The sequence below is a fragment of the Nelumbo lutea genome, chromosome 1 (genome assembly GCF_056320005.1).
Source record: "Nelumbo lutea isolate HS-2025 chromosome 1, American lotus-T2T, whole genome shotgun sequence".
NCBI classification, from domain to species: Eukaryota; Viridiplantae; Streptophyta; class Magnoliopsida; order Proteales; family Nelumbonaceae; genus Nelumbo; species Nelumbo lutea.
The window spans coordinates 123,185,896-123,312,227 of record NC_142684.1 but is presented as its reverse complement, the minus strand read 5'-3'; the positions used below and the strand labels follow the sequence as shown (position 1 = coordinate 123,312,227).

The 126,332-nt window shown below is 39.4% G+C and overlaps 4 protein-coding genes across 4 annotated transcripts; 3 read left to right on the top strand and 1 right to left on the bottom strand.

Moving 5' to 3' along the window:
• Positions 1-28,287: 28,287 nt before the first annotated feature.
• LOC148877280 (uncharacterized) lies at positions 28,288-33,323 on the top strand. Its single transcript, XM_088984175.1, has 3 exons — positions 28,288-28,828; positions 32,397-32,664; positions 32,907-33,323. The coding sequence occupies exons 1-2, from the start codon at positions 28,601-28,603 to the stop codon at positions 32,661-32,663; spliced, it is 495 nt and encodes a 164-aa protein (XP_088840301.1). The 5' UTR covers positions 28,288-28,600; the 3' UTR covers position 32,664; positions 32,907-33,323.
• Positions 33,324-33,751: 428 nt separating this feature from the next.
• LOC148877279 (FAD-dependent oxidoreductase family protein) lies at positions 33,752-36,039 on the top strand. Its single transcript, XM_088984164.1, has 2 exons — positions 33,752-35,360; positions 35,457-36,039. The coding sequence occupies exons 1-2, from the start codon at positions 34,487-34,489 to the stop codon at positions 35,831-35,833; spliced, it is 1,251 nt and encodes a 416-aa protein (XP_088840290.1). The 5' UTR covers positions 33,752-34,486; the 3' UTR covers positions 35,834-36,039.
• Positions 36,040-40,771: 4,732 nt separating this feature from the next.
• On the bottom strand, positions 40,772-66,204 carry LOC148877278 (protein TIC 21, chloroplastic-like). The gene is made up of 4 exons (XM_088984184.1): positions 65,728-66,204; positions 65,301-65,558; positions 41,854-42,057; positions 40,772-41,103 (listed from the first exon to the last, which is right to left on the bottom strand). The coding sequence occupies exons 1-4, from the start codon at positions 66,025-66,027 to the stop codon at positions 40,990-40,992; spliced, it is 876 nt and encodes a 291-aa protein (XP_088840310.1). The 5' UTR covers positions 66,028-66,204; the 3' UTR covers positions 40,772-40,989.
• Positions 66,205-116,619: 50,415 nt separating this feature from the next.
• On the top strand, positions 116,620-120,164 carry LOC148877277 (putative LRR receptor-like serine/threonine-protein kinase At4g37250). Its single transcript, XM_088984036.1, has 2 exons — positions 116,620-118,786; positions 119,320-120,164. The coding sequence occupies exons 1-2, from the start codon at positions 117,106-117,108 to the stop codon at positions 119,985-119,987; spliced, it is 2,349 nt and encodes a 782-aa protein (XP_088840162.1). The 5' UTR covers positions 116,620-117,105; the 3' UTR covers positions 119,988-120,164.
• Positions 120,165-126,332: the final 6,168 nt, after the last annotated feature.

Sequence of the window (126,332 nt, the reverse complement as noted above, 5' to 3'; positions counted from 1 at the left end):
GTATAAGAGGGCAACAACTAATGTTAGAACACCAATGGGAGAAATTTCATATTTTATAATTACTATGGGTCTTCACCAAGCTTCAGCACTTATCCTTTATCTATTTGCACTAATCATAAATTAATTGACTAAACATGTGCAGTGGAAATTCCATGTTGTATGTTGTTTGCAGATGACATTGTTTTAATTGATGACGAAAAAAGTGAAGGGTTAAATGCAAAATTAATCTTATGGACAAATGCCTTAGAAGTAAGAAGTTTCAAAATAAGACTTCATAGAGTACATAACATATAAATTTAGTAATAATAGGAGTGTAAAACAAGCTACACTTAAGACTAGATACCAATAAATAACTCAATGTTACCATTTCTGGTACCTATGTTGAATAATTCATAACAAGGGAGATATTGACGAGGATGTCACTCAAAGAATTGGAGCATGATGGGCAAAATGGACAGGTGCATCTAGACTTTTATGTGATTGGTGAAGACCATTTAGATTAAAAGGAAAATTCTCTAAAACAACTGTAAGGCAAATTATGTTGTATGGAACAGAGTGTTGGACAGTCAAGAAGACCATAACTACTGGTAAAATTGGAGAGATTAGACTCTGATGCAAGGATAGGATTAGAAATGAAATTATTTATAAGAACGTAGGAGTAGCTTCAATAGGTGATAAAATCAGAGAGATGACTTAAGATGGTTTGGGCACGTGCATGGAAGACCACCAACTATGCCAAATTGAATAAGTGATTTATTGCACATTGAAGGGACTAGAAGTGCTCGAGTAGACAAAAAAGGACATGGTCAAAGAAGTGATTTGTTACACCCATCCATGGTTTTCAAAACCGGAACGGAAAAATCAGTAACCGGTCAGCCCCCTGGGTCCAATTAAACTAAAAACCGGAAATTTGTAAAAAACATTGAAAAAGTCAAAAAATCACTGACTCGGGTGGTTAGACCACTAAACCGTTTGACTCGGGCAGTGGTTTGTGGGTTATCCTTTTTTTATTTTCACAGTTTTAATTAAAAAAAACAAAAAATAAGATGACTTGAATCCCCAAATCAAAATCGAATGCTTAAGGCCCTTTAGGGTTAGAACCCCATTTTCGTTCTAATCCTTCCCTCCCAGCTACCCACTTGCAGCGACCAATACCTCCAGCGTCCGACAGCGACACACATCGACCAACGGCGATTCACGACTACCGGCGACGGCGAGTTTGCAGCGGTTGTTCGACGAGTTTGCAGCGGACAAACATCTCTCACAAGTCACAACCCAAACTCGCGAGTTTGCAGCAAGTTTGTCTATTTTTTTTTTTTCTTTTAGAAAAACACCAAACCAAGCTGGGTGAGTTCCGGTTTAAGTGCCTTGCTAAGAGAAAAGACGATGAAGAATTGGTTATTGAGTTTGTCTTCTTTCACTTGTCTTCTTTAGCTTGCTTCGGTTTGTCTCTTCAGGCTACTTGTCTTGTTGCACAATCTTTGTTCTCAATAAATCAATTTCCTCCTCAAAGGGGTCTTCCATTTCACGAATGAATAATCTTCAGCCAAACATCTCTCACAACCTAAAACCATGGTTTTTTGCACTGTTTTTTACATATAGATTTAAGGGTTTATTTATAAATATTAAGGGTTTATTTCAAGTTATTTTTTCTGTATTTTTTAGAATTTTTCGGTATTTTATGTTTATATTTTCTATGTCTTTTATACTATATTATTTTTTATTTAGATAATTTTATTTTCTGTATATTTCTTTTTTTCTATTTATTTTTATGTTATTTTATTATTTATAAATATATTTTTAATTTTTAATTTATTTATGACATTATAGGTTGAACCATTCGATCTAGACGGTTGAACCACTTAACCAGAAACCGGTCTCCTTACCAATTCTGTTTTCGGTTCGTTTTTAAAAACCATGCACCCATCTGTTTATTGGTAAGGCTGGCAGGTTGTAGTCAACACTTCGGATCAAATCTCACTCACACCAGTGTTAGAGGGATGGATTCCCCATCAAACCAAACGTAGTAGATAGGATTTGAATTCAAATTGAAACAAAGGATGTCATTTTTAACTACAGTCCATATAAGGGACCATTCGTCCCTCACACATAGGTGCTTTTTCCTTTTTTTATTTTTCTTTTGTGCAATTTTCTCTACTTTCATTCAGTCTATGACAAGGGCGGTAGGTCTCGACTCCTCCAAATGATGAAAAATGTAAAATGTGTTATGATGAAAAATGTAAAATGTGATAAACTAAATAACTTGACACAAATATGAATTATTATTAAGGACAAAGGTAGGCTAATGGGTGAAATAAGGAGATAGGATTCGTATTATTTAAGGCTATGTTAAAGGTAAGGAAAAGAAGGGAAAGGTAGAAAAATCCATACAAGCTTTGTAAAACTTTCTCTACTATTATTTTCCTTTCCCTACTTTTTCCTTCAAACCAAACACAGCCAAGTATCAATCTATGAAAAATTTTAAAATGGCCTTTTATGTCCCTATCAAATTTCCTTGCTCCGATAATTCTAGTCTCTCGAGTCTCGACCAATTGGGGAAGGAAAGCCAACAAACTAGTTAAGCTGGTGGGGAGTCGACATCAAAAGGCCCCATTAACTTGTGGGCGGAATTCAACCCTAAAGTCTCTCTAAGATTTTATTTTTAAGATGAAGAATTAGAAGAAGAAAGAAAGAGGGAAAGAAGAGAAATCTATCTTGGAACTTGGAATCAATTATGTTTCGCCTAACCTTTGTGATGATAATTTGGATTAACTGAACGAATTGTCTGTTAAAAGGCTGTGAAATTATTGATAATGCTCTGCAATGGTCATAAAATACATGGATCCAAGCTATTATATATGTGATCGGATTGGCTGCCCACAGAACGCACCCTACAACCCATCCCATCGTGCATTGAGAAACTCCGGATCTCCTGCCCATGACTACCCACAATATATCACCCCCTGTGAATTGGAAACATCTCCCCCTACATAATACTGTGCAGAGGATGAGATATTTTCCATATATGACTGATAAATATGACCAGAATTCTCATGAACATGAGATCCGAGTTCACATTGAGAGTATCTCTTCATGGCACGTGAGATGTTCCCAGCGCACGGAGGGGATGGGCTGTGGTGCGCTCTCTATGGGCAGCTAATCCAATCCCGTTAATCGTTATATTGGGTCCATAGCCCTATGAAGAGTTGCTGCCTCAGCTAATCCTATCTTGTGATGAAGCTTACGTGCCTTGATTTGATAGTAGGATTGTGAATTAAAGGCTTGGCTTGGTAAGTAGTAGTACAACCGAAATATTGCTTATAACAAAGAACAGTCAATCACAGTTAATATAATGGACTTAATAGGAAATCCAAATACAAATACAAGATTATGAGCATTCGATATCCATCAAGGAATGATTATTGTTGATAACTGATGTGGTCACGTGCCAAAGGATCAAGCTAATGGTGGAAGTTGGTGTTATGAAATTGTCTTGACTGGTGAACTCAAAAAAAAAAAAGACAGCCTAAAGTCTGATCCTGGAAAGTATAAAATGTTAAGTAGGACCAACCTGAGTTATATGGCAGTAATCTATATAACACTAGAACTTATAAATATATTTTCATTACAAGGTGAAGGAATTGGAAGTAAGGCTAAGGGTACATCAGAAAAAACCATAGATTGAAGTAGTAAGAAATTATTTAAGTGTTTAAAATTAAATATTAAACATTAAATAGAACAAAATGGTGAAATAGAATTCCTGTGGTCTTGAATACATAGAAGATGAAGATGATGATTGATAGATTGAAAAAGATATATATATATATATAAACAGATCACTTAAATATAAAACAAGAAAATAAATGCTAAAAAAACTTAAAAAAAAAAGAGTTTGTTTCACTTAACACCAAAGAACACTTTAAATTAAAACTATTAAAAACAGTATTTTAAAATGAGCGTTTTCTAACAAACCCTAATCCAAATTTGATCTGATGAATAAGTGGATAATGGTTTTCAAATTCAATTCGTTTCAACTATATTTAAATGAAGACAAAATTCAAATTCAAATTAATTGGATGAAATAAGATACACTTATAGTCGTAAGGGCAATAAATGATAGAAACGGCCAAAGGGTAGGGCATCCTATTTGTCTCACGGCCCTCCTTTGAATCTTGGTCATCAAATGAACATCATATTCTTCTTACGCGACTTGTCAGGGTTTGTTGAGTAAAGCTGAGAAGTGGAAAACAAAGAAGATTTGGACTACCTTCTAATTTTACATTAGTGTTTTGACTATTGGAATGCTAAATAATACTCCATACTATTTTTAGTTGAAATAAATGCTGGTATTCAGGAGTTGATCTTCAACAAGCATATAAGTAATTAGAGATACTAGTGAGGTCTTCTAGCTCACGTATGCGCTACAAAAGTAAATGGTGTGGAGAGGAATATGTGGCCATGCAGGACTTTTTTGAGTTTATTTAAGTTGCCACAAGAAAAGTTCATGAGTGGTCTAAGGTTTGGGCAAAATATTTTTTCTACTTTTGAAAATACTAGCAAATATGTACATGTATTTGTATGTGACAATATCTCCAAGACAAAACTATTTATAATTCATTGATAGTTTTTGAACAATTATAAGTAGGCAGTTTCTTAATTGTTATAAGCGGGTAGTTTTTAGAGTGAGAGTAAAGGACATATATACTGTTTTTATGCCCGTTGTATGTTGCTTAGATAAAGGGAAGAAATATTTAATGAAAAGTCTCAAAAATGGGATTATTCGCTCTTCTATTAGTAGTATAGATAAAAGTATAAGAAGTACATGAATACATTTGTTTAACATGTTCTTTATTTAAAAAAAAAATACTAAGTGAAAGTGCAAAAAACATGAAGTCTACTTTAATACTTTGTGTTTTTTTTTGCCCTTTTTAACATACTTTGTACTTTTAAAACATGTAGACCAATCACAAGTGTACTATTTATACACGCTACCATATGGTAATATATGACATCCATGTATTATGAATTTATCTTCAAATGCCATGTAACATTCTTTTATATTACTACATGGTATCCACATATCATTGGTCCAACATTTAAATGGCATGTGTTATTCATATATGCTGTCATGTAACATTTAAGCATAATTAATGACAAGCATGTCATATGATATTTATGTATATTGCCATGTGACATATACTATTATTAACTTACTTTCAAATATTACATAGCATATATGATAACACATGACATGCACACGCATAAAACATAGAAATATTCTTAGTGTTACATTAAAATTAAGGGTAAAATGCAAAAATCTCCCCTAGATTTTCTAACAATCATAAAAATCTCCCTTCATATTTATAAAAAAAATGTATAAATACCTCCCTTTCTTTTAGGTGCCAAGTAATGGAAATGTTCAAATTACAGAATACCCTTTATTATTGTTAGTTAAATTTGCGACTTTTAATTAATGAAGGACATAACTCAGTTGGACTCAATTTCCTATGATTTCTTAATAGGTAAGTCTCACGATTTGTATTCGTATCAACCACAATTGGCCTTTGTCCCGCTGAACTTGAGTTTTCCCATCCTTCTATCACTACCCTATCTATTTCAAAGACAACATGGTAATGAGGCCCTATTCGATTTTCAGTAAATTACTTACTTGGGTAAATGCAGTTACTTGGGTAAATTTTTCTTGTGAATATTTACCAATGTTCTTTTATTTCTCATGTGAATAAGTCAATGATCATTTTAGTCATAAAAATTCATTATTAAAATGGACATTTTTGTCTCATTCAAGTGTTGGCAACTTTCCCCCTAGGTGGGAAAGTTATCTACCCACCTAGTGATACCTAGAAAAATAAAAGAACATGGGCAAATGCTAGTGTTGTTGGGAAATTTATTTACTAGATTAGTGATACCCAGGAAAATAAACTTTCCCTAATCCCCACATAAATTTGAAAAAAGAATATGGAATTCTTGATTACCCAGGAAAATAAATTTTTCCTAATCCCCACATAAATTTGAAAAAAGAATATGAAAATCTTGGTTACCCAGGAAAATAAACTTTCCCTAATCCCCACATAAATCTGAAAAAAGAACATGGGATTCTTGGTCAATGGGAACCAAAATCCCATTGACCAACTTTGCCCCTTCTTATAGTCTGAAAAAAGAACACCCCCTAAGTGTTAAACCCAAAACTCAAGACTCCAACTCCAACTGGTTGTTCAACAATCCATTTCAACTCCAACTCAAGATCTAGGTTCTATCAAAAGCAAATTCAATTCATTATCCAAGGAGATCACTGCGTCAAGTTTAGATTAATTCTTTGACCAAAACTTCATTCCATTCCTTTATCCTCAAAAGGATATATGTATAACCAACCCACTTCACATCTTTGCTTTTTTTGTCTTTACTGCCTTGGTTGAGGTGGATTCCCCCCTACACTCTAGGATTCAAATGCAAATTCCTATTTGTCCATGTCGCTGCCATTTGTGGTCACCGACTCACGCATAACCATTGGGTCATCAAGTATAGAAACAATAGGCTGTTCAAGCTCCACCTTAATGAGCTTAAGCACATTCGGAGTATTCATGAGAGCATTGGAGATTGGGGGTCCAAGTCCTACTGTTCTAGGAATAGGTTTTGTGTCAACTTGGACACCTCTCGCATTAAAGTTTGCTGGATCATGCTCTCGCATTAAAGTTTGCTGGATCATGCTTAATCCAAGTCTCATGATTCCAATCAAACAAAGAACAACCCCTCCAAAGTCAAGCCAATTCAAACCTAAAAATCGAATCTTGTTAACATTTAATTAAATCAAAAGAACAAAGAAAACTTCAAGAAAAGCTTCCTCTCATGAACCCTCAAATTCTCTTACTCCTTCAAAACCAAAACCCAGTTTCGAATTAAACCTTGCAATCTAAATCTATCCAGAAACCCAATAACCGTCACAAGTTGAAAAAAAATGGACTATTGTCCTCTTGTCATTTAATTTTAAACATACACCCCCAAACTACCAAAACAAGAAGGCAATCTGCCTTGTCATTTATGCTCGCCAATTATGGTGGTTTGGAGATGTATATATCCACTTCTGTTGGTGATTTAAGTCACCTTGCTTCGATTGCAAGTTGCAGAATTTCTTTCGATTCTCCTATATTCATCTTTTTATTTTGTTCTTCTTGAGATTTGTCTTTACATTTTAATTGGCCTTGTTAGCATTTCTTTGTATCAATCTCTTGAATGAATGAAATATTTTAAGACTTCAAAAAAAAAAACACAAGAAGGCAACCCTGAAAAATATCAGCAAGAAAAATTGAAAAAAAAAATCAAAGCTACCATTTTGATTAATTTAGAAAAAGATACAGGTAATGTGGCCATGAGGAGCTAGAAGACAAGCAAATCGTTTTGCGCATAGAAAACAAGATATTTAAAACTAAACCGGACAACAAATTGGTTAGGGATCTTGTTATTGGGTCGAATAGTCTGATCGTTTGAATCGAACGAATGGCCCATTTTGACAAAAAAAAATTTAAAAATTAAAAAATGGCCAAAACTATTGGACGGTTCAAACGATTTGATTGCCCAAGTCAGCAGTTTACTGACCAAATAAATGATTTTTGGCGAAATAATGGTTCTGGGGTAAAACAAAATTGGTCAACTGACCGGTTCCCGATATTTTTGATCTGATCATCCGGTCCAGTCCGGTTTTGAAAACCATGGTAGAAAAGATTCGGCCATGAGATAACATGCTTTGTTTTCTAAATTTCACCGCCAAGTTTGTTGGTTACTTCAAAATCTTTTTGGCGGGAATGTATCCTCCAGTTGTGTCTTGTTTTGTACTTCAACATCGACACAAAAGAGAAGAAGGAATGAAATTATTTTGAACAGTCAATTCATATAGAAAAGAGGAGTTTTTGATATGGTTGATGATGAAGGGTAATTTGGCCCTTTGGTAACATCATGCCATGTAGCACTTCCAAACCATAGGATAACATCTCGACGCTATGTAGGCAATGACTTGCATTTGCCAAGTTGGTAGAATTCACCTCAAATGCACCTTGCGTTCCTTGGGAGAGTGCCCAACACCACCTTGGGTAGAGCCAACTTGTGTGCACCTCAATAAGAGCAAACTGGGGATACCGTCAGGATCAAACCAGGGACCTCAGTATGAGGGCGACCTCCCACCGATGTTCCATCAACCTGACTGAGGTCTAGGTGGCAACCAGCCTCCGTTACGTGCATCTTATCATCTTTGGATCCTTTGTGATCACATCGCTCGATAAGCCACATCATCAGAGATTTCGGACGCAATACATAAGGCTCACAACTACTTGCCACTACATAAAAGCACCCCTTCAATAAAATTTTATAATTCTCTCGTTTTATAACATTAGGGTGTCTACCTTTAAGTATTCTGACCGTTATTATTATATTTTGTATTATTTTATATGCATTTGTTTCGTACATATTTGTATTTATACTTCTTCCAAATTAACCTTAGGCGAAGTTTTTATCAAGATCAAAACACATGGAGGGTGAAGACGAATGTATAACCACTGACACATCACCATGGTGGACGTTTCACCCATTTTCTTCCCTTGAATTATTGGTGCTCTCACGTGGAAAATAAGTGGAGCGAGCATCCCGAAGAAGATTCGAATCTGACGATCAGTAGTAGCCGGTCATATGGCGACACCGTGATTAGTGACATGACATGGGACCTGCAGTTGACATGTTAGAAGGTGAATGGAAACTGAAGCTCAGGAGTCAGGAGGGAGGGTAGGACCGTAGGACCAGGATCCCCCTCCTTTTCCCTTATCATGTCGTGTGCGGGTGCATCGTGCCACGTGCATCGGGGCTTGTTCAAAAAATAAATAAATAAAATAAAGTAGGGCCCACCAATTGATCGTCTTGTAGCGGTTGACGTGGCTGAAAATGGAAAAGCGAAGGACTGTCACCGCTACGGCTCCCTTTTGAGATTTGAACAAAAGGATGTGAGAGAGAGAGAGAGGCACGTCATGGTAATTCCCATGCCAGCTATTTGGCATTAGACAGTAGCCAGTACGAACTCCTCTCCTCCCCTTCCGGAAAAAAAGGATAGCATTTCTCCGGGATTCCTCCACTCCACCAGACTCAGCACTCAGCAGACTCCAGAGCGAGAGGGGGCTCCATCCCATGATTCTCGCTATTTTAAGCCGTATGAACTAAAGTGAACGTGAACTGTGAACCACCCTTTTTTAGATTTGTCCATGCCAGCTAGTAGTATTATTTTTGGAGAAGTATAGCCCTCTGCCCTCCTTCTAAGTTATAGTTCTCCTCATCCACCACCCCATAGGCAAACGTGCGACAAGTACCGGCGCATGTTAGTTACACCATTACTAATCTGGACCGTCGATATCGCCGGTGTTTGTTCACTTCTCTTTAGTGGCAAGAAAAATTGAAAAACGAAGAAAAATAATACATATTTACACGCAGATATATAAAATATAAACATGGAGAAAAGAAACTCCACGTGCCAGCCACGGCAGAAGGGTCGTGAATTGTGTGATTAATAAGAAGAGTTGACAACACGTGTCATATGTACACCGAATACTTTAATCGTCACCCCTTTTTTCTTTATTTAATTTAATAAAGTGTAACTAACACCGGCCGCATGACCATGTATGTAAAATTAATAGAAACAATAATACATTGGAGCTTGGAAGTCACTCATTTTTAAGGGGGAAGGCCCCATCGACATAATAATTTGATAAGAAGAGACTGGAGAGGGGTTCGTCCATATCCAAATCCAATGCTTTGCTTTTACTGGGTCTAATTGAAGGGAAGAAGAAAGGTGTAATGTAAGCATCTTAATAATAAATTAATGACTTAGGTTTTAGCTGCTGAAGTGAGTGGTTTGTGGGGTGAGACTTGGAGTTGAGTTGAGACCATGGTTTTTAAAACCGATTCGGTGATTGAATCGGTAAGAGCCGGTCATTGAGTCAAATCGTTCGATCGTTTCAATCGAATGTTTGGCCCTTTATGATAAAAAGAAAATCAAAAAAATCAAAACCATTCAAATAATTAACCGCCTGATTCAATGGTTTATTGACCAAAATTAATGATTTTGGAGAAAAATCCGATTCTGAGAAAAACAAAAATCGGTTTCTGATTTTTCCGATTTGGTCCAGTCACATTTTGAAATCTATGATTGAGACTACTTAGAGTTAATGTTAGAGGGGAGGGGAATTGCAAATTTGCATCGTTTGTTTGTTTATTATTGTGTTGAATTGGAATAATTGGAAAGACGCGTGTTTGTTCAAAACGATCGAGTCCACCCCACCACGACCACGAGTATCATCCTAACTCCAACTGACTACCACCAAACATCTAGACAAGAAAAGCCGTTGTTAATAAATAAAGGTGTGACTGCATATCTGCATCATTCACTGTATCTGAGAGAAACAGAGGGAAAAAAAGGAGTAGTTGGACGGACCATATCAATTTTTCTCTATCGCTAACGTCCACATCTTTCTTTCTTTCTTTCTTTGAACTTCATTTCACTTTCTTCTTTTTATCTTTCTCTCTGGTTTTACGGAATAAATTGTCTCCATCTTATCGCCGATTATTTATAATGCAAACGATGCTAGACGCAATGAAATGTCGGACCCAGCACAGCATAATAAGCCTTCTTATTATTTTGTTGGTGAAATGATAAGATCACAAGGACCCACATTTCATGTTGGTTTCCAACTACGATATTCTTTCAATTCTTTTCTTTTCTCTCTCAATATACTTTTACCGTAATGTCTATTCGCATTTGTTTTCATTTTTCAATCAGCCCACAATTAAGGATGTGAACGATATTCGAAAATTTGATTTTGAATTTGATATTTGATGTGAATTCAGATAATTCAATTATTTAATCGGTTGAATTCAGATATGATCTTATTTGATTCGATAAATATTCGAATTTGATGAATTATTTAATTCTTATATATAATATATAAAATATTTTATATACTTTATATATTTATATATTTATTAATTATCTACAAGATTTAATTAATCGAATCAAATATTTGAATATTTAATCGAATTCAAATGTAGATATTATCTCATCCAATTGAAATTCGATCCGTTTACACCCTCACCCACAACCTCAATCTTAACATATATGAGGAAACTACGAACGTGGCTTTGTAGTATGACTGAACTACCCCTCAGTCGACATGTTATCGGCGTTGCTGTTGAATATTGAAGAGGGGTAGGAAGGTCATGCCATAGTCATAGCTGATAGGCCCACACTGTTCTCTGGACGGATGGAACAGCAATTGTGACATTCTCCGAACCTCTAATTCTTCTTGATTGAATGAAATCCTCTGTTTATTTGATGCATGTAGTTGGATTTTGGCAGATGCTGATGATCTCAACAGAAAGACAGGGATTAAAATGACAGGAGAACCCAAAACACTGGGTGGGCTCCTCAACTGATCTCAGCTTCTATGTTTTTTTTTTTCCTGCAGGCTGTAAGTGGAGGATTACTATAGTAAGTAGTGGTACATGAATGATGAATCTCAATGCAATTATCCATCAAATCAAAATGTAATGTGGACCTATCAACCAGAGGAAGTTTGTGTCCTTTTTGGAGGAATTTGGTAACATTTTGGACCATTATATTATGCTTTTTTAATTAATTATTTTTAGTCCTAGCAGTCGGAAATCGGAAATGGATATTAATGTATTATCCAAATCCTACCCGCCAAATAATTTGGTGGGGGCAAAAACAGCAAAAGCAATAATGGGATGATATATAGGCGTAGATAACATATATAGTACTATAGGTGGAGGTTCATGAATCCAATACTTCGAATGGGGACTCATAGTTTATGGATGGCACCAAAGCCCTTTTTTTCTTTTTATGGGTAAATAGTACATTTGTTGGCACACCCGATTAAAACTTAAAGAAAATGTTGAACTAGACCCGATTAAAACTTAAAGAAAAAGTTGAACTAGAGATCCGATAGCTAGCTAGCTTGGCCATATCTAGGCCTGGTGGGATGGAATGGGCCGGGTCTCAATTGGTGGTACATATCCTAATTCTAATGTGCTTTCAATTCCTTAGAAAAAGGACAAGGAATGATTCAATTTCAATGAATTGAAGCAATTAATTAGTAGTGTTGTATTTGTACATGGAGCGATAGTTTTGGACCAAGTCATTGTGCTTTTAGCAGCACACACTGCTTCATTTCGTTTTCATCTTTTATTTAATTTGTGTAGGTAGCGTTGATGATGGTGTTTCCAAATTGAGGGTTTAATTTCAGCAATGAAAGGATGCATTGAGGCTTGAGGTTTGGCCCATGATGATTGATGATTGTCGATCACACCCTTTTTCGGTTTGTGGCCTGCAGGTCTAAAATCTTTGAGGTGACTAGTGGTGCTGTGGCTGGTACCAGCTATATGATTTTTTTTTGAGTATTGACAGGAAGGAGTTGATCAAGAATGATTCTTGAAGCATGGATATTCTGTTGGGATGTCTTTTTTTATTGGAGTTTTATTTTCAGATACATATTGAGTTTTGTCGTTGCTTGGAGCTTGACCTGGCTCATGATGATCAAATGTGCAAAGCCACAAACCCAAGAGAAAAACCAAGAATTTCTCTTTCAACTTTGTCTGATACTTGTCATCATCAGTTTGATTAAACCTTTTGGATTTCTCAACGTGACAAATCCAGGTACAAGCTCTCCGCCACACAAAAAAAAAATGAAAAAGAAAATGGACAAATTTTCTCTGAAAAGTGTCCATTGATGAAGCGATACTTTGTTTGGGTCATGTATTCTCTTTCCTATTTCATCGACATCTGGTCATGGAAGCTAATTAATTAAATCGGTTAAGAGTTAAGAAGGTTGTTGAGTAACAAATTAATGCCTTCATCATTTAACTCATTCGATTTCCAAGGTGGACAGGAGTTTGCCTTTGACACGGAAGTCCGACTAAGATTTTTACCCTACTAGCTAGTAGCTAGTAGCTACCTACATTTACTTTGCTTAAGTTGCAGCTTGTTACCATCATTTCTATTTTGTTGCTTACGTTGCAGACAATATAAAATCCGGACACGTCATCGTTACTAAACATGAATCTCAAATTCGTAGATTTTCTTTTCTGTATTCCATTTCTAGATTGATGATACGATTTACATATACACCTATCTTTATCAAACAGAAAACAATACACAAACGAAACGTACACCGTAAATTGGGTGATGGTGTAAATGCATTTCTTATGGGTGACATTTTTTTTCTGCTTTCTAATTGTATTTCCTATAACTTTTTATAGTCTTTTCTCCTTAGCATTGGGCTGTGAAAACAAAATTAAGTAAAAAAAAGATTCGAGCATGTAGTAAGAATTGCTTTACAATTAAAAGTATTATGGTTTGAAGTCAAAAGTCAAACCTTATAAACCCTAAAACATAAAGCCTAAAATTGAGACGCTGTACAAAGCACAAATCCTGGGGTTAGTCCAAGTATAATAACCTAAGTAGATGGGCAATTAGAATTGAAAGCCACTTCCCAAGTACAAATATTTTGACCCAAATCCTACTCCACTTGACTGAACATGGATGTACCGAACCTGACCTCACCAGTTGCGTTGCGTGTAGCCGTATATAGAACACCTATGCTTAATCAAGATTCAAGGCTATTTATACAAATGTTTCAACGCTGCAGTCTCAAACGGATCATCTTTGGTGGTTATCCTTCCAGATCCGGCCCGACCCAAAAACCTTAATAAGACCAGCTGACTCTAACCCAATAGGGACAGGTCATTGCGGATTTACCACATAATCCGACCTACTGACATTCTTATTCGGTGCAATATTGACGTGGATTGTCTCCTTTAGAGATGGAATGTGTTCAAATCCAAAGAAAATCTGGATCAGTATGTCCAGATGGCCATGTCAGTCCCAGACAACTGGATCATAACTAACCCAATCCCAACTTAATGACGCTGAAGGTAGAAGCGCAATAACTCACTAGTCACTACTACTTGATAAGAAGTAAATCAGATGCTATTTTGAAATCCCCACCCTCAGCACGCACAAGCATAGAACGTGCTCCCCCCAACTGTACAATAACTAAATCTATACTACATTGTTATTGTGGACCGTTTGGACATTAATTCTTGAATCTTTCCACTTGAAATTTAGAGCACGACTACAAATAATGTTTCGACTTTCGATCACCCACGAAAAAAAAACATACAACACCCACCTGGACCTGTGCTTGGTGGAGTGGTGGGTCTCCCCTCACCCTGGGCCTGAGGTAATACTGTAGTAGGGTTAACGAACGATTTATTTATTTTGTATTAAAATTTAAAACGAACAAGATTTAAGCTTTTGATCATTAAGTAAGGAGGTTACTTTTCATTGATAATTCTTTGTTTGTTCTTTCTCTTTGCCTTTTTTTTTTTTTACCTCCAACTGGGGGGACTTCAGCGGTCCTTTCTTCTACTAAACTGCCAAAAACAGAAACAATTATATATAGTTAAAGGATATGACTTTGGTGACTTTATACCTCTTTTATTTTTTATGTTTTCCGCATTTTCTTTTTGAAAACTAGGACCATGCATGAAATGAAGGCTTGATGGAATCTAAGCAACAATCTCTTTTCAGTTCACGTTCCATGGATTTACAAGATCCAAGCACTTTGCCCTATATATATTTTCTTCTGTTTGTTTGGCCCTTACCCTTACCCCTCCTCCTCATCAGCTTGTTTTTACAGTACAACGCCAATATCTTTGTAGGACCCACCTTTTCAAACTTTGGCCCAACCAGGTGATGATGACCGTTAGTCTTTTGACCTTTCTTTTTTCTGGGCTTGATTCTTCATAGTTTTGTTGAAATCAAGAAGACAGGGATATGATTAAACGACTTATCAATTTAATCAATTGGTTTGTAATTCTAAACCTGATCTACCGGCCCACCTCATAACCGGACAAATCACGACCTCATCTCATCATTAGGTTCCGGGTTTGGCTCCCCGTAAACCGGGTTACCGGACCCAAATCCTTTTTAACTTTTTTTTTAACGAGTTTAGCTATGACTTTTTATTAATTAATATGGGCCCAAGCTTAGGTGGAAAATCAAATCAACCCCTGTATTGAGAACATCTCTCAATGATCATATCAAAATGATAATGTCATCATCGAAAGCTATTCACAATATACGGCAAGAATATGCTGTGGACATTGAGGGGCACATGGGGGCTGATTTGAACTCCTTAGGTGGGTTTTCGGGACCAAACAAAACTCTTAATAATCCTTCCCTAATCCTCCCTTCCCTAGAACTAGACCAAGGCCTAAGTGGGACCAATCAAATGATGGGTCTCCATCTCTATTTATGGGCCCTTAAATACATTGAACCCTATGTGGCCCGTGGGTATGCACTAACCTTGCAAGTTTTGCTATTTGATTGAACAATAAGAGGAATATCGTGGTCCTCGTGCGAACTTTATGCTCCAAAACGATGGCCCACTGATTTGACTAATGAAAAAGTAAAAGGACAAGGAACTGTTATAGCCGTGGAGAGTCTGGATTCATGAAGATATTTGAAACGTTATCCGTGTCCTTTCTCTCCGAGTCTCAACCAGTGGGTGACAATTAAGAAAACAAAAAGATTCCTGTGTTAGGCAATTTGGGCTTTGCCAAGAAAAGCCCACCCAGAATGGTTCAATTAAACTGGACATAGAAACAAACAAGTCTATATTGAAGCCTACATACACAAGCGTTTCTAATCACGTCTAGTTCTAGTCTTCTAGATCTCACATCTCACAGTCTCACAGCCTCCCTTCTAACAAGTACAACCCACGGGGTGGGAGGGTGGACTGGTGGGAGCCTCATGTTCCCCGGTGGTTTTAGGACGTTAATTAATTAAAGCCGTCGGAATAGCGTCAATATCCTATCGGCGGGTTTAATTTCCGGTCAAGGACATTAATACTCCGCCACTGCTGCCCCTTCCCAGTTCCCACACATGTCATAACCACCACATACCAAAATTAAGGGCTTTGCTTTTGCTTGATCAGTATGGACAACTAATAACAAGTAAATTGGGAGACAATTGATGGATTAGGATAGAGATTGAAAACCCAGCAGTGCCATTGATGATGGAGTTCAGACATACTTTGATTACTTTGATCTCTCCAATTAAGTTTAAGATAAACTACTAAAAGCAAATTAAACGTGCTGACAATAATTATATATAACAATAAAGAATTGGCAAAACCTTAGGATGTAAGCAAAGAGTAATATCTCTTTAAGGGTTTTTTTTTTTCTTTTTCTTTTTCCTGAAAGCACAACCAAACAACTATGCCTAACTTAGAAGTGATGTTGAGTGCCGTTACTTCATTATATATCGTTAGTGGTAAAGTATAAATGGTTTTTGGAAGTTGTAGATGGTGATAGAATTTGACTTTGAACGTATGCTTCTGCTTTTACGAGTAGAGAGAGAAAAAACTTTTAAAATTTGGTTGGTGGACAGTAGTAGGTTGGTCGGGTAGGTCGCGTGTTTCAGGTGAGAACTAGAAGAAACTGCTCTTTCGGTTTATTATTATTGAGATTTGAGGGGTTCTCATCTTTTCTCCTTGTTATTCAGCCTGTTGCCGCTTCTTGTTTATTTGTGGTGTAGTTGGAGTTTGCGCTAGCTATTCAATTTGCTGCCACTGTCTCCTTTTTTTCCTTTCTTTCTCTCTTTTTTTGTTTTATTCAGACGCAGCGTAACACACTTGACCGGGTTGATTATGCAAGTATCCGGACAATCGAATCGGCTTTGGACTTGAAGCCTCACGTAAAGGGCTACACATAGAGTTTTAATAGAGAGAATTGCTAAAGAAAATTCTTATGTATTCTATTAACTCAGAACAAGGTTATTTATAGTACATCCGAGCATACCTGTAGAATAACTAGGAAATTTAAATTTGTAAAACAACAAAACAACGAGGAGCTGGTCTTCTAAACATCTTCGAAGTCTTCTTCAGGATGCTTTAACGTCCACCGTCCAATAGCCACCCCCATCCAATACAAGTCGGATACGTGAGCTTGTTCGCCATTATCCGCTACATGCATCTCTATAGACGTCATTATCCGATGCATGTTTCTCTCTAGGTGTGAGTTGTCACCGACTGGTTCGGTGGGTCATGAGCTGACCCTCCATCATTCTCCCTCACTTGGAAAGAATTCGACCCCGAGTCATGATCGGGATATGCAAGTGTCGCTTCCGATAAATAACGATGAAGATCAGCAACATTAAATGTTTTGGAAATACCCATGTGATCTGGCAAGTCCACTACATAAGCATTGTCATTGATCTTCTTAAGGATCTTGTATGGGCCATATTTCCAAGGCTGTAACTTGCTATGCTTCTCCACGGGTATGCGTTCCTTCCTTAAGAACACCATGACCTCATCACCAACGTCAAACACCTGGTACCTGTGATGCCTATCAAGTGCAAGCTTATACTTTGCATTGGTCCTTTGAAGTTTCTGTTGTACTTCTTCCTGTACTGGCTGGATCTGTTCTGCCAGCTGCTCTACAGAAGTGCTGAGGTCGGGTACTTTGTGTAGCTTCACTAAGTCCAATGCATGGTTAGGTACCTTCATGTAAACAATTGAAAACGGAGATCTACTTATAGATCTATGAACTGCATTGTTGTAGGCGAACTCTACCTGTGCTATGGCAAAATCCCACTGCTTTGGTCTCTCCCTACAGATACTGCAGATCAAGTTACCTAGGGTTCGATTCACCACCTCTGTCTTTCCATCTGTCTTTGGATGGTCTGTACTACTGAAATTCAATGATGGGTCAAATAGTCTCCACAGGATCATCTAGAAGTGACTTAAGAACCTCGTATCTCGGTCCGACGTGATGGTCTTAGGTACCCCATGTAAATGGACAATCTCCTTGAAAAATAGTTTAGTTGTCGTTGTTGCATCTGCGGTATTCTTGCATGGGAGGAAATGAGCCATCTTGGAGAACCGATCAACCACTACAAAGACGGAGTCCATATTTCTTGGAGTCTTTGGCAAGCCTAACACGAAATCCATAGACAAGTCTTCCCAAATCGCAGTAGGAACAGGTAGAGGAATGTAGAGGCCAGTGTTTTGGGTCTGTCCCTTAACTATCTAACATATATAGCACTTACTCGCGTTAATGGTCACATCTCTCCTTAATTTAGGCCAGTAGTAACGCCCCTTGATAGCCTCAATTGTCTTGTCCCTCCTGAGGTGTCCTGCTAAATCACCCCCATGCAGATCCCTGATGATCTTCTCATGGAGGGAGGTGCAAGGGATGCATAGTTGGTCCCCCTTCATAAGAAACCCATCATGTATGTAGAAATCACCTGCTGACTGTCGATTCATGCACTTTTCCCAAACCTGTTTGAAGTCCAGCAGCAAATCGATTGGCCCATTTTCTGGTGCTTCCCCTCATTACTTGAAGGACCCGTCTTCATGCTAATGACGGAAGGCCTTTAGAGAGTCCATCATATGGATCTCCCTATCACATGCACTCATATTTCAGGAGGGAACAAGTAACGTCCTAGTTTTAGGTCAAACCTGAGTGGCTCCCACTGGCTTTCATAAGGCCAGATTTTTGGTGGCCCAATTCGACTAGGGTTTTAGCATGTGTCCATTTCAAGGGTGTGGGGCCCTCCACGAAGGAAAGGTCATCCAATGACCATAAGGGACGTCATAGTAATGATGTGCATTCAGCCATAGTGTACGCAAGAGCCACTATCGTATCTGCATGGGCCAAGTGCTTATGGCCCATGAACGCAGCACATCACACATCCATACATCACATGCAGGAAGAATTGATCCAATCAATTAAATATCTGTAAAGCCCATCTCAAAGCCCATTTAAAGTCCATAATATTAACATTTAATATTATCTAGGTATATGGACTGAATGGCAGTTAGCAGTTCGGCCCATATAGCTTTCATGTGAATGGTGGGCTTTTGCAGTTTTAACAATTTAAAACTAGGCCTTACAGGTTGGGCCGAATTAATACTTGCAATTAAACATCACTCCCTAACCCAAAAGTGTGAGAAATCAGGACTGAAATCAGCCCCCATCGAACCCTAGATTCGGTCCAAATATGGTTTGAATTGGTTTGGGTTTGATTTTTAATTCAAGAATAATGATCTAAAATTAAATACTGATAAAGAAAAATATAAATCAGTCAAGTAGGGTTGTTCGCACACTCCTCCCTGCAAAACAGAGGTTAGTTCACAGTTTGTAGTTTCACAAACTGTAAATCATAAATAGCGATTTTCTTATCTGCGAATTCTCCTTCTAACGCCGCCAACTTCGATCCAAAAATAATACAGAAAAAGAAAAACCTAATTTTCTATTAATTATTACATCAGATTGAATCCTATACATCCAATCTAAAAATTAAAAAAAAAATTATTTATAGACCAAATGTAAAGAATAAACAAGAATCTGCAAATTGCAAATATCCACGTGCCAAGAATAAAAGATTTCGATCTCCATTGTACGAACAACCAATAAATCAAGAAAATTATAAAGAATCATTCCATATAAAATTCAGATTTATATAAAATTTAATTTCAGATCATTCACCCATAATTATGGGAACAATTTCCCAAAAACAAAATCTACGCAAATAGGATAGAACGCCTTCTGCCCATTTGCGCAGGTTCAAATCTGAACAATTTTGATTCAAGATTTGAACCATGGCTCTAACACCACTTAAAGAATGGAAAAGATCCATCATATGGACGCCTGGATAATGCGGAATAGAATGGGCAAATTTTAAAAATTTCTTTTCTTCCTACAACTGGGAATCGCATTCCCTATTTCATAAAACTAATTTTCAATGATCAATCTTGAATCAAGAACCGAACCAGATCTGAGCAAAATAGCAGGAGAGGGAAATACTTGATATGGAGAATTAGTATCCCCCAACGAAGGTGTTCACGCCTAGAAAAGTCACCAAAGACTGCACCCACTGAAGATGGCGTAGTGTAGGATGGAGCAGAATCAGCAACGTTCTTCATAAGAATTGGAACCTTCACAAGAACCCACTGGACGGCAAGTGAGCACAACTTCTTTTCAATTCTTTCACAAAGAACTGAAACTAATAACGCTTCTTAATGACTCCCACGTGATTGGAGACGAACTGCTAATGGCGGCGGCAACAGGAAGGAGGCGGTAGAGAGAAATTGGCACAGTCTCACTAGATGTTGATTTCTCTCTTCTGTGTTGTATCTATATCTCAGATGATTGTTGTGTGTTGAGGTTGCCGCCCCCTTCCTCCTTTTATAATCCTAAAGGGATCAGCTCCTAATTCTATTAGGAGATGTTGATCCCCTCAAGTGATAAGGTAGAGTCCTTATCTAATCTGTAGATCATGATCAACCCTTCTAATCTAATTAGGAGTTTCTAGTTTTGAATCATATTCAAATATGGACTCTTATTGAGTGGATAGGGACTTTCCCTTATCCTTTAAGGCCGGTCCACATCTCAGATCCACCCCATTCAAGCTAATCTAATTAGCCTAGCTCGTATTGGGCTTTTGGCCCATTAAATGTATGTGCTCACTTAAGCCTTCCAAATTGCTGCCTAGTTGGGCTTTCTCTGTATAGCGTGAGACCCAAACGTTGATCTACACATCAGCCACAAGGGTTCGGCCCAGCCTCTATCACAAGGCCTAACCGAATTCACTGGAAAGCCCAGTGAATCCCTTGAACCCATCATATGGACTCTATGTGCCCAACACTTACACTAAGTGGTCCTTGGGCCAAGCCACCTTGTAACACCCAAGGACTGTGAGCAGATGCAAAATTAGCCCATCAGGTTTATCCCTCAATGGCTTTACATTTAACCTCTCAGCCCATAACGATCAAACACTGCCCAACAAGAGGTATAGTGCTGCACTATATATATATATATAGTGTGTGTGTGTGTGTGTGTGTGTGTGTGTGTGTGTGTGTGTGTGTGTGTGTGTGTATCATATAAATATATTTTGCAAAACAAAATTTCAACGATTGAAATCAACTGACGGCAGTTTTGGTTTCCATCAGAGAGAGTGCATTTCCCCGATCATTACCTTTGTCCGACAAAGGGGTTGATCCTGTCACTATGATTACCCACTCATATGGGTTCATGAACCATCTCAACATACCCAGGTTTTGACCCCCTCTAAGGGTCTCACTAATTGGCATATCGAAGATGGCCCAATCCGCCACTTAGTGTGGTACCATAATCGAGTCTAGGGGTCAGGTGTAACATTCTAATTTTTTCCATTAATCGCCAAGGTCCAGGGCAGTACTGAAATTCTGGTCCGGTTCAAGGTCTCAAGTTGATCCCACACTGCATGTACCTCGAGTCTCACCCTGGTGGCAGAGATAGGCTACCCCAATCGACTTGGCGACACATCAGTGTCAGCCTTATCAGGATAGGTCTCCCCAGACCGACCCACTGGCTGTGAACGTTCTAAACCAATACAAGTCTCATAAGTGTCCGGTTTTAAGGGTATTACACAGAAACACACCACATGACATTAATCAAATATGCACTTTATTCATTTACAATAAATGTCTAACAGCTCCCACTTGCACTTAGGTCCAATCTAGAATAAGTTGGAGTCTCATACTTTCCACGTGTTTCTCAAACACTTTCTGTGTCAGTGGCTTAGTCAATGGGTCTGCAACATTCTCCGCTGATGCTACCTCTCAACATCAACCTCCTGTTGTCATACAATAGTGGAATGGGTGATGTGCTGAATTCCAAATTCAGGAATGAACACCTTCATTCATAAGGCAGCCTCACTTACGGCAATGTGTTCGGCTTCGGTTGTGGAATCCGCCGTGGACCCCTGTTTGCTGCTTTTCTAGCAAACAAGACACTATCCTATCGTGAATACGTAACCAAATGTAGACTTTCTATCATTTGGGTCTGACTGGAAATCAACATCAGTATACCCTTGGATCTGTAATGATGTACCACCGAATACTAGACAAAACTCTTTTATCCTTCAAAGGTACTTGAGTATGCATTTCACAGCGGTCCAATGCTCCTGCCCTAGGTTGGCTTGAAATCTGCTTACTACACTCACCGCTTGAGCAATATCGGGGCGAGTGCACAGCATGGCATACATGATGCTCCCCACGGCTGAGGCATAGGGAACATTCTTCATATCCTCGATCTCCTTAGATGTCTTGGGAGACATCTTCTTGGAGAGAGTAACTCCGTGCCCGAAAGGAACGTTTCCCTTCTTGGAGTTCTCCATCCTGTACCTTTTAACGATTTTGTCAATGTAAGCAGATTGGGATAATCCTATTATCCGCTTTGATCTATATCTATAGAGTCAAAGACAAAGTATATAAGACGCTTCTCCAAAATCTTTCATGGAGAATTGCTGTGAAAGCCATACTTTGACCGAGGTCAACATTCTTACATCATTCCCAATGACTAGGATATCATCCACATACAGAACCAAGAACGTAACTTTATCCCCACTAGACTTCCTGTATACACAGGACTCATCCGGGTTCTGCTCAAAGTCAAACGTTTTGACGGCATAGTCAAACCAGATGTTCCATCTCCTAGATGCTTACTTAAGTCCATATATGGATCTATTAAGTTTACATACCATGTGTTCCTGACCAGCAGCAATGAAGCCTTGCGGCTGCTGCATGTAGATATCTTTAGTAAAATTTCCATTCAGGAACGTGGTTTTGACATCCATTTGCCAAATCTCGTAGTCATGGTATGCTACTACAGCTAGCAGGATCCTAATGGATTTAAGCATGGCCACGGGCGAAAAAGTTTCCTCATAATCGATGCCCTCTTTCTGAGTATACCCTTTTGCCACCAAGCGAGCCTTGTAGGTCTCAACATTGCCATCGGGGCCCTTCTTCCTCTTATAGATCCATTTGCAACCAATTTCTTTTACCCCGGCGAATGGATCTACTAGAGTTTAGACTCCATGGCCTCCATTGAGTCCATCTTAGCTCTCATGGCATCTACCCACTTCTGAGAATCTATATCCAACATAGCTTCCGCGTAAGTCACGGGATTCTCCTCACTAGTCAAGGCTTCCACCAAGTAACTATCCTGGTCATAACCATAACGGACTGGTGGCCTGGATACCCGGGTAGATCTTCTAGGTTGGTCACTACCTGAAATATGTAGGACATCCCCCACTATACTGATCGTAGTCAGGGGGTAAAAACCTACATCTGATTAACTACTTTATATGCCTCCATGTTCGAACTGGACCTCTTCCTTCTCTGATCTGAGTCTCCCTCATTCGTTCCCACCAGACAGATGCTCCTCCCTTTAGTAAAAAAGCTACTAATTTCACCCTTCTTTCTTTCGGGATCTCCATGTACTCGAAGAAACGGTCGACCTCGGTATCCAATCCAGAAGGCCCTCTATATCCAAATCCCCACCAAAATTAGGAATATTCACCTTGAGTTTAAACTCATCATTATTCCGACGGTGATTAAAATTGTCGGGATTTCGCCAATTCCTACCGTTTTTGCCATCACCGGGAATAACTAAAGCAACACCAAGTTCTAGTTCGTCGTCGCTATCATCATCAAGAACAAGATTCTGGGGTATAGGATCGATGAGTGGTCTACCGTGGTCGTCTCCTCTGGTTGGGTACGGGTTATCCCGATTCCTTGGAACATCCTCCCATAACAAAGTCCGTAGTTGTCCAGCGATCTCTGCCAACTACTGTTCAATGTTACGCGTGGTTGTGCGCTGCTCTTCGGTCGCTCTTCAAACAGCTTGTAACCCCTAATCTCCGTCACGGGGTTGGTTGCGACTGCTACCATCTTTGTTGGCCATCTGACTGGGCGAACTCCTGCTCTGATACCATCTAACGCAGCGTAACACACTCGATCGGGCTAACTATGCAAGCACCCAGACAATCGAATCAACTTCGGACTTGAAGCCTCAAGTAAAGGGCTAGGCATAGAGCCTTAGTAAAGAGAATTGCTAAAGAAAATTCTTGTGTATTCTATTAACTCAAAACAAGGTTATTTATAGTACATCCGAGCAAACTTGTAGAATAACTAGGAAATTTAAATTTGTAAAACAACTAAACGAGGAGCTGGTCTTCTAAACGTCTTCGAAGTTTTCTTCAGGATGCTTTAACATCCACCATCCGATAGCCACTCCCATCCGATACAAGTTGGATAGGTGAGCTTGTTCGCCATTATCCACTGCATGCATCTCTATAGACGTCATTATCCGATGCGTGTTTTTCTCTAGGTGTGAGCTATCACCGGCTGGTTCGGTGGGTCGTGAGCAGGCCCTCCATCATGTTCATCTTTATTCGGTTATAGTTTCAGGATTACTGTTTGTGCTCTGAGTTTTTTAGGTTCGATTTGAGTTGATCTCCCTGTTATCTGAATTGGGAACCCAGTTAAAGAGAAATCTTTGTTTGAAACTTTCCAAGTCTTCCTTCCACTTGGAGTGCTTTCTGAAAGACCATGCTTCCGAATCAAATCGAACCATGTTGAATCTTGTCTCTAGCTAGTTTGGAGGTTACTACAGCCAGCATTTACATCATTCAGACTTCAAGAGTGGAGTAATACATAAAAAGAGTTTGATTTGTTTAATTTTATTGAATCTTGTGCTTTAGGTTGACCCCTATTTCATCTGGGCTAGAGAGTAGAGATTGCTAAATGACTGCCTGCCTTCTTCGTCTTCGTCAAAAATGAAGAAAGAAGAGAAACATATATTCTGTGAATTAAGGTAAATGGAGAAATCAAGTACTAAACTTTGTTGTGTCCACATGTATGGAATTACTTGGACAATAAATGACTTCTTTTTCAAAGCATGAGATGGACGTAAAATTATGCTTTTGTCATAATTGAGTGTTCCCTAAAAAGCTATCTAGGATTATGAAGACGATAATTAAACCTAAATTAGTTGACATAAAAGTGTCTAATACATTGTATTTAATATTTTAATGTACATTTCGTACATTCTCTTTTATGCCTCTTTCCTGTTTTTGGTTTTGCAATTTTACCCAAGAAGCCATAGCTGCAATAAATGGAATTGCAACTTACATTCCACAAAAACTAATGATTTTATGAGAAAAATCCACTACGGAACAAAAAATTTGAACATCTTTTTAAGGTACCGTCCTAAGACAAAAAATTGGGGGGAAATAAGCACATATGAAATGCAATTATTTTTAGGCCTCTTCCAGGTTTATCTGGTTGACGCTGCTTCTCTCTACATCAACCTCACATATACACCCACTAGCTTGTCAATTGGATCAGTTTCACACTTGGTATTGTCAATCTAACAAACAAATTTTTTGTTTGGGTAGGAAATATTTGAAAACCCAAGAACCCAGAAGTTAGGTTACTTGGTCCACTAAAATCTAACAAGCATAGCCTTAAATCAGTATAAGGCCTGTTTGGGAATGATTATTCGAAATAAGTGTTTATTTGGGCCATTAAGATTTTATTGGTATTTGAGAAATAAACACAAAATAAGTGCTTATTTTAAAAATAATGACTTATTTTTTTAAGTCTAAAATTTCAGGTTTTTTTAAGTGCTTATACAAGCACTTACTCAATTTTTTTCTTTCAAAATTATCCCTAGTTGAATTTTAAAATACCACTTATAAAATTATCCCTAGTTGAATTTTATAAAAGTACTTTCCTAATAGTGATTTCATAAAAGTACATTTAAAAAGTGCTTTCATAAAAGTTTTATAACAGTAATTTCATAAAAATACTTTTACGAAAGAACTTTTATAAAAGTGTCTTCACGAAAGTACTTTTAAAGGTGCTTCCGGAAGTGTTTTTATAAAAGTAGTTTAATAGAAGTACTTTCATAAGGGTATATTTTGAAAATTTGATAGAAAATGAATGACAAAATAGTTACAAATGCTTATTTAAGTGCTTATTGGAGAAAAAGACTACCAAACACCCAATATGAAATAAGTGCTTATTTTATTAAAATAAGCAATTGAAAAAGTTGGGTGTCAAATGCAAATAAGTGCTTATTTGAATAAGTACTTGTTTTTAAGCACTTATTCTTAACTTAAACACTCCCAAATATGGCCTAAGTGTCATAATTTTTAGGGGTAATAGCATATAAGGGTAACTTTTGGGGTTTAATATCAATAAAAGTAATATATTTAAAAAATTTTCAAAAATAGGTTAACTTTTTAAAAACAATATCAATAAAGGGCAAAAACACTGTTCATCTTCTTCTTCTTGCCATTTGTTCACTAGAGCCGCCATTTGCCGCCGCCTGCCACCACCCACCAACCGCCGTTCGCTGCCACCCGCCGCCGCTGCCGCCTCCGCCTCCGCCAATGTTGTCGAAGGTGGCCAAAGGCAGAGGTGGCGGCGGCAGCGCTGGTGGTTTCTCTGTCCAACATCGCCACCTCCTTCTCCAGCAACATTGCCAAAGGTGGTCGGAGGCAGAGGTGGCGGTGGCGGCGCTAGTGGTCATTCCTCTACCCATCGCCGCTGCCACCTCTGTCTCCACCCCATCTCCGGCAATGTTACTATAGGTGGACAGAGAAACCACCGGCGCCGCTGTCACCACCTCTGCCTCCGGCCACCTCCGGCAACATTGCCGGAGGCAGAGGCGGCAACAGGCAGCGGCTTTGATGAACAAAGGGGGCAAGAAGAAGATGAACAATATTTTTGCCCTTTATTGATATTATTTTTAAAAGGTTAGCCTATTTTTGAAATTTTTTTAATTATATTACTTTTATTGATATTAAACCACAAAAATTGCCCTTATATGATAGAAACCCTAAGTTTTACTCCCATACGAGGAATCCCTATTTGTGTTGATTTGGTTTTCTTGCCTTCTTGGCCCACTTGCACTTGCCAATGGATCCTCTTCTCAGGCAGCTTTTACCCTCCATAACATTGGCCCATAGCTATGAAAGATGGGACCGAGATTGGCAAATGGGTTCCTTTCAAAACTTTAACCAGACTGTTCAGGACTCTAGAAATTTCCACCCAATTTTTCCTTAATAAATTAGCTCAGCACAGTTTTTCCACATAAGCCTATGTAAACAAGATTCTATGCTTTAGAGTCCAAAATGGCACGACCTCTTACAAGAACGGGATGGTAGGGATTATAAGCTTGTAGATTATTGATGCAAGTCTGGGTTGCCCCATTTAAAGAATTCCAATATCCAACAACTACATTGGGCTTGGGTTTGGGCTTCAGCCCACCCAGAATTTAACAAACTCCCAGCCTAACCCAACGTAACCCAAGTTGCAGATCTAATTGGCAATTGCTGGAACCTATTCAACACACCCAATTAACCTAAGTACCTCACCCAACCAAAATTGCCACCACTCCTAAGTCTAAATTCTAAAGAAACTAATTACTACAATATACTTGCCATTTACCAAACTAGTAACACACTCGCGAAAGGTGGCGACTCTGAGTGAAAATTGGGGGAATCTGTGTAACTGTGTTAATTAGAGGAGTCATCAGTAATAATTAATATACGTATCTCACACAGGGATAAAGTTTAGGTGGAGGTGTGGGTAAATAAAATTTAAAAACTAATAAAAGTTTGTGAGGTGGACTGAACTCTAAATTTTAAAAAACTAAAAATAAACCAATCTGTGGGGTGCATTTATAAGGTATACAAGAAACCAATTTCAGGAAATCTAGCAATGCCGCTAGTATTGCTCTAACCGGTATATCGAAAACGGCTCAGGCTCCTGATGATGATCGCGTCCTCCTAGGGGGGGACAACACAGAATGTCTTTGGGTTGCAACTCGGGACGGGTTAAATCGGGTCGAGGTCATTCATAAGTCATACCCCAACTCCCCAAGTAGCCAACGAGTTGCTGAACCCTCTGAACCTAATATAATTGCTTGTTGTATGCATAGATATTATATTTGGATTGGATCTAATCGATATATGACAAAAGCCTCAATTCTAACCCTAATCAAACTTAAACCTGGCCCAATTCAATCTAACTTTTTTTTCATATTGGCCGTGGGCTAATCCAGCCCAAGTTTCTCCCCTAGTTAGACTAGCTTCTAGCCCAGAACAGCTAATTTCACGGGATCATGCAATGGGCTGCCTTAGTAGCCCGTCCCCCAGAGCCCATACCCCCCCCCCCCCCGCGGCCCACCCCACCAAGCTTTGGTGGAGGATATCGATACATGTCTCCGCTACAATCGACCAGTTTATTGATTCTGGGCCAATCATTGTTTGACACATCATCCTAACACGTGTGAAATGAATCTGACGACACATCATCGAAAGGTCCTCAGTCTTCCGACGATGTTCGCATTCCGTTCCCTCTGCTTTCCTCCGCTAGTTCTAGACTTCTAGTTGAAGTGTTGAACTGAACTGGCTACCGAGTACCAGTGACAGAGCTGAGGTCGTGTAGGGTGTGAAACATCCATTCAGGAATTAGGGTTCTTTATGAATATGCCATCTAGCCGCCGGCGAATGAAAAGGGGGTGATTGAGTGATGACATCATGAACTATCTACCCTAGGAGAGAGCCTGACCTGAGTTCAGTCAACAATTAGGGTTCTCTCGGAAAATATCATCTGGTGGATCAAAAGGAGTAATGGAGGGGGATTTGCAGGTTGTTGCGGTGCCTGAGAAACCAAAAGCTGCTCTTCCTCCTCTCCCACCGGCCTCGGGGTCTAACGCCATTGTCGAGTACACTAAGCCTGTCCCAAAAGAAGAAGAAGACTTGGAGGTTAAGCTTCGCAGGATCATCGATCACGTACCCGTTCGTGTCAGCAACACCTCCGGTAGCTCCGCTGGTTCCGGCTCCGGTGACTTCCATCAGGTAGTGCAAGACTTTTAGGTGCCCCCAAACCCTGCATCTCAAAATTCCCTTTCCTTTTCTTTCTCTAGTTGAAATTGCTATTCTCGTTTTGTGGGCGGGTTGTTTGGTTAAAGTTATTCAATCCCGACCTTTTTGGTATGCTCTCTTTTTATCTTTTACTGTTTATCATCTGTTCTTGTTATTTTAGTAGGATAGGGGAATGTTAGTATGAGAAAATGTTTAAACCTTTGTCCGTCCACTGCTAAGCAGTTATTCTTCTCTATATGGGCATGGGAGAACTCAACGAAGACAATTTAAGAAACACTAAAAGTAAAAACCCAACCTCAATGACATACAAGGGAACTTAGTTATGCGAAGAGAAAATTAAGAGTATTAGATAGGTAGGTTTTCCAAAATCACCTGAAATAGTGTCATTTCATTTAGTTTTTCCTGGCATTTGAATGCGGTAGCTCATAATCTAAACTACATCCATCGGTGGAATGTTAACAGAAATCTCCCTGTTAGTGGTTGTCTTCTCAGTTGCAGTTAGGCATATACTGGAAGGAGAAGGAAAATTATGTACTAGTTATCGTCCATGCAGTTGCATGGTGCATTTAGTAAGAAAGGAACAGTGATAAATCATCTTAAATGCATCATTGCCAAAGTCGTAGGTATAATATTTGATAGAAAAAGAATCTTATGCATGATGGTTTCTTAAACCTCAACCTATAAGGGCATTTCACTATTACAATACAGAGCGGTGTATGATCAGTAGCATGCTACATTGAATCTCATATCACCTTTTATTGATAAGTTGGTAAGAGCTAGTTGGCACCCTTCTAGTTCTAGTGGAATGAGTATTTAGCTAATAAGTGCAAGTCAAGGTGTGTGCCTGAATGAAGCGAGGCACCATTTTGGAAAAAACAATGAAGGAAAAATTAATATATAATAACTTGCACATAGGCTCAACCATTTAAATTCCAAGCACCATTGGATAAAAAGGCCATTATCCAATGTTGGTCCCAGAAATATGGAGATGGAAGGGTGGGTAGACTCAAAAATGGCTACTCCCATGCTCGAACCTGCATTCTCATGCTTGTCATCCTTAAGATATTACTATTTCACTAAGCAATGGCCCCTAATCAAAACTCTGAAATAAATTACTTATTCAAGGTTAACTCATCAAAACAATACAATGAGCAAGGTAAGGTGCACCTGTATTCAGGTAAGGTGCACAGTGCACCCCCACAAAATGAGACTTGTCTGTGTGCCTTAGGTGTTCCTTAAGACACTTTTGGATGCCTGAATACTGGGAAGCCATGGACCACGTATCATTGGGAAAACTGACTAGTGATACCTTAGGAGTTAATATAAATTGGCATTCAGATCCTCTTGCAAAGAAGGCCATTTATTTGGAGATGTTTGTTTGTTGTACTTCTTTAAAACAACAATATTAAACCTTCTATAACGTAATCTCACTTAAACCAACTTTTGATGCCACTGTAAAAGAGGCCATTGCCCAATGTTGGTCCCGCTTTCCCAGCTATCTGGGGTTCTGGGAGTGGTAGACTTTATATGGTTCTAGCCTTCAGCATTTCTTGCACAAAGTGGCTACTCTCAGACTTGAACCAATGTTCTTAGGCTCGGCAGTCCTAGATTTTACCATTATGCCAGGTAATGACCCTTATTTCTTGATGTCACTATCTATAACCAGCTTAAATGATTGAGTTTGCATATTCATCAAAAAATGATTGAGTTTGCACTTAGTTCAATGATGAATTGGACCTAACTAACAGGTAATCACATATCACATTTAAGGGGCTACCTAGCTAACAGGTAAATCACACTTAAGGGGCTTGCCTGGGTGACAGCATTGGACTAGCTGGCTAGTGGCTAAAGTGAATCAGTGCAGTTGTTAATATTTATCCAAGGTTTAAAATGTTGGTGTCAATGGAATGTTGGGCATCTAAATATAGGAAACATGAAAAATTTATAGAGGTGGTGAAAACATTGTAAAATATATTGAACTATACAATGATATTTTATAGGGCAAATTTCTTAAAGTACCCCTAAGGTTTAGTTAATTGGCTAACTCTACCCCTACGTTTGACTATTGTCTTAAAATATCCCTACTGTTTCTGACAATTGACTAGTTCTAGTCCTGTCCTTAACGTCCGTCAATGTTGCGTAAAAAATCTGTACACACGTGACATCACGTGACATAAATATATTTTTAAAACCCAATACTACCCTCCATCCCTCTTCTCTTCACTTCCTCTATTCCTTCTCTTCTTTGATAGCAACACCATCGTCTGAGTTTTTCTCTCTCTGATGCCATTCTCAACGTTTGAATCAAGGGGGCTGGGCTCGCTAGCACTCATGGTAGCTTTAGCAATGGAAATCCCACAATGAGTTCCGGTGTTAGTCATCCTTTTCGCTCTCTACCCCGTTGAGCAACAACAAGCCGGCAAGCCCTCCGGAATCAAGATCACCACCATTATCAAACAACGAAGCTGACAGGTTACAGATAATTGGAGGTAGGTTGAGGAAACTCGCCGAAATCAATTTCAGTCTAGCAACTCTATAACTTTTTTAAGTAAAAATGTAGTCCATTTCTACATTTAAGCTTTCAACCTAATTGGATCCTCTAATCGCTTCAAGTTCAAAGGAAGAGAAGAACACAAGAAACCTATGAAGAATAGAAGAAAGTGTAGCTCTAGCTTCCCACCTCACTCCCCTTGTTCCTTGCCATTTAGAAATCTGTCAGTAGTTCCCTGAAACATCGATCTGACACAGAGATGGATTCCATCTGTTCGGTAACCAGGACTATTGATGATCATCCTCCAATGGGTCTTGAATCTGGGTTCTAGCGCCAGCATTGTCATTTAGCCCAGAACATAGTGAGTGAAATGGCTACCAATGGCCAAACACCTGGCCGAACACATAGGAGAGGAAAAAAGAATTGAGCTTTTCAGGCCTGGATCTCCTGAAAGCAGAACTCTGAGAGCATGGCATCCAGCTACACATGGAAATATTGTCCTTATAGAAAAATATCAGAAATATCTTCCTTGCATGTATATTAAATTTACAGGTAAAATGTTCTGAATGTGTGGCTGGATGCCCGTGCTTTCAGAATGTTCAGATTTTTGCTTTCAGGAGATCCCTCGTGAGATTTTCTATTAATGGTACTTGGGTTTCCTCCAGGATTTTGAATGAAATCTTGAAATATGGTTCACAGTTTCCCTTCTGAAACCAGATTCTAGAGTCCTGGTTGAAATTTTGTGCTTTATTCAGGAGGGCACCATGTATTGAATTTTTCCATTTGCTTCTGCATTCATTTAGTATGAGTGTTAGATGGGTGAACTGTTATTCTTTAAATATATTCAAATCTGCCATGGACACATTTGTAAATTTGCTGTACCAAATAGTATTAATCCTATTCTTTTTTGATCATTAGTATTACTCCTATTCTTGAACCCAAAGTTCTATTATGATTCCTTTATTAGTATTCCTGGACATTTACCTTTTCTTCAGAAAAAAAAAGATAGTATTCCTGGATATCATTTATCTAAAATTCTTGTTACAACAGTATCGGCAAATGAGACGGAAGGAGCAAGATCGGCTTGCTAGGATGGATGCAGACTACCAGAAAAGAAAGGAACTAGCTGAGTTTAATATGAGAAGGGAAGAAAGAATGAAAGCTGCAGAAGAGAGAACTGCAAAGAAGCGCTTGAAACGCCAAAAGAAGAAACAAAGGAGGAAGGAGAAGAAAGCTAAAATGAATGCTGGTGGGGGAGAGCAAGAGAAAGACTCTTCAGCTGACAATGACTCGGATAGTGGTGAAGATGAAAAGTGAGGCAAGGTTATTCATTCCCTATTTGCAGTTTTTTTTTTTTTTTTTGTTGGGTGGGGTGGGGGGGGGAGATCTTATCTCTTATTCCTTGCCTTTCAAACAGCCCTGTTGAATGGCTTGTATACATGACATTGACACCCATCTATTAATTTATCAGTGTCATGAGTACACCGTCTGATATGTGGAGGTAAGAGTTGGACCTAAATTAATTGAGATGATTGTACTTTTGCCTCTCTTCTCATCCAGTTGTTAGCAAAGTATATCCCAACTAAATCTGGTGTCCGCGAGGTGTTCGGGAAGTAACACGTACTGATTACTGAACTTTGTTGGATGAGTTGGTTCTCGCATGGTGCACCCTGAATGGCTGATGCCAGTGCCACCCTTTGGGTCCATTCACATGCTACGTATCTTGCTTCCTGCTCCATTGAATGAAGCTGGTGTAAGCAATCTGCAGTGTTTAATTCAGTAGGCCATAGCCAAATGTCTCAATCTGCCATTCTGCCTAGATGTATATTTGTTTTTTTTCTATCATTGTTTCTTGAACTTTTGAAGCCCCCTGGGGTTGTTGGCACGAGTTTTACTAGGATCCGGATTTTTTAAGGCAGGTGAAGTTATTTCTTTTGAACATTAATCGAAGCCTTAGCCCAACCATATGGGATCATACATGATTATTTCTTTCAAATCTATATACATACATCTAATTAAACTAGCAAAGCATGAATAGAACATGTTATTGAAATTGAATGCCTCCATGTATGGCCTGTTTAGATGCAGGTCTGCTAAAGTAACCCTTTGAGGCCAAGGGAATACTCTTGAGATTAATCCCTATTATAAATTAATTGCACCTTATTAACAAGAATTTGATTAATCAATTGTTCAATAACTTGTGGAAATTCCCGGCGGTGGCGGATTACAGTGATGAAGTATTTGAGCCCGTGTGACTGACCATCATGAGCATCCAACAATTTTATAAAGTTGCTCTTTTTCTTTTAGGTTGTGGTTGGTTTGAAGGGAAAAGAAAAGGTAAGAAAGCCTTTACAAAACTTGTATAAGCTTCCCTACGTCTTCGGTCTCCCTTCCTTTCCTTGCCTTTTCTTTCAAACCAAGCATGGCCTCAGCCTTTCAGGTTTCTTTACCGGTCAGTACTGCAGTAGGTAATAACTAACAACTGCAGTTTTTACGTAGTTTTGGCCCTTTTGGGTGTCCACCGTAGTATTTAAAAAACCCATTGTGTCATTTCTTGCACTTGGCCGTCGAAAGAGTGGATGTTTTCGTTTTGGCCGAGGGAGAGGGCGAGGGCCTAGTAGTTGGAAAATTTTCCTCTTGAGGGTCAGTCAAGGTTCTTGAATTTATGTTGCCTATGATTCTCTGGGTGCTTCGCTTCTTTCTATGTTGGGAAACCAAAATCCATGGAGTTGGCTTCTTAAGCTGTTAGATGTGTTTCATGGAGTCATCCGTCTGAAGTCATGGATTTGGATATTTACGACAAAACAACATTGCAAGGCTATGGTCTATGGAGCTTCTATCGGAAGTCCCAAGTTCCTTGGTCTTGCCTTATTCTGGGCTGTAAAGATGGTTCAAAATTAAAGTGGTACAACTTCTTATAGACGTTTTCTTTGTGGTATTAGTTGAACTTGAAACAGAGATCTTATCCCATTTTTCATTTGTGGTATCGGTTACGTATGAGAGAGAGAGAGAGAGACCTCACTTGGTCACTTGCCTCCTGGACTGGAATAGCAGTAGTAGTTCCCTTGCGTGTCGGTAGCTCATTCTTAATTCAATTCGATATATAAATATACGTATATAAGAGCAGTTAGAGACGACTCATGGTAGACAAGGCGGTGCCTTCACCTTTTATTAATGCAGCTCTACTCCGACCACCCCTTCGTAGTACCTTCAAATTCTATACTCTTGTGTTTGTCCGAGCTGCTTCATCCATGGAACAGCCACAGCAGCAGCAGAGAGTGGTGGTTTGCGGTGGTGGAGTCATCGGCGTCTGCACCGCCTACTTCTTAGCCAAGAAGGGTGCCGCCGTCACTATTGTTGAGAAATCCTCCATCGCTTGCGCCGCCTCCGGAAAAGCCGGTGGCTTCCTCGCCCTTGATTGGTGCGATGACGGACCCCTCTCCAATCTCGCTCGTACCAGCTTCAACCTCCATCGCTCCCTTGCCCTTGAACTTGATGGTCCACAAGCTTACGGTTACCGTCCACTCGATACCCTCAGCCTCATGGTCACCGAGCAGCAGCAACCCACCAGCACTTCTCGCTCCATTCTCCCTCCTTGGGTGGACGGACCTGCTCGGAACCCTAGGACAATCGGTACAACAGAGACCACCGCCCAAGTCCACCCGCAGCTCTTCACTCGAACATTGCTTTCGTCTGCCATGGCCAAACACGGCTTGGAGGTTGTGATCGGAGAGGTTGAGCGGATTGAGGTGGAGGGAGGTCGAGCAACAGCCGTGCTGCTCAAGGATGGAGAGCGGGTGATCGCGGCGAATGCCGTGGTGTTGGCTCTGGGCCCATGGTCTGGTCGTTTACCTCTGCTATCTTCCCTTTTCAGGGTATATGGTCTCAAGGCTCATAGCATTGTTCTAGAGCCGCGGGAGCCCGGAGCCATAACTCCTCATGCGCTCTTCCTCAGTTATTATCCCGCACAGGGAGGAAAGCCCATGGATCCCGAAGTGTACCCTCGTCCTACAGGTAGGCTTCTCTGTTCTCTCTCTCTGGTAAATGGTAATTCTTTCAGCATGTTTAGCTCTCGAAATTGATTTTGGGAATTGTAAACAATTTTATTAGGGGAGGTATACTTGTGTGGGATGTCGAAGGAAGCGGAGGTGCCGGACGACCCCGAGCAAGTGATGGGTGATCCTGAATCCATTAAGGTGCTTAGGAGAGTGGCTGGATCGGTGTCGAGCCATCTCGGGGAAGGGGAAGCAAATCTAAAGATTGGACAGGCATGCTTCTTGCCATGTACCGATGACAGTAAACCGGTGATCGGGGAGGTTCCCAATGCCAAGGGTTGTTATGTTGCAACCGGGCATAGCTGTTGGGGCATCTTGAATGGTCCTGCCACCGGGGCTGCAATGGCAGAGCTTGTTTTGGATGGGCGAGCCAGCATTGTCGATCTTACTCCCTTCAGTCCGGCCAGATTTGTGGGTGCCCGGAAGCACTAGAATTCTCTCTACACTCTACTCCTGTTCGATCATTCAATCCTTATTATTCTCTTTATAATTATTTCTGTTTCTACTTCCTCTGATAATAAAATCAAGGGTTCAGTAATTAGTGAGTTTAGTTTGGATTGAGATGTGAGAATGAAATTGGAGATTAGTTGATAATATATAATTATATATTGCCTGTTCCTTGGTTTCTCAGGCCTCAACTCATCCCTGTAGCCTGTACTGACCTCTTTGCACTTTTTAGAGGCGCATGATTGTCTACTAGTATTTGAGAAGTAAAAGCAATGGAGCACAGAGAAAGGACATCATCCAAATCGATTGCATTGTTTTCATGTTTTGTATTTGTATTCTTCTCAAACTGAGCCAAATGACCATAGGAATTTGGAAGTCAACCAAAACAGAAGTCGCCTTCTTCAAACGACAATTAACATGTTTCATAGTTAATGGTGATGCAATAAAAAATAATGCAGGAGAATCAGAAAAAGATGGTAGTTGGTGAAGCTGAGTGCTGAATTTAATCATAATTCATCCATAGTGGTAATAATGGAACGACAACGTCCATTCTGTCTCTGCTCCGTAGGTATAATCCTAAAGTTCAGTTTGGAAGGACTACAAATGCAAATACTTACAGTGCAAATCCATAAAGCTTTGTGCTCTACATATTTGTATTTGTACATATTTGTATTTTTACTCCTAAACTCAAAAGATTTTTCCCTACAATACAAACACAAATATGTTAGTGTACATTTCTAAACCTTTGTATTTATAATGTGTTTGCACCAAAAACATTGTATGTACATTGTATACATTTGTACCTCAACTTGGAAGGGATATCAAGATAAATATGTAGAGTGCAAAACCTTTCAAACCATGTATATTTGTACCGTATAATATGTATCTTGTATTTGTATGTATTTGAAAGGAATATAAATACAAATATGTATGGTATAAATACAGACAAACTAATTTTGGTAATTTAGGTAAATCAATTTTTATAATTTTGATAATTTAGGTGAATCTAATAATTAATGAATATAACATACGCCAACTGAGTGGTGCTTCAGTTTGTACATTAACTGGATTGTCCCAGTAGATATGTGGATTTGAATCCCGCTACCAGTTACCACCAACTTTGGGGGAGGGGGAGATTTATTAGAGTGTTGCTGAAGTGCTATGCTTTGCCGAATAAAAATAAATAAAGGTCCCTATGGGGGCCAATGGCATACGATTCAATACCAAAAAAACAAATAAATACAACATAGGAAATTTGTTGCTCTTATTACAATTAATTTGTGATTCAATCAGCTAGATAAAATCTTGGTTCTCATACTCTTTTATAAGCAATAATTGGGTATAATAATAAAGAGTTTCATTTGATTAAAATTAATTAAATTATTATATTTTTGAAAATTTTGATAAAATGCATACCACATCATTAATTTTCCATCTAAAAACATTAATCAAACTATTTATATGAAATATATCAATGAAGTAATGATATGATATGATACGCCCATTTGGAATGGCATATGGTAATATATTATTAATTATATCTGTTTAGATCAGGGTCCAGGTTCGAGCTTGGGCTCAGGTTTAAGATTTAGACATGATGGTCTAATCAGGCCTGGTCATTTTCTCTTAATAAAGAGATAAAGCTCAGCCCGGCCTAAACCATGAACAGGTCTTAGGCGTCTTTCTGCAAATCTGCAATAACCTCACGCGCTTTGGCCACATATGTTTTGCTTCTAGCACTATTAATGCACTAGCACTACCACCACATTCTCAATTTCTAGCGCGATTTTTTGTAAGTTATAACATGGAGATTGTTCATTTAGAAAGCTCTTCTCAATCCTCATCCAACTGTATCATCGACAAAATCTGAACCATCTCTTTCATTTATTTATTTAGTTTTTAATGCACAAACTCTTCTACGATGGATGAGAGATGTTATGCGCCAGCAACCGACCAATACAACAACTTTGGCAAGAGAAGGCAACATGGACTAACAGATAGGGGTGGGTACTAATCAAACTATTCACAAGTCATTCGAGCTTGGTTCATAAGAAGCTTGATTTGACTCGGTTTAAATTGAACTTTGAGCAGAATTTGAATTCAATATTGATGAGAGGGATTTGACCCTCCAGTGACGTGATGACATGTGGCATCTCAAAACAGTCAATTAACACCACAGCACCACATAAGTAAACCTTGGGAGCGCCTCGGACACCTTGCATCCGCCTTAATGATCTCGGCACCACCTCGGTAAACTGCACTGCGAACGACTTGACAAGACATCAGGTCGGCGTAAGAGGCAACCTGCTTCTGCCGACCTGACCCGAGTTCAACTAGAGACTTGCTTGATGTGCCGAGCAACCTCTATGAGTGGGTTATTGTCTCCAACATCCCTGGGATCACAATGCCACGTCAGAAAATCCGATTATCACCTCATCCACTTCGATGCTACTAGATAAACACTATCCGCTTACGCGGAATCCATCTCTGGGTGTGAAACCACCTCTAAACCAGATGGACCGGAGATCTCAGACGTACTTTGTGAGGCTCACGACAACTAACCTATACAAAGGCATCCCCCATTCACAAAAAAAGGTACACACAATTTATCTTTCTAAGCACTCTAACTCTCTTGCTCTATTGCAAACAATTACTAGTTCGCTGGCTTAAGTATTGGAGTGCCCACACCAGGTCAATCTACCCAAACACTTTGATATCCGTTTTCTTGCAATTTAACCACACAACCTACCTAATCTGGTGTCCAAGCTGTCTGCCAGTAGGGAGCACCAGATCGCGCATCATCAAATACATAGAATTGATAGGCTTTCTGTCAAACAAAGAAAAAAAAAGACTTGATAGGCTTGATTGTTAATCAAGCCAATCTTAAATGATATGAGGCTTGATTCATGAAACTCATGAGTCTAATCGATTAAATCAAACTTATATATAATATTTTTAATTTTTTACACATATAATAAGAAAAGTTTTTTATACCAAACTTGATTCACTATCAAGTTCAAGCCAAAGCCAAACTCAAACAATATGAATTTTTTAGTTGAACCAAATTTGAACTAGTATTTCTCAATTTAGGTGGCATTTGATAAATCTGAATTTTCAGATCTAAAAAGCTAAAAAGATCTTAAGTGTCTGAAATTTGAAAAGATGCATAGATTCTTTTCTACTTTTTAAAGGATCTGAATAGATAATGTTGTTTGTGTTGGATCAATTGTGCAACATCTGAAATTGCTTTGTTTTACTATTTTACCCCTAAAACAAGCTATTTTGTAATTTTGAATGCAGTTAGCACTATTTCATATAAAATAATTTATCAAATTCAGAATAATATCAAAATTATACAAAAAATTAATAAAAATAATTAATCACTAATTAAAATATCAAAAAACATAAAATTTAATAAAAATTAATAAAATTAATAATAAACAATAAAATACTAATATGATTAAAATTTAATAAAATTAAAATAATTAATAATTATTTAATTATTATTATTACTGAAATAACACGAATGAAAATTGTAAAATAAATCATTATTGATAATAATTACTAAAAATAATTAATAATTATAAATAACACAATAAAAAATAATTAATCACTAATAAAAATAATAATATTAATATGATTAAAATAATTAATAAAATTAATACAACCTAACCTATCTTCTTCATTTACCCTAATCTATTGTTCATCGTCTCCTCGATTCGAACACAAACCAGAGTTGTCACGACGGTTGCAAAGGGAAGACAGGGAGAGAGAGAGAGAGAGAGAGAGAGAGAGAACCACTTGCAGTGGCGGTGATGAGAAGCGGGAAGATAGGGGAGAGAGAGAGAGAGACCCTACAACTTGTAGCAACGGTGGCGGGAAGGCAGGGGGAGAGAGCGAGAGAGAGAACTGCCGCTGCAACTTGCAGCGACGATGGTGGGAAGTGGGAAGACAAGGGGAGAGAGAGAGAGAGAGAGAGAGAGAGAGAGAGAGAGAGAGAGGGCGTTCTTCTTGGAGCTGTACTTCCTCTCTGAGAAAACATGAAAATGACTAGAGTTTTTGGGTTTGGGGTTAATGAGGGGTAGTGTGCATCATTTCCAAAATATTGGAAAGATAGCTTTGACTATGCACTGGCTCTGAAATGCGTCTGAGCATGTTAAGAGCCGGCCCAAGGTCTAAGGTTTTCAGATCTGAAAACAAAATTCAAATCAAGTTTAAGAGATAAAACTAAACAGGTGTGAAGATCTAAAAAGCAGCATTTTCAGATTCAGACCTCTGAAAAGTAAAACTAAGGAATGTCTATAACCTGCTCTCACAACTATGATTGGAGCAAACCTGTGTACCACTATGATTGGAGCAACTTCACAAAAATTCAGCCCAGAAATTTATAGGTCATTGTGCCCTGTCTATAACCTGCTCTCACAACTCAAGACAAGTAAAACTAAGGAATGTCTCAGTTGGTATAAAAGTTGGATTGTTCCTGTGGAGATGCAGAATCGAGTCTCATCACTGACCTTGAAGGAAAATTAATAGTATGCGGATGTGGTATTCCGAAAAAAGAAAAACAGCCCAGCCCCTATGGGAGATTTAGGCGACTAAATACCTTGAGAGTTGAGACACCTAAAAGCAAAAAAAAAACTCGAGATTACAAACATCAAAAAAGCACGGCCATCCAGCCTCGCATTGAAAACATACAAGTATACAAGATACTTCCAATCCAACTATCATAATAACTAACGGGGCTCCCAACGATCGAACAAATTCATAATAACTAACGGTCTAACGCCACCGTTTTTTATCAGTATAACTAAACGCCACCATTTAAAATGTTCTATTATATGTATTGTTTTCGGATTCTTCGTTTTGTAAGATTGGATAATATGAATTATTTGGCTCACTTTCTTATTAGCCATGAACATTGTATTGAAGATGGTAAATTCTGCCATACCTTGCCACTTTATTCTTTTAAGCAAATAGAAGAAATATGCCCCCTTAAATTACAAGTAAACGTTCTTAGAATTACATTAGTTTCAACTTTCAACTTTGGTATAAAAACTCGCAATAGTCCCTTTGTTGAAGACAATCTGACTCCACACTGGGACAACATATAAATCTCTTCAAGGCTTAAAAAGGCCAGAAGCTTAGGCAAATTTGGGAACTGGAACCCCTTCGGAAGGTGATAGTGTTACTGAACGCAGGAGCTCCAATGAGAAAACAAGCCCCAAGAAATGGGATAGAATAGTGTTGGCTGAGGCCTGCAAAAGATAGAAGAATGAGGGGGTAGATATAAAAAGAATTATTGCACTTAACATCTATCTAAATTCTCCATACTCAATTATCTAGGCATTATTGCAATAATTAATCATGGGCACAATCAGAAATTCACCTGTTCTATCAGGACTCAACTCTGGACATTGGAAATCGATGTAAAGCCGTTAATACCCCCCAGGTTTGCCTAGCACTTCATATGGAAGGTAATATGCAAGCATATTTGGAAATTCAAAATGCGCCACTATTTTGGTTGTGTTTGGTACCATTGTCACTTCTACTTGCAACATTTTGGGTTGTTCAATACAAATTTTTGAGAAGTTAGCTTGTCACATCACACCAGATAACCACTTCCTTAAAAATATAGGCATTGGTTTGGATGTTGGCATTTATACTAACACCAAATTTGATGGTACCAAATGTTGTATTGATAACTCAAAGCATTTGTCGTAGAAAAAATACATTCTCATTATCTCATAAAATTTGTATTGGCCAACCTAAAATATTGCAAGTGGTTATGGTACCAAACACAACCTTAGATAATTGCTTGTCATGTCCCTCCATTTTGAGACTATTATTATCTTCATACAACATTGATGTGTTGCTAAACAGATTGAGGTCCTTAAATATATAATGCATAATGTGTTGAAGATGAACAAAGAAACTTCAAGAAAATAAACAATGGGTAAAGCTGATATACAGACTTGCAAGTTGGATATAGAAATTAGGAAGTGTACCTGGACTAAGAATACATCCAAGGCTAGCACAGGACTATAACCAGGAGAGATACCCTGGTAGTAGGGATTTGCTGAGGAAGTAAGAGCCTTGGCAACCAATAATCCAACTGTAGCTTGCATGCCTAGAATAGCAGCACCCAATCCCAAAAGGTTTACCACTATGCCATTCCTTAAACTCTTCACCACTTCAGCTCGTGGAGGAGCCTGCAAAATCATATGCAAGACATGTATGGGAATTTATTTTCATTCGGTAGACACTAGATATTCGTATATTTTTGTGAAGTGATATCACCTCAGACACAACATCTCTTTCTTCTCCCTTCCCTTTATAAATTATGCTCATTTAACCACATAATATTCAGAAACTTGGTATGTCTTGTAAGGCCAATATGACGTATTGGTTAAAATTTCTTGAGACTGTCATCTTGAGGAATAAAGTTCACTAACTACAAGCCTAATTGAAGCTTATGAGCATCCCAACCATTTTTGACAAAGCAAAAGTTCATGACCTTGGCATCTCAATTTTTCCTCTATTTCAATTCTAAACACTTTTTAAGAGTTTGTGGACTTCAAAGGCATGAATGCAACCGTATATCCATCTTTCATCTATGATACCTGGATAACCGTTACATGGACACTTTTAGATGTACTTTATTGCATTAACACTTTAAAATATATAAAATGGCATTGATTTAAACAAATTGTACTATAATAATCTGTAAATGTTGGAAATTTAATTAATTTGGCAAAACATAAGTGTTGAGAAATGACATTTAGCACCCAAAAAAACTATATCTAATATGGGATACCTGTACGGTATTATTCAGGATTTTATGAAATGGAGAGTGATTATCCCCATTTCTCTATCTATGTCCATGTGGGTATCTGTATCTTGCATTATAATCTTTCATTTGATAAAAACACAAAAAAGGAGATGACGAAGACAACAAGGATACTACAAGCTTACTCTATTCCCCAACACAAAGAAACAGAAAAGAGAAAAGCAAAGAAAAGAAACACACATGCACAAAAAAGGTAAAAAAGTATAAAAAAAGGATGATGAGGAAAATTATTTTACTTCTATTTGTTGGTGTCCACAATGCAACCAAAGGCAACTGTTATCAGGTGTTGCTTGAGTTCCACTCAATTTTCATTAGCAATTTTACCATCGTTCTTAATCCAATCAATAAGAACCAGAACAGTGTCATCATACTGCCTAAGGAATTAACTAAGGGATCTTTTCATAACAGCTGAAATGGCTGAACTGAATGGTTCATTACTTCGTCTTCTAGTGACTAAGTTAACGAGGGTCTGAGCTCCTTAATTGCTGAAGCTGAAGTTATATTGATTACTAAATTCTCAAATATTCTATTATTCAATTATCTTAACCACTAAAAGAAAAGGCTGTAGGTCATTCAGTTCGGCCACTTCAGCCACTATCAAACAGCCCCTAGGAGAGCTTGCAGTTTTGAAAGGATGAAGGAGCAAATCATTTTAATCTCACCCTACCCTTTGGCATCTAACAGCCACTAAGGTTGTAATGGGATAAGTTTCAGGATTTGCGTTTTTAAAGCCCAAAAGCTCAAATCCCCAATTCTAGGCTTTGTGCTTCAGGGCTTAAAAGTTTTTTGGCTTTAGATGGTTATGTTTTCAAAAGCAATTACTACCAAATGCTCTAAAAACTTTATGGCTCATATTTGTTTCCCACAGCCCAAAGCTCAAAAGCAAAAGTGTTATGGGCCCGGGCGTAGGATCTCGTCACGGGTCGGTCCACGGGGAGAACCTCTAGCTTCCCCTTGCGCCTCCCTTTGCGTGCAGACCCTATTGTGGCAACCTAATGGGTGATTTGTCCAAGAGATCACCCGAACTCTCCTTACTCTTCCTTTGACTGAAAAAACTGAATGCCTTTATTACCAATTCACAGCTCCTTAAATAGGAGATTACAAGAGGTGACTCCTTATTGAATTCGACTAGGCTAAGATAATCCAAATCAAACTCCTACTTCTAATAGGTAAACAAACTTCTACTAAGAACAGAACTTAACTCCTATTTCTAATAGATAAAGTAAGAATAGATGGGATAAGGTAAGAGCTGGCAAGATAAGTTGTCACGTGGGCCCCTCCTCATTGCTGCTGCCGGCGGTGGTATGTCCTTCCCACGAATGCATCCATAACATCACAACCCTCCTAGGCAACGAGCTTGTCCCCCAAGCTCGAGATCTGGATAGGCGTTGTGAAGATCAGACCAAGGAATCCAGGTGGCCTCAGCTGATGGCAATTCGTCCCACTCCACTAGGACTTCTAAGGTACCCCGATTGACGCAGGACCGAACAAGAGCCCGAGGTCGGAGAATGGGTCTGCCCTCCTTTAAGGGTGGTAGGGGAGGTACCTTATCAGGAGGAGTCCCTATAAATGGCTTGAGTAAGGACACGTGGAAGGTATCATGGAGTCTGCTGTGTTCTGGTAGCTCGAGTTGATATGCAACCTTCCCGATCTATCGTAAAATCTTGAAGGGCCCGTAGAATTTGGGAGCCAGTTTAGGGAAAGCTCTACGTCTGAGGGAATGTTGCCGATAGGGTTGGAGCTTCAGCCATACGAACTGTCCAGGTTCAAAGGTTACTTCTCTGTGGCGCTGATCGTAGGCATTCTTCATCGTGCCTGAGCCTGCTGTAAGCGTAGGGAGAATTCGGCTAGGAGGGCATCGCGGTCCTGTAGGCTTCGATCCACTTCTTCCAACCGTGTTGAACCGGGTTCGTAAGACAATAGATGGGGAGGGTCCCGACCATAAACAACCCGGAAGGGAGTCATGCCAAGAGAGGAGTGATAAGACGTGTTGTAACAGTATTCGGCCCACGAGAGGTACTCCACCCAACGCCGTGGCTGGTCTCCCACAAAACAGCGGAGGTACATCTCCATTGTTCGATTTACCACCTCCGTTTGGCCGTCAGTCTGCGGATGGTAGGCGGAGGAGAAGGCTAGGGCTGTTCCCTACAGTCGAAATAGCTCCTTCCAGAAGGTGCTAGTAAAAATCGGATCCCTGTCATTGACGACGGATTCTGGTAGCCCATGCAATCGGAAAATATGGATGAAGAAGGCGTGGGCAACTGAAACCACGCTATATGGTGGGCCCTCAATGAAGTCCATGGAAATATCGGCCCAGATCTGAGTTGGGAGTGAAAGTGGTGGGAGAAGGCCTACTAGGTGCAAGTTTTCCCGCTTTTGTTGTTGGCACATAGAGCAATTCTGAATGAAGTCCCGCACCGAAGCCCTCATACCCTGCCAGTGGAAATCAGCGTGGATGCGGTGCAATGTTTTCTGGATACCTTCATGCGTGGAGTTGTGTATGCTGGAGATGACGAAGGGAATTAAGGGACAGTCGGCTGAGAGATATATCCGTCCCTTGTATAGTGCCAACCCATCGTGCATGGACCAGTTTGGGTTGGTTGTTCCGGACTGTATTTTCTGGACAAGATCGTTCCACTCCGGTGATTGCGGCAGTGTGTTCCGGATGTCTTCCAACAAGGTGGCTCGGGGTTGGGAGATCGCGTGGAGGAGCATATTGTCTTCTTCTCAGCGAGACAAGGCATCTGTTGCACGGTTCAAGGTTCCCACCTTGTAGTCCACCCGAAAATCGAAACCAAGTAATTTGTTGACCCAATGTTGTTGCGGCAAAGTGGTAAGCCGTTGTTCCAACAAATATTTGAGGTTGTAGTGATCCATCTTGACGACGAAGGACCTTCCCCATAAGTATGGCCTCCAGTGCTGCACTGCCTTAGTTAGCCCAATAAGTTCACGTTCGTAGGCAGGTAATTTAAGGTGGCGGTAAGCCAGTTTGCGGCTGAAGAAGGCAACTGGATGTCCTTGCTGCTGTAGTATGGCATCGATGCCGGTGCCGGATGCATCGCATTCAACTGTGAACTCGAGCTCAAAGTTTGGCAACTGTAGAACCGGCGTGGAGGAGAGGGCTTCTCTTAAACTCGCAAAGGCTGCATCGGCTGTATCATCCCAATGGAAGGCATTTTTGTTGAGCAGATTGGTTAGCGGAGCCGCCAAAAGTCTGTAATTTTGTACAAACTTGCAGTAGTAACCCATCAACCCTAGGAACCCACGGAGAGCCTTGGCGGATTGCGGTCTGGGCCATTCCTTGATCGCCTGAACCTTGGAGTCATCCACAGTGACCCCTTGCCCACTGATCACATGTCCTAAGTAAAGGACCCGACGTTCCCCAAAGGAGCATTTGGATCGCTTAAGGAAGAGTTGGTGTTGTCGCAGGAGTTCAAAAACGATCCGAAGATGCTGCACATGTTCTACCCACGACTTGCTATAGACTAGGATGTCGTCAAAGAATACCAAGACAAATCTGCGGAGGTGGGAGTGAAATACCTCGTTCATTAGGGACTGGAACGTGGAAGGAGCGTTGCTGAGGCCAAATGGCATAACTAGGAATTCAAAATGGTCATGATGTGTTCTGAATGTCGTTTTCTCTATATCTTTGGGAGTCATCCGAACCTAGAAGTAACCCGACCGGAGGTCTAATTTTGAGAAGTATTGGGCGCCATGGAGTTCGTCCAATAGCTCATCTACGATGGGGATAGGAAATTTATCCTTGACCGTCCGGCTTTTAAGCTCTCTGTAGTCCACACAAAATCTCCAAGTCCCATCTTGCTTGGGTACCAACAGAATCGGAGAGGAGAAGGGGGAGTGGTTGGGACGGATGATCCCCTGCTGTAACATATCCGCACACTGCCTTTCTATTTCATCCTTTTGTCAGTGTGGGTAGCGATAGGGTCGGACGACGACGGGATCTGATCTGGCTAGCAAAGGGATCCGATGATCGCAGGCTCTAGACGGGGGGAGCCCCTTAGGTTCTTGGAATACTACAAAGAAATCCATGAGAAGCCTCTCCATATCTGTTGTGCACAAGTTCTCACCTTGAAGTGTATGCAACTGCATCTTTGTTCTTATCCTGGTTCCCTGCCATGTAACCGGTTTTCCATCCAAGTGGAATGTCATTGTTAGGGCGTTGAAATCCCATAGGATTGGCCCTAGAGTGATCAACCACTTGACTCCCAGGACAATATCGAATTCATCCAAGGAGAGTACGAATAAATCAGCAAGGAAAGATTCTGATCCGACCTGAACTTTGGTGTCCTTGCAGATTCCGGGGCTGTGAACTCTTTCCCCGTTTGCCACGGCTAGCTGCAATTGCGGCCTAATTTCCATCGGTAATTCTAACTGGCGGGCAGCCTGTTCACTGACAAAGTTGTGGGTGCTTCCAGAGTCTACGAGAATGCGTACTGGTTTCCTTGCTACCAGCGCCCTTAGTTGCATGGTTTGTGAGGTTTTGATCCCCGTGATTGCGTGGAGGGAGATCTCGGGATCTGATGTTGTACGTTCATCCTCGTCCTCTTCGGGTTCGTCTACCAGAAGACAGAATAGCTTCTTGCACTTGTGCCCAGAGGAGTATAGATCATCGCAATTGAAGCACTGCCCTCTTGCGTGTCGTTTTGCCATCTCGGCTCGGGACAATTGTCTAATGGGGGGTGTTGTCCTGCTACTCCCTATACTTGATGCCAATCTAGAAGGGCTACCAGTAGGCCTCTGTTCCCTACTGGCGGTTGAAGAAGGAGACACTCCTGCTATCTTCGAAAGCGCCCAGGTCGTTGCTAGCCGACCTATACTGAGGGTTCCGTGGGTGAGCTGCAGTTTCCGTTCGAAGGCGCGTGTGAGGTTCATCGTTGTGACCAGGTTGGGAGGGTGTTGCATCTCCACGTCCACCCTTAGGGGTTCTGCTAACCCCGCGGTGAACATATCTACCTGCTGATCTGGGCGTACCGAGGCTACCCTAGCGAGAAGAGTTTGGAACTACCGTTGGTATTCTGCCACGGCTCCAGTTTGCTTGAGGTTAATTAACTCGCCCAGCAGGTTGCTTGTCAACGGGGGTCCAAACCTGAGGAGGCAATACGACTTAAATTGCTCCCAACTGAGCCCGGGTTCTTCCTGCTCCAGACGGTAGAACCAGAGTTGTGCCTCTTCCGTTAGGTGGAAGGCGGCCAAACTGACATTGTCTTTGCCATCAGTGCGCTGGTTACGGAAGAATTGTTCGCAATGTTATAACCATCCTAATGGGTCTTCGGTGCCGTTGTAAGACGAAAATTCTAGCCGACTATACTTGGGAATAACTGTGGCTGTCGGGGCGGGGATCTGATGTTCGTTGGACGTCTCTGCCCAGTCCGGTCGGCGACTGTTGGTGGTGGCGGTTCCCTCAAAGTTCCTTTCTTTGTAAGAGAGAAACGTTTCCAACAAGCGTCACAGCTCCCGGACATCGTCTTTGACCTCACGAACCTCTATGTTGGTTTCTGCGAGCCTATGCTCCAGTTCGTGGACCCTGGATGATAGCGGCTCCAGATCTCCCATGACGGTAGGCTCTGATACCAAGATGTTATGGGACCGGGCGTAAGATCTCATCACGGGTCAGTCCACGGGGAGAACCTCTAGCTTCCCTTTGCGCCTCCCTCTGCGTGCAGGCCCTATTGTGGCAACCTAATGGGTGATTTGTCCAAGAGATCACCCTAACTCTCCTCACTCTTCCTTTGACTGAAAAAACTGAATGCCTTTATTTCCAATTCACAGCTCCTTAAATAGGAGATTACAAGAGGTGACTCCTTACTGAATTCGACTAGGCTAGGATAACCCAAATCAAACTCCTACTTCTAATAGGTAAACAAACTTCTACTAAGAATAGAACTTAACTCCTATTTCTAATAGATAAAGTAAGAATAGATGGGATAAGGTAAGAGCTGGCAAGATAAGCTGTCGTGGCAAGATAAGCTGTCACGTGGGTCCCTCCTCATTGCCGCTGCCAGCGGCGGTATGTCCTTCCCACGAATGCATCCATAACAAAAAGCTTGTCCAAATGGAGCCTAATTTTTTGTCACAGACACAATGATAAGCCATCTTTCTCAACAATGACCTTTTCCTTGAAGCTCTCAATTTCTGCAGAAGCAGTAGCACTTTCTATTAATAATATCAGCAATTCTATCATTGTTTACTTTAGTGGAATTCCAATAAAGTCAACAGTGCTCTTTCAGATTGCTGAGGATTTTTTTATTGGTGTTTTCTTGCTAAGGATTCAAATTACGCACACACAAAAAAAAAAAAAAAAAACTGACTAAAATTGATAACTTGTACAAAATTCATAGTGTGATCCAACGAAAGATTCATACTTCTGGAAGACAATGAACCAAAGCTTCCTTGAAAACATCCATGGTAATTGTATAATCAGTTATGTAGCAAAGATCCATGGGTCTAAGTAATTGAGGTTGATCATACATCATAGCATGAAAATTTTCCTACAGGCTACTGCAAACTATAGGCATGGCAATGAAAGTTTATTTATTTACTTATTTATTGCAAAGAAAATTGAATCTTTTATTAAAATAAAAAGAAAAAACAGGAAAGGTGATAAGATATCATTTTTATAATAAATAAAAAAATGAAAATTTTATTAGAGGAGAAAAAACAGCAAGATGACAAGATATTGCACCCAAAAGATCAATGCCCATACCTGACACAACAAAAGCTTTCAATCCTTTAACAACAAACTTCACTCCTCCACACCCTAACCCAATAAATAAATAAATAAACTGTCAAAACCCAATAAAACTACATATAACCCAAGAAAAACCCCTTTAAAATTTTCAATATAAAACCAAAACCGCTGCCCTCCCTTTGAAACTACATAACCCATCATCATTCAAGCCTTATCTCAACTATATGGTGTCGGCTACATGAATCCAGTTTCACCATTCCATTCTGTTTAATGTCATAACCATTGTTAAATTATGGGTGCAGCATACCTTTGCCCATTTGACACTAATGTTAAGGTGTGGTACATTGTTTCTGGATGATGCCCTAGCATGAGCACAAAAAGACAAATCAGGATCCATGATGATAAGAGTTTGGCAAAAGTTTAGTGCCGGTTGCCAACCTTATGCAACCCTCCTTTATCTGGGCTTGGGACCAGTGGTGTAAGACAAGCCCACACTGGTGGAGTTCAAGTTGATAAGAAATTATCGCCCACAAGAAATGAGATCATAACCCCCAAAACCAAATGCCCTCCTTGATAGTTGACATCTCCAAAAACAGACCTTCCCACATCCAGAACTACTGACAAGCAGAAAAAACCCACCACAAAAACCTCCAAGAACCACCTACATCCCAAATCCTATCCACATCCCATCAACCATCCATCCAAAATTCAATCAACTTCCAATACCACCTCTGTCTCAATATCAGAGTTTTTTTTGTGAATAACTGAAAAAACATTCATTAACTAAAATAGAGAAGTACAAAGAGAAGGGAGAGATAAACTCTCTTAACTCCATAGTTTTCAAGGCGCCAAGGCGAGGCTAGTTGACAAGGGGGGCGCATTGTCGCCTAGGCGATGGATTTTTTTAATTAAAAATGACACATCCTAGGGTAGTTCCCTAGGTTCCATAACCAACTTTCTTTAATAACTATCCATAATTTTCATAAGAAAATTCTAAACTTCGTGTTTAAGTCTAGAAAATCAACATATTTATGAGAAGAAAAAGAATAAAGGAAAGAAAATTCAAAAAATATAGGGGCTGAACCCCTATTTTTGATATAGGAAAAGAAGAAAAGAAAAGGTGGAAGAAGAAGAAGAAGAAGAAGAAGAAGTGGAAGAAGAAATGTGTTGATTAGACAAAATTTTAAGTTCTTCCCTTACTTATTTGTTCATAGCAATATTTGTGTTGATTAAACCCTAACAAATAAGAAAATAATAAAGAGAAATTAGTTTATAAACACAAAAAATTAATATTTTTCTTTAATAATGTCTATCTTATAAAATATAATCTCAAAAAAATAACAATACAAAAGTATTTTATTACACAGTATGCAAAACTGCCTGGTGACTGGGCGAGGCGAGCCTCCAAGGGCACCTTGTCGCCTTGACAACTATGTTTAACTCTCCCCAAACAATTTTTTTTTTTTTGGAAAAGGTAAGGTAAATTTATTAGATTAAAAACTTTAAGAGTACAAAACAGGAACATGCCAACAAGGCAAGCCTGAGAACCCCCCCATTACAAGCACCAAATTGACTGATTTCTCAATAACTGAGCTACATTTACATGTTTGAATTCTGGGGTGACTGAAATCTAGGATATCAGTTTACAAACAACCATCTGACATATTTCCTCTGGCCCTCTCACTCTTTGATTAAAAATTCTGTTGTTTTCTCTCAGACCAAATAGCCCAGAGCACTGCTGTCAAGATGGAAGTCCAGACCAGCTTCCCTCTTTTCTTCATATTACTGATCTTCCAGCTACAGAGCATATCCTAAACAGACTTTGGCATGACCCAACATATCCCCACACCTAGGCAGCAAACGGGCAGTGAATGCAGAGATGATAGGTAAACTCAAGATGTGCATCGCAAAGGGCACAAGACTTATCCAGGATCTGCAAGCCTCTTCTTTCTAGATTAGTTCTGGACAGGCATTTATTTAAGGCCATCGTCCAGACAAGGAAATTTACTTTTGATGGACTAACTGAATTCCAAACCTGCTTGGAAGGAAAGCCCCCCACTGCCACTCTACTACTAAGTCTACTGGCCATAGATTTTACGGAGAAACTACCCTCTTTGGACCAGGTCCAATTCCACTGATCATCCTGATTAAAGTCGATGTTTTGAACCTGTAAAGTTTCCAGCAAACTCGTAGCTTCTTGAACTTTCCAATCGAAAAGACCTCTTCTAAACTAGGGAACCCATGTCACCTTGTTGCCATAGACTGTGTATAAACCAGCCACCGAAGCATTCTAATTGGAGGTGCACTGATAGATAAGAGGAAACTCTTCAGCCAAGGGATGATCCAAGTACCAATGATCTTTCCAAAATCTAACCCTGTCCCCTTTACCAACTTTGAGACTGATTCCCCCATCAAACAAGGGGAAGAGCTTAATGATGCTTTTCCATAAAGAGTAGCCCCAGTTAAGAGGAGGATCTCTTGTTCTCCAGTTTCCCCACTCAACCCTGAATTTAAAAGCTATCAGGCTTCTCCACCAGGCTCCCCTTTCAGTGGCAAATCTCTAGATCCATTTACAAAGCATAGCCAAATTAGTCACCTTAAGCCTTCTTAAGCCTAGGCCCCCTTCCTCCCTAGGGAGACAAATTTGATTCCAATTCACAAGGTGGATCTTCTTTTCTTCCTCCCAACCCCTCCACAAGAAATTCTTTTTGGAGATTCTCTATTCCTTTTGCCACTTTTGATGGGATAGGGAAAAGGGAGAGAAAATAAGTAGGAAGGTTGGAGAGAGTACTTTTTAGAAGGGTCACTCTACCTCCAAAGGAAAGGTATTTTGCCTTCAATGAAGACAATTTCTTTTCCAATCTTTCAATTATTGGATCCCAAATGGTTGAAGAAGAGCATTTAGCCCCCAATGAAAGGCCCAAATATTTCACAGGAAGTTGTTCCACCCGACAAGCCATAATATTGCACACTCTCCCAGGTTAGGAACCTGACCCACTGGGATGATTTGGCTTTTATTGAGGTTAACTTTCAAACCTGTCACTACTTCAAACCAGTTGAGAATCCCAAGAAGATTTTCCAGTTGCTCCTGAGAAGCATCAATGAAGCATAAGGTATCAAGTATCATCTGCAAATTGAAGGATATTAACTCCCGCCCCCCTAGGGAGATTGCAAACCCTTCCCACAAGCCCGAGTCAGCTGCCTTCTGACTAAAGAGAGAGAATTTCAGCAATACAAATAAAGAGAAGGGGGGAGAGGGGGTCTCCCTACCTGAGCCCTCTAGAACTCTCAAAGAAACCTGCTGATTGGCCATTTATTAGAATGGAAAATTTGGGAGAGGACACAAACTTTCATCCAGTTTCTCCACTTTTGCCCAAAATTCATTTTTTCCAAAACTCTATCTAAGCATCTCCAATTGACATGATCGTAAGTTTTTTCTATATCCAGCTTATACACCAGACTAGGAATCCCCTCTCTCTTCCTAGAGTCTATCAACTCATTTGCAATTAGAACCGAGTCAATTATTTGCCCACCCGGCACAAAGGCACTTTGATTGTTTGAAATCACACAATCTAACACCCCCCTCATCCTCTTAGCTAAGACCTTGGCCAAAATCTTATAGAAGTTGTTCAGAATGCTTATTGGCCAAAAATCTTTTAAATGACAGCCCCTTCAATCTTGGGAATGAGTGATAAATACATTGTTCAAACTCCTTTGTAGAGAAGCACTTGAATGGAAGGTCTGAAAAGCATTTAGAATATCTTGCTTCACAAAAATCCCAACACTTAACATAAAACATGTTGGAGAACCCATCAGGCCCAGGAGATTTATCATTGTCCAAGTTGCTGATTGCCATCTTAATCTCTTCCTCAAAAAAAGGTTTTTCAAGGAAACATCTTGATCTTCACTCAATCTTTTAAAAGGAAGGTTTATGGGGAAAGGTCTGCATTTCCAATTTTCCTTATAAAGGTTTTTATAGAAAGAAGTTGCAATTGCTTTGGTTTCTGCAACCGATTCACCCACCTTTTCATCCCAAATAAGCTTGCTAATTGTAGAAATTCTGTTTTTTGCATTTGCCAACTTATGGAAATAGTGAGTGTTCCTATCCCCTGCTTTCAGCCATTCTGATTTGGCCCTCTGTATCCACTTCAGTTCCTCCTTGACTACCAATTTGTCAAAAATTGCCTTTGCTTGAATTCTTTTCAATTCTAACTCTTATGAAATTGGGCCTGTTTCCTTAGCTCTGTCAATTTCATCAATTAGGCTAAGACAAGCTCTCTTTTATGTTCCTGAGTTCTAATTATTTTCCATTTTCCAGATTTTCAAGTTTTCCTTAACTGCCCCCAACTTTTTCGCTAAAACAAATGAACTAGACCCTTCCACCTGCACTTCACACCAAAATGATCTTAATAACAACAGGAAGTCAGCCTCTTCAAACCATGCATTCTCGAACTTAAAAAGAGTTTCGATTCTGTTCCTACTACCACAGATCAGCTGGATTGGAGCGTGGTCTGAGACGGGTCTCGGAAGTATCACTTGCTTGAAATCAGGGAAGAGCTCATCCCAGTTTTCAGAAACCAGAAATCTATCTAGCCTGACAAGAGTTGGATTATCCTAATTATTTGTCCAAGTAAAACTTCCTCCCACTAGAGGTAGGTCAATGAGTTCAAGATGTTACAACACAGACCAAAACAATTGTTATCTTCCCACCCCTTGTTTGTCTAGTGCATCAGCAACATAGTTGGCATCTCTTTTCACCCCATTCGAGTTCACTTCCATTTCCTGTGTTAACCATTTAAACCTTCTTTTTTCATTAATGTATTCCCGCCAACCCAGATCCTCTTCCTTTTGCAGCCAGCTGATGACCAACTTTGAATCCCCTTTAATTATTAGTTTTCTAATATTCATCTCCTTCACTTTTTGAGCCCCTTCCAAAGCAGCTAAAATTCCAGCCCTCAAAGAGTCTCCCACACCAACCAGTCCTGAAAAAAGGCCAATAATTCTGCCATCCTCATTTCTGAAAACTCCTCCAATTCCTGTAGGGCCCCAGATTCTCTTCACAGCTGCCATCAAAGTTTAGCTTAATAAAACCATTGGTAGGAGAAGACTAGCTTGGCCTTGTTACAACCTTTTTTGGGGGATAATTAACAGAACTTGTTACAACCTTATTAGGAGCAGAATCAGCTACTACCTTCCAACTTCTCAACAAATCTACAACAGAAATATCCTCAAATAATTTTAAGGTTTCCACCCAATGGACCACTCTAACCGTGATTACTTCAATCAGAGCATCCCTACTCTCTTTTTCTGCAAAGATTCTTTGATTTCTCTCTTTCCATATTGTCCAACACACAGCAGCCCTGATCCACCTCCATAAAGTTCGACCCCTCTTTTTCTGCAAGCTGACAAAGAAGGGGTCAAATAGGCTTTGTATATTTGATAGGGGTTCCACCTACACCCAAACAAGGAAAGAAACCAAACCCAAATTGAAGATACTAAGGGGTAGGAGATTAATAAGTGATGGCAGGACTCACCCTTAGCCTTGCACAGAATACATCAATGAGGGAATAAGCATCACTTAGGTCTCTTTCTTTGGGGAAGGTCAGAGGTGTTAATCCTTTCCAAAAACACTTCCCAGCAGAAACCACCAATCCTAGGCAGAATTGGCTTACTCCAACCTCTTTATCACCCAAATGGATTTAAGGACAAGAAAAAGGATGAACGGGTAAAGATACCCGATGGGGAAAGGGTCTAAATCCGATTGTCTCTCTTTGAAGGATCCAAGAAAACCCTCTCCAAACCTTGGAACAAAGTTAAGGCACTATCTAATTCAGGGTCACGCAATCCTCACCCCTTCGGTTAGAAAGGAACCACAACTCTGTCTCAATATCAGAGTTATCACCAGCAAAACCCTCAACGCTTCAGACTCTTTCCCTAATGTATCTTCCCCATTCATTTTGGACTGACTTTTTGGAAATCCGAGTTCAAACCCATCTCCACCTTACCCAACCCTTTTTGTACCTGATCATATGACCACTCCTTCCAATATTCTTGTGATTTCTGATTTTGACTTTCAACCCCTTCCTCTTATAAGTTCTCTTAAATCTATTAGACGAACATGCTCTAAGGAGACCATCTTTCAAATGATGAAAAGCTTTAATTACATGAACTACATGACCATTATTTGCTCCTTTAGGTCTTTTTGATCTCACCGAAATTTTGTTGCATTTTCCAGCCTCTTCAACGATAGTCCAAGGGTGATGCAACCTTTCTAGCCCTTGTCCCAAAGAACATTGATGTCAATCATCCAAAGGACTTTAGACCAATAAGTTTAGTAACTAGCATCTACGAGATCATAGCCAAGTTTCTCTCATTGAGAATAAAATTAGGGTTCATTTGGTTCACAGTCGGAATCAAAATCGGAATCAGAATCAGAAAGGTCTATTCCCCTCATCTGTTTGGATCAGAATCAAAATTGGTTGGAATGGATTCTCATTCCCAGGGGAGGGGAAGGAATGGTCATTCCCTCAAATGGAGGAATGTCATTCCACCAGGAATGGGAATGGAATCCCAATTACGCCCAACCAAACAGTTGGACCATTCCGATTCTGATTTCAAGTCTGGACCCCTATTCCCACAAACCAGACAGACCCTTAGTTCTTCCAGCCATAATTAGTCAAAATCAAGGGGCTTTCATTCAGTGGAGACAAATAGTTGATCAAATTCTCATTGCTAATGAATGTGTAGAGGAATTGAAGAGACCAAGGAGGAAAGGCCTTGTGTGTAAGTTGAATCTAGAGAAAGCATATGACTTGGTGGATTGGGCCTTCCTTATCGAGGTAATGAAATGTAGTGGTTTTGGGAAGAGAAGGTGTAATTGGATCTTTGGTTGTATTAACTCTTGTCACTATTCTATTTTGATTAACGGGATTGTTAGAGACTTTTTTCCAAGATGTCGAAGATTGAATCAAGGAGATCCTCTTTCACCTTTTCTATTCACCCTATAGCTCATGTGTTTAGTAGAATGATCTCAAAGGATGACAGGCATAATAAAATTAAAGGGTGGAAGATTGGAGGTCCCAATTACTCACCTCCATTTTCAGATGATATTATAATTTTCCGCAAGGGAGGAGAGCAAGTTTTGGTGAGGAAGTTTGAGCTTGATTCTAACCTGAAAGTTAATCTTGAGAAGAATTGTATAGTGGGGCTTAATTTGGAGGAAGGGGAATTAAATACCATAGCAAATATTTTGGAGTGTTCCATTGCTAGTTGGCCTTTGACCTTCTTAGGACTTCCCTTAGAAGCAAACCCTAAAGAGAGTAGGTTCTAGAACCCAATTGTTGAGAAGTGTGCAAAGAGATTGGCAGCTTGGAAGAGGAATTATATATCCTTAGGAGGAAGGATTACTTTGATCAAATCCATATGCATGCTAATTTGCCGGTCTTTAGGATCCCTCAAAAGGAGGCAAACAAATTGAGAAGGTGATGAAAGACTCTTTATGAGAGCCGGATGTTGGAAAAAAAGATCATTTGGTTAAATGGAAGGTTGTTTATAGAAGCATCCAAGAGGGAGGGTTGGGTATTGGGAGTGTTGACAAAAAGAACATGGCTCTATTAGGAAAATGGCTATGGAGGTGGCCGTTGGAAAAAGAAAGACTGTGGCATGAAGTAGTAGGCAGCATACATGGTAGGTTGGGAAATGGTTGGGGTGCAAGTTTATCTAATCGGACTACTTTAGCTTCACCATGGAAATCTATTCGTGGCATTCTACCTCATCTACTCCATTTTGTCATGTATGATGTTTGCTCAAGGGCTTCTATTAAATTTTGGGAGGATACTTGGGTTGGCTCTTGCCTATTAAAGGATCTCTTTCTTTCCTTATACTTGGTTTCCTTGTACAAAAATGAGTGTCAAAATTCATTGTTCCTCCCTTATTCCCTGTGGGTCACAATTGGGACTTTGGTTTTCATAGAGGTCTAAGAGACGATAGACTAATGGCCTGTCTGGATCTCCTACAAATTCTTCAAAATGTATGTCCAGACCCCAATAACCTCTTATCAAAAGAAGAAATGGCCACTGATCAAATAAGTGGAGTGTGGGGGAATCCAGTCCCTCCGAAGCTAAAGCTTTTGCTTTGCTGGTTGCATTGGACAGTATTCTAACAATAGAACATTTGAAGAGCAGAGGTTTCAGCATGGCTAGATACTGCTACTTATGTAAGTCGGAGGAGGGAACTGCTTTTCATTTGTTCATCTCATGCGAAGTGGAAAATTTCATATGAAAGTTTTACTCTTTCCTCTTTGGAGTCCCCATATTCCAGCCCTCCTCAACAGCAGAGATATTTTCTTCTTGGCCAAGGTTCAGAGGAAGAACCGAAGCAAGAAAGATAAAATTATCTGGAGCTGCACCCCCTTTGCAATGTGTTTGACATTATGGTGCGAAAGGAACAGAAGGCTTTTCAAGGATAAAGATAAGAGTTTTGATGTGGTTGTGGCTTCGGTTGGAAAGCACGTCACAAGCTGGGTCCTATCTCTTCAAGAATTTGAGCAAATTAATACTTCAGACTTCATAGAAAACTTCTGGGATCTTCTTGAGATTCAAGCTTGTAATGCGAATCTTTTTAATTTGGACCAAGTATATTGGAGTGTCACCTTGACACCTAATCAGATTGTACTCTCTTTTTATTTTTAATAAAATTTTTCTTTTCTCTTCAAAAAAAATCACCTTCAGTTTTAATAAAATTTGAAGTTATTTATCAAAAAAATACAATAGTTGCAAAGCTCTTCTGACCCAAGTCCATTGCCAACTTACCAACGATCACTTAAGCAAAAGTCTCTAGGTCACAAGTCCCTGCATCAACAATCAAACCTTCAATTCCATTGGTATTCATCTCTACCACCATCCAAACCACTACAGACATCCTTGGTCCCAGAAAAGCCAAGCCCAATTTCGTTTTCAAGAGCAATCCCCAACTAAGGAGTATCCTTCCTTGAATCCTGAAAAGTTATCTTTCTTCCTTCTTTTCTTCTAGCCTTTTCTCTATAATAGGAGGTTAGGCCCCCTCAAATTGGCCTCGTGTGTTATGCAGTAACCTAACAGAGTCTCTCAATGCAATCTGTGACTGTCATTCCTCCATCATCTATGGCTACAACCAGCTATATTCCTCCACCATTTACATCTTCATTGAACTAATGAAGAGAAAAAACTGCTAGAGATGTAGGATGTGATTCCTTCTCTAGATTATCATCTGTCACTGATCCATTTTCAAAGCATCACCATCCACCTATACCTTCTCCTCAGTTTCTTGAATAAAGCTGGTGACCACCTACATCCATCTTTCATGCTCTGCCTTTCCCTTTTCAAAACCCTACCCTATTTTGATTCTTAAAAAGAATTCCTTTTTAATCCCTCAAAGCCTTAACTTTAAACCATCACCTTGGTTACTCAGTCCATTAGAATCTCTTCGCGTGGTGATTTGCCCTTAGGTTTTGTTTCTTCAAACTCATGGGCAATTACCATACTTTCTTCTCATGTTTCTTATGTCCGTTTGGACAGGTTACTAATGTATTTTTATCATCCCCTTTGGTTTTCTGTCAAAATGAGGTTGTTTCCCATCTTTGATTTTTTAATGAAATTATTGATTGTGAAGGTGTGAAGCTAACAAGATTTGAAGGACTGTATCCTGTATAGGGCTACGGTGTGGCTAAAATCTTTGGAGTTATTTCAGCAGTTTTCTTTTAATGACCTGTAGAGGTATTGGGCAGAAGTGGCAAGCAGTTCCTCATTGAAGACAAAGATGCACATGAGCTAGGTACCCCCACCTGAAGGCTTCCTGAAATTAAATTTTGATGGGAGTAGACTGGGCAACCCAGGCCCTTCTCGGATGGGAGGGGTTATAAGTAATGGAAGTGGTTCTGTGGCTCTTCCTTTTTCAGGTCCTTTAGGTGAGGGGGATTCCACGAGGGCAGAACTATTAGCTGCACTACAACAGGTACAGTTTGCTGTACAGATAGGAGTGGAGCAGCTACTAATAGAAGGTGAATCTAAGGTGGTTGTGGGGGGTGGTTACAGAATCCAGAGGCTGTAATTTGGTGATTCAGAAATGAACTTAAAAGATTCAAATGCTTGACGAGAAACTTGTATGTTAGAATACAATGGGTAGGGAGATCTGCTAATGCTATGGCTGACTGTTTAGCCAAGCAAGGGGCAACGAGGGAACATTTGTATTGGGCTCAGCTGTAATCTTTTTTTTTGTGTGTTTTTTTAGTATTTGAAAGGTTGGAGAGGTCGCAACTCATGCCTCTCCAAGTGTCTTCTGTAAACTTGTGATTGATGAACAAAAAGGGAAAAAAAACAATCATACTTTCCTCATCAAAATAAATAAATAAATAAATAAGAAGGCCATACTTTCTAGCCAACATTTCACCAGTAACCTCTGTATTTACTACCTGTTGCTGATTGCAGTCCATCATTCCCAACTGATATTCCATTTCCAATGCCTTAAACTTCATTATCAATGTCGAGATATTGATTTTTCCCATGTTTTCTACTGTAGTGAATTTTCAACTCCTTTGATGTGGAGGGGGATAGAACCATTGCTTTTTCACTTCCATTCCTTGTTTCCACTTCCAACCCCAGAATTGTAACATAGGATAAAAGAATCAATAAAATTGAAGTTAAGATTTGGATACCCAACCTTCCAAAGGATTAAAAAAAGTCAAAATCCAGGAGAGTAGAAGTCCATGGGAAAAGATGACGAACCTACTATCCCATTATTGCAATATAAGATATCAACAAAAGTGAGATTTCGATATGATATTGGACCCAAATTTAATTTCCCCTCATCAATCAATAAAAAAAATACCAGGTAAAGAAGTAGCTCAAGACAAACTCTAGGGCCATTTTTGAAAGCATTCTAAAATTTTATAGAATCGGATGCTAAAATCCAATCCCATAAAATTTGGATTACTAGCATAGCATGCTAATCATTCTGACAAAATCCACCACCCAAAACCCCATAGTTCGTTTGCAGCTAGATTTCAGAATCGAGTTGAATTATAGAATTTATCATAGTATCTGCAAGTAGAATGCAAACAGTCCCCTTTAGTATCATGTTGGCTAAAGGAGATGCACCCTATTGGCTTTACTGTGTGCATCGCCTGCCATAATGGGCATGAACCAATCAAGGACCAAAAGTGTAAGAAGAGCAATGTCATACAAAAGCTGATAAAGAATTTCCTTTAATAGAATGTTCACTTTCAACCCTTTGGAGAAAGTTTATTTGTGGTGAAATGGGGATAGTTCAGGCAAATTCATAGTTAGATCCTTTTTACAGCATTCTGGAAGGGGTTGATGGTACTCCAATTCCCTGGAGTAGGATCTGGAAGGTTAAAATCTCATCAAAGGTGACATTCTTCATTTGGACAGCCATTAAGTGGAAAATTCTCGCAATTGATAATCTCAGAGTTAGAGGTTTGGTTATTACAAATTGTTGTTTTCTGTGTGGCTAGAAAGTGGAGTCAGTGCAGCATTTGTTACTTCATTGTAGCTACACACAGAGGGTGTGGTCTCACTTTCTGAAGCTATTTGGACTTTGGTGTTTCATGGGTATGTCACCTGACTTGTGATAGGTGGAAAGGAGCATTGCAAGATGGGTATCAATATCCAACAGATTTGCTGGTTTTAACTTTTTTCATTTTGTCGCTAATTGTAATTGGGATGAAATTATCTGGGACAGCTCCTTAGTTTGTAATTGCTTATCTTCTACAAGTCATTGATAGCAAAGGACATGTAGCAGAGGATCCAATAAGCAACGCGGGATTCACCTACATGATACACATTACCTCTGAGCTACAGAGCCAATACAAATCACATGGGCAAGCACCTGAGACCGTTATGAGACTGTTGAAGATTTTGTTAGGCACAACCATTCTCCCATCATGACAATCACTTGCAATCATATCTTTCTGTTATTTGCTTTCCATCGTAATGTTCCAAGGCAACCCTCTCTCTATATATATTTTGAATCACCTAGTCACCTACGTAATAGATCATCAATCATTTCTATCCTTTATTTTTACTTTGTGCCTTCTCTATGAGTAGGTTTTGAATCCCTCTTTGAGCAGTGCTTCAATATTACACCTCGAGGGAACCCTCCTCTCTTCTCAGAGAAGAGGATTGTATCAAACGGTATCAAATCTGTTCAGTCCAAGGGAAGGGATGAGCAAGTTAGAGGAGAGTTTGAGCAAGGTGGAGAAATTGTAGGAGAAGACTCTTTCCCATCTCAACAAGATTCTGGAGAGACTCAACCTGTTTTTCCCACCGGAGGATCACTTCCGGTAAATCTCCCATCCTAAGGGAGCATTGAATGGGGCAGAAGATTTAAAAATAGCGCCGAGTCTAGTAGCCTCTACCGGTGAAGCAGTAGCTAGGGTTCAGAAGGGCAGTGTGAAGACCTTCACCCCCCAAGCCAAGACCCACTAGTCTTCCAACCCCAGTCTACTAATCATCGCATCTACATCTATTCTGATGTCTCAACCCCAGTCATCGCTCCCCTCCCTAAAGACAGAAAGAAACCTATTCGAACAGACCTCATCATAACTTAATCCATTCACCATGCCCCTCTTCCTCATCTCCACCTATTTGCAATCCCCTTTTATCATCTGTAACAGTGTTTTGCACTCTCAACTCTCAAGCAGCCCTTAAGTCTAGGTCCCAATCCTCCTCTTGGATCTTGGAATCGAGTAGCCATTGCCTCCACATCAGACCACCCATCCCCTGCTTTTAGCATCAAATGTCAGGTTGCCTTTGGGCATAACCCAAAACCCTCAAAACCCATGTATAGAACCCCCTCCCCTGTCAACATTGCTTACCTTGTTACAAAAAAGATCTCTGCTACTTTGAGTGGTTGAGATAGCCGTGGTATGCCACTTGCTCAAACAGCCCTTCGCCGTCCTCTCTACTACAGGCATCGGAAGGAGTTGCAGCACATTCCCAATAGAGCATGCAAGTCTCCTGCTATCTACCCTATCAGATGCCTTGTTGAAGACCTAAAGCCAGAAGTTCGAGTTGGCATCAAGAAGGAGGAAGCCTTTCTCTTCCCAGTCAAGAGAAGAGGTATGTATCATTGGCTGAGATCCACCAGCTTCCTAACCGTTTCATCAATACAATCGATAACAACCAGAAGGTCTTCCTTAGAGAACACATTGGCCATGATTCAAAGACGTTATAAGGGCAGGGTGTTGTTTTGGGTAATTTCTGGCCCTCAAAATTACAGATTATTGAAGCATATCTAAAAACATTACAGATTATTGAAGCAAACCAGGCACCTAAAGCGAGGGAGAGGCTAAGCAAACAATCTTGTTGTTGAGGTTCCATTAATTGTCATCTGTAACTGTTCATCTCCTCGCCCAGTCAAAAAAAACATTCCTGAACTGCTTTGTCCATCTCCCCTAAGATCTCTATCACTGGAAAATCCTAACATTTGGCAAGAAAGACTTGATTGCTGGGTCATGGCTTTCTTTGTTGCTTGAGATGCTATCATTTATTCATACTGATCAAAAAAAAATGCTATCATTTGTTCATTTTGAAAAGCCTCAAAACCCAAATCTCAGAGTCCCATGTTTTTTTATGGCTTCCACATCACTATTGAAAACATCCACTCTGAGATGTACAGCCTCTTGTTGGAATCATACATCAAGAGCGTGGCCAAGAACCACCTGTTTTGCAAGTTGAGACTACCAGCTTCTGCCCAATATTCTGGTTGAAGAAATATGGAGTGATGCCACGCTTAACTTTCTCACATGAGTTGATCTCAAGAGACAAGGAACTACATTGCAGGTTTGCATGTATATTGTACAAGCTGTCAAGGCAAAAAGGGAGTGAGAAGCAAATCAATGGAATCATGTGCAATGCTTTTCCATGTGCTTTGCTGAGAATGAACTGTGGTCTGATGAACCAATAATATCAAGTTCATGGCCAATCATTTGCTTGACACCTTGGGATATGGAAAATTTTACAAAGTTCAGAACGTGTTTGATTGGGTGGAGCTGATCATAGGTGGTGTGGAAACAAGTGTTTGTCACAGATTTGATGGCCCTTGCTTGAGAGAAGGCAGTGGTCACAATGAGAACAGCTCCATTGGTGCAAGAAGGAACAAATTTCTAGATTATGGCCTGAAACTTGACTCCCAAATGCTTTCTCTGTTTCAATTCAAACAGAGAGATGAGTTGAGTTTTGAAGACATTGACCTAGGCACAAATGTTGGCTTGATTTGCAAGGATTATTGGCCGTTGGAAGACAAGTGGTATTTTGGTTGTATTGTTGACTGCAATTCAAAGACCAAGCAGCATTTGGTCAAACATCCTGATGGCATCAATGGCTTTGGTTATGGTGAGATGGTTGTATTAGCTACCAGTTGGAAAGATTGTCAGGAGCTTGAACAGGGAAATACTATATGGGCAAGACATACAGCCCATTAAATGTGTTCAACCATTGTTGGGAATGGATCACATCTTGATGGATATAAATATTTGAAGCCATTTCCTGGAGAGAGAGATCTGTTCCTGTGCAATGTTCTGGAGCCCATGATTTTGCAAGGATCAGTATACCCCAGATCATTTCATTACTTGAAGGCCTTCTTCCTTCTTACCTTCTCAAGTGCAAACAAACACCAGAAGGCATCAAAACATGCCACTCACATAAACTGACAGCAGGATACTACAGGGTGTTCGGCATTTTAAGAAGGTGGTGTCATCATGCATAGGCTTGACTTGCAACTCAAGGTTGGAAATTCCGTCTTCCATGTTTCTTGGGTAAGTCAAAAATTTGGGACCAACCACTTAACCCAACCTGCCTCACCACCCTTTTGCCTAATGGACTTCTTCTTCCCTACCCAAAAGCCATCTTGGATTGTAGAAATGAGAAGTGCAGCAGCCCAACATATTACCAAGCTTTTATTCAATAGGAAGGGATGACAGCTATGGAAGCCATCTAGGAGCATTGGGAGGACCTCCACTATGAATTTCCCCATGTCAGCCTTGAGAACAAGGCTGTGGCTAACGGGGCATGAATGTTAAGAGCTGTTGATAGCAAAGAACATGTGGCAGAAGATCCAATAAGCAACATGGGATTCACCTGCATGATACATATGGCCTCTAAGCTACAGAGCCTATTCAAATCACATGGGCAAGCACCTGAGACTGTTGAAGATTTGTTAGGAGCAACCATTCTCCCATCATGGCAATCATTTGCAATCATATCTTTCTGTTGTAATGGTCCGAAGGGACCCTCTATATATATTTCGAATCACCTAGTCACCTACCTAATAGATCATTTATTATTTCTATCCTTTACTTTTACTTTGTGCCTTCTCCGTGAGTAGGTTTTGAACCCCTCTTTGAGCGGTGCTTCAGCATTACAGATCAAGGGAACCCTCCTCTCTTCTCAGAGGAGAAGAGGATTGTATCAATATCCTTGTTTTTGAATCTTTGATGGTGATCTTAGTGTTTCCCTAGAGGCTAGAACTGTGATGAGGAAACTTCTCCCTCGCACTTCTGCTTCTCCGTTAATGCATATTATATTGATCTTTACCTTTCTAAATTAAAAAAAAAAAAAATCTCAGCTTGCACCCAACAGGGAGCAAGGCTTGCCACTGCAGAATCCAATGTGCAGTCATTCCAACCAAAGAATCAAATCAAATGCATATTCAGATTGAATTGCATCCTAATTAACTCTGTTGCAAAATATTCTTGGCATAAATTTACAATACATTCTGATGAAAGTGCTACCCTTTTCTCTTCTATATTGAACTGAATCTCATAACAACAATGTGAGAGATAAGGAGTGCACCGATTCCATTAACAATTTGTTGGGACCTTACACAGAATCTGGTCGTACCTTTGCGGGCTCGTTGGCAGTTCTCCGAAGCCTGTCGGAAAGACGGATATAACCAAACGACCAAAAGACCGAAATGAATGCAGCAGCGATACCTCCAGCAGTAGCATAGAATGTAGCTGGTGATGAGATCTTCCCAGTAATAACCACCGAGAATGATAGAATCACAGCAGCCACCACAGTGCAAACCAGCTGACCCCAAAACCCTAAACCACCCAACCTCTTGAAATACCTCGAAGTGTTCTCTAGTCTCTTGACCACCTAAACGTTAAAACCACAATCTAAGTATTCGAAAATTAAAGAAGAGATACACATGATAAAGCTAAAGCTAATGCATTTCAAAATAACAAACAGGTGAAATCGCATTCGGGTGATTTGGCTTTAGATCCTCAATTGAAAAGATGAAAAAGAGGAGAAGGGAAAGAGTAACCTGAGCGAGTTTGGCCTTTTCGGATTCGTCGGTTGGGGAAGGGAAGGAGGGGGACAAAGGACCGGAAGCGGAGGCGAAGGCAGTGGTGTCTCCCTTGGCGAAAAAAATATAAAAGGAAGGAGAATTGGTTCGCGTCTCAAGGGAACGGAGAGGAGATAAGGGAAGGTCGGAGGTGCGACGGAAGGGGAGCGTCCGGTGACGGAGACGAGTGGAGTAAGAAGGATGTAAGGATCCGGCCAAAAGGGCTGCTGCCGCTCCTCCGTGAGAACGAGCTGCTACGGGTAGCAGTACCGTCTGCATTATGAAGGCGGGTCCGGCGGGAATATGTGCGTGAGGAAGCAGAGGAGAGATGCAGGTTAAGCTGGGGGTTGAGTCCCGAATTCGTTCCTAGTTTCTACCAACTACAAGTGTAAAAAGGGATGTGGATTATTGTAATTGTGTACAGTCATGAAGCCGCTGACTCACTCAATGAAAATCTTCGTGGATCGTGGTTACTGGCCATTTATTACCACGTTGTCACGGTAAGACATAAGTTTTGTTTACGGCGGGCTTAACGTTAAGGGACAGCATCATTTTTGCTTATAAAATTTTTGGGAGAAGTGATGTTATTTTGGGGCAGACTTCAAAAAGCTTAACGTACTCTTTGAGGAGGGATGATTGACCTCCTTGGGTGCCTGACCTTGGCACTCTTAAACCAACTTCCCTTATGGGGCAACTCTGATTAATGGCTAGCATGGCTACCGGGGTTCCTCATGGGCACACACTTGCCTATGGGGATAGTATATGGACTGGCACTGTGCCACCGTCATGGTAGGGAGGCTCTACACGTGGGTCTGGCCTAAGCACGTCCCTACACCTCACCAGCCTCGTGTTTGAGCTGATTGAGCTATCTTGTTGCCCATAGCGCATGGGTGTGTTCCGGCCCAGAGGTTGCCTAACATCATCGGCACATCAGGTGCCTACACCATCGGCATGCAAGAGTCCCTCTCATTGGCACCTAGTCACCTCTCATCATGGTTGTCCCCCTTTAGCACGTAAGAAGCACCTCCCATTGACTGGCCAAAGCCAGCAGAGAGCCCCAACCATGCGTACTGAGGTCATGATCCAATGCTACTGAACTTGGTGGAGCCATCACATCGAGCAACTCCTAGCCCTAAGCACACATCAGGCTTGTCTTGCCCTACCTTGGCCTAGACGCCACGTGGGTTCCTTTTGCTGTAGATCTACCCTCGTGACAGTTGGTATCAAAGCAAAAGCATACAGAGCCAATTGAAGCAGTAATCTCGACAAGCAACACATCGTGGGGTGCGGTCCCTCGACACTTCCACTAGGGTACAAGCAAGCGAGCATACACATCAGGCTTGGCAAGAGGCCATTCATCGTGTCTCCATTTCAATGACCCCGAAGCAGCGCTCATGCGGGGGCAGACGCATGGGCCATCTCATGGAAGGCATATTGTGGCAATTTGAGTGGGGGAGTGCCATGCTTCCTCACAGACATCAGTTGCTGTTCATTTTTGTGAGGTGTGGGCGGTGCGCCTACATCTTGGTTTCATGACGGATGAGCCATTGTTTCGTAGCTTTGTCTGAGGCACAACTAAGGCAGGGACAGCAGTCCGAAATTGGTTGGTGTCGACGATTGGTCAAGAAATATCATTGAAGTGGCAGTTTTGCATCAAATAGGTCATCAATTGAAGCCACAATATTGGAATGTTAGGAAAGTGAGTACACTAGTCGTTGGAGCATCGCGGCCCTACACCAGTAACGCATCAGGAGGACATGCTCAGCTCACATAGGTGGAACATTCGCAACAACCATCACACATCACAAAGCGAGTGCATGTTCGGCAACATTATGGGTAAAAGTTGCCACACTCGCACTCACATTGCAGTCAGATCTCCTTGAGGCAGAACACATTGGGGCCCCCTTGGAGCAAAGAGGTAGCCTGAACCGACGAGGTGAAGTGTAGTTTTGAGGACCAACAGAGCATAAGCCATGATTAGGTTTGAGTAACCCACACACAGCGAGGTGAAGTCCGCATGCCAGCATGGTGAAAGGATACCTAGCACACACGCCAACATCAGGAGTAGACCTATCACATCGTGTTCGGTAGCACCACCGAAAAGCTACCATGAAAACGGTCGGGCCTTGAGGTAAAGAGATACATGGGGCAGACCTCCGCGAAGCATACACATCCAACTTTGAGGCCCTTCTCACACGCATCTCAATGGCATAGACATTGCATGGTTTGAGTAACATCAACACAGGGGGTAAAGTTCAGGCAGGTCGGCATGGTGAAATGGTTCTGTCCCCATCAATGGACACCAACATAGGCGAGACCTGAGCTAACCAGATGCACCCACAACTGGATCACACGTGGATGAGGCAAGACACAGACGCCCATTCACAGAAGGAGCCATTGTCGAGGATGGTAATGGTTTGAGAGGGGGAGCCTGTCACAGTCTGACATAGGCTTAGCCTTGCCTACGCTTGGCAGGCTTACGTTAAGGGACACCATCGTCATTTTTGCTTGTAAGATTTTTGGGAGAAGTGATGTTATCTTCAAGCAGACCTTCAAAAGCTTAACGTACTCTTTGAGGGGTGGTTGACTTCCTTGGGTGCCTGACCTTGGCACTCTTAGACCAATTTCCCATGCGGGGCGGCTCAAATTAATGGCTAGCATGGCTACCAGGGTTCCTCATGGGCGTACACTTGCTTATGGGGACAATGCATGGACCAGCACTGCACCACTGTCATGGTAGGGAGGCTCTATACATGGGTCTAGCCTAAGCATGTCCCTACACCTCAACAGCCCTATCTCTGAGTTGATTGAGCTATCCCATTGCCCATAGTGCACGGGTGTGTTCCGGCCCAACTGTTGCCTATCATCATCGGCATACAGGAGTCCCACTCATCGGCGCTTAGTCGCCTCTCATCATGGTTGTCTCCCTTTAGCTAGTAAGAGGTGCCTCCCATGGACCGGGCAGAGCCAGTAAAGAGCCCTGGCCATGCGAACTGAGGTCATGATCCAGTGCTATTGAACTTGGTGGAGCCATCACATCAGGCAACTCCTAGCCCTAAACACACATCAGGCTTGTCCTGGCCTACCTTGGCCTGGACGCTGCACAAGTTCCTTCCACTACAGATCTACCCCGTGACAACGTGGCATGAGAGAATGCTCTAGGGCATAATGGAGTGGGTCCTAGCTGTGATCTGTTGATTTATTGAGTGTTAGTTAACAAAGCCGCAATTGAGTATTCATTTCGTGCCTTCGTGGGCATAATAGAGTTGCGTCCTTGTTAAACAGTCTTGTATGCCCTTAGCTTCAATCGGATTTGATGTACTTTTATTATTTAGTGGAAATAAATTAAAGTGCTTGTTTGATTCATGTTGTTCGGTGAAATTCTGTGTAAGACCCTAAAACTGGACACTTATAGAAACTTGTGTTAGTTTTAAATGTTCATAGCCATTGGATAAGTCTGGGGAGATTTATCCTGCCAAGGCTGATACTGGTGTGCCACCAAGTGTTGGGATGGCTTGTTTCGACCATCAGGGTAAAACCCAAGGCACATGCAGTATGGGATTGCTTGAACCCTTGAATTGGACCAGATTTCCAATATTGCCCTAGACCTTGGAGACAGATGGGCAAAACTGAAAAGTTACACCTAACCCCTAGACTCGATTATGACACATCACTAGGTATCGGATCGGGCTATCTTTGATGTGTCAACCAGTGAGATCCTTAGTGGGGGTCAAAACCTGGACAGGTTGGGGCAGTCTGAAATTCATCTGAGTGAGTGGTCATAGTGACAGGATCAACCTCTTTGTCGGACAATGGTAATGATCGGGAATACACTCTCTTTGATGGAAACCAAACTACCGGCAATTGATTTCAATAGTTGGAATTTTGTTTTTGCAAAATTAATATATATATATATGTGTGTGTGTGTGTGTGTGTATATGTACGGTTTCAAAAGATTTACAAAAGGTTTTAATTCCTAGGATCCATGTGAGTAGAGAGTGCGGCACTGTTCCTTGCAGCCGAGAGAGAGGTCTTCTCTTGTTGGGCAGTGCTTGATCATTAAGGGCTTAGAGGTTAAGTGTAAGACCATTTAGGATAATACCTGATGGGCTAATCTTGCACCTGCCCACAGTCCCTAGGTTTTTATAAGATGGCTTGGCTCAGGGACCACTTAATGTAAGTGTTGGGTCCATAGGGTCCATGTGATGGGCTCAAGGGGGTCACTGAGTCTTTCAGTGAATTCGACTGGGCCTTGTAACAAAGGCTGGGCCGAACCCATGTGGTTGGTGCGTAGATCAATGCTTGGGTCCCATGCCATACAAAGAAGCCCAACTGGGCAGCATATTGGAAACTAGTTAAACATTGAACACTTAATGGGCCAAAAGCCCATTTCGAACTGGGCTGATATGATCACCAGTTCATGGGACGAATCTGAGATTAATGTTAGTAAAAGGATTGGGTCTTTGACCTTATCCACTCTAAGAGACCAAATTCAAATTAGATTTGAATCTGGTAACCTTCTGATAAGATAAGAAGTTAACTAACTTAATCTGCAGATAGGATTAAGATTAACCTCTATCCAAATACTGATTTGGATTGGGATAATTCCCAAAATATTGGGAAATTTCTTAATCAAGAAGAAAGAGGAGAAAACCCTAGCAGAAATATCAGATTTCGAACTAAGGGGTTTTGAGTAAGCAAGAAACGCATCCTGCAATCTGAGATTTGATCTCTCACAGACTCCAGAGAGAAGAGACAATTCTGCCCTCTTCGTCCCTGGACTTCTCCTCCTTCAGCCGCCGCCATTCCCTGTTGGAAGATTGGATCTTTGCAGCAACAGGAAGTCAAGAAATCAGTTCTTGACAATAGTCTTGCAAGAAAGACAAAAGGATTCGGTGTTCAAGGTTTCCAGAGGGTTCTTGTGAAGAATCCAGTGTGTAGGACGCACCTTGCTGGTTCCGTTCCATCCACAGTTGTGTCATCTTCAGCAGGAGCGGATTTTGGTTTCTTCTTTGGGCGTGAACACCAACTTTGGGAGATATTATTTCTCCGGATCAGGTATAAACCTTCCTGTTTCCTTTTGGTTCAGATCTAGTTTGTTTATGATTCAAGTAGGATCCTTGAATAATGTATTCTAAATTTAGGGAATCTGATTCCCAGTTGGAAGAAGGTAGGAAATTTTTTTTGAAATTCGCCCTCCATTCCGCACCCTTCTTGGCATCCATTAGATGGATCATACCATTCTTTTAATGGTATCAGAGCCATAGGTTCGAATCTTGAACCAAAAGAAAATCAGATTTGACCCTGCGCAGATGAACAGAAAATGTTCTGCCAAGATTTGCGCAGATTGCTTTCTTTTTTTTTTTTCAAGAAATGGTTTCTTGTTAAGGGCGTTTGATCTAAAATTAATTTTGTTAAATCCAAAAATTTATTTAGAATTGTTCTTTATTTATTTTTTATTTAATGGACTGTTCGAACCTGGAGATCGCAGTGCAGATTTGGCGCAGATAGTCTGCGCACCCTTTTTTCTTCCTTTTATTATTATTCGGTCTATAAATAATTTTTTTTTATTTTTCTAGACTAAATGTATAGGATTTGATCAAAATGTAATTAATTAATGGCGGCGCTGGAGATTCGTAGATGGAGAAATCGCCTACTGCGATTTACAGTTTATGAAACTGTAACTCTTGTGTTTAACCTCTGTTTTGCAGGTGGTACGAACAATCCATATTTTGATTTGTGATTGTCTAAAATCAAAATTATTAATTTCAGATCTCTCATGAATTAATTCTTGAATTGAAAATCAGTTTTGGACCATTTCGGACTAGATTAGACCAAAACTGTTTGGACCGAATTTGAGATTCCAAAGGGGCTGTTTTTTAGTCCATATTTCACACACTGGTTATTCCAAATCTGATGTTCAATTACAATGATTAATTTGGCCCACCTGTAAAGCCCTGTTTTAAAGGGTTAAAACTGCAAAAGCCCATTTTTGTGAGAAAAACTGTATGGGCCGAACTACTAACTGCCATTCAGTCCATACACCTAGTAAACATTAATTGTTAATGCTTTAGGTTTTTAAATGGGCTATTCGATGGGCTTTACATCAGTTAATTGATTGGATCGATTCTTCCTTTACATGTGATGTTTGGATGTATGATGTGCTGCGACCATGGGCCATAAGCACTTGGCCCATGTTAATACGTTAGTGGCTCTTGCGCACACCATGGCTGAATGCACATCATTGCCATGGTGTCCCTTAAGGTCATTGGATGACCCCTCTCTACTTGGTGGGCCCCATAACCCTAAAAAGGGATGCATATGGAACCCCTAACCGATAGAGGCCCACCTGAAATCTGGCTTTATGAAAGTCAGTGGGAGCCACTTTGGTTTGACCTAAATTAGAACTAGGGCGTAATTTTTTCCCTCCAAGCAAATATGAGTGCGTGTGATAGGGAGATCCATTTGATGGATTCTCTAAGGGCCATTCGTCATTAGCACAATGATGGGTCCATCAGTAATGAGAAAACGCACCATAAAATTGGGCTATCCATTTGCTGTTGGATCTGTTAGAGTGTTTCATTAGATGATAGGGGCGTCATAGACCGATGTGGGAGAGGCTTCACCAGAAAATGGGAACTCTCTCACGGTACCTTGGCGTAACCTGAATATGATGGGTGTGCATTCACTGGATAGAAAGGTTTACCTGAAAACGGCTCTGAACCTTGTCTGACAGAGGCCAAAGGGAAACTCATCTGATGAGTGGATATGATTCATCACAGAAAGGTGGTGGGGTTATGCAGCTGAAACAGTTGGCTTCACGCACCCTATGTGATTTCCCACATTTTCAGAGACATTCCGTCATCTTCGTCACTGAGAATGGAGGGAAAATCTCAAAGATGAATAAATGGGAATGGAACATAGATTAAAAGCCATATCTATGTAGGTAACATGAATCAAACTAAGGTTGTGGACTAACGTTTTTGCTGTTTTATCAGAAAATGGCAAACGGTCAATTTACGTGTACCTAATGAGACACAAGTCTGAATCCTTTGAAAAGTTCAGAGAGTTCAAACAGGAAGTCGAGAAACAGTTAGGGAGAGAAGTTAAGGCCCTTCGATCGGATCGAGGTGGCGAGTATCTCTCTGACGAATTCAGGGACTACTTAAAGGACAATGGGATAGTGTCACAACTAGCTCCTCTTGCTACACCACAACTCAACGGTGTTTCAGAGAGGAGGAATAGGACCTTGTTGGACATGGTCCAGTCACTTCTCGTACGCTCAAAATTACCCACATCATTTTGGGGATATGCATTAGAGACTGCTATCTACGTGCTGAATCGGGTTCCAACCAAATCAGTTCCGAAAACACCATATGAACTATGTACCGGAAGGAAGCCAAGTGTGAGACACTTGAAGATTTGGGGTTGTCCTGCACACGTTAAAAAAACAAGTGCGGACAAGTTGGAATCCAAAACCAGCTGTTGCCTATTTATAGGCTACCCAAAGGATTCAGTGGGTTATCTATTCTATGACCCAAGTGAGCAGAAAGTGTTCTGCAGTCGAAACGCCCAATTCTTAGAATCTGAATACATCATGGACACTCGCCGTCAGGAAATAGTTCTTGATGAGGAGAGTTCAGGAGCAGTGGAAGATGTCCCACAAGTTCCAGGTAGTGACCAACCTAGAATGTCCACCCGGGTATCCAGACCACCAGTTCGATATGGTTATGACCAGGATACCTACCTGGTGGAAGCCTTGACTAGTGAGGAGGATCCCGTGACTTACGCGGAAGCTATATTAGACATAGATTCCTAGAAGTGGGTGGAGGCCATGAGAGCTGAGATGGACTCGATGGAGACCAATGGAGTCTGGACTCTAGTAGATCCGCCCTCCGGGGTAAAAGCAATTGGTTGCAAATGGATCTACAAGAGGAAGAAGGGCCCCGATGGCAGGATTGAGACCTACAAAGCTCGCTTGGTGGCGAAAGGGTATACTCAGAAAGAAGGCATCGATTATGAGGAAACCTTTTCGCCCGTGGCCATGCTTAAATCCATTAGGATCCTGATAGCTGTAGCAGCATACCATAACTACGAGATTTGGCAAATGGATGTCAAAACCGCGTTCCTGAATGGAGATTTTAATGAAGATATCTACATGCAGCAACCGCAAGGCTTCATTGCTGCTGGTCAGGAACACATGGTATGTAAACTCAATAGATCCATATATGGACTTAAGCAGGCTTCTAGGAGTTGGAACATCCGTTTTGATTATGCCGTCAAAACGTTTGACTTTGAGCAGAATTCGAATGAGCCCTGTGTTTACAGGAAGTCCAGTGGGGATAAGATTACCTTTTTGGTATTGTACGTGGACGATATCCTACTCATTGGGAATGATGTAGGAATGTTGACTTCGGTCAAGGTATGGTTGTCACAGCAGTTCTCCATGAAAGATCTTGGAGAAGCTTCATATATACTAGGTCTTCGACTCTATGGAGATAAATCGAAGCGGATAATTAGATTATCCCAGGCTGCTTACATTGACAAAATTGTCAAAAGGTACAGCATGAGTTTATTCATTTACAATAAACTCATAAAGTACATCATTTTGATTGAAGCTAAGGGCATACAAAACTGTCTAACATGGGTCCCCGCTAGTATATATATATAGATATATAAAGTGACTCAGTCCGCGTGGACTACTGTCTCTCCTTCAAAACTCACCCCAAAATCCCCATTCTAATTTTCTCAGTTTTTTTGAATTTTTTATTTTTTTAAAAGCACATGATTGGACTCCTTAAACCAATCAGATTTCACACTTTCCACCCCCTAAAATCTCTCTCTCTCTCTCTCTCTCTCTTTTTCTCTCTCTCTCTCATTCCCAAGCCCCCAATCCTTACTGTTACACTCATGTCTCATCCCTAGTAATTTCAAAGTCGTGAGAAGTGGGGAAGTTATTCATTGATAAAACATTGATAATTTCAAACATATTGGACTCTTTCCTCAGAACAATGGCGAAAACTCTTAACAACAACTTGGTCATCGTGAAAGTTTTCTCCCCCATCACCTCTCAGGTATGTCGGCATTCTTTTCTAATGTATTTCCATCGTCTTTCTGACTTGAATAATCTTAAACATGCATCAAAACTCAAAACATGGGTGAAAACAGTGGAATATTTGTAATCTCTTCCAACGTTTTCTGGTGAAATAAAGGGGGCTTCTTTTTTCTGGTGGAAGATCAATCAAGATTTGATCTTGATACCAATCTTGTTAGGATAGGTCTCCCCAGACTGACCCACTGGTTGTGAACATTCTAAACTAGCACGAGTCCCATTAAGTGTCCAGTTTAAGAGTATTACACAAAAATATACCAAGGGAACATGAATCAAATATGCACTTTTATTCATTTACAATAAACTCATAAAGTACATCATTTTGATTGAAGCTAAGGGCATATAAAACTGTCTAACAGTTCAGTAGGCCCATAGGACACTAGGCAGCTCATCCATCCATAAACCTTTAGCTCAGGAGAGCAAAGCTTTAAGGACACGAAGTATTTTCCTATTCGTTACTTCGACCTAACCGTTAGCTTGGGGATGAGTGACCGAGGTGAAGTTCTATTGTATGCCCATCTCCGCACACTAGTTTTGGAACTTGATATCTTCAAATTGCTTATCGTTGTTCGAGATTAGTACTTTAGGTAGCCTGAATCTACAGATGATGCTTCTCCAGAAAAAATTCTTCACATTTTGAGCTGTGATAGATAACAGCGGCTCGACCTCCACCCATTTTGTGAAATAGTCAACCGTAATGAACTTTCTCTACCTGGTCATGGGTGGAAAGGAACCAAGTATGTCGATCCTCCATTGTGCAAAAGAAAATGGGCTCGTAAGATATTTCAGGTTGGCTGCTGGTTGATGTAGGATGTTGGCGTGCCGATGGCACTTGTCGCACTTCTGCACTAGTTCAATTGCATCCACTTTTAGTGTAGGCCAAAAGTAGCCTTGTCGTAGTGATTTTTGGGTAAGTGCCCTTGCCCCCAAGTGTCCCTTATAGAGACCTTCATGAATCTCTCGCAGCACTTGGTCTACAATTAGCCCTCTCATGATCATGTTAATGACCCCACAGATGGGCCACTCTACTGGTTGTTGGTCTCGGGGAGGCTGGTCTCTTTCTTGCTCCCTACTTATCTAAAGTGCCTCCCTGCACTGCTCGATAGGTTGGCCTATTTCTTCCCTTTTGATGAACAGTCTTAGGTACCTACGACGGGTCAACTCTTCGATCTTGTCCTTCAAGTTTTTGCAGTTCTCAGTGTTGTGACCTATGTTATGGTGGAAATGACAATATTTATTTGGGTTCCTATTTGTTAGGTCACCCTTCATCTTGGGTGGCCACTTTACATATTCAGTTGTTTTAGTATGCATTAAAATTTTGCCCCTTTTAGCATTTAGGGTGGTATAGTTTCTATTTTGTATAAGTGGGGTCCCAGATCGTTGGCATGATGCTGAACTTTGATGAGGAGACTTTCTCTTTCTTCTTGACGGCTTGCTTCACCTGCTGCAGGGTGACCGACTTCTCCTTGGCGACTTACTCCTTCGCCGTTGTTTGCTCCTTCCTACTTCTTCTTCTACTCACTTCCTTTTCCTAAACAGCTCTAACTGGGATCCTAGTGCTTCTTCCACCTTGGTGAACTTGTCTACTTTGGTGAAGAATTTCTCCATAGAATTTGGAGGATTCAACTCAATCTCCTAATGCAAGTCAAGGTGGCGAACACCCTTCATTGTTGCGGTGAGCTGTACCGCCAGGTTGGGTTGGGGATTTAGAGACATTCCAGGTTGAATATTTTGATATACTCATAGAGAGTCTCATTTGGTATTTGCATGATGTTCAGTAGGCAGGTTGCAGATTTAGGATACCTTTTATTGGTGGCAAATTGAGTGATAAATAGATTGGAAAACTGATCCCAACTTTTTATGGAGTCATGGGCCAATCCTGAGTACCACAACCGAACTGTGTCTCAGAGAGGTTTTGGGAAAGCCATGCACAAGCTTGCATCGTTGGCCCCGTGCAGTTGCATTAAGGCCTGGAAACTGTCAACATGGTTCATAGGGTTTGTTGTTCCATTGTAGAATTTGAGGTTGGGGGCCCTAAAGTCTTTAGGCCGCAGAGCTTTGAGTATCTTAGGGGCCAGTGGCAAGGTGTGAGATAATGGCCGCTTAGACGAGTTGCCTACCTGGCTAGCTTCCTTATTTTCATTTCTTCTGTCCATCTTGCTCACAGATGGAGTGAGCTGACTCTTCTTCGAAGCACGGTGGGTGCGTTTGTGATGCCTCCTTCTAGACCCCTCGGATGAACTGGCGATTTCAATTCTAATGGATGCGGTAGCTCGGCTTTCCACCGGGTTGCTTCAGGTTTTGGTCAGGAACTTGGTTGGGAACTTGGTTAGGAACCTGACGTTGTTGTGGTCGCTGTTGTTATGTTTGTTGGTTCTGTTGCTGAGTCTGTTGCTATTGTTGTTGTTGTTGCCCCCTATTAGGATGGCAAACTTGTCTTCCCATGTCCTTGTTTGATTGTTGATCCCTCAGACACATTGCACCAAGTCATAGAACTGGCGCACATCAACTTCAGTAGGAGCCACGGAGGGCTCGACCGCAGGAGGAGGCGTGTTCACTTGAGGTGGTGGAAAGGTTGGGTTCAGGGTAGGAGAGACACATGGTGGAGTCAAAGGTACGTTAATTTATCCAATTGTCACTGAAGGAACTTTTGGGATTAGTCCGAGTTGGTCATGTCCACCAATGACTAGATTGTTGTTGGTTGCTTGCTTGCTTGAAGAAGCCATCGATGCTGTTAAAAACAATTGAGAGGTGAGAACTTAGCCTTTTGTAGTGGTTCCCACAAACAATGCCAGTTGATGGTGTGCGATTTAGTGGCACTCACTTGGCAAGTGACTCGAACACTGAATTGGAAGTTTCCTTTCAGTGGTCGAGCTAAGTTTGGCCGAGCTATGTAGTTCTGCAAGAGAGATAGTTAGAGTGCCCAGGTTGCTTTTACCCAGGATGGGCACTCCGATGCTTAAGTCCGCAAAGAGTTCTTTGAGATGCTTAGAAGATTAGAGAATGCGAGAGGTAAATCGCGTGTACCTTCTCTGAGAGGAATGGTGGCTTTATATAGGTGTGAGTGATTAGAGACCTTCTGTAATGGGTCCCAGATTCTTGTTGAGCTGTTTTCGTTAAGTTGAGAGAGAGTAATGACATCGGTTATGTAATCTGCATGTGCGTGATGTGGGTAGGCCAGCCTAACGATCGACTCGTTAATATTCTGGAGAACTCGATCTGGCAACGAATCTATGTGATAAGTCAGCGATCACGCCTTGTAGGTCACCGATAGTACCTTTCTTGGCTCGACCAGTCCTTGAGGTAGGTCGTTCCTTGCTCAGAGGTCCTTTAGGTTGGCCCTAGCTGGTGAGGTGCTACTAGCTGACCTGCCGAGGTAATTTGCTTACTCAGCGCCGAGATGTCACTTGGAAGCCATGTGTTGTGATGTAATTCAGAGGACCAAACTACCCCTCATCAAGGTCCATTTAAAAAAATTGAAAAAGATGTTTAAATTTTTATTTCATATGATTTTTTATGTATACAATTAGACTATTCATGGGTCGGGTAGCCCGACGGCCCGACCCAGCTTGACCTATTATTTTTCAAGCTTAGACAAAATTTCAGGTCCGTGGGCTCGAGCTCGGGCTTTCTCAAAAAAGCCTGACCTGATACTATTACATATATAAAAAGAAATTATATTATATATAATAAATATATATATATGCTTCTTAAATTATTAATAAATATCAATTTTCTATTAGGAAATATAATTAGTTTATTAATTTATTAAATTATTACTAAATTAATATAATAGTAGTTTATAAAAGTATATTGAAAATAAGACATTTTGTGTATAGGTCGGGCTTTGGGCTTGGGCTCGAGCTTCGGGCTATATATAAGGGCTAGGTTCAGGCTCAAGATCTAGGCCCGATGGTCGGGCCAAGCTCGGGCTCAGGCTTGCACATTTTTTGTTGATAAAGAAGCCCGTGTTAATTATAAAACTATGATTTTTTACAAATTAGAATTATTATTTAATTATAGTACAGTATAAACAAAATATATAACATTTCTATATATATTAATATAAAATTTGTTGTTCAAGTATTATATAATAATATTTAGGGTAAACTTCTTAAACTATCCTTATGGTTTAGCTAATTGACTAAGTGTACCCTTATTGTTACCAAAATTGACTAACACTACCCTTACTGTTTCTAATAATTTACTAGTTTTCTACCCCTAATGTTAGCATCCGTTAATACTCCATCACGATTTGTGCACATGTGACTCCACGTGACCTATAATTTTTTTTCAAAACCCAATATTACCTTCATCCCCTTCATCTCAACACGGCATTGTTCGGAAAACCAGCTCCAGCACCCACTGAACATTGATCCTCATCGTCACAAAAACCCAAAGGCGATGTTATCAGCGAGAAGGTCACCTCACCTATGACAGTTCCCAATACTTGTGACTATTGCCTCTGTTCATGGAAGCTAGCTGTGAAACGCAATTTCGAAATCTCAGTACATGGGAAACAGAGAGCAAGAGCCTCGACCAAACAATCAAGATTCCATCTCCTTGCACTCAGCTATGGCATTTGGTCATACGAGTGAGGAAGCTCCTCCCTTCCTAGGCAACCACTTTTTGGATGGCTGTGAACTTCCCGCAATGAATTGAACTAAAGGTCGATCCGTACTACTTCGAGAACGTGATCCAAAGCATTCCCATTGTTGCTTCTACTCGGGAGATCCTTTGACGTTGTCAATACATTTGTTCCCCACTGTGCTGGAACTTTTCAATGTCTTTGTACAGCCGCTAGAATTCCTCCGTCTTTCGACGAATCTTCTCTTGGCTAGAAACTCTGGGCAGAATTCTTAATGTCTATATCGGCAACAGTTTGCTTCTTGCCAACAGCAAAGTGACAACTAAGACCAAGAAAGGCAGGAGGGATGGATTTGTGGAGGAGCAACAAAAATAGATGTATTTCTACGAGAAAGAAAAAGAAGATGAATTCCTCCATCTTTCGACGAATCTTCTCTTGGCTAGAAACTCTGGGCAGAATTCTTAATGTCTATATCGGCAACAGTTCGCTTCTTGTCAACAGCAAATTCATCTTCTTTTTCTTTCTCGTAAAAATACATCTATTTTTATTGCTCCTCCACAAATCCATCCCTCCTGCCTTTCTTGGTCTTAGTCGTCACTTTCCTTACTTCTTCGTCCCGTGAATCTTGAACTTTTCCGCCAGCAGAAGTTGTTTTTCTATTCAGCGAACCTTTTGGCTGGCGCCTACGACTTACGACCTTTACCACGGATCCATTGTCATTGGGTTCATTTCCGAAATTACTCGTCATTTCTTGTCCTCTTGTCTCTCTCTCTCTCCTTTCCTCTCCTTCTCTCTATAATTCCACTATAACCAAAGTTTGAAACCCTAGAACCTAAAAATCTTAAACCTTCATCTTTGATCTTGTTGAGTTCTCTCAGTGCCATGAGGAACACCTTAGACTTAGACAACGAAGGTTTTATTTTGAAAATTTGAAGAAGAATAAAGGGTAAAATAGTCTTTTTTGTCTTTTTGTTAACAGATGTTAATGGTAAGGGATGTAGGGGTGTAAACGGATCGAATTCGAATCAGATCAGGCAATATCCGAATTTGAATTTGATTAGAAAATCTGATATCCAACGGATATTGAAAATTAATATCCAAATTCAAATTCGATTAAATATTCAAATATTTGATTCGATTCGAATTTTATTAATTAATTATTTTAGATAATTAATAAATTTATAAAATAAATATTTTATTGATATAAAGTATATAAATATACAAATTATTTATATAACTTAATTATTATATATATTATATAAAATATTTTATATATTATATATAAGTATTAAATAATCGGTCGAATTCAAATATTTATCGAATCGAATTAGGTCGTATCCAAATTCGAATCCGATTAACTATTCGGTAAGAATAGGATATTCGAATTCGACTGATTAGATATTCGAATTATCCGAATTCGGTTTGATTATGTCAAATATCGAATTCGAAATCGGATTTTTGAATACTGTTGACACCCCTAAAGGGATGTATTAGTCAATTGTCAGAAACAGTAGGGGGTAGTGTTACTCAATTTTGAAACAGTAAGGGTACACTTAGTCAATTAACTAAACCATAAGAGTAGTTTAAGAAATTTACCCTAATATTTTCCATATATGCATATAACTTCCATGTTGAGCTTATAAGGGGTTGTTTAGCTTGGGCCCTGTTATGGGCCCGGACGTAGGATCTCATCACGGGTCGGTCCACGGGGAGAAAGCCCTGCTTTCCCTTGCGCCTTCCCTTGCGTGCAAAACCTATTGTGGAAAACCGAATGGGTGATTTGTCCAAGAGACCACCCGAACTCTCCTCACTCTTCTCTTGACTCGAAAACTGAATGTCTTTACTTCAACTCGTAGCTCCTTAAATAGGAGATTACAGAAGGAAATTCCTTGTTGGATTCGGCTAGGCTAGGGTAATCCAACTCAAACTCAAACTCCTAATTACCTACTCCTAATGGTAACACAACTCTTACTTAAGAAGATAAGATAAGATAAGGATAAGGGATAAGGGATAAGGAATGGTGAAGTTGGCGGCGAGTTGGTGAGCAGAGCTGATGTAGTAAGATAAGTGTGGACCGACCCTGATGAGTTTGTCATGTGGGCCCCGCCCTACTGTTGCTGTCGGGCGGTGCGCGCGTCTCGCAGTGCTTCTGCCGTGCGGTGCGTGCTGCGCGCTGCCAGGCGGTGTGTGCTGCACACTGCTAGGCGGTGCATGCGGCCCGCTGCCAGGCTGCTGTGCGGCGTTGCCGGGTGGTGCGTGCTGCTGTGTGTGCTGCTACCTATGACTATGCCGCAGTGCGCTGCCAGGCGGTGTGTCCATAACATCACACCCCTCCTAGACTACGAGATTGTCCTCAAGTTTGAATTGGGTGTCGAAAACACCGTCAAAGGAATCCTGGATAGGTGGAATGGCTTTGCCCGCCTGGATCGGGTTCCCATGGAGGGGGTTCATCCTCATCTTCCTCTTGTTTCACCAGGAGGTAGAAAAGTCTCTTGCACTTGTGCCCTGCAGAGTAGAGTTCATCGCAATTAAAACATTGCCCCCTCGCCCTGCGTTCTACCATCTCAGCCCTGGACAAGTGCTTAATAGGGGGTGTACCGATGCTGCTCCCCACACTGGATGCTGATATGGAATTGGTGCTCATCTCTGGCTTTCGTTCTAGGCTGGATGTTGGATATGGAGCCATTCTGAGTGGTTCCCTGTTGGCTGCCAACGAAGGCCCTCCTCCAGTAGGCTTTGGGTTTGTCCAAGCCACTATTGGGCATCCCATGCTAGACGGCCATCGGCTAATCTGCAATTTGCGCTCGAAGGCTCGGGCTAAATTCATTGTCGTGACCAGGTTAGGCAGGCTCTGCATCTCTACATCTACTCTCAGGGTTCGGCTAGACCAGCTGTGAACATATCCACCTACTGGTCTAGGCGTACTGAAGAGGCCCTGGCGAGAAGGGTTTGGAACTGCCGCTGATACTCTGTTACGGTCCCGGTCTGCTTGAGGTTAATTAGTTCCCCCAAGGGGTTGCTTGTTAATGGGGGTCTGAGTCGAAGGAGGCAGTACGACTTGAACTGAACCCAACTAAGACCTGGTTCCTCCTACTCCACTCGGTAGAACCAGAGCTACGCTTCTTCGGTCAGGTGGAACGCAGCCAGGCTGACCTTTTCCTTCTCCTCCGTGCGCTGATTACGGAAGAATTGCTCACAGCGGTACAACCATCCCAGTGGGTCCCCGCTGCTGCTGTATGAGGGAAACTCCAAACGGCTATACTTGGGAATAACTACGGCTGTCGGGGCAGCGATCTGCTGTTCACTGGATGCCTCTGCCCAGTCCGGATGGAGACTATTTGTGTTGGCGATTCCCACAGAACGGAAGCTTCCAGCAGGCGTCGCAGCTCTCGGACATCTTCCTTGATTTCACGAACCTCCATGTTGGTTTCTGCTAGACTATGTTCCAGTTCGTGAACCTTGGATGATAGCTGCTCCATATCGCCCATGACGTTTGGCTCTGATACCTGAATGTTATGGGCCCGGGCGTAGGATCTCGTCATGGGTCAGTCCACAGGGAGAAAGCCCTGCTTTCCCTTGCACCTTCCCTTGCGTGCAGAACCTATTGTGGAAAACCAAATGGGTGATTTGTCCAAGAGACCACCCGAACTCTCCTCACTCTTCTCTTGACTCGAAAACTGAATGTCTTTACTTCAACTCGTTGCTCCTTAAATAGGAGATTACAGAAGGAAATTCCTTGTTGGATTTGGCTAGGCTAGGGTAATCCAACTCAAACTCAAACTCCTAATGGTAACACAACTCTTACTTAAGAAGATAAGATAAGATAAGGGATAAGGGATAAGGAATGATGAAGCTGGCGGCAAGTTAGTGAGCAGAGATGATGTGGTAAGATAAGTGTGGACCCACCCTGATGAGCTGTCATGTGGGCCCCGCCCTACTACTGCTGCTGGGCGGTGCACGCGTCTCGCAGTGCTGCTGCCATGAGGTGCGTGCTGCTACCGTGTAGTGCGTGCTGCTGCCCAGTGCTGCTGCCGTGCGGTGCATGCTGCGTGCTGCCAGGCGGTGCGTGCTGTTGCCTATGACTGCGCCGCAGTGTGCTGCCGAGCGGTGTGTCCATAACATGCCCTATCTGCTAAAGCCATCATTGGACTCCAAAAGTTTGATACCCAATTAGAGTTTGAATTTGGTTATCCCCAATAATGTGTGGGCATGGTGCATATCTCAGCTAGACCTAACTTAAAAGAAAATAGTTGCTTGAACATGCAAATTTATATATCTAATCGAGATAGGTTAAGTTATAAACAATTTGTTAAATTACTATATTTATTTAAAATAGAGTAATTTATTAAATTATTAAATTACTATATTGTAATTTAATATAGTAATTTTTAAAATATTGCAATTATTAAATTACTATATTGTAATTTAATATAGTAATTATAAAAAGTTATAAACTTTTTATAAGTAATTTTTAAAATATTGTAATTATTAAATTACTATATTTATTTAAAATATAGTAATTTATGGAAATTATCATATTTTCAAAAATATTGCTAATTTCTGGGCTAAAACTAATTAAATGTAATTTTATGGTAATTAAGTATAACTTTTTGGTAATTAAATATAATTTTCTACTATTTATAGCTTAAATTAAATTACTTTTAATTACAGTTCAAAAATAATTGTTGTTAATTATATTACTATTAATAATTAAAATACATTATTTTTTTCATTATTATTCAGTATTTCTATGCAATAAAATACAATTAATTTAATTTTTAACTATTATTAGTATTTTAATTAAGCTTTAGGTTTTTCATAATTTTCGGATTTTTAATTCATTTTTGGTGTTTTTTCATTATTATTCAGTAATTTTTCCGTATAAGTATTTTTCAATAATTTTCTGTATTTTCACCATTTATTTTTGCATATTAGTCACTACAAAATTAATTTGCATTTGCTTTCAGTAAAAATAAATTAAATAACTAACTAAATACCATATTTCATAAAAAATACAACTAATTTTCAATAATTTTTGGCTTGGGTATTGTTTTAATAATTTTTGGTATTTTTTAATAATAAAATACTATTAATTGTAATTTTTAATTATTTTCAATAAATACCCTTATTAACATTAAATATTCTTACTTTTCAATATTTTTAATTATTTTTAGTATTTTAATTATGTTTAGGTTTTTTCGAATTTTCCAGATTTTTAATTAATTATTGGTATTTTTTCATTATTATTCAATAATTTTTGCAATAAAATACTAATAACAAAATAGGTTTTGCATTTTAAATTTTCATTAATTTTTATCATTTTTAATGAGTTCATTATGCATAGTAAAGGTCTCAACTCATAAAAATTATTAATTAATTAAAAATGCATTAATACAAAGTTATCTAATAATATTATTGAAACTTTCAATTAATATTTTATATTTAAATTTTTTATTTTTAATTAATTGTTGGCATTTTTCATTATTATTCAGTAATTTTTGCAATAAAATACTATTAATAAAATGGGTTCTGCATTTAAATTTTCATTAACTTTTATAAATTTTAATGACTTCATTATGCACAATAAAGGTCTTAACTCATAAGTTATCCAATAATATTATTAGAACCATCAATTAATATTTTTATATTTTAATTTCTTATTTTTATTAGTGTTTATTAAGTTTGATTTTTAACTGGAATTGAAACACATTTTTAATATTTACTAAGTTTTGTTAATATTTATTTTTAGTGAAAATTTAGTGGATTTTTAAACTATAAATTTTTTTATTGTTTTACTACTCTCTCTCTCTCTCTCTTAAATGTAATAATAACATGCATTAAAATAAGAGGCCTTGGAAAACTCAAATGTTTCTCTCAAATAGTGTGTAGCTTTATTAATCTAATCAAGATAGGCAATGATTACTGTTTTATATTTTTAAAATAAAAGAAAATGAGCAAAAATGCAAAAAATTGAGAAAATAGATAAATAGTTTCTCTTAAAGGAGAGACATGCTAACATGGACCGTCCAATTTTATTATATTTATATCGCAGTTAGGTTCTTTCTTCTCTCCTTAAACCTCTCTCCTTTCTCCCTTACCCCTTCCTAGTAGCCCTTCCATGTAGCCACGTGGCAGCTCTCTCTTCTACACTAGAGTACCACTCCAAATCTCTCTCTCTAAAGTTCTCAAACACTTAGCCAACCCCCTCCTAAAATTTCTCCTAAACAATCTCTCCCATCTAAAATTCTTCATAAAACACCTCTTGATCTTTATTGCAACGTGGCAGCCCTCTCTTCTTCACTAGAGTTCCACTCCAACCAAGGTTCAAAGTATCGACATAGGCCATTCGCTGGTATTGGTTTGTATCAGTACTTTTTTTAGGTTTTATTTATTTATTTTTTTCAAAACCAGTTCAGAGGGGTCAGTTTAAGGCCCGACTACCCTCTGAACCGGTGTCTAACCCGATACAACCCCTATAGGGGCGTATTGGGAAGCCATCGGCATGATACGTATCGGCCGATATGAACCGATATGTATTGATACTTTGAACCTTGATTCCAACTCTTTCTCAAGCCCAGATTTCCTACAAACTTTTCCTACCCACTTTCTATCCGTCATAAATTGGAGCCACACATCTCTTAATTCATAATAAAGATGTGTGGCTCCAATTCACGGCAGGTAGAGAGAGGGTAGGAAATCCCGAGTGCTCTCTCTCTCTCTCTCTCAATGTTACCAATTGGCTAAACCCCTCCTAATATTTCTCCTAAACAATCACTCCCATCTAAAATTCCTCCTAAAGCACCTTTTAATCTATATCATAAACCATCTAAAAACAAAAAACGTGGGTAAATTAATTTATGAAATACTTTTTATGTTTTCAATAATTACTGATATTATTGAATATTATTTAGTAAATATCAACACCTAAACTATATTTTTTCATAATTTTGGTAAATTGAAAATTTTAATTACTAAGAACTAGTTGAAAATTACTAATTTTGGTAATTTAATTTCATAATTTTTTGAAAATTAATTATTGTAATCAATAATTACTAAAAAATTAATAATTAATTAAAATATTAATAAATACAAATTTAATGATAAAAAATTATCAGTAATATTTATCAATAAGTAGTTATTGATTTTTTTAATAATTTTGGTCAATTTATTAATATTTAATGATATTATCAAATAATAATTAAAAAATTCAGTAATTTTTTAGTGGAAAATTAATTTCAATAAATATAAATATATTTTTTATATTTTTAGTAATTTTGATATTTACTATAATTTTTGAGAAATAATTAGTTATTAATTTAATGAAACTTAAGTTAATTATAAAACATCCAATTTTTCAAATAAATAATTGGAAAGTTTTAATAATTTCTGTATGTATTGGATATTACATTTATAATTATCACAATTAATGGAACTATATTTATGGGTTTTGGGGGTGTTATAGGTTTAGGCGATTACCCCCCAGGGTAGGAATGGCAATGGGCGGTTTCAGGGCAGGGGTCATACTCCCCATCTAGACCTCGAGTTTTAAACTAATCCTTGCAAAAAATTTTAGCATGCATGCTCGGTCCTCGACATAGAGGGCTTCCCCATTAGGGAACTAAATCCCTGATTTTTTTTTGAAAGTTTTTTTAGAAAGGTATTTGTTTAAAATAAAGGAAAAATTAAAATGTAAATAATATTTTAAATATATTTTGATATATATAAATATATATAATATAAATGATATTACAAATAACATAAATAATATTATATATTTAATATATATACGCATATATTTAATATATATAATTGTGGTTGGGGTAGGGTGTGGACTTCACTTCTCATCCCCAGTTAGGCATTCCTATTAATTCCATCTCCGCCCTATCATCGCTAAGGCAATCTCTATCCCATCCTCGTCTGATTAGGGAGTTCAGGTACTTGGCGGGGATGGAGAAAATTGCCATCCCTACCCCAGGTTGTGTAGCTCCATAGAACAACAAGTTTTAAGTTCAATTCCGTGCATTGCACGGGGGCTGGCTAGTATATACTAAAGTGGAGTTTTCCACATCACATGGCCTCTCTTTGCCCCATTACCCAAACTAGAGGGGGTACAAGATTCACAAGCCCATGGAGTTGCCACCTAGCATGGCAATATCCCCTTTTTTGCCCCACTAATTTAGGAAGAACACCCAGTAATCTTATTTTAGGAAGAGAACCCATCAACTTAGCAAATATTTTCTTATAATCTCTCTCTCTCTCTCTCCTTCTCTAATATTTTCCTATAATCTCTCCTAATCCACACAAATGAAAACTTGCCTAAAACCTAGCCCTTCCAGGTAGTAACGTGGCACCCTTCTCTTTTTCATTGAAATTTTTATTTCAATAAATATATATTTATTTTTTACATTTTCAATAATATTGATATTATTAGTATTTTTTTTAGTAATAAGTAGTTAATAATATTTTTAGTAATTTTGATCAATTTATTAATAATTCATGATATAATTAGATAATAACTAAAAACTTTTAGTAATTTATTTTTTAGTGGAAACTAATTTCAATAAATTTAAATCTATATTTTATATTTTCAATAATTTTGATATTTACTATAATTTTGGTAATTTAATTACTAAAAATTATTGGTTTTGGTAATTTAATTTAGTGAAAGTTAAATTATGAAACTTTCAATTATTCAAATAAATAATTGGTAATTTTAATAATTTCCATAAGTTTTTTATATTACATTTATACTGGCCACAATTATTGGAACTATATTTATGGGTTTGGGGGATGATCCCCTGTATAGGAATGGCAATGGGTGGGTTTGAAGCAAAGATCACACTCCATGTCCTAATCCCGGGTTTTAAATTAGTTCCCATCTTTAACCCCAATCCCCATTGGGAAAAATTTAGCTTGCATCCCCAATCCCCGATGGAGACTGATTCCCCATCAAGGACCTGAATCCCCTTTGTAGGTTCATTGATCAGGGCTTGACGGAAGAACTTTATAAGTTTCCAAAAATTGAAGATACAGATCAAGAAATTGAATTTCAATTATTTGTGGAAACATATCAATTGGTAGAACCCTTAATAAATGAAAGAGATGTTGTGTATGAATCACTCACATATTCTTCTGAATTATATGTACCTGCGGGATTAATTTGGAAAACCGGTAGGGATATGCAAGAACAAACCATTTTTATTGGAAACGTTCCTCTAATGAATTCCCTGGGAACCTCTATAGTAAATGGATCAAAAGCTTTGACTATAGGGGTGCAAAAGCAATAGAGCTAGGGGTGCAATATCCCTACCGGTAGGGATATGCACATATTCTTGTATTTAAGGTATTAATTCCTATTCTCTCATACTAAAAAATTAATAAATACTATTATTAATTAACTCTTCATGACTTTTTAAACTATTTTAGGTAAATACTGTTATATTCATGTTAATAGACAACATTTTATGGAAATTGAAAACTCTTTAACTAATTTCTATAAAATTGAGAATTATATTTAATAATTATGAAAAGTATAAAATTTTAGTTATTACTATTATTATAATTAATAACTGAATGTAAATGGGGGAATAAAATATTATAATGTTGGAAAATGAAATTATATTGGAAAGTAAAAGATAAATTAGTGTAATTTTGTTAGTAAACTAGTTAATCAAAATAAATATTTAATAAAAATTTAAAATAATTTTAAATAAATCTCCACAATTACACAGATGTAAAAAAAATTTCAAATTTTTTCATAAAAGAACATTTTGGAAACTAAAAGATATAATATTGTACTTTTGGAAAAATTTTGAAAGTTTATTTAAAATGTATTAAATAATTATTGAAAGTTATTAGAAATTTTAGGAAAACTTATTACATTTGATAATTGGAAAACTATTGAAAAATTATGTAATTTTCATTGTAAATTACTGTAAATTATAAAAGATAATTGAGTATGGGAAAGGGAAAATTGTAATTTGAACCAATAATTACCCAAATTATTAAGATAAATTAGTATTATATTGGAAAAAGAAAATTATTGATTAGTTTTTATTAGAAAATATAAGATAAATTAGTGTAATTATGCAAGTAAACCATTTAAAAAATGAATTATTTAATAACAATTTAAAAATAAATTTGAATAAATTTTTAAAATTACATAAATGTAATAAATTTTCAAAATTTTTCGTAGAATTACATTTTTTGAAAATTAAAGACAATTTAGTGTGCTTTTAGAAATTTACCATGTGGTCGATACTCAATATATCCTTTTTGATCATTTTTGTCATCAAATCGAATATTGGGTTGATAGGGAGTGGGCACCTTGCCTTGAACCCACCCAACACTAGGGACGGGGTAAGGAAAATTCAAGGGTTCCCCATCCTTGATGAGGAGTGGGTACCTTGCCTTGAACTCGCCCGACACTGAGGACGAGGCATGGAAATTCGAGGATTCCTTGTCCCTAACGGGGAGTGGGTACCTTGCCATGAACTTGCCCGACACTGAGGATGAGGCATGGAAATTTGAGGATTCCTTGTTTGTAATGGGGAGTGGTTGCCTTGCCCTAAACCCGCCTGACACTGGGGACAGGGATGGGGTGCCCTGCCCCGTTGCCATTACTATATAATTGTTAATTACTAGTGAGATTAATAAAAATGTTAGCTTTTGTAATTATTTTTATTTATTTAAAGTCAATCAAAATTTCATTTAAAAATAATAAAAATAATAATGATTATTAAAATGACTACAAATGATTAATAAAATTAAATTTATTAAAAAATTCATTTACATTAAATTAACAATAATTATTTTCTGTAAATCAACATAAATTGAAAAATAAAATTATTAAAATTTTAAATATTAAAAATAAATTTGAATATTTTTAGTTAATCAACAACAAAATTTTGATTATTAATTTATCAATTAATTAATAGTAAATAAAATGTTCAATCTTTTAGATTTTCTCATGCATCACATGGGTTCCCACTAGTGTGTGTGTGTGTGTGTGTATATATATAGACCTGTGTGCTGCACGGGTTTTATTAAGCAAAAGCTAAACAATAGAGACACATAAGAGTATATAATTGTTTTATGTTTTAACTTTTAATGATCAATCCAATCGAACATGACCCGAGTTCATCGGTTTTATAGCATTTTCGATCGACTTTGGTTTAGCAATTTTCCAACTCAACCAAGTTAGGTCTATTTCAGTTCGGCCATTTGTAAACCAGCCCAACCATAGATATAAATTAATGTTTTATATTTTAAATATAATTTTTAATACGGGAAAGTGGGAAAATTCTCATATTTCTTAGTTTAAAATATTTTATATCATAAATTTATTTTTTTAAATTTATTTATTAATAATACCATTGTAATTTATTAAATTTAAATTTAACTTTTAAGTTTAAATCTTTTGAACAAACAAACCAAACATAAAATATACCCAAACTAATACAACTCGAGTTGACGGATTTTCACTAATGGTTAGTTGGTTTCAAGTGACAAATTTCCGATTTGACCAGGTCGATTTGGTTGGCGAAATAGCCTCCAACTGAACTGAACCAATCCTTGAACACTCCTAATTTTAGCTAGATTAACTGTCTAATCTCTAATAAATAACAATAGTTTAATAACTAATAATTATTGAAAATTTGTAACACAAGTACACAATTATTAAAAATAAATTTATAATGAAAATACAATAGATATCTAATAAAAATACAATAAATACTGAAAATATATTTAGTCAATAAATAGTGTAATTTAAAATAATAGTTTAATCTCTAATAAATATTAATCAATAAATTATAAAAAGTACATAATTACTAAAATAAATTTATAACAAAAATTCAATTAATACAATAAATTAAATTTCAAAAGTTAATAATAGTTGTTTAATCTCCAATTATTATTAACAATTTTCTATTAAATAACAAAACAAAATTAAATTTATAAATAAATATTGAAAACATATTTATCAAAAATACAATAAATAATTACTGAAGATACAATAAATATTAATTTTAGTATATAAATATATAGTGAATATACACTATTAATTATAAAATTATTACATAATATGAAATATTTTCTTATATAATTATTTAGCTATTTTAATGTTTTTTATTTAAGATATTTAGTTATTGAAATATTTAATAATTTCTAATTTTATATTTTATTATTTATAACATTTAAATTGAATAATTCATAAAATTATAATTTTATTGTTACTACATAATTTCATGATAAATTTTGTAAAAATATAGAAATATTAATAATATGGATATTATTAAATCTATTATAATTATTTTTTTGTTTTGAATAAATATTTTAAAGTTAGTATATAATTTAGTTATAAAATTTAATTAATTCTGATTTTTTTTAATTGAAACTTTTTTAGATAGGTGTAGATAAAAAGTGGGGGAGAGGACAAATAGGAATTAGAGATAGTTTAGGAGAGAACCCCTCTACTAAATTAGAGATAATTTAAGAGATAAATAGGAGTTAGAGATAATGTAGGAGAAAGTGGGGGAAAGTGGTGCCACTTGGCTAACCATCAGGAAAGCAAATCCCTCTTTCTTTATGGTTGCTAGAAATAGTTAAGCCTATGTTATTTCCTTATTGGTTTAATGGGTAATTATGTGGAATTAAAAAAAGGGTAAAATACTTATGTCTCCCTTGACGTTGTTGAAATGTATTTAAACCTCCCCTCACCTTTAAAAGTTGCAAAGACCTCCCCTCACTTTTGGTGTAAAAGTTGCTTATTGACCCCTTCCGTTAATTGACATAATTCTAGTGGATGGAGAGTGAAAAAATTCCCAAACTAGTGACTACCTTTGTGTGTTTACCAAAAAGATTAAAATTTCATATTACCAAAATTACCCTTCTAGGATTATTCTGTCATCACTTGAAATAATTCCTGCTTAGTTCCTCTTTTCCAGTTTTGGCGCCCAACTCAATATTCTCAAGGATTCTACAAAAAACCATGTCTGCAAACAAAAATACCTACTTGTTGAAGGTGATTTCACACAAATTTTTTGAGTTTTCTTTGATTTTTTTTAATTTTTTAGATGTAGTTTTTTTTTTCATGCATTGAATATATTGTTAACCTAAGCTCTTTGTGTTTTTTTTTTATTTATTTATTCTTGATTTTTCTTAATCTATTATTGTTTATATAGCAAATAGGGCGAGTAAAAAGTATATATAGATCATACTTGAGTCTAGAATAGATCGTACCTTGTTTTGTTATTGTTTGTATAGGCAACTTCACTGTTTTTTTTAATATCTAGGTCTACTCGTCAAGGGAGGTCTTTGCAACATTTAAAGGTGAGGGGAGGTTTAAGTACTTATCAGAAACATCAAGGGAGGTTTAAGTATTTTACCCAAACATGATTCATGGGTATTTTGGGTACTTTAAAAAAAAATGAGAAATAAATATCTATTTCTGTTAAGTTTTTTTAACATGCAACTAATAGAAGGGGTCAGTAAGCAACTTTTACACCAAAAGTGAGGGGAGGTCTTCGCAACTTTTAACGGTGAGGGGAGGTTTAAGTACATTTCAGAAATGTCAGGGGAGGTTTAAGTATTTTACCCTTAAAAAATTAAAAAAAAAAGGAAATTAGGAAGGGGGTTTAGAGCAAGGAGAGGCATGGTGATATGGATCGTCTTGCTATATATATATATATACACTAGCGGGGACCGTGCGATGCACAAAATATGGTAAAAAAAGTGAAATAAAATAATGTAGCAAAAAAAAAAAAATAGACATCACTAATGTATTGGTGTAATTAATTTAACAAAATAATAGACTTCAATAACGTAATTTCTATGAAAAAAACTATTTTAAACTCTCCACATTTTGTAATAGTGTTGAACCATCTTGACTGCATCTTCATTGTCATCAAACCTGTAATGTAAATAAATAAATATTAAACTAACTCATAGGAATAGTTCAACTATATCAATTATTATTAAATGTTATTTACCATGATGGAAGTAATTAATAAATATAGTATTTTTTAAATAATGTAATTAATACTATTAAATAAATAAAATACTATAATTAATACTATTAGTTATTAAAAATACTGTAACTATAAAAATACTATTAATTTTCTGATAATTATGTGTAATTTCATGCTATTTATAGCTTAAATTATAATTACTGTTAATTACAGTTTAAAAATAATTGAATTACAGACAAAAATAAATACTGTGAACTATATTACTATTAATTAATACTATCTTAAATTATTATGTTAATTAAAAATACTGTAATTATTATATTACTATATTTACTTATAATACATTAATTTACGTAAATACTGTTAGTTAATTAAAATATTGTATTTATTGAGAATATTGTGAATTATTAAAATAATGTAATTATGAAAAATACTATTAGTTTCTGGAAATTATCATATTTTCAGAAATATATTGGTCATATCTTGGCTAATACTAATTAAATAATTTTCGGCTAATTATGTGTAATTTTATGCTATTTATAGCTTAAATTATATATACTGTTAATTACAGTTTAAAAATAATTTAATTACTGTGAATTGTATTACTTTTAATTAACACTATCTTAAATTATTATGTTAATTAAAAATACTGTAATCATTTTCTGATAATTATGTGTAATTTTATGCTATTTATAGCTTAAATTATATTTACTGTTAATTATAGTTTAAAAATAATTTAATTATTGTGAATTAATAAATATAGTATTTTTTTAAATACTGTAATTTAGACAGTTAATTAAATAAAATACTGTAATTAATACTGTTAATAAAATACTATTAATTAATAAATATAGTATTTTTTAAATAATGTAATTAATACTATTAAATAAAATACTGAAATTTAAATAAAATACTGTTAATTAACATATTAATATTATACGGCAATTAAAATTATACCGTAATTAACTAAGTACAAAAATACTGCAATTAATTAAATATATTTTGTAATAAATAATACTATACTTATTAATTAAATGAAATGCTATATTTAGTTAACAGTAATTAAATTACGTTTAACATTAATTAACACTTATTAATTAAGTGAGATACTGTATTTTTCTAATACTGTTAATTATTATTGTTATTATTATTATTATTATTATTATTTTGTTTTTATGGATATAAAATTGCAACAACAAATTGAAAATAGTAAAACAAAAATTAATTACACATCAATCACATAAATAACACAAATATTCCAAACATTATCAAATAGATGCCAATATAAAAAAACACAAAGTATCTAATAAAATTGCAACAACAAATTGAAAACACATCAATCACATAAATAAAGCAAACATTTTCAAATAGATGGCAACAACGAAAACACAAATAATCTACACCATTTTCAAATAAATAAACCAAGCATTTTAAACACAATCTGTTAATAAATAAATTTTGTAATTATGAAAAATACTATTAAATGTAATTTAATTGCAGCTTAAAAATAAATACTGTGAATTATATTACTGTTAATAATAACTAGTGTTAATTAATTTGTTAATTAATGTTAAATGTAATTTTCTGGTAATTATATTTTATAGTTTAACTTATAATTACTGTTAATTACAATAGTTAGTGTTAATTACTGTTAATTAAAAATATATCATTTTTAAAAAAATATGTATTTATTAATTACAATTAATTATATTATTATTAATTAATTAATACATTATTTATAAATAATAATATATTTATTAATACTGCTTTTCAGTAAATACTGTAATTATTAAAATACTAAATTATTAGTAATACTATAATTACTAAATTACTGTATTTATTGAAAAAATATAATTACTGTTAAATACAGTTGAAAAATAATTATTTAGTTATAGTTAAAAATAATTACTTTTAATTAATAATTTATGATAAACTGTTAATTAAAAATTATAATTACTGTTGATTCTGTTAATTAATGCTATCTTAAATTATTATTTTTGCTAATTAAAATTTAAAAATAATTTAGTTATATTTTAAAAATATTTTTTTTTAATTAATACTATTTTTTATAAATATTGTTAATCATTTAACATGTCATAATTTATAATACATTATTTTACACAAATATTGTTAGTTAATTAAAATACTGTATTTATTGAGAATACTGTTAATTATTAAAAATTCTGTAATTATAAAAAATACTATTTATTTTCTGATAATTATGTGTAATTTTATGCTATTTATATATTAAATTATAATTACTGTTAAGTGCAGTTTAAAAATAATTGAATTATAGCTTATAAATAAATACTGTGAATTATATTACTATTAATTAATACTATCATAAATTATTATTTTAATTAAAAATACTGTAATTATGAAAAATACTATTAATTAATAGTAATGTTTTTTCAATAAATACTGTAATCAGTATATTACTGTATTTATTGAAAATACATTAATTTACATGAATACTGTTAGTTAATTAAAATACTGTATTTATCGAGAATACTGCTAATTATTAAAATATTGTAATTATGAAAAATACTATGAATTAATAATATTGTTTTTCAATAAATACTGTAATTATTATAGCTTAAATATAATTTTCTGATAATTATGTGTAATTTTATGCTATTTATAGCTTAAATTATATTTTACCGTTACTTTCAGTTTAAAAATAATTTAATTACTGTTAATTAACACTATCTTAAATTATTATGTTAATTAAAAATACTGTAATCATTTTCTGATAATTATGTGTAATTTTATGCTATTTATAACTTAAATTACATTTACTGTGAATTACAGTTTAAAAATAATTTAATTACTGTGAATTATATTACTGTTAATTAACACTATCTTAAATTATTATGTTGACAAAAAATACTGTAATCAGTTTCTGTTTACAATTTAAAAGTAATTTCTGTTAATAAAATATTGTATTTATTATTATTATTATTATTATGTAATGCGTATATTACACGGATTGCTCTACCCATGTAATACATGGGTTGCTTTACCCTTGTATTATACAGATATCTGACCCGCACCGTAATCTGAATAGTATGTTCGAAAACGAGTGGAAGACGACCCGAATAGATCGTTTTATTCACCTGCACGCTAAAACGGGTCCTGTGATGACTCGCTTATTTTTTTACCATTTTTTTTGTTTTTACAAAATTTTGACATTTTAGTGAGTTGGTTTTGGACATTTACAATAGGAAATGATTGGATCGACTTGAAAGAAGTTTAATCATACTTGTTTATTGCTGCTGTTTCTTTAAACTTTCAAAGGCCATGACCGACTTGAACGAAGTGTTTCTTGTGGAAAGCGCACCTGAAAACCAACCTGAAATGGAGAAAAGTTACCGAAGTCTTATTTGAGAATCCATGGAAGAAGAAAAACGAAAAAAAAAAAAGACTGAAATGGAAAAACGATGCAAGAAAAAATACAGAACGTTGTGCAATGGAAAAACGAAAAACACAATACAAAACAAATGATTACTCTGTAAGATGAAAAACACAATACAGAATGTTAGCTTTCCAACTTATTGTAAGATGAAAATTGAAACCAAAGAAAAAAAATTACTTACCTGAAACTTATCTCCAACGTTCTCCTACCAATCTGTAAACCTCTTCAAAACTTTATCTCCAACGTTGTCACAGAGTTTATTTTCTGTGAACACAATATAGAACAAATGATTTAATCAAAAAATAGGATTTAACCCCCCATAAAAATAGAAAACATAATCTATAAACATACCTGATATACATTCACTGAAGAACGATAAAAAACTGGAGGATGTGGCTTTATTCTTCCGTGTTCACCGATAAGAAAGTCTAAATTGTTTTTAAAAAATCTATTATTACTCTCACCAATAAGATCTCTCTCTCTCTCCCCCCGCCCCCTAATAGCCAATGTTTTTAAAAAATCTATTATTACTCTCACCACAGAGTTCACACGTATTTCCTCTTCCTATCATTTCTCACACATGTGCATATTTATTTTTAAATTAAATCATTAAAAATATAATAAGTCAAAATTAAATATTTCTTAATCCCTCCTAGCTCTCTCTAATAAGGTAGGGTTGCAAATTAGATGGATTAGGCTAGGTTAAGGACCAACTCTAAATATGAACCCTAGTTTAGATCCAAACTAATGTCAAAATAATATTTTAAAAACCGTCCAGAGGCCGAACTGTTTTTTCCTATGGATCACAGGTTACAAGTTCGACTATCCAAGCCAAACGGGTCAAACTATGCCACATCATCACTCGATATATAAGTATATACACACATATGTGTGCGTGTTTATGTATGTGTATAAACACATATGTTATCAATAAAATAATGTATAATTGTATTCTACATGTAATATATGCATTATTTTATATTTAATTTATATTTTTAAATCAGTTTTTATTTTATTTTTTTGTATTTGTAAAAAAATGCTAAAAATTGTGATTTGTGGCAAAAAAAATGGGGTTTTGGAAAAAATAGCGGGACAAGGTACCTATGGTATCTTGGGAGGCATAGATCTTGAAAAGTTACCCTAAAAAAAAAAAAAAAAGATCACCCCAAATCAAATACTAGAGCACACAATTATGGTCTCTAGAAGTTTGCATACACATTTAGTACGCAACTTGTGACCTGGTCTCGAGTTGAATGTGCCAGGTAGAACTAGACCCAGTTATCATGTTTTCTTTCTTTTTTATTAATTAAACATAGATTTTTATCATAAATTGTTTTGGTTCAATCATAAAATGTAGTAAGAAAGGCACTAAATATGAGACCTTGTTTATCTTCATAGTTCAATAGAAAGGGGGGAGGGGGGGAAGGGTAGCCCATAATCCTCCATCCTTGGTGGCAGTGGGATTTGATCCTAGGCCTCTAATAGAACTAGCTAGAGAACCCACCAATTGAGTAACGAAAATTATTTTTTCTAATATTTTATATGAAAAAAAAAAAATAAAAGCTTTGGTGAGTTAATGTTACTTCATTTTTTCCTTAAAGAAATACATTTTTGAACAGAAGCCCATGCATCACACATGCCATTGCTAGTACTACAATGGAAAGAGGAGTGTGTGGAGACCATGGGTCCTTTCACCATAGGCCTTACATAGACCTTATTCTCCTCTCATTCCCCACGCATGTGGTTATCTATTTTAAGTGTTTAATTACGTGCTTATTTGAATAAATGCTTATTTTGGGCTAGGACCACACCAATTAACACTTATTTACATTTGGGAATAAGCCTTAATAAATGTTTATTCCTGAAAATAAGCACCTATTCAAGAAGCCCAAAATTTGACCTTATTTTTAAGTGCTTATTTCTTTTCTTGCCCGTCTTGGTTTTCCATGTTATTTTTTAAATACATATATTACACCTATTTGAAAATAATCTCTTCTTGACCAAGCACTAATGAGTGCTTATTAGGATAAGCACTTACGGACATGGGCTAAAGCTATAAGAAGTCACAATCGAAACCCTCTTTGGTCTTAAATTTCATTTAATAAAATCCATCGTTACTCTCTCTAATAAGATCATTCTTAAATCCTCCACCTTTCCACCAATAGTTAGTGTTTGTAAAATGTCTAATAGCATCTCCTTTGTCCTCCAAGTGAAGACTAAGCCCAAACGTGAATGCCAACTCAAACCTAACTAAATTTCTATTCAACCTCATGCATTGCATGAATTTACTTGCTAGAGTGAGGTTGGGTTCATTATTTTTACTTATGGACCAAAAGGACAAGGTGGTTGTCATTGGTGTTATTGGCATCAAGACTATTAGTGCAATGGAGAAGGTGAAAATTTACCAGCGGACAGATATCTATTCTCTTGAATCTTTGGATAAATTCTCACTATTGGAGATTCCATTAGGCCCGCTAGTTAGGCTAACTCAGCAACAAATACATAAGGCTAAGGAGTGGGATGTTGGGCCCTCCAACCATTCTCCTTTATTTAGGCCAAATTTTGAAAAGATGGGCCCACTCCTTGTTGTCATCTCTTCAAGCCTTTCCTATAACTCCGAAGATGGGACATTCTCTATTCTTGGTTGTTTCTCTATAGCGGATGTGGGTGTAGGATCAAGCCCATTCAATTGAAGTTCTTGTTTTTGTCATGGTTCATAGGGGGTGTTCTTTTTTTTGGATTTGGAGAGGGGGGAAGGTTGGTCAATGGGATTTTGGTTCCCATTGACCAAGAATTCATGTTATTTTTTCAGCTTTACGTGGTGACCAGGGAAAGTTTATTTTCCTCAGTATCACTTACCCAGGAAAGTGATACCCATATCTTAGGTGGGTAAATAACTTTCACACAAAGGGGGAAAGTTGCCAACAATTGAATGGGACAAAAATGTTCCCTTTAATAATGGATTTTTATGGCTAAAATGGTCATTGCCTTATTTACTTGAGAAATAAAAGAACATGGGTAAATGCCCTTACCTAGGTAAGTGTTTCCTAGGAAAAACTTATCCAAGTAATTGCATTTACCCGGGCAAGTAACTTATTGAAAAGCGAACGGTGCCTTAAGTGTATCTAGGGTAAAGTTGTCCAAGCATAATTCTTTTTTCTTTATTCTTTTTTTTTTATAAATGCCACAATCTCTAACCGTTACAATGATGACATTGGTCGTGGGTGCTCATGAAACAAAATTTACCAATATGTGGCAATCTTGGGTGCTCACAAATTGAAGATAAGCTTTATTAGCTTTGTGCTTTATAACAAACCTATAACCTGGAAAAGTTTTACCCAAGTTATTACTTTATTGGAAATTTCTTATTAAATTCTTCTTGTAGAAAGTATTATGATAATAGTTTTAACAAATATGGGTTAGGTAAGAAAATATGAGAGGTTGGTTGAGATTGAATGAAAAACAATCTTCTACATTATAGTCAAAGAGCACAAACAATCTTGCATAATGACCATAATAAGCAAGATATTTATAGTCCCACCCCTCACTCTAATATACTCTCATGGCATAAATTCCAATATGGGTTAGGTTAAGTGTAAGGCCATTTAGGATAATACCTGATGGACTAATCTTGCATCTGCCCACAATCCCTGGGTTTTTATAAGATGGCTTGGCCCAGGGACCACTTAGTATAAGTGTTGGGCCCATGGGGTCTATGTGATGGGCTCAAGGGGTTCACTGGGCTTTCTAGTGAATTCGGCTAGGCCTTGTAACAGAGGCTTGACCGAATCCATGTGGTTGGTGTGTAGATCAATGCTTGGGTCCCACGCCATACAAAGAAGCCCAACTGGGCAGCAGTTTGGAAGACTATTGAGCATTTAATACATATTGGGCCTAAAGCACATTTCGATCTGGGCTGATTTGATCAGTCACTTAAAGGGGCGCATATGAGATTAGGTTAAGCCCAAAAGCTGATCAAATCTACAGATAAGATTAAGAAGATTCCTAATTGAAATATTGATTTGGATAAGGGCAACTCCTAATATGATTAGGAAGGTTTTTCTTAATCACTAAGAAAGAGGAGGAAAACCCTAATTTGAATTACTTGAATTCAAACCCTAAGGGTTTTTTTTAGCAGAAAGCCCTGCATTTTTGAGATAGGATCTCAGATAACCCTAGAGAAGAAAATAGCAGTTCACCACCTTCTTCTCTAGCATTCTCCTCTAGCAGTCGCCGCCACCCTTTTCTGCCAATTAGAGAAGATCAAGAAAGGTTCTTGATTGTTTGTGTGGTGCTCACAGTCTACCATCGAGTTCTTCAGAAGAACCTGGTTCGTGGGATGAACACTGTTGGTTCGTCTCCATCATCATTATGTCATCTTCAATGGGAGCTGATCTTGGGGTCTTCTTTGGGCGTGAACACCAATGTTGGGAGATACTGCTTCTCTGGATCAGGTATAATCCTTCCCTTTTTCTTCTGGTTCAAATCTGGTTTGGTTTGGTTCAAGTAAGATCCTTGAATTTTGATTCTAAAATCAGGGAATACAATTCCCAATTGGAAGAAAGGTAGGAAATTTTTGAAATTTGCCCACCCATTCTGCAACCTTTTGGCGTCCATACAATGGATCCTACCACTCTTTCAGTGGTATCAGAGCATCAGGTTCGAATCTTGAACCAAAAGATCAGATCTGAACCTGTGCAATTCGGTAAAAGTTGTTATATCCGGGTATTGCGCATATTGCAGTTTTGCTTCAAGAAATTGTTTCTTGTTTTGGGCGATTGATCTGAAATTAATTTTGTTAAATCGAAAATTAATTTAGAATTGTTCTTAATTTATTTCTTGATTTAATGGACTGTTTGTACCTGTAGATCGAAGTGTAGAATGGCGCAGATTGTCTGCGCAATCTTTATTTGCAGTTTCTATTCTATTCAGTCTGTAAATATTTATATTTTTATTTTTCTAGACTGAATGTATAGGATTCAATCAAGAATGTAATTATTTAATAGAAATAGGATTTCTATTTTTTTTTCTTGATTGGAGAAGGCGGCGGCGCTGGAGATTCATAGATGAAGAGTTTGCTATCTGCATTTTGCAGTTTGGGAAACTGCAACCCTGATTACTAACCTCTGTTTTGTAGTTTGTACGAATAGTCCAAATCTGTTATATGTTTGTCAGATTTTAGAATTTTAATTTCAGATATTTCATCGAATTGTTTCTTGAATTAAAGATTGGTTTTGGACCATTTCGAACCAGATTGGACCAAAGCTGTTTGGACCGAATCTAGGGTTCGAAAGGGTCTGTATTCAGTCCTGTTATTTCCCACTTTCAAGTCTGAAATCAATTTTTAATTGGAAGAACCAATTCGGCCCAACTTGTAAAGCCCAGTTTTAAGGGGTTAAAACTGCAAAAGCCCAGTTTTACATAAAAGCTATGTGGGCCGAACTGCTAACTCCGGTTCAACCCATATACCTAGATGATATTAATGGTTAATGTTATGGACTTTAAACGGGCTGAGTAATGGGCTTTACAGTAGTTAATTGATTGGATCAATTCTTCCATTTCATGTGATGTGTGGATGCTTGATGTGCTGCGTCCGTGGGCCATAAGCACTTGGCCCATGATGATTCGTTAGTGGCTCTTGCACACACCATGGCTGAATGCACATCATTGCCATGGTGTCCCTTACGGTCATTGGATGACCCCTTCTTGTCATGTTGGGCCCTATAACCCTGAAAAGGAACGCGTGCGGAAACCCTACCTGATTTGGGCCACCATAAATATGACATTGTGAAAGTCAGTGGGAGCCACTCTGGTTTAACCTAAATTAACTAGGGCGTAATTTTGTTCCCTCCAACAAATATGAGTGCATGTGATAGGGAGATCCATATGATGGACTCTCTAAAGGCCTTCCATCATTAGAACGATGATGGGTCCTTCAGTAATGAGGAAACACACCGTAAAATTGGGTTATTCATTTGTTATTGAGTCTGTTAGAGTGTTTCATAAGATGATAGGGGCGTCATAGACCGATGTGGGAGGGGCTTCACTAGAAAATGGGAACTCTCTCACGGTACCTTGGCGTAACCTGAATATGATGGGTGAGCATTCACTAGACAGAAATGCTTACCTGAAAACAACTTTGAACCTTGTCTGGTAGAGGCCAAAGGGAAACTCATATGATGAGTGGATATGATTCGCCACAGAAAGGTGGTGGGGTTATGCAGCTGAAACAGTTGGCTCCACACACTCTATGTGATTTCCCACATTTCCAAAGACATTTTGTCGTCTTCGTCATTAAGATAGGAGGGAAAACTCAGAGATGAACAAATGAAAATGGAGCATAGATTAAAAGCCTTATCTATGTAGGTAACATGAATCAAACTAAGTTTGTGGACTAACGTTTTGTTGTTTTATCAAAAAATGGCAAACGGATAATTTGCTAAGTTGCTTGACGACAACAAGTTTAAGGGCCCAAACTATGTTGACTGGTACAGAAACCTTATGCTGGTCCTGACTTCAAAAAAATTAGATAAAGTGGCAAAGAATCCTACACCGGATCGTCCGGGAGACAGGGTTTCAGAAGCCCGCAGGAGGGAATACCAAGAATGGGAGGAGAAAAACTCCTTAGCCCGCTACTATATCATAACCTCTTTAGATAATCCGATACAGAGGCAGTTCGATCAGATCAAACTCGCCAAGGACATATTAGATAGTCTGGAAACTATGTACGAAGAGCATAACCGTTCTACTCGATAGAAGGTCTTGAAGCAGTTCATGACTGCGCAGATGACCAAGGGGCAGCAAGTTCATGACCATTATCTCCGGATGATGGGTTACATTAACAAGTTGCAGGCCCTTGGGTCTGGGCTGGATCTGATCACACAGATAGATGACATTCTTAACTCCTTGCCTTCATCATTCAATCCGTTCATAATGAACTACAATATAAACAAGCTGAATGCCAATGTTCAAGAGCTCATCAACATGTTGCAATGGGTCGAGGAACTGATTAGGAAGGATGAACCGATAGACATACTTGTTGAAGCTGGAAAATCTGGTAAGAAGAGGAGGGCAAAGAGGAAACCCCAGAAAAGGCCACTAAATCTAAGAAACAAAAGAAAGACAAGGCATTCGATGCCTGTCACTTCTACAAGCAGGCCGACTACTGGAAAAGGAACTGTCCTGCCTACCTAGAATCTAAGAAAGGTACTTTCAAAACTTGTGTCATTGAGACTAATTTGTTAGTCACTTTTGTGTCCTGGTGTGTTGACTCCGGGGCTTCGACTCATGCGTGTAATTCACTGTAAGGGTTCAAAGTAAGCATAAGGTTGAGTGAAGGAGAAGTGATACTTTTCTTGGGAACGACTGCAAGTGTTGCAGCTGTGGCAATTGGAACCACAAAATTAGTTTTTACAGAAGGAGTAATATGATTACTGTTTACTTTAGTAATATGATTACTATTAATCAGAATAATAAATTCATCACATGCAGGGAATTGGAGAACTGTCTCTATGTTCTACATCCTTCTCTAGAGACTAACTTAACCAAAACTACATCGGTCAAAATTCCCATGAAAAGAAATCGTGATATAGTTAGTCCCACGTGCCTGTGGCATTACCGACTTGGTCATATCGGTATTGACCGAATCACAAGACTAGTAAAGGATGGTCCTTTGGATTTTCTAATAGTAGAAGATCTTCCCACTTGTGAGCCTTGCCTCCGAGGCAAGATGACAAAATGACCATTTAACGATAAGTCTGAAAGATGTATAGGCACACTTGACCTTATACATACTGATGTATGTGGTCCCCTGAGTGTTAGGACTCGTAACCAACACGTGTATTTCATCACCTTTACCAATGACTACTCACAATATGGTTACGTGTACCTAATGAGATAGAATTTCGAATCCTTTGAAAAGTTCAAGGAGTTCAAACAAGAAGTCGAGAAACAGTTAGGGAGAGAAATTAAGGCCCTTCAATCGGATCGAGGTGGCGAGTATCTCTCTGACGAATTCAGGGACTACTTGAAGGCTAATGGGATAATATCGCAGTTGGCTCCTCCTGCAACACCGCAACTTAACAGTGTTTCAGAGAGGAGGAATAGGACATTGTTAGACATGGTCTGGTCACTTCTCACACGCTCGAAATTGCCCAAATCGGTTCCGAAAACTCCATACGAACTATGGATTAGAAAGAAACCAAGTGTCAGACACTTGAAGATTTGGGGTTGTCCTGCGCATGTTAAAAGAACGAGTGTGGACAAGTTGGAATCCAAGACCAGTCATTGCCTATTTGTAGGCTACCCAAAGGATTCAGTGGGTTACCTTCTCTATGACCCAAATGAGCAGAAAGTGTTCTGCAGTCAAAATGCCCAGTTCTTAGAGACTGATTAAATCCTGGACACCCATCGTTAGGAAATAGTTCTTGATGAGAAGAGCTCAGGACCAGTGGGAGATGTCCCACAAGTTCTAGGTAGTGACCAACCTAGAAGATCCACCCAGGTATCCAGGCCACCAATCCGTTATGGTTATATCTAGGATAGTTACCTAGTGGAAGCCTTGACCAGTGAGGAGGATCCCGTGACTTACGCGGAAGCTATGTTGGACATAGATTCCTAGAAGTGGGTGGAGGCCATGAGAACTGAGATGGATTCGATGGAGGCCAATAGAGTCTGGACTCTAGTAGATTTGCCCTCTGGGGTAAAAGCAATTGGTTGCAAATGGATATATAAGAGGAAGAAGGGCCCTGATGGCAAGATTGAGACCTACAAAGCTCGTTTGGTGGTGGAAGGGTCTACTTAGAAAGAAGGCATCGACTATGAGGAAACCTTTTCGCCCGTGGCCATGCTTAAATCCATTAGGGTCCTGCTAGTTGTAGCAGCATACCATGATTATGAGATTTGGAAAATGGATGTCAAAACCGCGTTCGTAAATGGAGATCTTAGTGAAGATATCTACATGCAGCAGCTGCAAGGCTTCATTGTTGTTGGTCAGAAACACATGGTATGTAAACTTAATAGATCCATATATGGACTTAAGCAAGTTTGTAGGAGTTAGAGCATCTATTTTGATTCTATTGTCAAATCGTTTGATTTTGAGCAGAATCCGGATGAGTCCTGTTTTTACAGGAAGTCCAGTGAGGATAGGGTCACCTTCTTGGTGTTGTATGTGGACGATATCCTACTCATTGAGAATAATGTAGGAATGTTGACTTCGGTCAAGGTATGGCTTTTGCAACAATTCTTCATGAAAGATCTTGGAGAAGATTCCTATATACTAGGTCTTCGACTCTATATTGATAGATCGAAGCGGATAATTGGATTATCCCAAGCTGCTTACATTGACAAAATTGTCAAAAGGTACAACATAGAGAACTCCAAGAAAGGAAACATTCATTTCAGGCACAGAGTCACTCTCTCCAAGAAAATGTCTCCCAAGACTTCTGAGGAGATTGAGGGCATGAAAGACGTTCCCTATGCCTCAGCCGTAGGGAGCATCATGTATGCCATTGCTCAGGCAGTGAGTGTTGTAAGCAGGTTCCAGGCCAACCCAGGGCTAGAGCATTGGACTGCTTTGAAGAACATACTCAAATACCTTTGAAGGACAAAAGCGTTTTGTCTATTATTCGATGGTGGTTAACTACAAATTTTGGGGTATACTGATGCCAATTTTCAGTCAAATCCAGATGATAGAAAGTCTACATCTGGGTATGTTTTCATGATAGGATCGTGTGTTGTTTGCTGGAAAAGCAGCAAGCAGGGGTTCACGGCAAACTCCACAGCAGAAGCCGAGTACATTTCCGCAAGTGAAGCTGCCAAGGAAGCCGTATGGATGAAGAAGTTTGTTCACCAATTAGGAGTGGTTCCGTCCAGCACATCACTCATCCCGTTGTTGTGTGACAACAATGGAGCGATCGCCCAGGCTAAGGAGCCTTGGGCCCACTCGAAGTCAAAGCACATCGAGAGGAAGTACCATGTACTGCGGGAGATTGTTGGTAGAGGGAACGTCCTGATTTAGAAGGTAGCATGAGCGGATAATGTGACTCCGACTTGTACCAGATTGGACCTAAGTGCAAGTGGGAGCTGTTAGACAGTTTTGTATGCCCTTTGCTTCAATTAGTTTTGATGTACTTTTGATATTTAATGTAAATAAATAAAGTACATGTTTGATTCATGTTGTGTGGTATGCTTCTGTGTAAGACCCTAAAACTGGACACTTATTGAGACTTGTGTTAGTTTTAAATGTTCAAGGCTGTTGGATAAGTCTGGGGAGATTTATCCTACCAAGGCTGACACTGGTGTGTTGCCAATTGTTGGGGTGGCTTGTATCAGCCGCTAGGGTGAGACCCAAGGCACACGTAGTATAGGATTACTTGAACCCTTGAACTGGGTCAGATTTCTAGTATTGCCCTGGACCTTGGAGATTGATTGGCAAAACTGGAAAGTTACACCTGACCCCTAGACCCGATTATGGTACTACACTAGGTGTCGGATTGGGCTGTCTTTGATATGCCAATTAGTGAGATCCTTAGCGGGGGTCAAAACCTAGGTATGTTGGGACAGTCTGAGAATTCATTTGAGTGGGTGATCATAGTGACGGGATCAACCCCTTTGTTGGACAAAGGTAATGATCGGGGATGCATTCTCTCTGATGGAAACCAAACTGCCGGAAATTGATTTCAATCGTTAGAATTTTGTTTTGCAAAATTTATATATATGATATATACTTACATATGGTTTCAAAATGTTTGCAAATGGTTTTAATTCCTGTGATCCATGTGATTAGAGAATGCAACACTGTTCCTTGCAGTCGAGGGAGAGGTCCTCTCTTGTCGGGTGGTGCTTGATCATTATGGGCTGAGAGGTTAGGTGTAAGGCCATTTAGGATAATACCTGATGGGCTAATCTTGCATCTGCCCGCAGTCCCTGGGTTTTTATAAGATGGCTTGGCCCAGGGACCACTTAGTATAAGTGTTGGGCCCATGGGGTCCATGTGATGGGCTCAAGGGGTATTGGGCTTTCTAGTGAATTCGGCTAGGCCTTGTAACAGAGGCTTGGCCGAACCCATGTGGCCGGTGTGTAGATCAATGCTTGGGTCCCACGTCATACAAAGAAACCCAACTAGACAGCAGTTTGGAAGAGTATTGAGCACTTAATACATATTGGGCCTAAAGCGCATTTCGATCTAGGCTGATTTGATCAGTCACTTAAAGGGGCGGATCTGAGATTAGGTTAAGCCCAAAAGCTAATTTAATCTGCAGATAAGATTAAGAAGAGTCCTAATCCAAATATTGATTTGGATAAGGGCAACTCCTAATATGATTAGGAAGGTTTTTCTTAATAAGAGGAAAACCCTAATTCGAATTACTTGAATTCGAACCCTAAGGGTTTTTTAGTAGAAAACCCTACATTTTTGAGATAGGATCTCAGATAACCCTAGAGAAGAAAATAGCAGTTCACCACCTTCTTCTTTAGCATTCTCCTCCAGCAGCCTCTGCCACCCTTTTCTATCAATTTGAGTTCTCAGTTAGAGAAGATCAAGAAAGGTTCTTGATTGTTCGTGTGGTGCTCACAGTCTACCATCGAGTTGTTCAGAAGAACCTAGTTCGTGGGACGAACACTGCTGGTTCGTCTGCATCATCACTGTGTCATCTTCAGTGGGAGATGATCTTGGGGTCTTCTCTGGGCGTGAACACCAATGTTGGGAGATACTGTTTCTCTGGATCAGGTATAATTTCTCAATTTTTCTTCTGGTTCAAATCTGGTTTGGTTTGGTTCAAGTAGAATCCTTGAATTTTGATTTTAAAATCAAGGAATACGATTCCCAGTTGGAAGAAATGTAGGAAATTTTTGAAATTCGTCCACTCATTCTGCAACCTTTTGGCGTCCATACGATGAATCCTACCATTCTTTCACAAAGACATCGTTTCCTGTGAATCAGCTCTAATTGAACTGTGTTGAGGTCGACTGAACCGGTTTAGAAGAAGCTACAAAATTAGCTTCTTGCGGATTGCACAATTGAACTTGCCGAGTTTTTCACCAAACATAGATTGCGGGACCCCATCCATGAGAAACGGATATGTGAAAGCGTTGAAGTGCACGCAAAAATATTCGCTTGTTTGAAGTCTCAATACCCCTAACCCTCCTTTACTCGCCCAGGCCCCAGGGCCCTTTTAAGTTCCCTCATCCCTCCAAAGAAGCGCAACTGGTTTAGACTTTACCACGTGGCAAAAAATATAACCCGTTACGTCCAACGCACACGTAGCAAGATTAAGATGGTCGGTGCCACAATAGATGGATGATTGGATTTGACCATGTCAGACTCAGACCTTTAGTTGGCTGATGGCAAAGGCATAGGCTGCTAGGAATGCTTACCTTTTCACTTATATTGTCTCCGTTGATGCAAATCCCATTGATTTCGAATCGAAGGAAAAGACGATTCCACTGTAATTGCTTATACTTGGAGAGACGATGTACCTGCCGATTAAGGCTGCCATGTTATAGACATCTTTCTTATAAAAAAAGATAGCAAATCAATTATGTCTAAACAGAAGCAACTTCTGCACGCATTCAGTTTAAATAATAAGCTTCCTTCTCAGTTTCTTTTACTTTATTGGTACTTGGCACTTGCTAGGGCAGCATGTGGCAACGTTTTGTCTTGCTTTGGCATCTTGGCAGAATGCTGGTCCTAGTACGGTTGGACCCCCACCGGCCCACCCACAGTGAGTTATACTCCGTTTACAACTTGTCCTTTTCAACGAGAATTAACGTGGTTGTTGAGTGTTTATTAACAATAAAATTCTGATTAGCGTTTGTCCTTTTGTTCTTTAACGGCTTGCACCAGTCAGAATTTCTCTTATTAGACTCGATTATTAGCTAGCGTTTAAGCGCCCGATCCATGTATTATTATTATTATTATTATTATTATTATTATTATTATTATTATTATTATTATTATTATCGGCTTAACCCAAGTCACAGCTAACACAACTTACAGTAATACCGCCAGCTTTGGAATTTTATTGCACTCAGAAGCATAAGCATATGTAACGCGGTTACTTGCCTTTGCTTCACGTCCAGACAACCATGCGAAACTTTTAAAAAATTTTCTTTCATCTCTCCACTTACCCTTTCTCTAATCTCTCTCTTCCATTTATTTTCTTTGTATTTGTACATATCTCTCCTCTGCTCTTACACGTCCAAAAACCACTTAACTAGTACAAAGGAAAAGGAATATAAACTAGCTAGTCTTGACTAACCAACAACTAGAAAATACAAAACACAGGGGAAAACAGTGGGAAGAATATAACCATTCTCATGGGAGGCCAAGAACTATAGGGGTATGAAGCTATAAAGCTTGTTCATACAAGAAACCTGCAAACATGTACAACATTAAAACAGTATGTAAGAGAACTAGAGATAACAATTCATCAATTCAGTCAACAAAGGTGGTATTGGTAAAAAATTTAATTAAAAATGACTACATGCATTTTTGTAAAAATAAAACATTTTTGTACGTACTTTTGAAAATTATATATTTTCATGAAAACTCCTGTTTAACTACTCCCACACTTGAATAGTTTGGAAACATTCCTATTAAACGAAAACATGTATTTTAGTAAATATTTGTGGTAACAGGAGACGCATGAATTGAGGAGTTATTGAGCAGCAAGAGTTAGGTATAGCATTAGATGGGATTTGCCGGTATATAAGTGACATGACATCTTGATCGAACATGGACATGGGAACTATGATACGAAAAGAATAGTAAAAGAATTAAAGGCGTTAACAATAGAAAAATAGGCAAGAAATTAAGGAGGGACCAGCAAACATGATTCCTTTTAACGAGAGCACATGCTGCGACCACAGTTACAGCACTCTATTCTTAACAGGATGTGATTTAATATTTTATTGATCCCTCTTTCTTCTACTTTTTGTTGATGCAAGGAATATTGATTCTCGTAATTCAGTGGATAAAGAGGAAGAACAAAAAGCTGACATGCTTTCAGAGAACTAAATCTGATAAAATATTTCTGTGATTTTCTAATAATCAACCTTAAGTTTGAATTTATGAAATATGTTGGAATTAATTATTTTTATGGGCTCAAAACTCATTATGAGTAATAAAAAATAATATTTTGGGTCTTATTATAATTGATAAGGGTAATTTTTGGGCCTTGCTATTAATAAAAATAATCTTTTTAATATAATTTATAGAATAGGATAATTTTTTTAAAAAAATATATCAAAAAAAGGTAGAAATACTGTTCATCTCCTTCATCCTTCATACCACCGAGCAAATCTCCCCACTTATGGTCTTTATCTTTCTATTTCCCCCTCCTCCTCCTCCTCCTCCTTCTTCTTCTTCTCTACATCTGAGTTTGGACCAGAGCTACTATGAGTTCTTCTTATGAAACAGTTAGAAGAACATATCAAACACCATACCAAGTACAAGGATAGGCAGTTTAGTTGGTTTAAAACCAAAAACTGAAAAAAGCCTCACGTGGTTTAATGTTGTGTAGGGGTGGGTGAAAATAATAAGAGTACTATAAAGACAAACACGGTTGGAACAGAGCAAGAAGGGAAGAGCAAAAAGAAGGAAACTTGTGCTTGAAAGAACATTTACAAGTGTATCTAACAGATTTGAGGTCGTGGGGGAAATGGGCTGCCAAGATATGCGACTCACGGAAGGGTGTCCATGTGTGGCTCGACACTTACAACACTGCCAAAGAGGCTGCTATGGCTTACGACCAGGCGGCCAAGAGGATCTGAGGTACCAAAGTGAAGCTCAACTTCTCTGAAATGAAGCCTGTAACCAAGGTTTTTAAAACGACTCGAACAACGAATCAGTCATGGGTTCGGTTCCCGGGTCGAAAGGTCTAACTATTCGAATTGAACGGACATTTTGTTCTGACAAAAAAATAAAAAATTAAAAAAATTAAAAAAATGTCAAGACTGTTCAACGGTTTGAACGGTTCAACCACCCAGGTCTACAGTTTGCTAACCAAATCAACGTTTTTTTGGAAAAAACCCGATTTCGGAGAAAATCGGAACCAGTCACCAATTTGCTAACCAAATCAACATTTTTTTTTGGAAAAATTTAAGTTTTGGGGAAAATTGGAACCAGTCACCTGATCGGTTCCTGGTTTGATTTGACCATCCAGTCTGATCTGGTTTTGAAAACCATGACCACAACCACCACCAGCCAAGAGACGATGCTGCTTCATCCCCGGCTCAGCCCAAAATAGCTTTAATTCCAGTCATAGGAGGACAATCGGATACTGCACGTCTTTCCTTTCAAAGAGGAAATATTCTACAATCAACACACTAGTAGTGAAGTTGAACTGAAACAGCAGATCTCTAGCTTGGTATTGTTCCTGGAGCTTGAAACCAAAGCAGCGGAGCCGGTGGGGAGTGTGGAACCAGAAGCGGTGGATCTTTGGCTATCGAGGGACGTTCTCATTACTCCCCATCATCTCGTTTACTGAAGTGGAGTCATTTACCCAATGGGTGTGTGTGCATGTGTCTCTGTGAATGTGTGTTTGTGCCTGTGTTTCCTTCATTTTGTTACAGTTTGGACATTGTGCATATGTAAACCACATATACAAAAAAAATAGAGATCTATGATTAATATTTATTAATTTTGAGAGAAATTTATTTGATGATTTAAAGGAGGGAGAAGATGAACATTATTTTTGCCCTTATTTAATATATTTTAGAAAAAATTAACATATTTTAAAAATTATATTAAGATTATTTTTATTGATATTAGGGCCCAAAATTTATCAATTATAACCCTATAACCCTAGAAAGAAACTTGTCAAATTTCATCATCATGCACTCCTCGAAAGAATTCCCACATATCATTTTCTTCGGGTGGAGGGCGATGCGTCCATAAATCAAGGGGGAGATGTTTTAAAGTTTTTTAAATATCCCAGTCGCGTACTTGAAATGCAGTCTAAACTGTAAACACATATTCATAAATTGGATAGAGTGACAGACAAACAATCAATGTAGCTGAAGCATGCCCAACTAACGCTGATGCACTTATTGGATGAAGGCGACTCGGAGCTCATTAATAATATGTAGATGGAAGAGTTGAGACTATCCAGTGGGACAACACTGAGATTAAATTCAATCAGGCCGACGAGGAAGGGGATCCAGCTGCCGACATAACGAACATATAGCCAACGATGCCGGCCGGGGACCAGCATTGCATCTGGGTGGATAGACCATGGATGAATTATATATTCAGTTTCGTGTTGGGAATCAACCCATATGCAAAATCAATCTGTTTATCATCAACTCCCTCAAGAAGGAGAAATAATGAAAATCGACAAACTTGGAAAAAATCCGGTGAAAATAAAGTTTGACCCAATCGAATGGATGGCGTAGGAGAAACGTCACGCAGTCTCAAATTCAAATTCTGTATTTACAATTACTACTCTAGTAAATATAAGCATTCATGGCCGAACGAACTTCGAAGTTTACAAAGATAGAGGAGGGTGTGGAACAGTTTTTCTTCATATATACTAAGCTCAGCAGTCTATGATAAGTAAATAAGACAGTGAGATCTTGTTTTCCGCTCTCTCCCTCTCTCTATATTTCTCTGAGCTCGGCACGACAACAGGCAGGACAATCACGGAGACAAGCCACTGTTGACAGTGGGTGCTCCAAGAAAGGGAGGGATGAAATAACACCATTTCTATGTAATTTAAAAGTCTCGTTATGGTAATATCGATCGGATGGATTGCTTGAAACAATGTCGTTCACGGAGACGGAGAAGGACTGTCGGTGAGGAGTCACGGGGCCGACTCCGTCAATCTAGTTAATCCATTTACTGTTCTTTCCTTTGCTACAAACGATTAACATAAAACAAATCGCCAAAATTCAATTCATTACTGAACGAACGCGGCCAAGTAGTCCCGTTTCCCAAGTCTTATTGGACCCGATTCATCGAGATCCCTCCCCTTTTTCTTAAATATAAACATCAGTTACACTCACAGTCACTGATCATGTCATATGTAACTCTCTCTTGCCAGGATACTGGATGTTGGTCGAAACTTGATCGGATTTTATATATATTCATTTCATGGACTACACAGTCTACACTCTATAGTCTATACGATAACATTGCCTAATACAGTAGACAGGGAAAATATTAAATCACATGTCGTCCAAAATGAGCTGGAAGAGATTTGGTCCGGCCATGGGCCATGGTTCGGTACTTCCGGCATCCTATAAGGAACAGATACGTTTTTGTCTGTTCCCACAGTTCACTGAATGCCATGGGAAAGCCGGACCACTTACTATACATACGGTCCAGGCGTCCAGCTAGGCTGCGAGATCTCTCAGAAGTATGGAGATCACTACTTAGTACTCACTACATAGTGCGGATAGTATCATATTGATTAGCGAAAATGCCCCTGGAGGCCTGGACATATTAAGGAAAAGTCTAGCTGTTAGGGCAACTGGTGTCAATGTGTCGTTTACGCCTTTACGGTAAAGAAATGGACTCCGGATCTCCTGTCCGCGAGACTTTGTCCACGTCTTATCCATCTCTCTGAATTGAGAACATATTCCCTTGCATAATAAGATATTCTTTATGTGTGATTAGGATAAATATAGGCAGAATATATGCTTGTTGTGCACTTCCTACTTATTTAGGGTAATACCGGAGTACTGTTCGATGCTGCGGGCATGAAACCTCCATCAACTTGGTCTTAGACCATATTTGCAATTTGTGCTAGGATATGCTTCTCTCCTTCTATATATATACCGTCATTTCAATAGACCAATGATATCAGCAGGATCTTGATATTATTATAAATTACGTGCAACCAAAATCCCAACCATTGGTCTAGGGGACCACAACCACATGCGGCCTCTTTCTAAGTTTTACCTTTCACATTGCATCATTGTCCCAAAGCTTCCGACACTGTAGCAATTTAATGATGGGACCCTCAAATTATTAAAAGGGGGTGGGAGTGAAGACCGGATCTGCTCTTACACCTGACGGCTTACAGGCGCTTTACACACACATTCTATCATTAATTGGAAAATTTTCCATATTTATTTATTATTATTTACGGAAAATATTTCTAATGCACGGTCAATGTGCATGTGAAACGCCCATTTGTGAGGAAAAGATCCCATCACGTGGGAGTGGGACATGCATGGTCACGAACTTCTCACCATCGGATTAATCATTAATGTGATATGGGAAATAAGATGAAAATACAATTGGAAGATGAATTGTGTGTTTAATGTAGATTTCAATCTTTTAGATCAAAATCATTTGATTGGAATATTGATCCATGAGATGGGATTGATACAGCGTGTCGAGGATCTACGCATGGCAATGTGGGAGTGCCCGAGTGCATATTCTGTGAATCGGGATAGAGGATTCTTGTTGAAAGGTTTTACATGTACCTACACGTCATAATGTAAATTATGATTCCATGTAAAGTGTCCAGTCCACTAATTTCCACAGGTGAGTCTCCAACAGCGCAACATATCCACCAGTCTTTACCAGCTTTTTTTGCGTAAAAATTGAATTTTCCGCAGTTCTTTCCCTCTCATTTTCAAACAAAATAAAGAGCTCCGGATCTTTCCCTCTCATTTTCAATCAATTGTGAATTTGTGACTGGTTCAGTGGGAGAATAGAAATAGAATGAACAGAAAAGGAAAAAAAGAAGAAGAAAGAAAAAAAAAAGAGGGTAAGAAAGGGATAAAATAAAATTATAAACAGCTACTTGTTGGGGAAACACTAAACAGAGCAGAATCGATGCTTTCAAGGGAAGTTGTTATTTAATTAAAACTTAAAATAAGAAATTAAACAATAAATAGTAGGAAAACTATGCGTTAATGAATCCATCAAAATGACAACCGAGGTTTATCTGATCTAATCCCGATCACATTGCAGTCAAAATCAAATGGGTGCCCCACCTGAAAACAATAAAACAGAGGAAGTAATCTTACCTAATATTTATCAATTTGGTTTATTTAGTAGATTGTGGTTTACCTACTATTTAGCAGTAAACAATATTATAGTTGAGAAGCAATGTGGGGGAGCAGATGAACTGAGATATTATAATATACACACACACACGCAGAGGTTGATTAATATTCCAACTGTGTTCGAGATTAGTTCTTGGACCTCGACTTGAGCAGAGTAGGTCTAAGATTTGGTAACCCGAAAACACGGCATAAAGTACCAACTTATCTAAAATAAGCGGCTAAGCGCCTTACCATAACCAGAGATGATGGTGGTTCATAGCCCGACCCGCCAACCCATTACTAGGTTTCTGTATTTGATTTGCTGATCCAGCTCCAGCCCACACGCAGTACAAACTACAGATTTGATTTTGACCTCCTCCTATGAAACCGTCTTACTTTTTAGACCGGTCCAGTTAACTGTCCAATGGTCTAACCTCGTCCCCCTTGCACGGAGTAGTAAATGGAAGAGAATAACATCATTCTTTACATGGCAAACAAGTGAGCCACGGTCGGTGCTTGAATAATCACACAATTTACTGGAAGATGCCGGTTGTCTGTCGTTGGATGCCCAGAAACTTTTGATGCAGACTCCAACATTACAACATGGTTAGGTAATATTAGTTGAGGGGGAAGTCTAATCGGATCTGGATCCGAATAAAGCCCCACTTTCCACTCTAATGTGGCAAATACGCCATTCCATTTTTTTCATCTTCTTTTGCTAGTTTTTTATAAGAGATATATATATATATAAGTATGCAAAGGCCAACAGGGGAGAGCCTGGAAAGTTAACGACGGTGAGCTGTGGACTATAATCATTTATTTCCACAGTCAAGATTTAATTATACTAGTGGAGCAGATCGGGAAGTCTGTGCTGGTACTGGTGAACTGTTTCTGTACGCTAGCAATTTGTGCAGGTTTATTTTTAACTATTTCTCTTCACATGGTCTTCCACATAATAATCTCAAATTAGTTCCAACTCGACCAAAGGAGGGCTGACTCGTGTTTATTCCAGCATTGAGCGGAATCAAATCCCGCGACCCAGCACTTTGGAGAAAAGGGGGTCAGGGGATACCATTTCATAATGGTGCATAGCACCGGATACCAAAAAAAAACATAAGTCTCAGCTCTTAACCCATTCTTTGTTTCTTGTAAATCCTTAATTGATTCGGTCACCCTACATTAGTAGGAGTAGGTGCCATCCTCTCTCTCTCTCTCTCTCTCTCTCACCTGGTTTTGAAGGAAGGAGGATGCATCGGTATTAGTTCGAGAAAGCATGAGTTGCAGAAGCAGTGGAGTCCATTTCTTGTGGAGAGTCTGGAGACTTACTCCACTTGTTTTTCTTCTTCTGGCGTTTCAATCTCTTGGGCTTAATACTGACGGAATTCTCTTGCTTTCCTTCAAGTACTCTGTTCTCAGTGACCCTTCGTCTGTTTTAGAGAGCTGGAACTACGAAGACCAAACTCCGTGCTCATGGAACGGAATTACTTGTGCCGGATTCGGAATACCCGGCACCGGCGATACATTTCGCGTTACCCGCTTGCATCTCCCAGATAGTCAGCTCCTAGGTTCGATTCCGCCCGATTTGGGCATGCTCGAGCACCTCCAACATCTTGATCTCTCCAATAATTTCCTCAATGGGTCCCTTCCAACCACGCTTTTCAACTCATCTGAGCTCCGGATACTCTCTCTTTCCAACAACGTGATTTCCGGCGCGTTACCAGAATCAATCGGAGGACTGAAGAGTCTTGAATTCCTCAACCTCTCCGACAATGCCTTAGCGGGAAAGATTCCTCAGAACCTCACTGCTCTACAAAATCTCACGGTCGCTTACTTGAGCAACAATTACTTTTCGGGTGATGTTCCGAGTGGTTTCAAAACCATTCAAGTCTTAGATCTGTCCTCCAATTTGATTAACGGGTCGTTGCCACCAGATTTTGGTGGAAACAGCATACGTTACTTGAATCTTTCATACAATAGGCTCTTTGGACGGATTCCGTTGGAATTCGCGAAACAAATTCCAGGGAACGTCACACTTGACCTCTCGTTCAACAATCTCACCGGAGAAGTTCCGCAAGCCGTACCTTTTCTCAACCAGAAAAAGGAATCTTTTGCTGGGAACCTGGATCTGTGCGGGAGACCACTTAAGAACCCCTGTGCGATTCCTTCCATGCCATCCACTCCGCCCAATGTCTCCACGACCACTTCTCCTCCTGCATTTGCAGCGATTCCCAAAACCATAGAGCCTGCTCCAGTCACTGGATCACCTGGAGCGGCTAATGATACTAGTCAAAAGCAAGAGCAGAATAGCCTGAGACCAGGAACTATAGCAAGCATCATCTTTGGTGATCTAGCAGGAATCGGTATTCTAGCCATGATTTTCTTGTACATTTACCATCTAAGGAAGAGAAAGAAGAAGGTGGTTAGTAGTACAGGTAGTTCAGAGAAGAAAGATGAAACGGGAGGGAAGGAGAGCTGGCCGTCATCATCATTTTCAACGGAACCGAAAGGACTGGCATGGTCGTGCCTGGGAAAGAAAGGAGGGAACAGCGAAGAGACGTCAGAGGCGACCGGCTCGGATAGTGAGGAAGAGGAAGAAGAAAAGGTGGAGCAGGAGCAGCAAGATCAGCAGAAAGGAGGAGGATCTCTTGTGACGGTAGACGGAGAAACAGAGTTGGAGCTGGAGACTCTGCTCAAGGCCTCGGCTTATATACTAGGAGCAACTAGTTCGAGCATAGTGTACAAGGCGGTGCTGGAGGACGGAACGACCCTGGCTGTGCGGAGAATTGGTGAGAGCGGTGTCGAGAGGTTCAAGGATTTCGAGAATCAGGTCAGGCTCATAGCTAAATTGCGCCATCCCAATCTGGTACGCATACGAGGTTTCTACTGGGGTTCCGACGAGAAGCTCGTCATCTACGATTACGTCCCTAATGGGAGCCTCGCCAATGCCAGTTACAGTAAGCCATTTGCTCTCTCTCTTCAAGCATATTTGCAAAATTTCATAAGTTGTAGTAAAATACAAAAATATACGGGTATGTGTGATCTCTATGTTGATAAATGAAATCGTGAAACTCAGACTTAGTTCTCAATGCACGGGAAGTCAACTGTCCTGTCCGTGGTCTGCGAGGCTTTGCAAAGCCTATGGCGAGGCTTTGCTTTCAGGGGATCCCCGTCGGAATGGATGAAAGCCTTTGCCCAAAAGCATGTGAAACGCCCACAGTAGTGTCGCTTCCCGTGAGAGAAGTGTGAAAATGAAATACAAACATTGGTCATTTGGTTGATAATTTGATACTGTTTTCCGATTTGCTTGATCATTTGAGCTCTTCGAGACACAACATTCTCCTCCTCTGTGGCGGTTGTGGCCATATCTCTTGAGCGTAATTGGGCCTGAACAGAATTGCTACCGGCCGTCTCAAGTTTATTAAACAAAAAGAAAGAAAGAAATACCGAAATAGACGCTTATTAAACAAATATTTTGTGTCATGTGCAGAGAAAATGGGGTCATCGCCGTGCCGCCATCTACCTTGGGAAGTGCGGCTCAACATAGCAAAGGGAGTGGCGCGGGGACTAGCCTATCTCCACGACAAGAAACACGTACACGGAAATCTGAAGCCAAACAACATCCTGTTGGGTGCGGATATGGAACCCAGAATCGGAGATTTCGGGCTAGAAAGGCTGGTGTGGGGCGGAGACAGCAGCTACAAGAGCAACAACGGCTCCTTCCGCCATTTTGGAAGCAAGAGGTCCACTGTATCTCGCGATAGTTTTCAAGACCTTCCAACAGGTGCCAGCCCCAGCTTATGCGGATCCCCCTATCAGGCACCCGAGGCGCTCAAGAGCCTGAAGCCCAATTCTAAGTGGGACGTTTTCTCGTACGGGGTGGTGCTGCTTGAGCTGCTGACAGGGAAGGTCCATTCCGACAAGGATTTGGGGCTTTGGAACACGGCGGCGGTGGACGAGAAGAACCGGATTTTGAGGATGGCTGACGTGGCAATCCGAGCTGAATTGGAAAGCAAGGAGAAGGAGGAGGCCTTTGCAACCTGCTTTAAGTTAGGGTACGGTTGTGCGTCCGCACTCCCACAAAAGAGACCCTCCATGAAAGAAGTGGCCCAAATCCTCGATAAGATGCCATCTTCTCCTCATTATTATAATCACTAACGTTAATCCATGGAGGCCCGTTCCCAGCCCACCGCCCCACCAATGCAAAGATATGACATATGGGCCATGCAAACTCCTCTTTAACTAGAGAGTGAGGGATGAGTGTTGAATGTACGATTGACTAATTGATTGTTAATTAATGTAAGACAGATAACTTGAGATGGTGATTGATGGTCAGATCGTTCTTTGATTGTCCGTCCGTACGCACGAGAGAGAGAGAGAGATTGTTTTCTGCAGTGTCGATTTGTCCATTAACTTCGTAATGCTAAGGACTAATGAGACAGGATCTTGACGTGTAGTTAATTAAAGAATTTGAGGGCCATGTGGTTTTTTATTTCCTTTTCCGGTAAAGCCGCTCCTCTTGACTTGGTTGCAAGTAATGTGTGAACTGAGTGGTGAGAGCACACTAATTAGTAAGAATTTGAGGATTCAAGTCTTCATGTGGCTTCCCTTCTTTTTATGGTTGTTGTAGGGAAAAGAATCAAAAGATGTTGCTGAATTTTGACTCCCTCTGATTTAACCAATGTGTTGTTCTTTTTGCTAAAATACCCTCCATTGTCTCACCTATTTGCCAGAGTAATCGTTATTAGGAACAAATTGCATTATGATAATAGGTTGGTTGTGTGAAGATGGAAGCTTTTCCAAGAAAATCCTCCAATTTTGCGATGATGCATGCAAGCCAATATAGAGAGATCCCTTATCACTGCCACGTGTCTAAGTAAAGAAAATCGTGGTTCACAAATCACAATAAAACAATGCCTAGACCAAATATCAGCATTCAGCACAGCTAATTAAATAAATGATCCTGTAATATGTTTTTGAGTCAATTAAAGTTTGCCTGGCTCTATCGAACAGTGAATGATGGTGGGTCCAGACTCTCTATACATGAGACACATGGCAAAAAGTAGAACAATTTTGAAAAGACAAGGTACACTCAACAGTGAACACTAATCTTCCTCATTAACGCACCATTTTAATTTGCAATGTGGAATGAATTTGCTTCATAGTCGTAGCTAGTCCACTTGGGCTAAATGCAAACAAACAAACGGGCTTCTTCTTCATTGAGCAGGGGGTTCAGATTTATCATACGGATCAAATTCACACTATTTTAAATGGGAGTTCACATCAGCGCCCCATAGAACATCCCAATCGTGTATTGCGAACATCTCACAATCATATTTCATCTCTCTGGGAAATGTTTTCAATACACGGTTGGAGGTGCTGTGGAGCTGTGGGGCACCCCCTTGTGGGGGGCTGATGTAAACCCTTCAAATGGCCGCATTGTGATCAATTCATAATGACAAGGCGAAGAAAAAAGGAAGCGGATGTGAAAGGCTGATATATAATACCTTTCATAAGCCCTTTCCTTTTTTTTTCTTTTTTTTTCTTTTATTTGTCAGTTACTTGGTTTGTTCCTTCCCTCTTTGCCCTTTTATTTCTTACCTGAAAGTTCAAGTACATCTTAGGCCTGGCCGAGAAAGACACCTTCAATACCAACGTATGTGTATGGTCAATTTTGCCAGGAATCAAATCTGATCCCGAGTCCACAAACAAAATGGTCCGGTGAGCTAGGTTTGCAAATAACCAGAGAAACAGTAAGTTCAGCCCTGATCCACCAGAATTAATTGCACCTAACTCGGTAACCGATTAACCCCACACCCAAAAAACAAGGTAACTGGATTGTGAATACATTCACAAACAAGCCACAGAACTATCAAGGAAATTAAAGAACTGCAACTTGTCTTAGTAGAAATTAAAGAAAGCAGTTGGGAAAAGTGGAAATGATGAAACGAAGGAAAAAGAAAACAGAAAAGGATTTGCCTTCTAAAGCACTATTGAATGAAAATGCATTCATATATTTTTAGCAAGCAGAAATAGATTTTGGGCATGGCCTTTTTTGCTCCCTTGAGGTTTATAATTTTATTTTTTTCTGGTTAGGGTTTTGCATATGACTGAGTTTTTAAATTTTCTGTTCCTTTTGCTGAAAGATAATTAATTGCTCCCTCATTTTCCTTATAAAATAAATAAATGAAACTAAAAAAGTAGTGGTTTACCATACTCCGCGTCAACGGACAACGGTCTTCCAGTGGAATTCCCCGTGATTGACTAGGAGGAAAAGGTCAACCACACAGGTTTGATTGGGCAAGTTTAGTCTGGATTTGGGTTACTTGAGTCTCTTCGATTGAAGCCCAAACTGAGTTTAGGTGCGGCCCAAATTATCAGACAAAATTGACACAAAGTCCAGGAATGTTCCACCTATCATTGAACGATGGAGAGCGCGACTATGCGAGTTCGCATCCTGTGCGTGAACCTGCCAACCGTAAATGTTAAAAAGGGTAAAATTTTTAAACTACCTTATGATTTAGTTAATTAATTAAGTGTATTTTTATTGTTTGAAATTGGATTAATGCTATTCTTGTTGTTTTTGACAATTGACTAATTCTTCTTAATCATTAACATGTGTCAATGAATATATGAAAAAGACTATTTTACCTTCTACTATAGATTATTCGGATCTCTCCCTCTCCCTCTCATTCTCTTTGCTGGAACTGCCGGAACGATGGATGATGACCGGATTTGGGTTCATTGTAGATCTGAGAGATACTCAAATATGGGTTCTAATGTAATCGTTTTTGGTCACGTACCATTTTTTGTGATGTATAAATTTTTTGGCTAAGTATCTCGTTGTTTGACCCGGTGGTGGCGTGCCTTGGTGATGAGCTACTTGGTGGCGAACTCCCTGGGGGAGAACTGCTTGGTGACGAACTGCTTGGTGGCGAACTGCTCGGTGGCGAGCTCCCTAGTGGAGAGCTACTTGGTGACGAATTGCCGGGTGGCGAACTGCCTGGTGGTGCTCCCTGGTGGCGAACTGCTTGGGGGCGAACTGCCTGGTGGCAAAATCCTTGCTGGCGAACTGCCTGGGGGCGAACTCCCTGGTGGCGAACTACTTGGGGGCGAACTACCTGGTGGCGAACTGCCTGGGGGCGAACTGCCTGGTGGCGAATTGCCTGGTGGCGAACTGCCTGGTGGCGAGCTGCCTGGTGGCAAACTGCCTGGTGGTGAACTGCCAGGTGGTGAACTCCCTGGTGGCGAACTGCCTGGTGGCGAACTGCCTGGTGCACTCGTCACTTGACTTGCTCCTAGGCGGCCTGCAACTCAGAGGATGGTGGAGCTCCCTGGTGCAGCGCAACCCGACTACCCTTCGCGTGAGGTGATTTTCTCTCCTTTGTAGGCGGTGGGAGCTGAAGGACCTGCGAGCACTGAATTAGAGGACCCGAGTGTATTTTCCTGGCGAGGACTCTCCGATGCCTAAGTTAGCATTCTGATTACAGAGGGCTTGGAGAGAAATGAGAGAGCTAGAGAGCGGGGGTTACCATCCTTTTTCCTCCCCTTTGGCTTTGGGGATCGGAGTCCTTATATAGTGGTGCCCTTGCGGGTTAGGTGGGTGAAAAGCCTTCAAACGGTAAGACGTCATATCCCGTCAGAACCGGGGTACGGTGATGAACTCCTCGAGGTTGTCAGGCTAGCGCTTGTGTCAGGCGGCCAGGTCGGCGCCTGGGCCAGATTGTCAGGTCGGCGCCTGTGTCAGTCGGCGGGTCGGTGTCCGGGCCAGGTTGCCAGGCCGGCGCCTTTGTCTGTCGGCGGGTCGGTGTCCGGGCCAGGTTGCCAGGCCGACGCTTGTGTCTGTCAGAGGGTCGGTGTCCGGGCCAGGTTGCCAGGTCGGCGCCTGTGGCAGGCTGATCCGGCTAGGTCGCGCAGGTCGCGCGCAGGTCACGCGCAGGCCGCCCAGGTCGCACGCAGGTCGCGCGCAAGCCGCGTGCAGGCCGCGTGCAGGTCGCTCTAGGCCAGCCAGACCGGTGCCCGGGGGGGGACACCAACTTGGTAAGTTGTTGCCTGGGTGTTTGCCTAGTTGTCATGAGGTGCCATGTGTCCCAATTTCACTAGAGGGCCAAATCTGCCCTCATCAATTGCCCCCCACTCCCGAGTTGAGAGTAACTCAGCGAAGGGAGTTGATTTCTTTTGGCCCGTAAGTCGATGAGCTAGTAAGTTTTGATCCAATTTCTTAGGCTTTGGGAGATGCCTGTATGTGGCGATCTGCTAGTAAGACGAGGGGGTCTCCTCCAGTTCAGTAGTGTAGCCCTTAGGCTCTGGGGTAACTTATAGTTCACTTTTGCTGATTTTGTTCCTACTGAGGAAGCGACTGGATATTTAGCAATAGTGTGGCCTGCAGGCTTTGGGAGTGACTCGTAGTCTACTCTTCTTTGACTTTTGCTCGTGCTGGAGCAGTAATGTGGCCCGTAGGCTTTTGGGAGTGACTTGTAGTCTACTCTCTTTTGACTTTTGCCCATGACGGAGAGGCGACCGGGTCTTAAGCAGTAATGTGGCCCGTAGGCTTTTGGGAGTGACTCGTAGTCTACTCTTTTTTTGACTTTGCCCGTGCCGGAGAGGCGACTGGGTCTTAAGCAGTAATGTGGCCCGTAGGCTTTTGGGAGTGACTCGTAGTCTACTCTTTTTTGACTTTTGCCCGTGCTGGAGAGGCGATCGGGTCTTAAGCAGTAACGTGGCCCGTAGGCTTTTGGGAGTGACTCGTAATCTACCCTTTTTTGACTTTTGCCCGTGCTGGAGAGGCGACCGGGTCTTAAGCAGTAATGTGGCCCGTAGGCTTTTGGGAGTGACTCGTAGTCTACTCTTTTTTTACTTTTGCCCGTGCCGGAGAGCGACCGGGTCTTGAGCAGTAATGTGGCCCATAGGCTTTTGGGAGTGACTCGTAGTCTACTCTTTTTTTACTTTGCCCGTGGCGGAGAGGCGACCGGGTCTTAAGCAGTAATGTCGCCCGTAAGCTTTTGGGAGTGACTTGTAGTCTACTCTTTTTTGACTTTGCCCGTGTCGGAGAGGCGACCGGGTCTTAAGCAGTAATGTGGCCCGTAGGCTTTGCCTGTTAGGTGTCGAGCTATGATTGTGTTGCATCAGCTTCGTAATGTCGGTCACCCACTCCTACAAGAAGCTACTAGGAGCTCGACCTTCGGGGGCAACACTACTAAATTTAGGTCGCCAGCTCACACGGGAGCCTTGGAAGGCTCGACCGGTAAGGGCGCCTATGTAGTCTATTGGCCGTCAACTCCCGCGGAAGCCACGAAGAGCTCATCTTTGTAGGGGGGACCTTGCGGAGAGGACTGATGAGGCATTATTTGAATTGAAAGTAAGGTTGGTAGAGCTACTAAGTCTGTTAGCTCCCTGCATAGTTTTTGAGTTTATAAAAAATGCAAACTATAAAGTGATAACTTCAAAAAAGTGAGGACTTAGCTTTGGTAAGATGAGAACTTAGCTTTTGTAGGATGAGAACTTAGCTTTTTGTAGCGTGTTCGCACAGACGACGCCAATTGATGTAACCGTTTTTGGTCACGTACCATTTTTTGGCTAAGTACCTCGTTGTTTGACCCGATGGTGACGTGCCTTGGTGATGAGCTACTTGGTGACGAACTCCCTGGGGGAGAACTGCTTGGTGACGAACTGCTTGGTGGCGAACTGCCCGGTGGTGAGCTCCCTAGTGGAGAGCTACTTGGTGACGAACTGCCTGGTGGTGCTCCCTGGTGGCGAACTGTTTGGGGGCGAACTGCCTGGTGGCGAAATCCTTGGTGGCGAACTGCCTGGGGGTGAACTGCCTGGTGGCGAACTCCCTGGTGGCAAACTGCTTGGCGGCGAACTGCCTGGTGGCGAACTGCCTGGGGGCGAACTGCCTGGTGGCGAACTGCCTGGTGGCGAACTCCTTGGTGGCGAACTGCCTGGTGGACTCATCACTTGACTTGCTCCTAGGCGGCCTGCAACTCAGAGGATGGTGGAGCTCCCTGGTGCAGCGCAACCCGACTACCCTCCGCGTGAGGTGATTTTCTCTCCTTTGTAGGCGGCGGGAGCTGAAGGACCTGCGAGAACTGAATCAGAGGACCCTGGTGTATTTTCCCGGCGGGGACTCTCCGATGCCTAAGTTAGCATTCTGATTACAGAGGGCTTGGAGAGAAATGAGAGAGCTAGAGAGCGGGGGTTACCATCCTTTTTCCTCCCCTTTGGCTTTGGAGGTCGGAGTCCTTATATAGTGGTGCCCTCGCGGGTTAGGTGGGTGAAAAGCCTTCAAATGGTAAGACGTCATATCCCGTCAGAACCGAGGTACGGTGATGAACTCCTCGAGGTTGTCAGGCTAGCGCTTGTGTTAGGCGGCTAGGTCGGCGCCTGGGCCAGGTTGTCAGGTCGGCGCCTGTGTCAGTCGACGGGTCGGTGTCCGGGCCAGGTTGCCAGGTCGGCGCCTTTGTCTGTCGGCGGGTCGGTGTCCGGGCCAGGTTGGCAGGCCTG

What these genes read in the sequence shown, in the direction of transcription:
- LOC148877280 (XM_088984175.1), top strand. Translation starts at nt 28,601, where the DNA reads ATGGAGGGGGATTTGCAGGTTGTTGCGGTGCCTGAGAAACCAAAAGCT. An exon ending in GCTCCGGTGACTTCCATCAG is followed by an intron (nt 28,829 to 32,396) that starts GTAGTGCAAGAC and finishes TTGTTACAACAG; the next exon opens with TATCGGCAAATGAGACGGAA.
- LOC148877279 (XM_088984164.1), top strand. Translation starts at nt 34,487, where the DNA reads ATGGTAGACAAGGCGGTGCCTTCACCTTTTATTAATGCAGCTCTACTC. An exon ending in AGTGTACCCTCGTCCTACAG is followed by an intron (nt 35,361 to 35,456) that starts GTAGGCTTCTCT and finishes CAATTTTATTAG; the next exon opens with GGGAGGTATACTTGTGTGGG.
- LOC148877278 (XM_088984184.1), bottom strand. Translation starts at nt 66,027, where the DNA reads ATGCAGACGGTACTGCTACCCGTAGCAGCTCGTTCTCACGGAGGAGCG. An exon ending in AAAAGGCCAAACTCGCTCAG is followed by an intron (nt 65,559 to 65,727) that starts GTTACTCTTTCC and finishes TTTAACGTTTAG; the next exon opens with GTGGTCAAGAGACTAGAGAA. An exon ending in TGGATGTATTCTTAGTCCAG is followed by an intron (nt 41,104 to 41,853) that starts GTACACTTCCTA and finishes TATCTTTTGCAG; the next exon opens with GCCTCAGCCAACACTATTCT.
- LOC148877277 (XM_088984036.1), top strand. Translation starts at nt 117,106, where the DNA reads ATGAGTTGCAGAAGCAGTGGAGTCCATTTCTTGTGGAGAGTCTGGAGA. An exon ending in CCTCGCCAATGCCAGTTACA is followed by an intron (nt 118,787 to 119,319) that starts GTAAGCCATTTG and finishes TGTCATGTGCAG; the next exon opens with AGAAAATGGGGTCATCGCCG.